The 144,179-nt window shown below is 39.4% G+C and overlaps 6 protein-coding genes across 10 annotated transcripts; 2 read left to right on the top strand and 4 right to left on the bottom strand.

The window, feature by feature from the left end:
- Nucleotides 1-36,376: 36,376 nt before the first annotated feature.
- Nucleotides 36,377-40,725, bottom strand: ap5s1 (adaptor related protein complex 5 subunit sigma 1). The gene is made up of 4 exons (XM_066679640.1): nt 40,600-40,725; nt 40,261-40,420; nt 38,844-39,135; nt 36,377-37,792 (listed from the first exon to the last, which is right to left on the bottom strand). Exons 2-4 carry the CDS (start codon nt 40,416-40,418, stop codon nt 37,664-37,666), a joined length of 579 nt encoding a protein of 192 aa, XP_066535737.1. The 5' UTR covers nt 40,419-40,420; nt 40,600-40,725; the 3' UTR covers nt 36,377-37,663.
- Nucleotides 40,726-43,004: 2,279 nt separating this feature from the next.
- cdc25b (cell division cycle 25B) lies at nt 43,005-50,377 on the bottom strand. Of its 2 annotated transcripts, XM_066679909.1 has the most exons (15): nt 49,845-50,377; nt 49,137-49,207; nt 48,864-48,915; nt 47,691-47,732; nt 47,574-47,607; nt 47,305-47,415; nt 47,096-47,206; nt 46,845-46,979; nt 46,229-46,312; nt 45,948-46,130; nt 45,775-45,861; nt 45,383-45,445; nt 45,189-45,287; nt 44,834-45,079; nt 43,007-44,733 (listed from the first exon to the last, which is right to left on the bottom strand). In XM_066679909.1, exons 1-15 carry the CDS (start codon nt 50,042-50,044, stop codon nt 44,593-44,595), a joined length of 1,659 nt encoding a protein of 552 aa, XP_066536006.1. In that variant the 5' UTR covers nt 50,045-50,377; the 3' UTR covers nt 43,007-44,592. The 2 variants fall into 2 exon arrangements, with proteins under 2 accessions (XP_066536007.1, XP_066536006.1); XM_066679910.1 differs by lacking the exon at nt 47,691-47,732 and having other exon boundaries at nt 43,005-44,733.
- Nucleotides 50,378-73,213: 22,836 nt separating this feature from the next.
- Nucleotides 73,214-74,528, top strand: noto (notochord homeobox). The gene is made up of 3 exons (XM_066678234.1): nt 73,214-73,526; nt 74,018-74,205; nt 74,328-74,528. Exons 1-3 carry the CDS (start codon nt 73,214-73,216, stop codon nt 74,526-74,528), a joined length of 702 nt encoding a protein of 233 aa, XP_066534331.1.
- An 11,376-nt stretch (nt 74,529-85,904) lies between these two features.
- Nucleotides 85,905-90,815, top strand: emx1 (empty spiracles homeobox 1). The gene is made up of 3 exons (XM_066679923.1): nt 85,905-86,420; nt 88,194-88,378; nt 90,109-90,815. Exons 1-3 carry the CDS (start codon nt 86,078-86,080, stop codon nt 90,274-90,276), a joined length of 696 nt encoding a protein of 231 aa, XP_066536020.1. The 5' UTR covers nt 85,905-86,077; the 3' UTR covers nt 90,277-90,815.
- A 2,889-nt stretch (nt 90,816-93,704) lies between these two features.
- On the bottom strand, nt 93,705-106,671 carry sfxn5a (sideroflexin 5a). Its single transcript, XM_066679576.1, has 14 exons — nt 106,518-106,671; nt 105,488-105,556; nt 104,650-104,727; nt 104,222-104,248; nt 103,214-103,268; nt 102,636-102,661; nt 102,166-102,219; nt 102,003-102,059; nt 101,741-101,806; nt 100,345-100,435; nt 98,562-98,677; nt 97,969-98,054; nt 96,508-96,625; nt 93,705-94,735 (listed from the first exon to the last, which is right to left on the bottom strand). Exons 1-14 carry the CDS (start codon nt 106,575-106,577, stop codon nt 94,658-94,660), a joined length of 981 nt encoding a protein of 326 aa, XP_066535673.1. The 5' UTR covers nt 106,578-106,671; the 3' UTR covers nt 93,705-94,657.
- Nucleotides 106,672-108,532: 1,861 nt separating this feature from the next.
- On the bottom strand, nt 108,533-140,814 carry rab11fip5a (RAB11 family interacting protein 5a (class I)). 4 transcript variants are annotated; one of them, XM_066679038.1, is made up of 6 exons: nt 140,642-140,814; nt 121,687-122,198; nt 119,559-120,306; nt 114,030-116,768; nt 112,886-113,015; nt 108,533-111,303 (listed from the first exon to the last, which is right to left on the bottom strand). In XM_066679038.1, exons 2-6 carry the CDS (start codon nt 122,099-122,101, stop codon nt 111,046-111,048), a joined length of 4,290 nt encoding a protein of 1,429 aa, XP_066535135.1. In that variant the 5' UTR covers nt 122,102-122,198; nt 140,642-140,814; the 3' UTR covers nt 108,533-111,045. The 4 variants fall into 4 exon arrangements, with proteins under 4 accessions (XP_066535135.1, XP_066535133.1, XP_066535134.1 ...); XM_066679036.1 differs by lacking the exon at nt 140,642-140,814 and adding an exon at nt 131,551-133,153; XM_066679037.1 differs by lacking the exon at nt 140,642-140,814 and adding an exon at nt 131,551-133,153 and having other exon boundaries at nt 114,030-116,537.
- Nucleotides 140,815-144,179: the final 3,365 nt, after the last annotated feature.

Here is a 144,179-nt window from a genome sequence, read left to right as displayed (position 1 = left end):
ACTGAACAATCAAGACTGATATATGCAAATGAGCTCTGTTCTCACTGGCTGCTCTGCCTGACTGCTGCACATAGTACAGAGCATAGCACAGAACCACTCAATAAAGAACTGGTTATTTGGGGCCTTTTAAGAGGCTTTGGTTGTTAAAAGAACATTAACTAAGTGTTGGGATGCCCCTATATTTGAAGAGCATAATTCACTTTTTCAGCACTGTCCTGAAATCCAGGGGAAGGGAGGGGGGGGGGGGTTCTACCTTCCTCCACAAGTTACATAGTGCACTTTCTGCAGTGCTAAGCCTGATGTAAGGACAACAGAGGCTCTGTTCTTCCTATTACAGGCCAGTTAAACATCACAGTGATTATGAAGTGGTAAAATAAAAATATTTGCTATTTACTGTTGCTTTAAACAAAGGAGTGTTAAAGTAGAGAATCAAAATTCTGACACCAAATATGTATTTTTTACATCACAAAACCATTCATTTAAGGTGGGCATGTTTTCCGTTCCTGATGAGTTACCATATATGAACTGTAAAGTCTGAGAGGGCATATTACCTGCTAAATACAGCATTAGTCTTATTAAACTACATAAACTGACCCGGTAATACATATACCCTTATAAACTCTGTTACAATATCACTTTCAATCAGTGTCTAAGAGCTGTGGTCATGGATGGACGTGATGGACGGTGCACATGACCCAGGCATCTGTGTGTATTCATCCACTTTGAAACTTTACTCTGTGTAAAAACCAAGCGAACTAAGGAGTTTAATGCAGTTGGCTCTTGTGTTTGAGACAGTTCCGTAATGAAAAGCTGCAGTGTTTCCTGTAAGCGATGTCCGGACATGTGTGTGTGTCGTTAATAAATACACACAGGAGTGACACTGAAGTGTGTTAAAGTGTAATAAATGCTCACAGAATGTTTACTGCAGGTGAAGCTGGCCGTCCAGTCTTATCCCCAGACCTACCATTACCCTGTCCAAATTCTCGGTTTAAATACACACACACACACACACACACACACACACACACACACACACTCAGCAGGGTTAATGGACTGGACCCTCACTCGTCCTTCTCTCCTCTGCTCTATATCATCCTGTCTTCAATTTAGCAGATGTTTTAATTGAAAAGAGCTTGGGCATCACACAGTCTCTGGGTAGACTTAACAAGAACACAAAAAAACTCTATAACTTTCTTTCTCTGCTCTGTCTTTTTCCTTCTCTCACTCTTTTTGCTTTTCTCACTCAATTTATTTCTCTCTTCCTCTCTGCTTCACATTGTCTCACTCGTTCTCTCTCTCTCTCAAACTTTCAACCCAGTCAACCCCAATCTCCCTCACACTTCTTTGTCTTTCACCATGCTTTGCTCTACTCTGTCCTTTTTTCTCTTTCACACTCTATTTCTCTTTGGCAGTTGCGTCTCCCTTTTTCTTCTGTCATACTCTCTTTCACTTAACCCTTCTATTTCTACTTCCATTTGTGTTTTTATTGTTTATTTCCCTCTGTTTATCCCTCTCCCCTTTTCTCTCAGACTGGCTTTAACTCTTTAATTTCCTTCCCTGCAATCTTCCTTTCAATGTTCTTCTCCCTTCTTACAATTTTTAACCCCATTCTCATTCATTTTCTTTGCTCTCTTCCTGTCTTTCAGTGTACTTCTATCCCATCCTTTTTTTCCCCTTTATACTTCTCATTCACTCTCTTTGTCTTGGTCCCTTCTTCTTTTTCTCTTAGATTTTAACTCTTTAATGCTCTGCCCTGCCATCTACCTGTCTTTCACTCTCTCTCTCTCTCTCTCTCTCTTGTTTGTGATGTGCATTAATAGCTGAGGCACGTTCACAAGCACAGAGGAAGAAATGCACTTTAGAGCCAGAAGATGAGAAAGTTTAGGCGCGGTGATTGGATTAGCTCCCCCTCCACGCTTTCAGTGTGTGTGTGTGTGTGTGTGTGTTAGAGAGAGAGAGAGAGAGAGAGAGAGAGAGGGTGTATGCTCCAAAGCAAAGTGTAGATATGCAGTACATAAGGCATTCATAAGTCCTCTGTGGTGAGAATAATTTACATGTGAGGTAAATCATTTATGACATGGTCAGTCCTACATCTTCATATTGTGTGGATCTGGGGGGAGTTGTGATGCTGCCTGCATAGCCCTTCACCAACATCTCACAGTGGACACACAGCAGCTCTTCTACAAGGCTTTCCCGAGTTTGCAGGGATCATTGCAAGATATGTATCACTTATGAATCTCTCTCTCTCTCTCACTCCACACAAATATATATCCCTATGATAGCAGTGCCAGCTTCAATAGTTCATTAGTAATGCGGTGCAGTATGGCACCCTTTCTTAATCACAGTTAAAATGTGTCTTAAAACACAAACACACACACACACACACACACACACACACTTTGCATGTCCCCAGACACATTGTTCCTCACACACAGTTCTGGAGCTCTCCAAGTGAGTATGACTCATAATTGCATAAAATGTCTCCTGGGCATCAAGTTGCGTTCCATCGCTCCCACAGTTTAAAGCCATCTTTAATCACACGAGCACCAGCAGCCAACAGTCATTCCAGCATGGCACAGGTATTGATGAGTCCAATTTTCTCCATGACTCCAGCAGTTCTTCTTTATTTTAAATGTAGATGCATTAGATGGCCTGGAAGGAATACTGATTTGGACAGGGCATGGATTTTGAGAGCTGCTGAGTACAGCATTCACGTTGAGATATTTGGTACTGGACTGAATAAGAAGCATGAGAAGGGAAAAGAATGTGTTCGTGTGGAACAGTAGGATCTGTTGCTAACTCTGCTAACACAGAACCGCTGGACAGCTCAGTGGGCTTTGAGGTGAATGCTAACTGTTCAGATCTGTTATGCCAGACTTACCCAGATAAAGGGAAGCTAATTGTACTCTCTTGGATGAAACCAAAACATGCCAGAAATGAAAGACCTCAGGAATGGCGATAAAGGCATGGTCAATAAATGAATCGATATTAAAATCATTTAAAAACCCATCATTCAATTCAATTCAGTCAATTAAGTCAATATATGGAAATAAAGCTTTTAAAATTATTCATGCTATTCATGCTAAAACATTCAGTCTGTGCTGTGTTTTGAATAGGACACAATTCAGTGTAACCAGTAACAGCTGAGCTAATTTACATATATTGGGTACAGATGCTTGTTTTGAGAGCACAGTAGCACAAAAGAAGCCTGTTTAAATTGAAGGGATTAAGGGAGGCTGGAGAAAGGTCATGCAAAATTGAATATCTACTGTCTTTAGTTTTATAAGTACATGCAAATGTCATGAGTACACTGAAAATAATATAATAGAGCAAGAAATAGACTATCCTCAGTACCACACTGATGTTAGCCATTTCTGGTAAAGATGCAGTACTATTGGCCCACTGTCAGTGCTTGCATATTTCATGTGAACCCAAAGTGTTCCACATATAACAAACACTCATTTACAAAAGACAAAAGTGGCCCAAAAACAGACTTCATAATTTGGGGTGTATGTGGCCATGTGATAAGTATGGCAGACTTTTTTGGCCAGAATAATTTTACGATCTGGGAGGGGTCTTTTAATATAAATGATTCGGAGTAATTTTGGAACAGTTATTATTATATATATTATATTATATTATATTATATTATATTATATTATATTATATATTATTATTATATATACATTTTTATGGGGCACAATACAATAGGTAAGGTTGGATATGACTGCACTGATACATATAGAACATGAATGCATTATGGTAAATAATTACTGACATATTAGCATTTATGATTAACTCATCGTGCTTCAATAAAATTCCTAATTGATCATAATACAAACTGATTAACACATTCACTGAGAAACACCTCACGCCTGATACGTGTTTATGTGTGTATAGCAATGTATATTATATGTGTATGGTACGAGTGTATGATTTGTGTGTATGTGTATATAGGTCTATAAACACACTCTCTGCTTGAAGGTGAATGAGTTGGAAATGTTGTGATGTGAAATCAAATGAAACAGCAGTGATTATCTATGCTGGGGGCGGCTCGTGGGAAATTAATTTGATGAACTCGGATAGCGGGAAAACTGGGATGTTAAGTGCTGAAGAGTGGGCATGCTTAAGGAATATTTAACATGGTAATTAATGTCTCCTAATGCTCTGCCCTCTCCACCAGGAGGCAAACTGAAGAGTTCCAGGAGAAGAAAAACAGAGTGGAACATTACCTTCAGCAGCACGCCCATGTGATCAAGCTTAGTGCCGCACACACACTTCAACTGAAAAAGCAGCTAGAGAGAGCCATGCTTAAAAGGAATTCAAAGCAAACATCTCATTTTCACATGTGTCTTTCTGCGGGGGGTGGGGGTGGTTGTTTTTAGCGGATCCCTTCCTTGGTTTTCAGTAGCGGCTCGCATCTGTTTTAGAACCCTGATTATAAATTGAGCCAGGAATGGATCAGCCACTTCTCTACCTTAATGGTCAAAACAAATACCTTTACCCCTTTCAAGCTTCAGGTATGGCTTGCTTTGAACCAGCATCCGTCAATTCTCATGGAAGACAAGTATCAATACTCTTGTCTGTCCTGGCTCCCAGACAGTGGAACAAACTCCTGCTGGCATTCACTGGCCTAAAGCAAAGACCAGAGGCTCACCTCTCTGTGCAGTACTGAAACAGTCACTATTTCTACTCTGTTTAAGTGTTTATGTCTTATATGTCTAGTAAACTACTGTTTCTCTTCCCTAGATATTAGAACTGATTACTGTTTGGTATTGCGCTTATACTGTGGTATATTTGTATATTTCTCTTTCCAGAATGCATTCTCGGTGTAGCTGAAAAAAGCAAGTTGTATAATGTTCTTGAAAATAGTGTCTAATTAATGTAAATGTCCGTGTAAATGTAAATATAGAGAAATATTAAGAGAAGTCTTAATTCTTGGTCTCTGGAATCATTGGGCACAAGGCGGGAATACACCCTGGAGAGGGCACCAGTCCTTCACAGGGCAACACACACACACATTCACTCACACACTCACACCTACAGACACTTTTGAGTCACCAATCCACCTACCAACGTGTGTTTTTGGACTGTGGGAGGAAACCAGAGCACCCGGAGGAAAACCCATATGGACACAGGAAGAACACACCAAACTCCTCACAGACAGTCACCCGGAGGAAACCCACACAGACACAGGAAGAACAAACCACACTCCTCACAGACAGTCACATGGAGGAAACCCACGCAGACACAGGGAGAACACACTACACTCCTCACACACAGTCACCCGGAGAAAACCCACACAGACACTGGGAGAACACACCACACTCCTCACAGACAGTCACCCGGAGGAAACCCACGCGGACACAGGGACAACACACTACACTCCTCACACACAGTCACCCAGAGGAAACCCACACAGACACAGGGAGAACACACCACACTCCTCACAGACAGTCACCCGGAGGAAACCCACACAGACACAGGAAGAACACACCACACTCCTCACAGACAGTCACATGGAGGAAACCCACGCAGACACAGGGAGAACACACTACACTCCTCACACACAGTCACCCGGAGAAAACCCACACAGACACAGGGAGAACACACCACACTCCTCACAGACAGTCACCCGGAGGAAACCCACGCGGACACAGGGACAACACACTACACTCCTCACACACAGTCACCCAGAGGAAACCCACACAGACACAGGGAGAACACACCACACTCCTCACAGACAGTCACCCGGAGGAAACCCACGCGGACACAGGGAGAACACACTACACTCCTCACACACAGTCACCCGGAGGAACCCCACACAGACACAGGGAGAACACACTACACTCCTCACAGACAGTCACATGGAGGAAACCCATGCAGACACAGGAAGAACACACTACACTCCTCACAGACAGTCACATAGAGGAAACCCACGAAGACACAGGGAGAACACACTACACTCCTCACACACAGTCACCCGGAGGAAACCCACACAGACACAGGGAGAACACACCACACTCCTCACAGACAGTCACCCGGAGGAAACCCACACGGACACAGGGACAACACACTACACTCCTCACACACAGTCACCCAGAGGAAACCCACACAGACACAGGGAGAACACACCACACTCCTCACAGACAGTCACCCGGAGGAAACCCACGCGGACACAGGGAGAACACACTACACTCCTCACACACAGTCACCCGGAGGAACCCCACACAGACACAGGGAGAACACACTACACTCCTCACAGGCAGTCACATGGAGGAAACCCACACAGACACAGGAAGAACACACTACACTCCTCACAGACAGTCACATAGAGGAAACCCACGAAGACACAGGGAGAACACACCACACTCCTCACACACAGTCACCCGGAGGAACCCCACACAGACACAGGGAGAACACACTACACTCCTCACAGACAGTCACATGGAGGAAACCCATGCAGACACAGGAAGAACACACTACACTCCTCACAGACAGTCACATAGAGGAAACCCACGAAGACACAGGGAGAACACACCACACTCCTCACACACAGTCACCCGGAGGAAACCTACACAGACACAGGGAGAACACACCACACTCCTCACAGACAGTCACCCAGAGGAAACCGATGCAGACACAGGGAGAACACACCACACTCCTTACAGACAGTCAGTCAGGGAATCGAACCCACAACCTCCAAGTCCCTGGAGCTGTGTGACTGCGACACTACCTGCTGTGCCACTGTGCCGCCCAGTCTAGATGCAAACATTTCTTATTTTTAATTTGCACATTGTGAGAAGTCTAGCACCTCAATATAATCCCAGTGAAGGGCCCTCCACAATTAACTGCATTAGTTAAAGGCTGAAAATGTTTTTGTTTATATCAGGTTGATCTCCCACTTTAAAAATAGGACAAATCTTACCAAGTGGTAAAGACTGGTTTGTACTTCTGTGTAAATCCACCTAAACATCTCTGCACCACAATGCCCAGAAGGGAATGAAGAGGAATTGTAGCATGCAGAGATTTGAAGGTACACTGACATGCACAGCTCCAGAATCTCAACTACATGTCGTGCGACTCTGTGGAGCTGTGCTTCAAGTAAACACTTACAGATGATCTGGTAAACAATACTGAACCCAAACAACATGAACTAGTGCAAAAAACATGATAGAACACTGTGAGGTATGGTGTAATTCTGACACAGTGTGAATCCTTAATTAATATTTCTTCATTTTTACAGTATTATTGTGCTTTATTATTGTGTTTCAATTCTTACTTTAATACAGAGAACAAGACTTTCTTCTTCTTTGCTTATTTTTACACATTCTGCTTTGCCTTCATGTTCACATAATGATAAAGTAAGCTGGCTGACACCTATGTAAGCATCTGTGTATGACACACACATTGTGACGTATTTAGATTTACACGGGTCTTCACAGGAATGTAAATTAGCCTTAAAATTATACACTGAAAATAATTAGTGTAATTAAAGAATCTGAAAATCACATGTCACAGTTACTGTGATTAGTGCCTTGCACCCATCCCTTTGGCACTGAGTCATCTCTGGCTTAAACAGTTGGGAAAACACATATAAAAATGATCTGATGCCATCAACGATTTCCCAATCTTTTAAAGGCTTTGATCTTTAAAGGCTCTTCACATCACGTATAGGTTTTCATTAGGACTTGGGTCAGAGGACATGGATAGACACTGGACAAACATGACTCTGTGACTATTGAGCCTTTTATGCCTAGTTTTGAGATGGAAGGCTTTAAATCTGGGTTTTTTACAACTGGGCAACACCCACTGGTTGTCTATGGGTCTACACTGAGGCTGAGCCAGGGGTCTGTTCTGGGCAGATGTTACACAGATTAGTCTGTTGCCCCTTGCATCTAGAAAACAAACAACTCCCCTGACATTCATCCATCCAGACCAGAGTAAATATGGAGATAGTATATCATCAATTAGATATGTTACATATTGCTAGGGCAGGCATCCAAATGTCTCTGTATAAAAAAAAAAATAACAATAATTAAAGTGGAAGGTTGGAAACACTTGCATTAGATCAATATCCAGCTTATCCAATCACATCAGTGTTTTAATCTGAAAAGCTGAAAAGTGATCTAGCATTCTATTGGTATTGGATGAAATCCATGTTGTTTCCCTAACAGGCTCTCAAAATAAATCGATAAATAAGTAAATAAATAAATAAAATATGAAGAAGAAACATCAGTTTTCCACTTAGGTTTAACCAATGCTTGGTATTTATTTTTAGCAGTATGCTTACTTTCCACAAATGTTTGACTCTATGCAGGTGCAACCAAACCAAGTTCTACACATAACCAGTTTTTAATTTTTTAAATCTATGTCTTTTCTGGGCATACACTCTCATAATAAATTATAAAATATCTGCAGTTTCTAGCAGGTATCTCTAGTTACAGCTGTTGGAAGTGCTTATTAATACTTTAAAAATATGAACAAAATATGGTGAATATCCCTAATGTCAGAAAAAAAGCAGTTTTTTTTTTGTTATATATAATGTTGTGAATTTAATTATCATTTTGATATTTTATCAGTGTTTCTAATATATATATAAGGAATATACACATACAAATAGACACACACACACACACACACACACATCTATATTAACTTAAAATTAGACAATTTTTCCAGTGTGTGGAAGAAAGTACACTGTCTGTCTTCCAGAAAAGAATCTTGTATCAACTGAGGACACATCACAACTTATTATGCAGTTGCTTTAAATCTGTATGTGCTGGGTGATTAATTTGAAATGTTAATTTAACGTCCTTGGTTCTGACTACTGGCACATAAGTGTAGACAGTCTGCTGGTTCTCAAGGTCGTAAATCACTGAGAGAGTTGAGCTGACCTTGTGATTAGCTGTTAAATATAACGGCTGTGTGTATCTTTTTACTGTGAGAATAGAAGAGGCCTTTCACCCAACTCCTCCAGTGTGTGTGTGTGAGACTGGAGCTGAGGAGCACTCTTCACACAAGTCAGCATTAGCCAAGGACTTTATTCATCGTGACTGTGGTTTTGGCTTTCTGCGCTTTTCTGTGCTTTGTGTGGTTTAAGAGTCATTCTGCTTCTGTCTTGAACTCATCTGTCTCACTGAATCTGAATCAATAAGTGTCATATTTCCACACTCCAAGCTATAATTCTGATTCTGACCCTGACTACAACTGTAATAGCTCACAAATGCCCAGTGGATAAATCTCATGTTTTTCAAAAAAGCATGGACTTATGGTTAATAATGGATAAATCTCATTTTCAAAACATTTAGAGTTTTTTAAATAGTTCATCTTGTTAAAATACAATTTACTAACTACTGCTTCTTATAAACACATTCCAATTCCAAAATTGGTGCTGCAAAGCATCCCATTAAAGTTAGGATGGGATATAGCATAATTACACAGTTAATAAGCATTAGTGAACTACTAACACCAGTTAATTCAGTTTTGAAAGCAATGTTGTTTGCCATTCTTCCAATACACAAACCAAATACACAAATGGACATTCATTGTTGTATTTTGCTCCTTTACCTTTACATACAGAGATTTCTCCAGACTCCTGAATCATTTTGATGATATTATGAGCTGTATAAGGTGAAACACCTGAATCCTCATTGCAATTCAACAGTGAATTATACACTGGTGTGTGTATAGGCAAATGGACAAGCCTCAACTAATCCTTGCCCATAAAGACATTTTCTGGAGGCTCATTTTATACGCAACAATGATTACGTCTCCCATTTAGGAAGTTATTAGAGCATTTCATAATGTTTCTAACCTGCAATAACCTCTGTCCCCACTGTTTTGTAATATATTACAGGTGTCAGTTTCCAAGAAAACTATTGTTAAAAAAGGTAAACTTTCTGTTTATATTTGCATTTCCTGTTTGTTCCAAATTTTCCATTTGTAGAATCACTTGCATACTACTTCAAATCCATCTGCTAGTTTTACAGCCATGTGGCAACTTCAGATAACCTGTACATTCTTTGTTTTATGCCACAATAACAAAAACAGCCAACACTTGAGAACAAAAAGAATTTCTGATAAGGTAAGATGTGACATTTCCTGGATCAGCTCGTCTTTGTGAAGATTTCTGACCAAAGTTGCCCGGCTGAACTGTCAAAGCTCTGAGTAGCCTGGTTTGGCTCATGCTGTGAAGTGAAGTGTTCAAATTGTGCTGAAGGAGGATGGTGATTTTATAAAACTCCCAGTGGGTCAGCATGTCCTCTCTGTCTGAAGACTGATCAACTGAGCCTGTGGACTGAGGGCAAGGTAGAGGACACGGAACCGACACAAGAGCCTGTTTACCCAGAACACACCGCTCTGTTTAGGTTCTGGAATTACACCTGTGAGACTATGCAAAGAGTTTATAGTCAAAATTATAGGGTTTGCAGTGCATCATGGAGTCCATCCCACTTTGCTGCAGTTAAGAGCCTCTGCTCTTTTGTGAAGACTTTACACAACGAATATTGTGTTGGAAGATTTCTGTGAGGACATTTTATGGATACAGCCATGCGAACATCAGCGACATTAGGTATTGATTTTGGAGGGTTATATCTGCATTACAAACTTTTCTTTAACTCATCCCAGAAGTTTGACTAAGCTTCGAGAGACTATAGTTGATTGTCTGTTCATTTCTGTTAATTTTAGTGAAGCAAACTTTCAAAGCTTACCTGCTAAGATTAGTACAACACTGCTGTCAAAGAAAATTAGTCCTCTCATCTTTTAACATTGTTCTACATCATTTAAGCACAGCTGCTCCCCTTTACATTGTGTCAAGGTTTAATGATGAATGCAAATGCTCCAAAATATACTAATATATTGCTCTTGCTCTTCTACTGTAAAGTTATTCTTAAAGGGGATGTATAATGCCCCCTTTTCCACAGTTAACATATTTCCCTGGGGTCTTAATGAAATGTCTGTGGCATGCTGTGATCAAATACCACAAGGATCAAACAACACAGCAGTTTTCTCCCCCAAGTGCTTTTCAGAATGACAGGTTTTACTGCTTGTTCCTTTAAAAGAGAGTGGGTTGCTGTTTACTCGAGAAGCATCTATTAGTAGAGCTGACCCACCATACATCACTATCATTTTAGGACACATTTTCTGAACCACTAGTTGTAGTACATGCAATTCTTTGAGTCACCAGCTGCACCAGCTAGATTTCTGCAGGCTGTAATTGCTCGACACATTATCACCATAAGACTATGGTTATAAAGACTGGAGAAGGGCTATCAGCAGTCACACAAGTATTTGTATTAAATAACCTCAAACCTAACCATAAAACTAACCCTAACTCTAATCCTGTAGCTAACCATAACCATCGTGTAGTCTGCCATGTTTATGGATAAACATCCATCCTGAAACTGCTGGTCCAGAGCTGTTGGCCTGGTCTAAACCTTTGGTGACATATGGCAGTGTGCAGTGATAACTTTTTTTCTTAGCCTTCTGGCTAAAAATGGTATAGTTTTACCCTCATTTAACCTTTTAATTGTTGTCAGTTTTTGTCTAGATTTAATCGACTAACACTACACCTTAGTCTACTTTTATTTTATTAAACTTTAAAAAGAAGCTTAACTTTAGTCATGTATTATGGAAGGCTTGCCAGTAATTTGTTCACATATATTCAAATACATTTACATATATTTATTTAATATTAACATTTTATAATCAATGTGCACTGTAGAAGATGCTTGCCAACTGAGCCTGAGTCAACTCCTAGTTTTTCAACTCAAACTATTTTTTTTGGGTATTGACTTCTCTTCACTAACTATGTTTACTTTCAGCAGCAGTTCTTTTTTTCAGAGCTCTGAACTCTGAACCACACACTGAAATCATTTTACACACAGCACAAGAGCACACAGAAATATTTGCTGTTAAATCAACATAAATGCTGATTATGAAGTGGAGTCTACTCCCAAAGAATAACTTCTTCTTCATTGCTGTGACAAGAGCAAAAATGTTATTCTACCTTGTGATTTTCTGTTTTCAAATAATAAATAATTATTTGTCATTAATCACATTGTTATTTAATTTTTATACATTTATTTAATTATTAGTTTTATCTAGCTCTCATCTAGTTTCAATTATGAAAAATAGGTAGTCAGGTTTTGTCATTTATTTAATTAAGAATAATTAACACTGAGGTTGCCACTGGCCAAAAACCACTACTACAACAAAGAAATTAGACTGACACGCAAAAGGACCAGTCACAGGTCTGCTATTTTGGCAGGACATGTAGAAGGGGGCACGCTTTATGATTCACATTAGACCAGTACCAGAGTTTACCCTTTTACTGACATTGGGGCATCATTAACATATTCACCATGTTCACCATTCTGAATGTCCCTTTTAAAGCACTAAAGGAATCTGAATCTCCATCTCCATGTGAGCAGAGACTCTGTGGTTGAGACTATAGTCCATTTAACTTTGTCTTTAAACTCTCTCACACAAGCGGGTCCAGCACTATGATTGGAGAAACTCAATCGAGGTAGCGGGACAATTTGTCTAGATAAATTGTGAGCTATATAAAATATAGCCCAATATCAGAAAGTCTCATTTGACCCCATGTTTTATAATTTAGGCAGATCACAACAGAAACTGACTGGTTTATTTTATTTTCACAGTTTGTGGGTTGGTATGAGCTCCAGATAAAAGTATATGCTAATGAACTCAAAAAAGTTATATATATATATATATATATATATATATATATATATATATATATATATATATATATATATATATATATATATATATAATGCCCCCATTAAGATTATACTTGTTCCTGTAAAATTAACATTTCAGTTTCAAAAATCTAATCAGTCAGGAGTATGTGTGGTGTTACACTCATAGGACTCTTTACCTCTGCTCATGTTTACCAAAGATCCTGAGAGATTATGGACCTGGAGGGGTGTTAAGATGGTATACTCTCCCTTTCCTCCGTGCAAGCACCAAACTTCATTCCACAAATTAAGTTTAGCTCACTGCGGAGAACGTGTTTGCATTCTCATTAAGTGTCCACGTGTGAAAGAAGATGAGGAATGCACATTCATTGCAATTCTCTGACGTGGCATATGATCTCCAGCGAGCCCATAGACATGCTGTGTATGAATAATGTATAGAAGAGAGTAGCCTACATTAATTTCATACAGATCCAAGTGCGTGTGTCCAAAAGCACTGAGTGACAATTAAACAGGCCCCGGAACTAATGAAATATTCATAGAGCTTTAGTGGCAGTCCTCTAAGTAAGCTAGTGTTGAGACAGAGTGAAGGGTGTGTGTGTGTGTATCCCCTCACTCACTCTATCCTCATAATCCTTCACTCTGCCTTTTTATAAATGACCTCTGCTCCATCTCTGACCTTTTGTGAATTTAATAATATACCAAGAGAGTACCTTTAAACATAGCAATATCCCTATTTTTTTTGACTGACAATCAAAGTCATTTTCACATCCAAAACTTTTTTTCTTTCTTTCTTTAATTTATCCATTGAAATAAAATAATGAGAATAATTAAAGGCTTCAAAATATGTGTTGCCATTTCATAAACAGAGTGTAAAAGCTGATACAGCTGATATAGCTTATGGTATATGCAGGGTTCAGTTCCTGCCCAGGAAGTCTCACTCACACACACACACGCACACACACACGCACACACACATTAATAAGAGTTATGTGGCACAACTCATAACACTATGTTTGCCCACTTACCTGACATGATTAAAAAATCGCTCTGGAAAAATATTAAATGTAGCTGCAACATAAGTGAAGATAGAAAGAATTTCAGACCTGAAGTGTGACAAAAAGCACATCCATGAGTTGTAATGTCATAAAAAACACAAGCTCTGACTGAGGTAATTTGATTGTGTAAGGAAGTCGATAAAGTGGGACTGTGAGTGGGATTATGAGCAGTACCTGTGTAGCTGAGTGGAGCAGAACATAAGCTGTCAGGTGCTGTTCACTTTCATATTAGAATCCAGAGCAAGAGGCCAGTTCCATCACGGTTGTCTGCCACAGAGACGATGACAACAATGACACTCATGTCTGTGAGGGAGTTCATGCCAAGTCCATCCCAGACCTTTCCTTCTTCTGTCTCATTTACACATCATTTAACCTGGAGAAGTCACAAGCAGAGGAAAGAGCCACTTTATAGTGATTGAATTTGGTTAGAAGATACATTTTGAGGGGGGGAAATATATTTCTTTTTTTTATATTTATTTTATATTATTGTCCTTTTCTCCAGTTCTTGACATCAAAGCAAAAACACAGTCAGGAAGGAAAATTCAGAAGTGTAGACTTGAAACATGACACAGAATTCAAGTCAAATGCAAATGCACTTTTCATTATATAACTGTAAAATTGCATAATTAGACCAAGTATTATATCATTAAAATATACTTATGTAATGACATTCTCTGCTATAATATAACCACCCAACCATGGGACAAACAGTTCCACATTTAAAATAACTTTAATCAGTGCACTACCAACAACTAGAGTGAGTGGCAGGTATTCATAAAAGGGTTAGTCTAATTTATTCAACATGTCTCTCTGCCTTTAATCTCTTCCTAAATTTAGCTTTCATTATTTATAGAGGGGATTACAATTAATAGTTTTCTTTGCAGGTAACAAACACATGAACTAACCCTGCAGTTGTGTTGTACATTTATTCTCAACCTGGCAGTGTTTGTGGGAAGGTGTGGGTCATTTTTTATGAGCAGAGGGAGTTCGCCACTTTCATCCTCCATCCGCTTGATCGTGACCAGAACAGTCTGTGTACCTTTCGTTAATTGGTTTTCCATTTCTAATCCTGCAATAGAAAAACGGAGAACGCCCCATTTCCATATTTTGTATGTTATCAACAGTACCAGAGAAGGTAGATTTTATTTGTTTGTTTGTTTTTTCTTTTCTTCCAACACATCAAAACACAAATGTAGGCAATTATAGGATCTGATATATTTTGATTTTAGTTCAATATAAATTGATATTTGTTTTTCTCATACCTAACAGGAAAATAACAGATATAGCTACGTGTCAAATAATGGTCACAGTTCTGCTGTGGTTTCCCAAAGGTACTTATACTAGCATTAGAACACCCTCTCCGGACACCCATGTCCCCAGTGTACATAGAAATCTCAGCATGTGTTGCACAGTCCTTGTCCGTATTTCTAATTAAATCATGAAATGGGTCAAGTGTGTTCATATTTAATCTTCCCGCAAAGTTCCTCTGTTTCAAAATATATGGCACTATTAGCATTAAATATGTCCAGTTCTGGCTGAAATATGCAGCTCAACACATAATTGGCCACAAGCAAGAATTTAAAAAAACTTGTTATCTTAATTTATATTTGTTTGTATTCATTTTTCAAATCTTGTTGTATTTTTTGTTTCATATTTTTTGTAGAAAACATTTTGTTTTCCTTAAATCAGTAATATTTATTCAAAATACGGAAATGGGGCGTTTTTCTTTTGCTGGATTAGAAATGGAAAACCAATTAACGAAAGGAACACGGACCCAGAACCAAGAGACTAGCACCAAATCTAGCGACTTTCTGTACAACCCTTAGCTAATTCTCATACTCAAGCACAACTCGTCAAAACACCAGGACAATCACTGCTCCCAGAGGAGCTCATGCAGATAAAAAATGGTTTGTCGAAAACATGTTTGCTTCTTTTTACCTTTAACTTATTCCTTTTCTGAAACTCCTGAACTGAGATCACATAATTAATTGAGGAATTCTGCTTAACTCAGAGTAAACACATGTCTTATGAACACGGACCGAAGGCATGATTGGACCCGGAAACAGCATGGCGTCATGCTTAAAGAAACACTATAGCTGTGTCTGAAGCGAGCAGAATGCTGTCTACTAAGGCAGTATTCAGAGGGAGGGAGGCACTGAGTTGTGTCTGAAATGAATGTATATAAATGAATTGTATAAAAGTTGTCTGTTTTCTGTTCCAATATTTTTAAAGTTGTAATTAACATATCAGTGTCCTGGTAATGTCTTGAAATATTTGGCTTATGGCTTATGAGAGAGCAAGGCAGCAAGGCATCGAGGTTGAGTTTCAGACACAGACTGTGTAGTATTTTTACCTTAAAATGACAGCTTTAAAATGACTGAGATGATCCTCCGGCCTGTAATATGGAGAATAGTGCCTCTCTCACTGCTCTGTGGGGCATCTCTAAAAACTAGGCTAGGCAACTTCAGAATCACGGGGCAGAAAAATGCATAACAATTTACGGCACATATCTCACGGGTGTTTAGCTTACTACAAGAAGCAACTAGCATGGTTTTCCTGGTACGGACATTATGGCAGAGGCTGCAATGAGACAGAAGCAAGGAGAGGAGAGAGAGGGAGAGAGAGAATTAACATTGGACTTAACCCAGTGGAGGATGCTAAAACAGACATGAGGACACAAGACAGATGGCATCTTCTTGTTGGACTAGTAAGTATTAACATGTTGTTGCACTTTATTCATGTGCTGCTGTGTTAGTTAGTGAGAAGCTATGAAGACCACAGTGTTACGATCAGGTGTTTGAGAGTCAGTGATGAACAAGGGCCAGTGGTAGTGCCTGCTAACTTTAGCATGATTAGCACACCTTTTAGCTTTAGACATCAATTCTGGTAATAAGTAATTTTCTGTCAGTTTGTGTATGGTTGTATTGGCTAGAGTGAGAGAGATGGATGTGTGTGTGTGTGTGTGTGTGTGTGTGTGTGTATTCCTGACAGTATTGTAAGCGTGACTTACAGCAACAGGTAGGGGGAGCCCAGGGGGAAAAAACACATTCTGTTGCTCTCCAACAGCTCAACAACTTCACTCACATGGAGCTAAATGTCTTAGTACATTTGAATATTAATTGATTACATTATTGAAAACATCTGAGTCCATTTCTGAATGGCGTAGTGGAGCAACAGGCAGTATTGCTGCCATGACTTCAGGGACCCAGGATCCTTTGTTTGATCACCGCTTGTGGTCACACTTTTTAAGGAGTTGTGGCATGTTCTCCCTGTATCTGCATGGGTTTCATCAGGGTGCTCCATCTTTCCCCAACTTAAAAAGACACGTTGGTAGGTGTATAGGCTGTGTAAAATTGTTAATGGGTGTAAATATGTGAGTGACATGGTGAGTGTGTGATGCCCTGTGACATAGGTTTGCCCCTGCTTTACTCCCCATTCATTCTGGGTAGGCCCTGTCCTTATCTAATCCTTAATTAGGATAAATGGGAGTCCATTTTCATTCCACCAGTGAAACAGTCACTAGTCTCAAGTTGATGATCGGGTTCAGGTCAGGTTCAGACAGAACTATGCTAGCTGTATTTAGGTTCAGTTCAAAATTTCATCCTCTTCTACCAACCCACACTCACTCCTACTCTTAGCTCTAATTGTACCCAAGGAAAGTTCACATTTATAAAGATTTCTGCTGAACCTGTCATCCCACTCACTCCCTCTCTCACCCCCTCTCTCATCCAGGAACATCATGTCCCATTGCCAGGTTTTGTTTCAAGTTTTCTCTCCACGCCACTGACGGCTGTGACGCCTCCCTGAGCCCAAACCCCGCTGTGCCAAGCTGGCACATGGCCACACACATAAATACACACACACGACTTCAGAGAGTGCATGTGTGTGTATGTGTGCAGCTTTGCATTGTGTATGTGTGTGTGTCCCAGACAAACATCTGATCCCAGTTTATCCTGTACAAACACACAGCAGACGTCAGAGCATATCTGAGGCATAGCATGCTCACTTCATCTCCTGTTAGAGGAGAGGTAGGAGGTGGGTATTGATATGAAAGGAAGAATGGGTCTGTCCTGAGGGCCAACATGTTTATTACTAAAGAGCAATGGAGGGGAAAGACAGACAGGATAAAATCTCAGTGACACACAGCATGGCTATAAGACAGCTCTCATATTAAAATCTCACCACCACTACTTTCCACTATTTGACAATGTAAATATATATATGAATGCAGAGTCTATAAACATTTCTCCAATGAAAAGGTCCCAAAATGAGCAATATGTCTAATGTGATATGGATACTTACATTATTCATTAATTCGCCTGTAACCGCTTGTCCAGTTCAGGGTTGCGGTGGGTCCGGAGCCCACCCAGAATCGTTGGTCGTAAAGCAGGAACACACCCTGTGCACCAGTCCTTCACTGGGTGAGATACACACACACAAACACACACACACATTCACTCACACACTCATATCTGTGGACACTTTTGAGTTACCAATCTACCTATCAACATGTTTTTCTTGAACCATGGGAGGAAACTGGAGCATTGTTGCATTAACAAAAGCTAAATACCAATCCATGTATCATGTGGTCATTTTTCCAGGTTAGACCTTGGCTTTTTTATAAGGGTCCAAGCACCAGAAATAGTCTGCAATTAACAAATACATAAATCTGTAGGTGCAAGGAAAGTGATTACAATTATTACAATAAGACAGACACACCGTCTCACTGACGTGAAGCATCACATTTATGAAGCAGTAAAAGCTACTTGAGCTCTAAAAGTGCTGGCGGTACTCAAATTCTCTCCAGGATTGACATAAATAAACAATGGACACTCAGTTTTAGTGGTCTGACATCCGCTCAATTCCTTTATGGTAGTTAGCCTTGAGTAAGTGTGTGTGTGAGTGCATAGCCCTGTCCCAAATGCAGCCCTAAGCCCTGTGGTCCTCCTCAAGTCTACAGTTTGGTGGCATCAAGAGCATGCACACCTGTTGCATAAAAGACCTCAAGTGAGCTTAGTTTAATTGCATGTTTTTAGAACAGATTGTATTTTTAAACTTAATGCATCTTAGTGACAAGTTCAACTAAAAAACAAAAGCATTCACGTTCACATACTTTTCTCTCTGCCATTTGGTCAGACAGCCTTAAACAATACCATCCATTCTAGTTGGCCCTCATCTGTATCTCCAGGAATTTTAAGTATTAGGGTAGTAGAGAGCCCACATCCTAATGGTGCTTTTCCACTGCATGGTACCTACTCTGCTCAGATCTACTCTGGTCTTGATTTTCCTTCAGGCAAATTTTGTGCCTGAAACCAGGTATTTATTTGCTCATATTTCCAGGTGAGTCAAGTACGGACAAAACCATCCATCCATCCATTATCTGTAACCACCTATCCAGTTCATGGTCGTGGTGGGTCCAGAACCTACCCGGAATCATTGGGCGCAAGGCAGAATACACCCTGGAAGGGGAGCCAGTCCTTCACAGGGCAACTCACACATTCACACCTACGGACACTTTTGAGTCGCCAATCCACCTACCAATGTGTGTTTTTGGACTGTGGGAGGAAACCGGAGCACCTGGAGGAAACCCACGCAGACACAGGGAGAACACACCACACTCCTCACAGACAGTCACCCGGAGGAAACCCACGCAGACACAGGGAGAACACACCAACTCCTCACAGACAGTCACCCGGAGCGCGAACCCACAACCTCCAGGTCCCTGGAGCTGTGTGACTGGGACACTACCTGCTGCACCACCATGCCGCACGGACAAAACCATGAAGCGTAAATCTTGTAGAGCACTGATTGGTCTGTGTCAGTCATGACAAGATGCAGATATCCAGCACCAACTAGCTGTTAAAATTACAGTAGAGATTATATTTATCTTATTATGGACTAAAAATGAGTAGAGGTGAGTAAAGTAGCACCATACAGCGGCATTTAGATGCACCAAGTGGCATTAGACCACATGGACAAGGTTTTTTTCAGTATATTTTGAACGTCAAGTTTTTCCTAACTCTTTTCAAACAAAACATCTGAACATCTGTGTCAGCACTGGTTGCTATTTTACAAGACAGCTTTTGTCTCTACAACATCCAAAGAAGACCTGCTATAGTTTGTCTAAACATAGCACTCATCTATGTTCTATTTCAGTTCTTTCCTCTTGGCATTTTCCTTAATTCTTCCTTATTCTTGCCCAGCTCTATTTGACAGCAGGTGCTTTATCTGAGGAATATGAATATGAGTTGTCCACCCCCCAAACACACTCCCCTCAACCCCCCTCTTACTTGATGATGGACACATGGAGGAGTAAAGGGAAAAAGCTCTCTCTTTATTGCACACTCTTACATGCATTTCATATTCTATGGCCTTGGTCCTGACCATGAGGATTAGCCATGTTGGGCTGGGCTCAGCACTGTTGTTTTTTTATGAATGGCTGCTGCGTTTAGAGGACGTAAATGGTGCTGAATGAGAATATGTAGCAGGCTTCAGTCAAGAGTGTGCACTGCTGCAGAGTTTGCCCCAAAGCTTTGATGTTGACACATAAGCTGAGTAAGGAGAGTGCAGCTGGTAAAAATAGAAGCAGTACGCAGCCGGCCGGCTTTGAGGGACAGCGGACAGAGCAGCTCATATCCTAGATTTATGAGAGAGAGAAGCAGAAGTTTGAATCCCTTTGGTAAACACACAGCTCAGGTTAGAGCACCCTGTCGGCTGTAATGAAGGTTTCCAATCTTGAAGAATTCTTGCACAGCACTTTCATTCTGTCATGTCCGGGTGGTCTGGATTTCCTGCGGTTGAGAGAGTGAGAGAGTGCTTATTGGACCCAATTATGATAAACCTGCATTACTTTCAATTAGCAGCCAGTTAGCGGCTAAATTATATTTAGGGCAAATTAGAGTGAAATGGAATGCATTTGAGGCTAAGCGACTTCTAGCCTGAGGAAAGTGAGTGACTACCGATGAAGTGAGAGAGGGAGAGAGGGAGAGAGGAGAGAGAGAGAGAGAGAGAGAGAGAGAGAGAGAGAGAGAGAGAGGGAGAGAGAGAGAGAGAGATGAAATACAGCTGACAGCTGTCTAACTGCCTATTGCTGTGCTGTACTTTATAGTCCTATGATCACTGTAGTTCAGAATTTGATACAATGTGTGAACAGTGTCTCTGATATTTTATTTCTGATGGATATCTGCACTCACAGCTTGTGGAAGTAGGTCTCTGTCTGAGGATTTAAAATGTACACTCTTCAAAAGCTGTGGACAGTTGACATGGTACACTATAGTAAAAATAACAGATGCCAAAACAGATTTTTTTTTGGAGGTGTGCCATAAGAGAACCCATAAATAAACCCAAAGAAGAACCATTCATTTCCACAAGCCACAGAAACTTTCATAGTGAGTTTTTTCTTTAGCTTCTTTTCTGCCATCGCTCCAGAGAACCCTTTTTGGCACCCTTATTTTAGGAGGGTAACTGGGACGCAAAACACATGGGGACACAAAGGCACAATTTTACTGAACTCAACTAACCTCCTTTTTCTCCTTTTACTCTTTTCATGTGGCTCTTCTCCCCCTTCTTATTCTCAATCCTGTTCTCTCTCTCTTTCTCTTTCTCTCTCTCTCTCTCTCTCTCTCTCTCTCTCACTGCCTGTGTGCTCTCTGATCTCGTCCTTGACATCAGTCACCATAAGTCACAATCAAAGCCTCATACTGATGACACGTAACTCAGTAGAGGACCCTGAGAACAGAACCCATCCATCACACTAGCCGTTCAGCACACTGCCCTGGACACGCAGCTTGACTGCCCACAGCACTGACCAACAGCCTTCAGTTACTGCCCACTCCAACAGATACAAACATGGTGCAGTACACAGCTCAGTTAACAAACAATATGAAAGTATATTTTAATCATGTGTTAGTACTTTATGCACCTAAAAAAAACCACACCATTACTAAACTGTCACCTGTAATTACATTTCTGCTGGCCTTATAATAAGTCATCAATTGACCTACCCATGCATTCGACTGCAGATTAATACAAGGTTGGATAGGCCTGGCAGGACACTGGCAAAAATCTCATTTAGTCTAATGAGAAAATGTAGCACCTACCTTCAACTGTAATGCTAACTGGATATTTATTTCCTGTGTACCTAGTCAATGTATACAAATCACACTATATAAAAAAATATCTAAACAATGTTAGTAAAATTAATGGCCAATCAGAGACGTTCATTTCTAAGCGCCACCCCTCAGAACACACCTGCAGTGAGAATTGTAATGGAAGTAGTCTGAATTACAAGGAAAATATATCTGAAAAACAACAGCTAAAATAATTGACTGAAGTAAACTGAAAAGGCAATATGGTGTGTTATTAAGGAGCTTGTAGCTCTGACACATTTGACAACAATAACTAAGGGAGGTGGGACTTGTCAGAAGTTTGCAAATGCTCAATTGAATTTTTCTCTATATGCTTGTTGTTGTATCTCCAGCATGCTATAATAGAGGTCAGTTAATTTAGCGAGAGCCGAGAGCTTTTCTGTGCACAGAATGGTGGCCGAGGGAGAGAGGAGTCATTACCAAATGAGGGTAATCTCAGTACAATTACAGAGAGCAGTCATTGTGACTGTGTGTGTGTGAGCTACACCGGGCTGAGGGTAAGGGAGCATGCTGCAGAAGCCCCTTTTAACTGCAATAATGGTTCATAATTAAACTAACACATCTTGGTGAAATATGCAGAGGCATGAATATTAATGCCTGCTTTTACAGGCAAATGGTATATTTGAATAATCTGCCATCTGCCATGTCTACAGCCCATTCACTCTGGCTAATTAATGACCACGTTAACTCTTCATAAACTAGTTTCAGACACAGCGACATCATTATCGTCATCTTACTTCTTGGCTATTTTCTCTTCTTTTATTTTCTTCATCTCGGAAGATGACGATGAAGAGACCTGTGCATTCAGCTCACGACAGACCAATTACAGGAACAAGACCCCCAAATTAACCCAGAAATCTGGGAAATAATAGCCGCTGGCTATTTCTAATCAGCATGCCCTTACTGGACTGTAACAGGTCAAATCCAGATCAGCTTTTGGAATGGGGAATGTTAATGATAGTCTTAGAACACCAGAGAGAGAACTCCATACAGAATGCAAAGCAAAGTTAAAAACACAAAGGGACAGAGCTTCTTCTGTAATTGCTCCTTTCCAAAAAAAAGTCTGTTGGCTTTTAAATGTTTAGATATTAAGCTTTTCGTTTGCTGAATTTAATTAATTTAATTCTTTTGCTGACTGGATGTAAAATTCAGTTAATGAGTTTTCCACTATATTTAAATGCCTAGAAGGCTAAAACAAAGCTTCTAAAAACACATATTCTTTGTCTGTACTATGTTTATAATTTAATACACTGAACACAATATATGATGAGCATTATCATTCATGAGTGTTATCAATGTTCTTTAAAAGAAATAAATGGGCTCATCTTCACTTTGGATAATGACCTTACACTGCTTAAGAGTATGTTTATAAACACAAAGGAAGGTGTTAGCCCTTATTTTCTAGCACATCCTGTGTTGGCACTAACTTCAACCAGATGTTTTCTATGTAGCTGATGACTGATGCTTTGCAACAGTAAACATAGATCTTGTGCCAGAATTGTTTCTGCTCGTGTATACATTTGAGATCTTGTTTGAACAGCTTGCTTTAGATCATGATTTAGAGCATTTTAGCCAAACTGAGCTCAGGACTGTCACTGGGCCCTTGGAAAATGTAGATTGTCTTCTGGTCATATCCCTTTTATGTTCTGGAGAATGGGAGTAGGTACATTCTCCAACATGTGTCCATCCATGTTGGGATGTTGGAGTTGTTTTCTCCAATAAATAACATTATTACCAAAGACATCTGCCAACAACCTCTACAGAATCCCCTCCAGTCATAACCTGCTTTGTTAACTTTTTGTTTTGTACTTTTTATGTGAAGCACCTCAGTCCGTCAGTCACTCACTCACACTCAGTGTCAGTCACTCACTCACTCACTCACTCACTCACTCACTCTCACATTCAGTGTCAATCAGTCAGTCAGTCAAATTTAACAAAATGTTCCATCAAAGGCCATTGTTCAGTGCTCTGCATTAATGACACTGTGTGTCTTTGCTTTTATGGACGATGAACACAGAGGTTAAGAGATGCGTACACATCATTTACTGTTAGATAATATCACATATGAAATACAGTCCCCTCTCGTCTTCTTGGGCACAATAATGATGTTCTATTGATACATTATAAAGACTAATTACTTTATGTTTAATAAGTATTCTGCATCAATTTAATCCATATTTGTGCACATTCTAAGAAAGCTTACAGATACAGACAGAAATTAACTGTACCCCTGAAAACCGTGGGGGAAGTTCAGCCAATAGTTCAAGATAAACACAACCACTGGTAGAAATAAGTGATCACATATGGTGAAGTAGCTAATGGCCTCACAGACCCCTGCCATTTACACCACTGGCTCTTTCGTCTTTTTTTATAGTATGTAACATTACATTATCAGCACATCCTCCACAGTTGTCATGTTTGCTGATGTCGTCAGAAACATTTGACTCTGAAGTGCCTTCTAGTGGATGTGTTGCTTAACATCCACGCCAACGTAAAAAGACGCACAGAAGTATTAAGGCAGTTATGGTTACGACATTCAAAACAGACATACATTTACGTACGTAAAGTTAGTATAAATGTGCCTTAAGTCTGACTGTGGACATCTCCCACATATTTAGTGCTCCTCTTCTGACCTATTCCAGTCTTATGTAATTAAACATCTGTTCTTTTGAGGTTCTCTGAAATCACTTTTGATCAAGCTGGAGGACAGGGCTCTGAAGAGCACATCAGTTAAAAAAACCTGTCTCTTAAAATCATCTGTTAAATAAAGGTAGGGAGATAGAAAAAAAAAAAGTTATGTACACTGTTCAAAGGCCTGTCTTTATCACTGAAGCTCTGATAAAGAAAGGGAGACATGAGAGTGAGATCCCAGATACGCAGAGGTCCACACAGAAAGATTCAGAGCTGTGTACCTGCCTCTATTCATAGCCCCAGCCGTAGTGAACAGCCATGTTGTATTTATGAAGGCGTGAGGCATTATATACTGCGAGGTAATGTGTGGTCAAGTTTGAAATTAAAATGTGCTTGAAGTTAATGAAGAGCTCTCCAGACAGCAGCTGTGTTTTAAAAGAACTCCCGCATGGCGGAGCGCACTCAGTACAGCTAATGCATCTTCAGAGCGGCCATTACACAGCCATAAATCAATTAACAACCTTTAACATTAATTATAGTTCATACAAGAAAACTCCTCCTGTAGCTGTCTGTTAAATGCCACCAGCACCAATGCCCACATATCCCATCATTCCCTGCTTCCTGGCATCAGCACATTCTCACTTAATGGGTTTCGAAAGACCGATATCCAGCGGATATACACCATTACACTCCATTACAGTACCAGTACTCTCTCTCTCTCTCTTTCTCTCGCTGTGTGTGTGTGTGTGTGTGTGTGTGTGTGTGTGTGTGAGAGAGAGCCCACCATATTCCATTCCAAATTAAAACTAAACAACAAACCACTCTTAGAGCTGTCATTGCCATGAGCGTTCTAGAGGAGAGGAGAGGCAGGTGTGAAAAAGAAGAGAACAGTTAAAGGACAGGACATCAGTGTGGGCCTTCATACACACATACACACACACACACACACACACAAATATACACACACATTCTCCAAAACCTTCCATTTTCTGTATGAACAAAAACTATGTCCCCTCTGCTTTGGTTCTAAATGATGGACAAAATGAGATTCTTGTCCAAGACAATCCTATTTAACAAACTCTACAAAAAAAAGACAGTTCACAGCCTGCTTCGCTTCAGATCAGAACACAGCATGTCATTGGAGCTTGGCCCATCCAAATGCACACACTTTCCAGATTTCACCACAGACATTCTCCTGTGTTTGGATCATTGTGGTGTTAAAGGATTGGGTGTGAATGTGAAACCCTTCCCTACTCCCCATGCCTTCCTTCCACATTCCCTTACAACACATCTCTATCCTCCCTTCCCAGCCTGTATCGCACCACTGATGGATAAACTGAGATTTTATTTTCCTTCATAGAACTTGTACAAGAACTGCACTGCTTAGCTGTGAAACTTCTTCCCAAAGCAGAGGGATTCTACTCTGCTTACTGCCTACTGTTCTCCATTCACGAGAGGATACAGCCAGGAAAGAATGAGTAGAATTATGTGGTGTGAGGGGGTTTAAGTGAGAGAGAGAGAGAGAGAGAGAGAGAGAGAGATGGGAGAAAAACAGAGGTGGTTAGGGGGAAAGAAAGAGATACAGATAAAGTTAGAGACTGCAAATAGAGTTAGTGAAACACAAGAGACTGCAAATAAAAAAGAAACGGCTGAAAAAACCTTTTATCACTATTTAAAACTTGGTTAGGTTTGGAGGAGATGACACAGTCATAACTGAGTGAGTCAACAATTAATCAGTAAACTGATTAATAACAATTAATATTAATAATATCATAATACTCCCTCGTCCACACCGGTGTCAGTGATAATTACAAAAATTCAATCAACACATCACTTTTTTCCCCCTTCAAAATCAGAAAAATTATTCATTCATTATCTATAAGTGCTTATCCAGTTCAGGGTCATGGTGGGTCCAGAGCCTACTCGGAATCATTGGGCGCAAGGTGGGAATACACCCTGGAGGGGGTGCCAGTCCTTCACAGGGCAACAAACACACTCATACATTCACTCACACACTCACACCTACGGACACATATGAGTCGTCAATCCACCTACCAACGTGTTTTTGGACTGTGGGAGTAAACCAGAGCACCTGGAGGAAACCCACGCTGACACAGGGAAAACACACCACACTCCTCACAGACAGTCACCCGGAGGAAACCCACGCGGACACATGGAGAACACACCACACTTCTCACAGACAGTCACCCGGAGTAAACCCACACAGACACAGGGAGAATACACCACACTCCTCAAAGACAGTCACCTGGAACGGGACTTTAACAAAATCTCCAGGTCCCTGGAGTTTTGTGACTGTGACACTACCTGCTGCTCCACCATGCTGCCCTCAGAAAAATTACAAACAGAAAAACAAATTCAACTCTTATGAGTCCACTTAAGCTTGGAACATTTTGGACACAACCATGTCCTGGCCTTCAGATGCCAATCTGAAAGACTATTGCTCGGCTTTGTTAGTCCCACTAGGACTTTAACCAAAAATACATTTAGAAAAACTTGGCCTGGGAGATTGTACAGCCAAAGACAAACAAAATGCAAGTGAATTAAAATCCCAACCCTCTGAGAACATAGCCCAGGAGTTCAAAGACTGACTTCAGCCAAGAAAAGTTGCAAAAAAAGGGCTATGAAAAATCCTGCTAACAGCCAGGTTCAAATTAGACACAACACCAGGTATTACACAGCGTAGAACTCTCCGCTGGGAGTCTGCAGTGCTGTGTCTTTTTTTTTTTTTTTTTTGTAGAAGGCCATAGGCTGAGAGAGAGAGATCTAGTTTGGAAGAGACTATAAATAGAGCAAAAGGGTATACAGAGGAAGGAAGACAGAAAGCAGAGAGACGGAGAGAGGCAGGGAGAGAGGGAGAGGCTGTCCTGGGAGTCTTGAATATGTGTGAGGCACAAGAGTTCATTTTTATATGAACTCCATGAACTAAAAGCTTGTCCGAGTCCACATTCAGAGTGAGAGAGTTTAATGCAGTGCACACTCTCATTCTCTTCCTCTTCCTCCACTCGGTCTTTCCTGCACACACACCAGGACTCCACAGATGGCCCTGTGTCACCCATCAACAACAAAATCCATCAGAATAATGTGTCATCCGTCTCTCTCTCTCACACACACACAGACTCCGAGTCCACTGCTGTAGTGAACCATCTGTGAGCCATGGTCTGATTTATATATTCACACACACACACACACACACACACACACAGAAAGAGAGAGAGAGAAACTCTTCTTTCTCCACCTTACTGAGCAACAAATGGGCTGGGAGTGAAGCTGGATCCTCAATCTTCATTTGAACAAAAAAAATTCTCAGTCTACCAAATAACATTTCTTTCTCAACACAGCTCGTTCACTCTCTTTCTCCCTTTCTCTGGATGGAGGGATACACAGAGATAAATAATCCGAATATCTATCTCATATTCTGAAGGCATTCAGAGCTAAAAGGATAACAGCTGTGGGACAAGAATGGAAACACAGGGCTCACATCACTGAAGCAGAAGAAGACTCCTCAGCTCTCAAATAATCACCCCACAGCTCACATAACTAATCTGCCAAGTGAAACTGGCTTAAATCTACTTTAGAGTATCTAATAGTTTTCATTTTGAGAACGCGTACTTGTTTTGAGAAAAAAAAATCTAAGCTGTCTCATAAAAGCAGGTCATTTTAATGTCACATAGCCCCTGGGACTTGGGGTTTTTGGATTCAACACTCATTTGTGGTCACTTTTTTTGAGGCGCATATGGTGGGCTTCCTACAGGTACACTAGTGTGTTCCCACAGTCCAAAAACACATGGTAAGTGGATTGGATGTGTGAAATTGTCCAGTTGTGAGTCTGTGTCTGGCTTTACTCCAGGATGTAAAGGGCCACCTGTACAGCCCAGGCATGTGCTTCAGTGAACTGAAATCTTACAGTTGTTACTGACCCTGTGAAAGAAATCACACATGTGAACTAAGGCAGTTACTCAGCGTTTTTAATTCAGCCCACATGGGTTAATATTGTTCAGCCATCCACCCAGATAAAACCAGAATTCCAGCATGAAAATAAAAAAGGGCCCCTATAATAAAAGCTTATTATACTATCAGAAAGGCAGAAGACTAACTATACCATCTCAGTCCCACCCAAGGCCATTAAAATGAAATAATAATATATAGATTGATGTCAAAACATATCTCTACAAATCCTACACTGTCTCACTGTTTATGAGCCCCAGTGTCAGCTAGTATTAAATTAATTTTATATTGCTAATGGAATGTCAGGCCAGCCCTGGAAATCAGACCAGACTCTCAGCTAAAGTTAGTTAGCTACACTGTAATAGGCAAATGCTAAAAACATCACGATGTTTTCATTCATTTATATACAGCTGACACGATCTAATTCAGAAACTCAGAAGGCAATAAAGTGTATTAAACAAGCTAGATAGCCAGCTTCTTACATTAACATACACGGTCTCTCTGGCAGCAGCAGCCTTAAAGAATGAATGGGGGCATGGTGGCTTAGTGGTTATCACGTTTGCCTCTCAGCACTGGGGTTTTGGGTTTAAGTCCCATCTGGGATGAGTTTCCATGTTCTCCCCGTGTCTATGTGAGTTTCCTCCGGGGTCTCTGGTTTCCTCCCACAGTCCAAAAAAACGTGGAGTGTAGGTGAATTGGCTTCTCTAATAACTGTCCTGGTGTGTGAGTGAATGTGTGTGCCCAGATATGGATTGGCACTCTGTCCTGGGTGAAATCCTAGTGCCCGATGCAGTCCTCCAGGTGGACGGTTGTTCCTGGTCGAGAGTACACTGTGTGCGTTTGGCTGCTGCTTCTCGCCAGTGTGTGTGTGGATTGAGTGTTCTGAGCAGTGTGGATTGTAAAGCGTCCTTGGGTATCTAGAAAGGCACTATATAAGTGTAATGATAGAATGAACTGGACTAAATTTCCACAGAGAAAGATTTGTGGTAATCGGTCAACCTTAGTGTTAAGTGGCTTAGAAAGTGAGGTTAAACTTCTTAAGTACAGCTTTGATAAGACATTTCCTGATCTGCCTCATCTAAATTTTAATTTAGTCAAATATTTACCTATTTACAAACAAATGAAAGCTTTGTTTTAGCCATCCAACACATGCCCAGTGTGTTTCATGATGAGTACAGATGCACACTGTAGCCGGAATAGTTTCAATATCTGCAGATGTTTGCTTAAAAAAACAAAAAGCAATGCCATGTTGGTGACTCTGCCCTGCTCTGACACGGTTGCTGTCATTGTCTTCTGTGTTACTGTGATTGACGCCGAGGTGGGATGCCTAAAGCTCCTGAGGTTCTAACTTGCCTGTTTCTTGACCTCAAGGATTTGGTCCTATCTCTCAGGGGCATATGTTTGTTTTGGTTTAGCATAGAACCCTGCCACCAGGACCTAATGTTCTTGTGGCTCCATGCCATGAAATTATTCATGTTACAGCATATACAATCTTTGTTGGCCATACTGTGTTCATGAAAAATAAGAGTCATCCCATCAGCCCACAATTCCCATACTGGCGCATGAATCATTATGAGTGAACTTTCAGACAAAATCATTTTAAATTAAGGAAACACAACCAAATTATTATTCACACTGTTCCAACGTGACCTACAGATGTGGCAGAGATACAGGCTGAAAAACACTAGAAGCCTAGTTTGAATCCTTGCAAACACCAAGAACAACAGAAAGCACAGACGTGTCCTTTTTGAGAATGAAAACTGCCCTGAGATAAACAAGACTACAAAGGTCCAAAGAAATTAATTTCAGTCTAGACTGAACAGAGCAGACTTGTTTATAGTCTTTTTACTTTGAATTACGTAACATGCAGCTATACAAAAAAAATATTTATCCTTGAATTGTACCCTTTACAGCCATAAATATATTTACTTTAAATTAGCAATCACAGATTCTTGGAGGGAGCAGGGTTTAGAGATTTTAATTGTTAATGCTCTACATGCAGAAAAATCAAACTGCAGTGTGAGCTGGAATTGGAACTCTGAGTCTGCTGTTTGCGTGTAGGGCCTTGCAGCGTTGTTCTTTATGTCACTCTCTACTGGCTGCTACATTTGGAGCTTAGCAGAAGAATTTCTTGAGGCGAACATGCTTCAGTGTCAGAACTTTTGCTTTATAGCTCTAAAATCCCTGATTGCAGTTAAAAGACCTATAGGAGTGAGGGTGTGTTTTAACGTGTGCGTGTGTCTGCCACAGGAGTACAGAGATAGACAGTATTCCCTGCAGTGTTTCCTTATCTGTAATTGTGCTCTCAGACAGAGACACACTCACAGTAATTAAACACCAAACATTGAATACTAATCAAAATTAATTAAACACACACACACCCTGCTCAGTGTTCCCCTCTATGAATTAACAGCTTGACAAAACAGTTAACCAGCCTGTTAAAAAAGTATTACTGCAATATGCATACATTAAAAGGTACACTATGTGAAATCGTTGTTTTTGCAATAATTTCAGAGCACACAGATGTGAGTGTATGTTTATGCATATGTATTATTAAATATGTGAGGTGAAACTGCCTTAGAGTAGATTTCCAGTTGAGGTCAGTGTAATAGTTCCTGTGACTGACAGGTGAGATGAGCTGTGCCCCAGCCCATCAACAAGAGCACAGCCTGACTCACACTCTCACACACACACAGAGAGAGAGTTCACTGCATTTGTGAGGACGTCCATAGAACTCTGAAACGATGTCATCACACTATAGTCAGCATCATGCCTTATATAAGGAAATTGCAGACCTATGTATTTTAGGGCAAAATGAACATTTTGGAAAATGTTAAATGTTATAAAAACGTTAATGTACTTTTGTCACACATATATTTTCCCAAAAAGGAGCCAAAAATAAAATGGTTCTAGTTGCAATCTTGCACTGCTGCCCATTGAATTGAGCCTCAAACCAGCAAGCTTTTTCAAACATAGCTGTTAACACTTAATTTAGTTGAAATAAATGTGATTTACATCTGTTTTGGAAGGGGTCTCTTGAACTACACATTTTATGTCTGTAATATTAATTGAATATATTTACATAGCAATGTATGACATTACAGACCAAAACCATGTGAACTGGATTTTTTGCTTCTGTATGTGAGAGCATAAGTGTTTTATTTTTTCCTAAATATTTGTATCTAATGTGCTTCAGTCCACGTCAAACAAACAAACAAGTAAATAAAATCCACTTTGAAAAAACAATTCTTCTCTGCTCCATATAGTGGTGTATATACCCCTCTAGACAATGCTTAGCATTGAGCATTGTGACCTTATACTCATACATAGCTGCTCCAAAGAAGCCCATTCTATTTGTCAGTGCATTTAGATATTATAAAAGTTTTGTGTACAGTTGAAAACCACTGTCAAACATGGAAACCGTTGAAACAGTGGATATCATTTATTAGGTGTAGAAAAATAGTGGAACATATATGAGAAACACATACACATTCAAGGGAAGAACTGTGCATGGGGGAAAAAAATCCAACAAAAAGATGGAAGAGAAAAGAGGGTGTGGGGGAACAGCAGGACCACATTAGCATAAGTCTGAAGATGTCCTGGAACACCATTACAGCTCACATTACACCAGAGCCCTCCGTGTCCTCAGGCCTTTAGGTGAAACTCCTCTTAATGTCCCCATTACTTGTCTCTTCGTTGGCAGAGATGACAAAGATGTGAACTCTGAATCAAAGCAAACTCAAAACTGTGAAGCTGCTAAACTATGATAATGCATACATTAAGATATGACAGCTTACTCACACAGGTCCATTGTTCCAATCACATTTCAGCATTCATTTAAACTTGACACCTTTTTGGTAATTCTGTGAAAGAACATATGCCATCAAATTTGAGTCTGTGTGGCTTCCAATATCCAGACCAAAGCTTCTTAATGACTTTCATAACGTAAAATGTAACAATTTAGTTACAAAGAAAAAAATTAATGGAGCTTTGTAATGTTATCTGACATAATATTGCATTCTGTTTTTTAATTATAGCAACAGGGAGTATGAATTCAATATGTAAATTCAGCAAAGGGATTTTGGATTCAGTGCTAGAAGGAGTTTTCTCACATTAAGGTATTTAAAAATATTTATTAAAATACATTTGTAAACTCCCCAGGTTTTTTTCATTGCCAGTTACATGTCTCTTGTGGAGCATTTTCTTAAATGTGAGAGATTGCTTGAGCAAGTGTTTGAGTGAGTGTGTTACAGGTCCATGAAGTGCTTTACATAAAAAAAAAATAATTAATTAATTAATTAATTAATATGAAAAAAAAGGATAACTCAAAAAGTAAACATTAAAACTGTAATGTTTACTTTGTACTTGACTGTGACCACTGTCTCATTATAAACTGTTAATACTAATTTGAGCTGCATGCACTGGATGTATCTGCATCATACACTCTTAAAAATAATGGTGCAAAAAAACCTTCTTTGAATGATGCCATTGAAGAACCACTTCTGTTTCCATAAAGAACCATTTTTGCTAATATGTTTAAATAGGTAAAAAACCTTAAGACTTCACATGTGCTTTTTTTTAAACAAAATTTCTCTATCAAATTAAAAGTTGTTTTTCTATGGCATTACTCAAAGGATTTGTTGTAGCACCATTATATTTAAGACTGTACACTGCAGATACATCCAGTGCATGGAGCTCAAATGCACCACAAAAACACCTTTTTTTTTAAGACTGTAAAAATATGTAAATATGAAGGCATGACTTTTTATTTGATTACTTCTGATAGAAAATGGCAGAATTAAGATGAATGTAGTTTTCCACTTAAAAAAAAAGTAGTTTTGAAATATAAACCTCCAAGCACATGTAATGCCAGAAAAAAATAGGCGATGACTAGATTTGCTGCATTTTCCGTTTGCGACCAATGGAAATCAGTCTCACTCAGATCCACAGGGAAAATTGTACCAAATGCGTCAATATAGAACTCATGATGGTTGGATTTGTCAAGACTAGTAATCAACATGTCACGTCAATGTCACCATCTGCTACAAACAGGAGGGTTAGGGGACTGACTGTGATGTAGGGAAAAGAATATGTATAAAACAACATTCCTAGCTTGAAAAGCACATCATCACTCTATACATAGCATTCAGCACTTGACAGTTTGGCAGCTAGGAAATCCAAAAAGCACCTGAGTGTGAGCTAGTCTATGTTAGTGCTCATGAACAGGCTGGATGAGGAGGAGCACATTGAATTCAATTTCGATCCTCATACGTTTATGGTTAAGCCTGTGGTCAAATACCACTGCTATAATGCCTGGATTTAGCACAGCTGCACTGTGGAATTGGGGACAGCCAAGCATTCAATGGAGGCAAAATGTAGTAGATAATATACACCACCTTGTCACAACTCTGTGATTATTTGATTTGACAGAAGGAGCAAAAGTAGAGCAATATACCTGACTTGCTTTTGAAACACATTTCCCCGCCCTATACGCCTGTTTCTACAGCCATGGTTTTGTTCTTTCATGCATTTCTGCCACCAGGTCACTAAGGCTAATGAGGACCAAATCACTGCAGACGCTGAACTAACATGTTTTAATGTAGCTTGATTGCTTGAGGACTGTTTCAAAACTGCACGGCAGAATGACAATAATACATGTGAAAGGCAACACAGGCTGGAAATCCAGCATAATGGTTTCACATTAAAAACAAGGTTCGATGACACAGTGAGCTTCTTCTTATTCATCTGCCCTTTTACATGCCAAATATTCTCAACAAAATCTGCTATGAAATTTATTTCTGTATTCTGTCTGAACCTAGGAACAACAGGGGAAAAAAGCATCTGTTGAAAGCCATGTGTTCTTGGGGTAAGCAAGGCTGTAGGAGAGGGTAGTGGGAGGATCTGAATGTGAAGGCATTTTATTTCTTTTCCATCTTCTCCAAGGATGTTCCCGTAAGCTACATTGGTTTAACGGCTCTCTGAAGCCCTCAGTGGTTTTTATTGATAAAAAAAAGGGAGAGGAGACATTCAAAGCCACCCACAGTCACCAGGAGGACACTAAGGGAGACATAAGTGAGCATTTCTCAAATTAATTTCATCGTTTGAAGTTCAGCTTTAGACCCAAACTGTCAGTTCAATCCTCAAACACACTGTGGCTCAAATTTTTGTTTCTCCATTTGTTCTTGGAAGCGCTGATTTCATTATTCCGAAAAAGGAAAGGAATACATCAATTAAAACAAGTCTGAATGAATCCAAATAAAGAACAAAATACATGGAGTACAAATGGGAAAAAAATGACTGCATTAGAAATTTTATTTAAAAGAGAGTAAGGGAAGAAAACTGGAAAAGCATGTGCCCGCTTTTAACCAGGTTTTATACACACACACACACACACAGATCAACCATACCATTATGACCACCTCCTTGTTCCTACATTCACTGTCTATTGTCACAGCTCCATTGACCACAGGAGCACCTGTAGTTCTACAATTACAGACTGGAGTCCATCTGTTGCTCTTTGTTTCCCCCTTTCACCTTGCTCTTCAATGATCAGGAACCCAACAGAAGATCATTCTCTGAACAGCAGTGGCACTGAGGTGGTGGTGATGATGTGTTGTGATGGTATGAGTGCATCAGACACAGCAGTGCTGTTGAAGTTGACTGGACTGAGAATTGGTCATCATTCAAAAATGTCAACAGCTTCCTGTGGGCAGTGTCCTGTATCCACTGATGAAGGACTAGAGGATGACCAACACAAACTGGTCAGCAGCAGATGAGCTACGGTCTGTGACTTTACATCTACAAGGTGGATCAACCTGGTTGGAGTGTCTAACAGAGTGGACAGCGAGTGGATACAGTGTTTAAAAACTCCAGTAGCACCGCTGTGTCTGATCCAATCGTAGCAAAAAAACGCACACTAACACATCAGTGCCACCAAACCAGAATTATCCATCATACCTGCTCTGTGGTGATCATCTGAGGGTTCTGACCATTAAATGGACAGGATGAATCTGGGCAAGCAACATATGTTAAGCAACAAGTGGGCTACTGTCTTTAATTGTAGAAGGACAAAGTGCTCGTGTACGGTCAGTGGAGCTGAGAAAATGGGAAGTGAGCATGGAAACAAGATGTGCTTAAAATAAAATGATTTGGTTGATTTGTGTGTGTGTGTGTGTGTGTGTGTGAATGAGAGAGAGAGAGAGAGAGAGAGAGGAACAGATTATTAGCAGATATCTACACATTAAATGATGTACAAGTGCTTTATAGCTAAATTCATCTGATAAGCAATTTAATTTCCAAATATAAAATAATAATAAACTGAAATAGAAAATGAGCACACATTAAAACCCAATTTAAAATGTGATTACTGTGAGCATTTATTACAGCCTGGAAAAAAAAATTTCCCCAATTTAGTACAGAATCATCAGTCGGCTGAATAACAGATTTCACAGTTGAAGCAGATGCAAGTATGCAGAGTAATTTTCCTATGATTCCAGCAATAAATGTGTCTGTGATTTTTTTTTACCCCATGATTGCAACCAGGAGCATTTTAAAATGACTTCTTCTGAAGTCTTGAGCTATGTTTTCAGTATTAACACTTCCCTCAATCTGCTGCTTGGACGCATTTTGCTAGAGGAACCAAGAGAACGAAGCTACCTGTAGAGAATTAAATCATTACTTACTATGCTAATGCTCTGAGCACATTTATGCCAATGTTTCTACATGTTAAGGAGAAACACTGGGCTCTGGCGAGATTATGGAATGTAGTAAATCTCAAACCCCAAAGGCTAGATAAAGGGCATGGACCCTATTAAACATGTAAACATGGTGGTGACTAACTCACCAACACACTATTATAGAGGGTAGTGTCAAACTGCTCAGTCACATACTGTTTAAGTTTGAAAATCTATGGAGGTTTGCTGCAGTACCATACTGATCTATTTAGCTTACACACATTGAAATCCTGCATTTCCCCTTTTTTTCAGCTAAGCATAAATGTGACCACAAATGGACATGTTTCTTCAGGCTTTGACAGTCAGCATGCTTCTTCTTTTTGAATTGCTAAAGCAATACCCAAGGTACAAGTGAAGCCAAATAAACTCAGCTCAGTGAAAATGCAATAAAATGTTTTTCTGTTGAATTTCAGGAAGAAATGTCATGAATTCATATGCAAACTTGTGCAAATCCATATTTTCCATAAGCTTATATGAGCACTAGTAGATGAACATATTAACATTTGCAGTGAACTCTACTGAACTCAAAATGAAAGCTTCATGGAACCGAGCACAGCTTACCACGAGAACAACCTATCCTGTCAATCAGTGCTCTGCTGCCAGTCACATTGCTGTTATCTGTTCTAGTGTTTTAGATGAGTGAGTGACAAAAGAGGATAGAAGGTTGTCAATCACTGCCAGGACTTTCACCGAAAACCTCAATTCAGAAATCTCAAAGGTCCAACACTGCCCCCTAATGGAGAGTAAGGCACAAAAGGCAGGGTGTTCAGCTTGATGCACTCAGACAGAAACAAAGTGTTGATCATCACATTTATTAGATTCGGAACTAACACAGCCTTACTATTTGATATGAAGTGTAACCCTGGTAACTGCACTTAAAGGGGATATTCCCAAGTACACAGAAGAGCATGACACACTGCCACCCACTGGCTTCTCTAACAGCAGCACATAACTGCCAGGTCTCACACAGAAAGGTGATTTCCCAGAGCACATTTATAATGAATGAGAGTCAATGTTTCACAATTGTAAATGTCAAAAACACTCCCTTCAGGAAATTAAAAACCATCTTTACATTTTGGATCATACCATGCATTCCCACTTCAAGCTACTATTACCTGACTCAGTTTCAAATTCCCTTCAAACAGATCTAGAGACTCTAATGCTTTTGGCATAGCATCTAAGGATGCAACCATTTGGAGGTAGAAGAATCTTTGAGATGAAATCTTTCAAGCACTTCATTCAGTCTTCAAAAGTTATTTTTACAGACTCTGTTCAGACACCAAGGACAGAACTGCCTTTCTTCATCCTTATCTTACAGAACATCACAAGCCCGTCCTGAGTTTCTTTTCAAAATACCTGATTTATACTGACCACTATACCAGTGACACTGCTCTGATCCTGGGGTCTCATTTGCTCATGTAGTTGGACAGTTCTTTGTCCATGTTTTGGGCGAAGCGATGATTGAGGAAGAGGAGCTGACCATGAGGAAGGAGTCTCTGAAGGGTCGCATCTATCCGGTCACTCTTTAGCAGCACCTGAGGACGACAGCTCCTTTAGCTTATAACATAAGAGGTTTGGCAGAGAAAGCCATAATGACAAAGAAGATCAACAAAGACCCATAAACCCATAGAATACTCTTAGTACTGTTAGCACCAGTGACACTTGTTTTAATAAACAAGACTTTGCTGATATTTCAGCACTGAATCACAGGATATACAAAGTCATATGGAGTGTTTCGGTCAGCTTTTGAGGAAAGTGCAGGCTTTAGATGTCATGCCAATTCTTGTTTAATGATAATAAACCAAAAGATATCATCATTTAAAACAGATAGAACAAAATCTGGCCTTGAATTTCTCTGCATTCGTTTTTATTATTATTTTAATAATTAAGAAAAAATAGAATCGGAACACACTGTGCTACAGCTTGAACAGAGCAGATAAGTGGAAGGGGAAAGAGAGTGCAGTAAATAAAGAGAGAGAAATTAAGAGGAGCAAAGAGAAGCACAGACAGTGCCTCTCTGACTGTGTAAACAATGTTCTTAGAAGCACTGCAGTGCTAATCAGCTATGACCACACCTGCTTTTTTTATTTAAATAATTGCATACAAATTTACAGAAAGATTTATTTTTTGTTGTTTGACACAAAAGAAAAGATTTGCAGTGTCCTCATTTTCCATCACATATCTGCCAAAGTCCCAATATTATTGATTTCACTCGAATAGTGTTGGTTGCTAGTTGCTGTGTGCAATACATATCGTAGAATATATTGTAATGTCAGTTTTTTATCCAAAATTACACAGCCGTAACAGTACTGAATTAAAACTTCAAAAATGAATTTGAAGCCTGACAGATCTGCGGTACATCAGGACTATTAGACTGTAATAGCTACTGATGTTTCTCCAGTACAGTTAATGTCAGTCTCTTAGGTCAAATGTTTCTGTGAGGAGCTGTTACTGATGGTGATCAGGCTCTATGTAACTTCCACCCCTTAAGGCCAGCTTCCCAAGACAGCTCATACACCTAAATAACATTAACATTCTGGTAGCTGCTGCTTCTTACAACACACACACAGGCTGACTCACACCCACCTCGCTGCCGGTTCCCAGCAGACGCAGCTCCTCCAGGCAGTGGCGAGCAAGGTTACGCAGGGTTCCCTCTGCCAGCAGCAGGTTCTCATGAGGCTGGCACACCAGAGTGAAGGCTAGAGCCTGCACCCCCAGCCAAAGCGCCACGTTCTCCCCGGCAAACGGCTCTGCGCGGCCCAGAGACAGCACACCACACTCGGCCTCACCCAGAGCCAGAGCCTCCTCACCCAGCACTGCTTCCCCACACACACTGCCTGATGCTTCCCGGCTCACACACACTGCAGTCCTTACCTGCCTGAGGGAGAGAGAGAGAGAGAGAGAGAGAGAAAGAGGAATGAAGTTATATTCTGCATGTGTTTAGGAGAGATATCAGAGTTTGTTCAATTATCAGCAAACTACAAACACAATTACCATAGCCGTAGAGAAAAGGGTAAAATGGTAACCTAAGCCAATCCAAATACCTGTGAAAACGTGTGGGTGTGTTTAATTACTGACATGGGTTAATATAAGTGTGAATGCACAGACACATATACACCAACCAGCCATAACATTAAACCCACCTCTTTGTTTCTAAAGACAAACTCCATTTTATTAGCAGCATTACAATTTAGGTGCAATTTCTACAATTCTATAATTACAGGCTGTAGACTGTTACTCTGCATATTTAGTTTGCCCCTTCACACTGTTTTTCAAATCTTCATGCCCCTTACCAGACCACCACAGAGCATGTATTATTAAGGTTGCGCATCTTTCTCAGCCCTGTACTTACACTAATGTATTGTGCTTGTATGAATTAGTCATAGACAGCATTGCTGCTGAAGTTTTTATAACATTTGTCCACGCACTGTCCACTATTAGACACTCCTACCACCTTGGTCCACCTTGTAGATGTTAAGTCAGAGACAGTAGCTCATCTGTTGCTGCACAGTTTGTGTTGGCCATCCTCTAGTGCTTCATCAAATTTCACTGGACGATGCCCACAGGATGCTGTTAGCCGATAAATTCTATTTGGTGAACTATTCTCAGTGCAGCTGTGACACTGCTGTGCCTAATCCACTCATATTGGCACAACTCACACACCAACACTGTCACTGACATGCTGCAATTGATCCACTTACCAAATAATATTTGCCTTTGGGGCTCTTATGGAGGTACTACTAACTGAAAGACTAGATCTGCATCTCTAAAACTAAAAGGTGCGTGGTAAGTGGAGCTGATAAAATGGACAATTAATATGGAAACAATGTAGATTTAAAAAAGTACTTATTTTTTATAGTAAAACAATTATATTTAATATATTCTTTACATTTTTATAGCAAACAGTAAAATAAATGGTAAATACTGCACCTATATTTCACATATTTAAATTTATGTATTAAATGAGAGACAGAATGAATTTCAATAAGACAAAATTCATCACCTTGCTACAACTCCAAGTTTCTCCTTTAGAGCCAGTCTCCCCTTCTCTGGGTTCTCCTCCATTTCGGCCCCGAACACACGGGAGAACAGAAGCCGGCTCTCAGAAGAGGACAAAGAGCTCACAGAGCTCACCGTGTGGACCAAAAAACACAGCACCATGCCTGAGAGTGAGACACGAAAACAGTCTCACCACCAGCAAAGTGAATTACATAAGATACTACTCATTCATGTAACAGTAAAGAGTGAACACTTAACGTTACTTAGTCACCGCAAACCTAAGTCTACAGCCAGAAAATCACAGTTAAGAAAATACACCGACAACACAAAACACATTCCTTACCTCTTTCCTGTACCCGCTTATCTATAAATTACAGCTGGACAGAGAACCTCGTCCTACCTAAACAATTCCTCAACTCACAGCGCCATTTCCGTGTTTGGTCAGCTGACTTAGTCCAAGCACAGAACAGTGCGCCGCCAGAGGGCGCTCCAACATAAAAATAAACACACTGACAACAAGCAGCTGTTCAAGGCCTAAAGGTGATCCCACCTTACTTTTTAAATTTCAAGAAGCAGGAAACATATCATCTCAAAATAAATTAATCGAACCAGCAACAGCAACAAAAATATACATCAAACCACGCAAAGCAGCTGCTGGACTAAAACAGTTATTTCCCTGTGACTTACAGAACGTATCGTGCTTAAATGACTTGAGGAAATGAGTACTATGCGAAGATTAATATTTAGTGCTAAAGAAATGTCATTTTGCTCCTTTGCAGTGATTCCAATAACAGGAAGGATACAGAAAAATCCCTGCTAAGTGATTCAAACATGATTCATCTAATTCCATTTCAGTCTCTGTATAATATAACTTTTCTTACTATGCACTGGTAATTTTGCTGGATTCCATGAGCAGGAGCCAGTCAACATTTATTCCTATAATTCCTTAATATTGTTCAGTATCAAAATCAAAGCTCTGAGATGATTCACAAGCAGAATGTGCAAAAAAGACCTAAGCGTAATTGAATGTGTAAAAAATATATATATTTTTATAATTAATAATTAATTTTTAATCCAAATAAAGTTAATCCTTCTCTTAACATGGTTATAACTAATTATTTCAAGTAATATAAAATATGGCTGAATATAAGTGCTGTTTTTCATGAGCTCAGTTTGTTAGCTTTTCTATACATCAGTCGGCTTGTGTAAGGTTTTTTTATGTTTAGCTGCTCTGTGCTAAACTTCAGCTGTCCTGTTTCTTTCAGCTTCAGTGTCAGCTGCAACAGTCAGAACATGTGTGTAAACACACTGGGCAGCTGTTACTTAACAACTGCTTGATATGCTCTTTTAACCCTGCAGGGAAAAGCACCACCTTCCCTCACCACAAACTGAAGTTAACCCTCCTTAACCCATACACAAATCATTCAGTTCTAACCATTTCTGAGAGAGAGAGAGAGAGAGAGAGAGAGAGAGAGAGAGAGAGAGAGAGAGAGAGAATGAATCGGTTAAATCATGTTTCACTGAGGGACATAATGTCCATCTAATTTTCCTACAAAGTTAGTCAGTTTTACTACATGGTCTGTAATTCATTAATAAAAGCACATGCTTTCCTAAATGGTCTTTTGTTGGAACATTGTTGGAAAAATGTGCTAAAAGGCAAAGTATCCTACTCGTTTGAACAGGTCTTTACTCCACAAGAAAAAAGAACACTAAGCTGCCAAGTATTTCCTCCAATTTGTGTCAGATGTAGAGAATATTCTGACTTAAAACATTCGTCAGCCCAACAAAGCAAGGCACAATAGACCAAAAGACAAGGGTGACAAAAATAAAGAGCATTGTGTATGAACCCATTCTATATGTAGTATGAAAGGGTTAAACCTCAGTGGAACTCTGCTGCAGAAACAACAGGATGTGGGTATTAACACAGCACACTTCCAGCTCATACAGACCAATGGCAGTAAAGGATCTGGTTTTAAACTCAAAAGCGCCTGACAAAGCAGAAAATCTTTGAATGGAAATTCAGAATATAAGATTCAGATCCTGTCTTACTAAATTCAGACTCGCTGCTGAATACCCCTCAGTGCTTTAGGTCAAACTACAATAACTATTCAAAGGAAACAGATCTTTGAAAAATTGAATGAAAAAAAAGCTATAAAGACACATAGCCAAAACCCAAATTGATTGGCAATTCTCCAGATGAAGAGGTGAATATTTATAATCTTCCAATGCAGAACTGTGTAAAATAAGTCCTGGATATTAAACTAGTCATACAAATCAAAATTTTAAACACAATTACAATAGTGTATAATTGTTCCCTAATTAAAAAGGTACAAATATGTGACCATTTAGGTACCACCAGTGAGTTTTTCTGACATTGCATATTTTGATCAGTGACCATACTTAAGTGTGAATTTAGCTAACAATTTGGTTTTCTAAATGCTTAATGAACTGCAGCCATGTGAGGACTCCTGCTTTTCTGTGGCCTCTGCAGGATTTGAATACTTGGCTGGATGCCACTAGAGCTCATTAGCCACTCCCTGAACTTCAGTTTTCATGTGCGAGCTGCACGTGGCTTGTGTATACACAAACACTTGGTCCAAGCGTAGTGATGGAATGTGTGTGAGCACTTGCAAAGCAGGATTTGACGTGAAAGAACAAAGTTGCACACACCCTACAAGACCTACACAAAAATGTGACTTAAATCACCGAAGAGCATCCCACATGGAGCAGCCCATAAGCAAGTAAAAACAGCTCCTAACAGCACACAGAGCATAAATGTGAATGGGTTGCAAGTCCGCTTTGTTCTTAATATTTACATACAGTAATTTATTACCCAACAACCCACTTCAGACAAGTAAGAGACACCTCACACTCATGGACTCAAACATGGCCAAAATTTACTCAATAAAGCAGGCATCACATACACACAACTTTAGCAATTAAAGGAGTGGGGATAATTAAAATTTGTAATGTATAAAATACAAAAGTAAAAAAAAAAAAAAAAAAGACTTAATGGAAAGTTTTATTGCTGAGCATTTTGGTAAGTCATCTCTCACTGACCAGCAGCAATCAGCCAGGCCTGTCCTGCCGAGTTAGTGCTCAGTCAGACAGTTTTCTAGAGAAGCAGCTGTAAACAACTCCATACTTAATTATCTCATTCAAAATATGGGGGAATCAGCAATTTCAGTCAAGAAAGGGGGCAGAATATATTAAGAAATAAAATAAAATAAAAAAAAAAAACACACAACAATTGGCAGTGCAAAGCAGCTAACCTAACCCCACACTGCATTCACCATAAGAATTTAAACCTGGTCCAACAATTAGTCATTTAGCTTTACCAAATGGTGTAAAATACCTTCTTTAAAATAACCACTGACATCAATCTATATATTATAGGATCATACATAATTGATAACATGGAGATTTAAACAGTGGCTAGTTGCATAATATGCTTTACAGCAAAATATGATTCAAAATTGGGCAGGGACACAGCTTGAAAATATTGAAGGGAGGGGAAAAAGCAAAAAACCCAATACACTTCATTATACATAAATGGTGCTTTTCCACTGCATGGGGAACTGCTCAACTCCGCTCCACTAGCTTTCAGCTGGCTGCTTTTTCACTAGCACTGTTCCCACTGTGAAATGGAGCCAGGGACACCACAAAACACATCTATAATGGGAACCACATGCTTTGAAAACCACAACAATGCTGCAGAAAATTGTCTGTGTAATTACATGTTTTTGATTTCAGGGCTGAACACAGCACCATAGTCCTGTTCTGACAGATTGGTTTTCCTTGTTGCACGTGCAGCTTTCAGAGATTTATCAGCCACTGACCCAAGGACCATTTGAACCTCTTCAAAAAAACTTTGGGGTGATGTTACAAGCTGCTGTTGTGAGTCCGATAAAAACAAAACGCTGTACTGGAGCTCTGCATTTTATAGTGACTGACAGGTCTGCGGGGTTTACATGTTTTGGCTTACTACCTACTTGGCTCAGTTGGAACAATGCATGCCTTGACTTGGTATACGATGGTGGCTAGTTGAAAATCAAAAAGAGCCAAGGCATGTAGGTTTCATGCTGTGGAAAAGCACCAAAAGTTAAGTGCTTTGAGGTCTTAATTCACACGATCATTTTAAAAATCAGGGGGAGGGGAGCAGGAAGGCAAACAGCAGTGATTTTTTTGGCACACGGGAAGCAGTGTGGTTAAGGCTGTACTCTAATCTTTGCACCCAACTTAGCAACTTAGATGTTACTACCACATGTTGGTCATGAAAGGGCAGTGTGAATGAGAATGAGGCTAGGCATTAAACCTAATAGTACGTTTATGTGCATTAGAGCTTTTTAAGCCGGATATACATGTCTCTCTTGCTGCGCTCTCCTGCCCATGTTCGGCTCTTCAATCGAAACTTCCTCAGGTCCTCCTTAAAGTCCTCATGATGCATTGGCCTGTAGTCCTGGGGCTCACATTCTTTCTGAAAATATAGACACATGCATGTAAGACACCTGTACATAAAATTGTAACACAAAAAAAAATAAAAATAAATAAAAACCCTTGACTTAAGCACAACAAACCTTATGTAGAGGAAAGAAGTCCTTGTAACCGCCCTTAAGTATATACAGCTCAGGATAATGGAGGTTGGGATATTCATTTAGATCACGATCTTTCTCACGCACAAAGCGACACATTCGTGGGCCACGTTCTGACGAAAACTCACAGTGGAACACAAGTAAAACACGTTTATCTGGGCTTTGCGATAGGATGGGTTTTCTGAAGAAGCACTCTTCAACCTGCTCCTCCAGATGCAGGTTTAGTGCACCCTGGAAGAGAAAGGCATTCGAGTAAAAAGCAAATAAAATCTATAAAATATGGGGAGTAAAGAGGCAGTGCTTTGGCTACAAGTTCCTGAACTACAGGACCCATCCTTACCTTGATGTGTCCTCCTTCAAACTCATATGGATAGCGACAGTCAATGACAAACAATCTGTCTACCACATCACTGAACTGACCGTTCATTGCCGCAACCATCTGAAACCACAAAGAATTAAAGAAAACCAAAATCAGATACTGATGAGTCAGGAGACTCAGATTACAAATACATAGTCATGAAAAATGTCACTTACAACTTCTGGAGTGATATATTTCAAATCTTGATGTTTTCCATTTATAGTAGGCAGAGCTGGGGCCTATTTAAAAAAAAATAATAATAAAATAAGCACACAATGTAGGTTCAGGACTCTACCCCTGTCATCTCTGAGGCCCATTTCACCAATCACAAGTGTGACTGCTATTAAGACATGACAATCATATTGCCATCAGCAGAATCTGCTTAAGATACTGGCATTGGTCAAAATGCTAAGGCAATTTAGATTTTTTTTTTTTTACTACTGCTTTACAAAATTTCTCTTATATAATTCATGTTTGTATTAAACATACCAATCAATCTGCTCTGTCCTAACAAAATAATGAGAAAATTAGAGTGTAACACCCAGAGAATTAAAATTCAGACACTCACCGTGGTAAAATCTCCAATGACATTACTGGGGTCAGTGTCCAACAGTCTCTCAATTTCTGAGTGATTAAAAGATTTTGAGCGCTGCACCTTAAAGTAAGAGGATAGAAGGGTCAAAATCAGGAACAGATGGGTAGCGAGATGTCTCGCGGATGCATTTAAACACAAGAAATTACCTGTTGAGGGAAGGCATCATCCTGCTCCATAGCAGTGACATGTGACCCTGCCACACTCCGCCTCCTCTTTACACGAACAGGTGTGTTTTCATCTTGAGGTCTGTCAGGCCTCTTGAGTGGAGCACGACCACCAGCAGGCATGGAGGGAGAGCGGAATAGACCTCGCGGCCGACAGCGAACAGGCTGGAAGCAAACGTTTACACAACACATGCTCCGTAAATATATAATTTGTGGTCAAGTAAGAGGCTTTGGGTAATTAATATATAAATATTAACAAATACCGAGATGGGTGGGTCTGTGGTTTGCTCAGACACCAGAGGAGCTGTGAGTAGACTAGCCATTCCTGTAGGTACTTCAGAATCAGTCTGTGCAAAGGGGACAGTATTAAAAAGGGAATAATAATAAAAAAGTCATAAAATATATAAATCTATATATCTCAAACACCCATGACCAATTTTGGGATCTGGCTTACTCTAATATGTTTAACAGGTCAGTATGCTGTTAAGACAGAGCACCTTCATGCTCCTAGTGTCATTTTTACTAGGTAGTGTTATCTACCATCCTCCAAAACTGACAGAGTGCAGTTTCTGCACTGCTGAGCGCAGAGTAGATGTGACCACGGCTCTGTTCTTTCCCTTAAAAGGTCAGTAAAACATCACAATCATTTAAGTTGAAATCCATTCATTCATTGTTTGTAACTGCTTATCCAGTTCAAGGTCCCCCGGAGTGGGAACCCACAACCTCCAGGTCCCAGGAGCTGTATGACTGCGACACTACCTGCGCACCACCGTGCCACCCTTAAGCTAACATGGTAAAAAATATTTTCTAGTGTTTCTTTAATTAGGAAGGACTGTTAACTGTGATGTGCCCTCTTTCACAAATGCCTGAATGTCTTACCTCTACATCATCAAGTACATCAAGAAAGCCATCATCGTCATCATCATCATGTACACTAGAGAGCGATACGCGACGCAGTAAGAAGGGGCTATTGCCATCTGGTGATGTTAGTGGGCTAAATGAAGGAGGAGAAAGCTGTAAAGAGAGGGGATGAGGATAAGTTACAATTTAAATAGATGACATGTTCATCAGCATGAAATGATATACATTTTATATTAATGATAGCTATAAACAGCAAATGAAAACATTACCATTAGAGCAGGAGCTGAGCTGGGCCGGCAAGCAAAAGCTTCCTTTCCCTCTCCAGTTGAACGCATTCGACAGCGGGACACTGGTAGAGTGGGCTTCTTAAATTCAAAGTTCTACCAAAACATATACAAAAGGAAATCGTAAACAAACAAAGGTCTGTTAGAGGAGCTGAAATGTGCACAACATCAAAAGGTACAAAGCACAAACATACCTCATGCAGGTTCTCTTTGTTAGCAGAGCTGTGTGACTGACTGAAGATTCCATAGCGCGGTAGATCAGAATCTTTACTCTTCAGATTAGGACTATGACCCAACAAATGCAGCTGGAGAAAACAAGAAATAAAATCCACAAATATGAAGATTCAACACTATTGTCCAAGGGCTTATTACAAGATAATGGCTAAGGCAAGGGTTACAACATGCCACAGTGTTGTACAGCATCAATCAGACAAGCTTGGACAAGTCCATTGTCTATACTTACTGGTAGTGAGTGTATCCGACGAATGGGCATCCGTCTGTAAAAGCAAGCAAAACAGTAATGAGTGATTTTAGAAACACAACAACTTCAGTCTAGCCCTGGAGGAAGAAATTGACTTACTCATTAATCACTTTGGTTGCATCCTGAATGGCCCTTTCAAACCTGACATAAATAAAGGAGACCATTATAAGCATGACCCTCTGAAATTACACAGCACACCTTGTTTAACAAAACATACGGAAACTGGGGGAGATTTAAAATAAAAATAAAAAGGGCCCCTCACTACACACTGGATGTCCAGCTTGCTCGTGACCACCTGTATGCTAAAGAGCTCTTACAAGGAGAATGGGGATTGTGTGTCTACTAATCTACCATATGCCCACATGACGCTAACCCCCACTGCATGCCCCCCTTTGTCAAACTATGGAGAGTGAATGGTTTCCTGAAAGAAGGGGGTGAGGGTGAGGAGCATGTGTTGCAGAGCAAAGGAAGAGTGAGAATTAGCAAGCTGAATGAGGATATAGGAGGTTTTGTGGGGGCTCCTTTGATTACACCTAACAGAGGCTAAAGCACATACTGCTACTCTATTGAGGAAGACCAAGAAGTGTGCCAAGTCCATGTGCAACCATAAACACCATACTGCATGGGGCACATGAAACAGCTGCTACACTGCCTATTCACTAATGCCCCCCCCCAAACATACACTTATGTTTGGGGGAGGGGGTGTAAATTATTAAACAAATACTTACATGGCAAAGAACAGCCAAAACTAATTGCACTGTGAGTACAAATCTGGAAATAACCAGTACCAATATACTAAATATGTCACACCAGTATGTTCATTAAACATGGACAACAAAGAATGATTTTCCTTCTAGGAATCAAATAATGTGAAGCGTGAGCCAAACAAGATATTCAATAGCCCCGAGTATGCATTTCTTTGTGCCAATATTAACTTTTTAAAAAAGGGCTAGGTCTCCACGAATTTCCACTAGACAACTACAAAAACACTTAGCAGAGAGTGCAGTGATGTGGAAACACAATGCAGATTTGGGTGCATAAATCATGCCAATTATCTAAAAATACCCAAAAATTAATATCAAGTGGTAGACATACATACACACACATATATATACACATACAGACACACATATATATACACATACAGACACACATATATATACACATACATACACACACACACTGTTTTATAAATATATATAAAACAAAGTGTATTAATCCGCATGCCAAGTGACTCGATCCGGAAGTAAAAATCAACACCAACAAACTTACTTGTGCTCTGCCTCCACTGGATCCATGGGGCTAGGAGAGTCCAGACCAAGACCTGAAACACAGGATACATGTAGAACTCAGGTGAAAGTAATACAATACCTGGTACGGCAGTCACATTCCAGAGCCATTACTTGACACTCCCACACAAGCAAAATATTTGCAAAAGCAATGCGTGTGCGCCTAAATAGTTTCTCATAAGCATTCTTTAGCTGTGCAACTTTCCATTACCATTAAAATTACTTATAGGGCAGTGAGAGGAACACTGAACTTCACCTGCATCAGATGAAGTGTCAGATGCAAACGAAGGAATCTTCAGAATTGGTTTCTTCCGTTTTGGTGTTTCACTAGAATTAAAAAGGGGATGTCAATAAAACAACAATTCCAACAAGCACTTATTTTGCTTACACAGGCCAAACGTTTTTCTTCTTTACAGAACAGCTTTAAAAAAATAAATAAAAAAAATCAATACACTCTCAAGGTTCAAAAAACCCTGTACCCCTTTTGTATTCTCCTACAGGGTTAGAAGACACAGACAAATCCTCCTTTCAGAGTAATATAGTACTTAAATGCATCCCCACTATGCAGCTTATATATAATCTTTAATTACTCGGAAAAGCGCAAAGTAAATATGCAATATAGCCAAAGTAGTTAATATACAAAAACCGTATTGTTTGTGTTGGTAACAAAACTGACAATAATAAAATATCTTAGACCTGAACTTGTAATATTTGGCCTTCTACCCTCACATTATTCATTAGGTTTCGAGTATTGAAGAGTAAACATATGGCTGCCCAATAAACAGCACTAGTTGTAGCGTTTGGGTGTAAGAGCCATTAGTTTAAAACCTATATAGTGCATTAGAAAGAGGCAGGGAGTCGGACTGAACCCCTCACAAAAGCTAGCAGCTAAGTACACAGGCTAAGCACATACAAACTTGTCTACGTGTGCAAATAAAACAAAGATCGAATCTCGTAAACTCACCCGCCGAGCACAGCCAGGTTGTCCATGTTTAGTGCGAGGTTGGTGACGGGGGAGAGCACGGCGGCTCCGGAGGAGAAGAGGCTCTTGATGCAAGGCGAACCATTATCGCCGAGCTCGGAAAAACAGGGCCTGGGGAGCCTGGACAAGGAACTCTGCCCAGGGCTCAGAGGACTAAAATCACCCGTATTATACGTCTCCATCTCCAACACGACCAAAGAGGTCTGAACTGCTAAAGAGAGGTTACTGAAGAGTGAAAGCGGAAAATACAGCGTAAGCGAAAGAACGAAGAGTTATGGAAGTAATATTAGCGAGCTAGCACGAACATTACAGCCTTAACCATAAACCCATCCATCAACTAACTCGTTTCGCTGCAGTTGAAAGAAAAAGCAAGAAAATCGAACATGACGTCGACGCACAAACTAACTCCTACTGCACGGAAAGTCACATAAAATAAATATAAAAACGCTTAGAAAGCCATGTTTGCAGTCAGAGAGCTGTTGCTTATCGCACACTCTCTCTGACTCTCTCCAAACTCCGCTAAGAAAAGAAACCCTGTGTGTAGGCCTTATTTATGTTCAAAATGGGCAGCCACCGAGCGGCAATCCTCTGCACCAATCAAACAACGAGAGACATCTGCTTTGACCAATTAGAGCGCTCCGCTTTATTAATCAGCGGCGTTCACGAATAGAAAGTAGGCGGGCTCACATGGTACAGGAAAAGGTCTCATCCAATACGAAAGCAGAGAGGCTCTGGTCGTGTCCAATGACGTGTGTGTAGGGGCGGCAATAAAAATTCTGTTTAGAAGAAGAGACAAGGGAAGTGGCAGCGTTTTTCCCGCGGAACATTTCAAGCAAAAGGAAGAAACGCCCACAACAAAATTTCAGCCAATAATGCCGCAGATGTCTGACTCGGGATGTACCACACGTACCTTCAGCAGGGGGGTCCATTTTATATTGTTACAAAAGGCTTGTTAAACAACAAGAAATAGTGAAACCTTCCAAATTTTATTTTATTTATAAAATTAAAACGAATTATTCTTTAGCATTAAATGTTTTCAGGCTTTTCATGGTTCTTGGAATCACTTTTCATTGGCAAAGTGTATATATTTAACAGCTTGACATCTGAGCATAAAATGATGCTTTATTTCAAAAGAAAACTCTATTTTCAATGCTTTGAAATAAAGCATTGTTCTCTAACTGCCCTCGCTGTTGTACTAGGATGTAAAAATATGTTCTGTACATTAGCTGTTTGGTAGATCAATCTCTTGGAGACATGTACATGAGCTTTCTTTAGTGACAGTGAGAGACTTGCATAGAACACAGTTTGTGCAGTGCAATTTGCTTGCTGTCTGAAATAAATGGGTTTTGAAATAATAGTGAACCCTTCCCCCATGTTGCAAGAAGACCCTACTGTTCCTGCATGTCATGGCAACCACCCAAACTCCCACCATTTCCCTCCTCTTTTGACCAGGATCTATCCCATACCAAAACAAAGAAGCAGTGATATTGTTGGGGGAGCAGCACTGTTAATCACTTCATATACACATTTCTGTTAAAGGTCAGTCACACCAGGTTTTTTTCAGTGCCTACATTGAAATTGTTGTGTATCACATCAGTTTATGTTCTTGTTGCTGCCTCTCACCATATTAATGGCAGATTTCTTTCGTTTCAAACTAGATGACCTTAATTTCAGATGACATATGTGATGCTACACTTTAAACTAAACTACATTACTTCCCATTTAGTTTCAGGGACTCCGAAATTAACATAAATAAACTGTAACAGCATTCTGTATTTACAGATTCCACACCCATCGATTCAACCAATGGTGGATTAAATAATATCTGAAGAATACATTTCCAGAAAGTTTCACAAAGTTAGGTATGGTAAGAGATCTAGAGGTGATTTAACGTTTTTGGGATTTAAACAAATACTACACCATTTCATGAAACATACACATCACAAGGTTTTGGTTCCTATGAGGGAGATCTAGAACTTAATCTACCATGGCTATAGAGGAGTGACTATACCTAAGCATCTGCCACAACCTATCCTTGTCCACAAGAGTGAAGCTGTTGTATTTAATGTTACACTTCTACATTAGGACAATTATTCATCAAGGTCCTTTAATCTCCTTATCTCTCCCTCACTGGTTGTGTCAATTCCAAGAAAAACAAAATGGCACCCGTTATTGTCTCTACTATCTTTGCTCCTGCTTACATTCTTATCTTCTCTGATCAGTTTCAGACACAGAAGTGAAAAGATGGATTATAAAGTATCAGTTGAGATTCACAAAATATATTAGTTCAGGATTAAACTAATCTCATTAGGTCTTAAAATCCTTCCATGTATCCCTAAAATGTTAATCAGCAATTGTAACATAAATATTCTATTTTTAAATTAGTATTATTTTATTATTTTTTGAAGACATTTGACTGAGTTATTATTCTCTTGTCAAGAGTGCTTAGATTAACACCCATGACTTTCAATCTTTTGCATTTTATTTCAGGCCAAATGGACCTCAACCATGGAAGAATATCAACCAACAGAATACAGTTGAATGCTTAATGAGCTGACATTCTATAATTCTATATATTTTATTGTAATTCTATATTTACTCTTGACCAAAGAGTTGTACTGATCTGACAGTTCTTATGGTTTATGTTTGTTTATTAGTTTGCTACACAATTCTCAATTCTCTTCAAGTTGTAATTTCACTGAAACAAAATGTGAATGGTTATTTGGTTATTCTGAGAAATACACATTTAGTAAAACAATACAGAGGGCATGAGAGGACTAAAGATCTGTGCATATGCAGGAACTAGAAAAGCAAATGATCTTTCAGCAGACATTTCAAAATTATTGTAAGTCTATTATTCTTTCATTGAGACATAATGTGTCTGAATGCATTTTTTTTTCTTTTTCCAGTTATACCTTTAAAAATACTGAGTCAACAAACTCATCAAAAACTGGTTGAACTGGCCCTTATTAACGGACCTCCGGAGGCAAGCTCAGGCAATTCTATACCAGGCAGTTTGCTTTCATAGTTTATACCAGGCTGGTGGAATCTGACAGGGTGTGGGAATTTAGCTTCATTCTGGCCCCAAATATGGAGTGGGAAGGGAAAGCCTACCTCCTTTACACACACGCACGCACACACAGACACACACACATAACACTGTTATCATGGGCTTGCCTAGAGGCGTAGCATATATACATGGGCCTCAAATATTGGCAGTATGAAATTATCACTGTGCAATAATGAAAACATGCATCTCCATAAGAGTAATCTTACAGGAAAAGGCAATTAGACTTGTTTAATAAATGAATGTGAAAAAAACAGCGACATAATAATACAGAACCTATTAAAGTATAGGAGACTAAAATAACTACAAACAGCAGCTACAGTATATTTAGGTGCCAAGACAGTGACCTTCATATTCACAGATGCCAAACAGTATACATTCCCTGATGTCAGTATATTATACTTCTAATGTTAAAATCTTTGTCAACACCGACAGTATGTTTTTGATTTCCTTTACTTTTTTTTCACTGAAATTTGCACGGATAGTCACATTTCTTAATAATAATATGATAGTAATAGATCTTATTTTTGCTTTAACTTTAAGTAAGTTATAGTCCATACACAGCATCCTAACATCCTACCAACAACTATCTGCTCACTTCAGCAGCAGCATAACACTTTTAATTATTTATATCTGCATTTAACAAATACACATTAGGCACAAACATACACAGAACACAACAAAAATGGTAGAAATAAAACAGTCCCAATAATTACAAGACACAGAAAAGAATATGTGTCTGTCTTTGAAAAAGCCTGGCATAATTATATAATGTTCACAACAAAGTAAAATAACTTGTGCTCAGCTTAGTTGCTGCATGACGAATCACAAACATTAAACTATTACTCATGCTGTACAACAGAAAAGATAAAAAAAAAGCTTATGATAGCTGCAGCCAGGCTTCTTGGATGGATTATAGAATCAGTGCAGTTACAAAAACTCTTAAAGCCACATATTCAGTCATCTCTCTTATCTATAAACCTATTTTATAGGAATGACAAGACTCAGTACAGAGAGACCTACACCAAGAACTGTAGAATCTGTAAATCATATTAAATGAAATATAAATATATGCTTGTTTTATGTTTTGATTGGGCTATGTTCCTGCAGTGTAGCTGAAACATTGTCCCAAACAGCCAAACCAGAGGTAAATATCTTTTAATTGAATCTCCTGTGGCCATATATTTAAGTCTATGTACATTTCTAAGACGGGTGGTCCCATTGCAATAGCTTATGTATTATGTAGCATTATGTAATAGCATTATGTATGTGCATTGACCCGTTAGTAGTGTCTGTAAGGCATAATGAACTTCCTGACTGGGGTGTAAAGTGGGGGTTCAAGGGAACAAACCCCCATCAAGTGGGCTAGTGAAACAGTGTAGGACCCCCAGCCAATGGCACCAAACCCAGACCATGTCTATCTCAACCCCCACTGACACACAAATGGAGTACATGTTATTTGCCTGTTAGAGAGACAGAGACAGAGAGACGGAGACATAAAGAGAGAGAGAGAGAGAGAGAGAGAGAGAGAGAGAGCAAAATTAAGAGTTCATATTTCATTTATAAAGTCAATCTATAATTATTTATACCTAAAATTGCCTAAAGTTAACACACAGGAGTTCACTTACAAATGTTCCAGACATAACAAGAGATAAGGATGTAGGGCATATAAAATTTATACTAGAGAATTATTTAATCGCAGTTCTTTAGTACGATTATATATGACAATTGTATGTACATTTCATTTTTCTATGCTGCTTTAACACCCATTTTTTTGACATCTATATTGTTGTTAGTAAGACAAAACCTCATGTCCCTTTTATCTTACTTGAAAATATATGCTGCCCACTGTTTCACATTTTTATGACAATTGAAACATTACATATACTCCAAAGTTCTTTAAATAAAATGTTTTTGAATTACAGTGTATTAATTAATACATTGGAGATAGGACATTTTTCTCAAACTGTGATGGTGTTATATTTATTTTCTTGTGTATTTATTTGTCATATGTTGGCAGCACACAGGTGTATTTTTTGTATATGCTGCACTCAGTTCATATATCTGTACTGTATGTAGTTTCTGTGTAATGTCCTGTAAAGTTACTTTTTAAAGATATGAGGGTTCGTTCATTTAACTATTTTTATTTATTTAACAGAAACTAGGAACCAATTTCAAAAACTGTCCAAACACTGAGGTGCAAAATGATATGAAATGCACAAATGCAAGAATCTCTCATTTATACAGATGACATCTGCTCCAATATAGCGTCACTTAATGAAAACAAATGTGAATCTTAGGAGGAATATTAAGTTGAGCTGCACTGAAATTTTTAGACGTTTTAACCAAACATGATTTAAACATTTAAACATAAAAGCCTCTCCTTCTTTAGACACCAGCAGGCTCTCACATTTCTGAATGCACCACCTTTAATTAATTTGTGGTTGTATAGAAATTTGCGCACAGTCGACAGGTGTTCTGGCCGCAGACTGTTTCAGTGGTTTTAAAAACCTTCAGCCATTCGGTATGAATAGGACATTAGAATGGCTCTAATGTGGGCCTGTAATGCTATGTTGTTAATGCTCTGTGTAGTCGAACCTGTATAACCCTGAGCTGTAATCAGCAGCTGTCCTCAGAGAAGTGTGAGTCTAAAGGGCAGCTCATTAACATGCACACATGCATACACACACACACACACACACACACACACACAAAGCCAGAGCAAGACCGCCTTAAAACAATCCCACCTGCAAGAAAAAAGAGCACAGAAAAACCTGTTGCTAGATGTACACTGCTTGTGCAGATTTCTTGTGAACAATTGTTGTCCAAAGAGCACATGCTGATCGCCAACATGATGATTTTATAAGAAAGGCCAAGAATATTCTTAATGTTTAAGGCGATAGATGTTAATCCAGTCATTTTGGAGCATGTTTACTGGCCCATATGTAATAAGATCATACAATATAAAGTCAGGTGATGTGTTTGAAAGAATGTGTGGAAAAATAAAAATGGTTTGTCTTTATATAGTGACGATTTTGTCTTGTACATTGCGTTTAAATTAAATTTAAATGCTGATACATCACTTTATGTGTTTATAGTTGTAAGCCACACATTAGAAATACTTTGGAAGGCACTTTCCATAGTTATTGGCCAGATTTTTGCAGAAATCTTTGGAGAACTACAGGCCCAAGTCAATAGGAATATAAATATTAACGTAACCATTGCCTCTTTCTTCATCTTGCTGGTTTTAGATCAATGCATACATTTATGTTAAATTCATGTTAGATTTCAGTAACAGCAATGCAATAAAACTGACATGTGCTACATCTCTCCAAATATCTAGTAAGCCTTTCTGAAGATATTTGTTCTTCCATGGCCCATTTTAAGCATTAACCAACAACAAAACTATTCATCTACTATAAATCCCACGTTATCAGCAGCTTATCTCACAGGCTACACTAATGTCAAACAAAGAGGAATGGCCTGGACATTATCCAAGAAATAGCTATGGTTTTGAATTTTGATTTGAGTAAGCCTGGCCTGTTGTGCACTGTCAGAGTTAATCACTACAGGTACCATTGTGACTGTTGTCCTTACAACAAGCATGAGCTTCCAGGCAAAAGAAGACCATAAAGAACATCTTTTAGCACAGCTCGATGTGAGATATCAGTTCTTACAGGCTTGCCATAATCCTTTTATGAGGCCCTTTGTAATAGATGGCTGCAAATCTAGAGACAGTTGTTGATATGGAAATCATATTTGTCATCACTCCTGGGGTGTGGACACATGCCAGCACATAACCCTGTTTGAAAGAATAAAGTGCCCATTTCTGCACAGTGCCTAGAGGTCACAGAGAGGGAAAAGGAGGGAGAAAAGAAAGATAATGAGAGTAGGTCCAACAGCTGTCCAGAGAGGCCCCGGGGCCAGATGGGCCGGCAGGGACAGAAGTACTCTGCCTCAGGCCAGAATTGTGGAGGGAAACCTGAAGGACAAAGGAGAGAGGGGGGTGGATGAGAACACAGAAAGAGGAGAGGACGAGATTTGTTGGAGGGAGCAAAAAAGACAGAGGCCAATAGGTCCCAAAAAAGAGCAAAGACAGAGAGAGGTCGATTAGATCACGAAAACGAGAGAGACAGATAAAATCAGGAAGCAGGGGAAGATAGCTGGGGAGGGAGAGAGTCAAAGGACATCAGCAAATATGGCTGAGGTCTGCAGACTGCCATAGCTGATTTTTGATATGATTATATCCTAATGTAGTGGTTATTTAATGAAAACACCATTTGAGTACATTGATTGTTAAAGTCATCAAAAGCTATCATAGAAAATGTAAAGTCAACAGGTCATAAATGTGTGCATCCACTGAGACAAATTCCTTGTATATCTGACAAACCTGGTAGGATAAAGTTATTCTGGTACCTATTATAAAACTTAAGTGTGTTATAACTTTCCATACTAAGAAATTAGTGTAAACAGATGCATTTGGATGTGACCAAATTCATGATCGTTAGGGTAATCCGTTTTTTTGTGTTATCCAAATTTCAGAAACACTTGGCATTTCAAAAGAGGAATGCAAATGGGCATTGCACTGCTTTACTCACTCGTCACACAGCATGTGAGGAGGCCTATCAGCAGCAAAGGTCTTTACAACTGTGTGTTTGCGTGAGGTTCTGATGTGTCACACACAAAGCTTTGAAGTGATTGGAGTGTTGTGTGGTGAAGTAAGTGCTTCCTGAAAATTGCTTTACTGTAAAGCTTCTGGAGCGATATCTCAGAGCTATACACACACATACACACTCTATCTCTCTCATTAATAATCCATTTCTCACTGCATGCTCAATATATTCCATCAAATTGGACATTTGATGCTGGACTCAAACTTCTGCTGGAGTAAGAACAATCAGCGGTCAGCCATCTGGCCTCAGACAGTCATTAACACCTCACATCTTCGTGTCTCTGATAACACCTCATACACATCACTGAGTCAAACTTTGATCAAACTTTGACTGTTGAGCTGTCACAACATACAGTACTTAACATTCATTTACTTGGTTAAATCCTCTAATCTTTACTATTTTTCATGCTATTTTAAATGTGTACACTTTTAAGAATTGCAGAATTGTGTCTGAAGTGTGCTTCATTGGTTTTTCATTGGAGCCATGGGACTAAAAGTCAGCCAAGTAGTTGTTAGACTCATACAGTAGGGTAAACTTTATAAACCCAGAGCTCTGGCACAACCAGAGACAAAATCAAACATTAGACACATCTTGGTCGATAAAATACCTTTGGGTAGTTTGATATTCTGTTGCTGAAATATCCTTTGATTTCTTGTTCTTTTCACACAAGGTCTGTTATATTTGCTGTACAGAGTAATCATGCAGACAATAGATTTGTGCCCACCAGTGTGTCTTGCATAACAACTGTTGAAGGTGGGGCAAGCTTTACAAAACTTTGGCAGCCATTTCATTAGAGGGTCTTTAGAGTCTGTACCCAGTGGTGGATTTCCAGTTTAAATGAGAGTTCAAGCTTCTTCACATTTGAGCTAAACACATGTAGGGTGGTTTCTAGGCACCAACTCCCTTTCAGTTGCAAAACCCATATTACAGGCATTGTACACACCCAAAAAGCTTTTGAGGAGGCTAAAGTGTGTAGTTTTCTTAACTTCCTTTGTATGCCTGAAGCACAAACATGTATTAATTTGCTTTGTTGTGGGTTACTCTGTGAGAAAACCAGCTGCTGTAACCAAAACCATGCATTCCAGTGATGCAGTTTTCATTTGTAAATCCGATTAAGATGTCAGAGGAGCCCATAAACCTCCCTATACTGGTAATAATAAATGTAAACTTTGACTTTAAATGGCAACACTACAATAATGGGGACTACACATTTATTTTTTAATGCATAGTTGGAAAATATCTCTATACAGAATTTAGCAGTGCTGTTCCCAGAAATTATTTAGTTATTTTAATTGCCAATCATTTCTAGAGAACTGGCTATCACATTTCTTTTGTCTGCTTATTTTTTCTCCAGATAAACTAAGGCAATCTTGACCAGATTAGAAAAAGGAGAAACACAAATTCAATTTATTTTTATTTTTATCATAAAAGCTGATTCCCTAGGGCAGGGATATGGATTTTATTCTAAAATAAATGTTTTAACATTCATTTGTTCATTTTTTTTGTGCTACTGATTTGTTGTGAATATTTCAAGCTTCTTTGACTTTAGGAAATTTCGGTAGGTTATGTAAAAAGATGAAAACAAAGCTAAGATCAAAGAGTATTTGTGCTGCTACTATATTTGTAAGGCAACAAGACGCAAAGAAGGAACTGGCTGACACAAAGACAGGAAGAGGATGAGGAAGAAAAGCATAACAAGCGCTGGTTTAAAAAAAGTCCACTATAGCTCTACTGTAGAGAACAACTTGTGATTTGTGTTTTATAATTTTAAAATATATCACAAGGCAGGATTGATTTTGCAACTTGTACATTGAGAGAGAGAGAGAGAGAGAGAGAGAGAGAGAGAGAGAGAGAGAGAGAGAGAGAGAGAGAGAGAGAGAGAGAGAGAGAGAGCACAGCACAGGGGAAGAATCCAGTCAGAAAAACTGTTTCCTAATGGCACAGACTTTACTATCTGTCATTCCAGTGTCTCTGGTCTTCCCATCTCTCTTATATCAACTATAAGCCAGTGTGTGTGTGTGTTTTTATGGCAGTGGCAGTTGTCTCTGTCCATCTGTCCTTTATGACTCAGAGGTGCACATAATGAAACTGGAAAGGAACAGTTAATTATTCATTCACTCTTCGAGCTGTGCACCAGAACAACCAACATATGACAAAAGGAAAATTCTACAAGTAATTTGTGTTTCAGTGGTCAATACCATCAAAAAAGGAAGTATAATTTGTCTGGTGAATTATTTTGATCACTGCAGTGACATTGACTTAATGGTATTGTGTTATTTTGTGTTGTGGTGGTATTAGTGGATCAGACACAGCAGTGATGCTGGAGTTTTTAAACATTTTGCCACTCGTTGTACACTGTTAGACACACCTAACTCCTTGTTCCACCTTGTGAATGTAAAGTCAGAGACATTAGATGATCTGTTTCTGTAGAGTTTGTGTTGGTTGTCCTCTAGTCCTTCATTAATTAACATTTGCATGGCCCACAGTACACTGGTGGTTGGATGTATTTAGTTGCTGTACATTTCATAGTCCAGGAGTGACAGTGAGGTTTTAAAAACTTCAGCTACTCTGATGTTTCTGATCTACTTGTGCAGCAGACACTAATACAGCACAACACTGTGGTCACTGCAGTAATGAAAATAATAAACCACCCAGATAATGCCTACAATGTGGTAGTCTTGTAAGGGTCGGGGCATTAAAATAAATAAATAAATAAATAAATAAATAAATAAATAAATAAATAAATAAAAGGGTGAAAGGGAGGTAATAAAGTATGCAGAGGAACAGACTGAATACAAATTGCAAAGTGCTCCTTTGTGTTCACTGGAGCTGATAAAATGGATAATGAGTGTAGAAACAAGGAGCTGGCTTTAATGTTATGGTTTTGGTGTTTTTGTTTTTCTTTGTTAAAAAAAATTGATTTCCGGATTGCATGGTTATAAACCAGTGACCCAGAAGATTTTATCGGTCTTTATCCATAAACAAGAAGCAACACACAAAGTGTCACCTAGTGCTCAAGTCTGGTATTTTAGTAAAATACTTCAAATGTATATATATATATATATATATAGGTGCTGCCATCTAGTGTTCCTCTCTGAAGTCTGCAACTACTCATGTTACTATTATTTTTATTATTTAAATATTCTTCAGTGTGGTCATCTGCTGGACAAATGATATAGCATTTTGTTTGTTTATTTGTAAATAAAATAATAATTAATTAATAAGTTTAAATCTACAGTGCATATGATTATTTTTTAGGAGGAAATTAAACCAAAAGTAAATGCGCAATCCATTAAACTTTTAATAGCAAACTATTTAAACTGTTTAAATCCAAAAAGTACAATTACTAATTAGTGTAATTTTAGTAATAAATATTTTAAAGATAAAGTTGATCCTGTTGCTTTTTTTAAATACAGTATTTTTGCTACAGGAAATGCTTAACTGGAGTAGTACGATGGCACAACAGTTAATTGCCTCATAGCTAACTGTGTGAGTTCCTCCATGTGCTATGGTTTCCTCTCACGGTCCAAAAACACATATTGATAGGTAGATTGGCTACTCAAGTCCCTGTGTGTGAGTGATTGTGTGAGGGCGTGTTGCTCTGAGATACACTGGCACCCTGTCCAGGGTGTGTTGTTGGTTGTCTCTGGACCTACCACAACAATGAATGAATGAATGAATGAATGAATGAATGAATGAATGAAGGAAGGAATACTTAATTTAACATTTAATCCTGAATAAATATTCAAATTTATTTTAAAATCAAGATTAAAATTTTCAGATCAGTCAACAGAAGTGTAAATTTAGCTGGACATTTGCAAGTGTCACAGAGGACAGACAAGTCTGAAAATTAAGCTAGCCAATCAGATGCAGGACTCGAGTTACTCAAGACTACAGTCAAAGTAAGAATATTTGGAGTGCAAAGGCATAAAATCAAAAGTTAATGTAAAAAAATGTAAAAATAGTCTAACCAATCACACTGCAGTGACTTTTAATTTCGAGAACTTACTGTAGTTACTGACTCCCTTTAAAACTTTTGTAAAACTCCTTTTGTTTAAGACTGCAATATCAGATTTCTTAGTTTTCCCATTTTACAGTTTTCAAATCAGGCACATCAGAGCTACATTGAAACTAGTACCAAATTAGTAGATTATTCATCCATCCATCCATTATCTTTAATAATGGATTCTATTCTATTCTATTCATCCATCCATCCATTATCTGTAACCGCTTATCCAATTTAGGGTCACGGGGGGTCCAGAGCCTACCTGGAATCATTGGGCGCAAGGCTGGAGGGTGTATCACAGGGCAACACAGACACACACACATTCACTCACACCTACGGACACTTTCGAGTCGCCAATCCACCTGCAACGTGTGTTTTTGGACTGTGGGAGGAAACCTGAGCACCCGGAGGAAACCCACTCGGACATGGGGAGAACACACCAACTCCTCACAGACAGTCACCCGGAGCGGGAATCGAACCCACAACCTCCAGGCCCCTGGAGCTGTGTGACTACGACACTACCTGCTGCGCCACCGTGCCACCGTAGATTATTCATATAAATTAATTGATTTATTGCTTTAAATGGAACTTCTAAGCTGTAAAATATTTGACCAACTATATTTTTACAATCGTGGCAACTTCACCAAGAGCTAAGGCCTGTGATCATTTACAGCACCCATTCTGTGGGGACTGATGGACACCCACACCACGATAAATTGTGGCTTCTTCAACTTTGTGTGGGTGGTCCCTTTCTTGGAAATTAATTGTCTGCCTTTCGTAAAAACTACCTCAAACCTGGATTTGTGTTCATGGTGAAAGATCTACAATGTTTGCAATCTTGAATTGAGAAATGTTCGTTTGTTAATTGTGTAATGTTTCAAAACATACGTACTTGAATATTATGTTTCTGATCCACTTGTACCAGCAAAACACACACACTAACACATTAATACCACTTCAGTATCACAGCAGTGCTGAGAATGATCCACCACCCAAATCATACCTGCTCTGTGGGGGTCCTGACCATTGAAGAGCGGGGTAAAAGGGGCTAACAAAAGTATACAGAGAAACAGGTGGACTACAGTCAGCAAATGTAGAACTTTAAAGGGCTACTGTATTGTCAGTGCAGCTGATTAAATGGACAATAAGAGTAGATATAAGGTAGTGATCTGCACTAATCCGGTGATTAAGTTTTTTATTCTCTGTCCACAAGATGGCGCTGTATATCTGCGAAAGCTGTGTGACTGAGTGTTTCTACGGTGTTGCTCCATGAAGTGCGTTACAATGAGCTGCCTTCCTGCATTGAGAGTCACTTCATGAATAGGTGTTTGTTCATAAATCTAAATGACACCTATATAATGCTTTCCTGACCTATAAAATAACCCTATATTCACATCTCATTCCCAAGACTTATTCCAAAAAGCCAAACTGCTGAGTTCTATTTGTCTCGCCCCATATTGTAAATACATATAAATATTTAATGTATTCTTTTTTAACTGACCTTGCAAAGCTTCCGAATCAAAATTACATTAAACAAGTCCTACACAATGAAACTCCCACGCTGAAATGTAGGTTTATTTGGCTAAAGGTGTAGCGAATGCAGGCAAATGGCACCTAACAGTCAAATATTCCCAATATATACCAGGTTGGAAATATAGGACTTCTTATGAAGTGTATCTGATCGGAGACATAGGATAAATCATGTGAAGGATGTGACTGAGGCCAACACATCATTGCACAAATGGTACCCTAATTGATGCAGCAAAATGTATCAACAGATCAAATGAAACAAAATACACTGGTTGCAGGCCATTTCTGACTCAGAACCAATACATAAAGCAGTCAGTGTAAATAGATTAATAAATCAATGAAAACCCCAGCATGCCTTTAAAATAAACATTTTTTTAGTTCTTCTAAACTTAAATGTTCTGAGGATATTTTTAGTGATACACTGATTTAAGCACAATCCAAACGCGTCTTTGTGTTTGCAAATTTCAGTCAAAATCCCACTGAGAAATCCCAGTTAAAATGTTAAACATGAGAATTCATGTTCACCAACACATATATATTCCCAAGTTAAGGCACCCTAGGTCATATTATACATATTTTGTTCATTTTCTATTCATTCATCCATTATCTGTAACCGCTTATCCAATTCAGGGTTGCGGTGGGTCCAGAGCCTACCTGGAATTGGGTGCAAGGCGGGAATACACCCTGGAGGGGGTGCCAGTCCTTCACAGGGCAACACAGACACAGACAGACACACACACACATTCACTCACACCTACGGACACTTTTGAGTCGCAAATCCACCTACCAACATGTGTTTTGGACTGTGGGAGGAAACCGGAGCACCCGGAGGAAACCCACACGGACACGGGGAGAACACACCAACTCCTCACAGACAGTCACCCGGAGCAGGACTCGAACCGACAACCTCCAGGTCCCTGGAGCTGTGTGACTGTGACACTACCTAAGAAAATAATACAGTATCTACATAACAAACTACATACAAATTACTTAATTAAATGACTTAATTACGATTAAGTGTTCCAGAATAATCAGTTTTTAAATATTTAATATAATTTTATACAATAGAAAAGTCTTTAACAATGCGGCAAATGAACAGGTTTTGGGCAACACTCAGTTTGTTTGTTTAGTTGGTGGTTGATCTCAGAGCGTATTTGACTTACTGGGCATTAATTAAAGTCAAATGTAGATAATTCCATAATGTAGTGATTTAACAGCCATGGTCTCATCTCGTTGTCTGAACTGGGATCTAAAGGTAATTGTCTCTTAGAAAACAAGAGATTAACATCTTAATGATGTTTCCACACTTTTACCTATTGCTCACTGTCTAAAATGTCACAGAGAAGTTAAATATAAAAGAAATCAGGGAGATTTTGGTTATAATATACAACTGAGCAAAGAAATAATTAGCAATAGTTGTGCGTTACAGTTGTGTTATTATATAACTATAAGTAAAAACTATTTTTTAAAATATAACTTTTACATTTTATCATATCAACTGCTTTAGAAAGAAAAACATTTATCTCAATTTTTGACCATTTTTAGTTTTCTACGTTGCTTTAACCTTTCAGCTGTTTTTTACCTACTGTGGCCCTGAAGGGCAAAAGCACAAAATAGAGATGCATAGAAAACAAAAAAGCTAGCACGCAAAGCATTATAGAGTTGGTAAAGCCTCAACAAACATGGCCACCATGAGGACTCTTATCATGTAAGTGTAATTCATGTTACGTAAGCCTTGATTCTCCCTCTGGGACCAATAAAGGTTCTATCTATCTATCCATTTATCTATGTATCTGAGTAAGTTCATAGTTTTACATTGTGCTAACATTTGTGATTCTTAAAAAAAAAAGCTATTTTTTGTGTTTGTTTTTTTTTGTGCACATCCCATTTTCTCCCATACAAAGTTAAGAATATATTTTCTTCTATTTTAAAGTAACCAATTTGTAGATACATATATTTCTTTTGACAGTAACAATTTGACCAAAACACCTCAAATATTTGTATCTTTTAAACAATCATAAACAAATTCACATTGAAATCTGACAGGGTCTGAATACTAATTTGGATGAGTTAAAATGGCATTGAATGCAAACTTTCTAACCTTTAATCTAAAATTACCTTTTAACATTTATAAGGATTTATTCTCACAGGAATTATCAAATATAAGTTAAATAAACATTGGTTTAACCATGACTGAAATACATTTACATTTAACACTTAAAAGTCATCTATGTATTATTTCATGATACATTTAACCAGTGGAGCTGAAACAAGGGGATGTATTGTACAGTATCCACCAGCACATGAACACTTTCCTTCCAGGCTGTGTTTGTTTGTGTGCTGATCTCCATGGATGCAGGCCTTTGATGTAGTCATACTGAGGAAGACCCCAGTAAAACAGAACTCTTTTCTAATGGCACTGACGACACTAAACAGCGTCTACAATGGCCCAAAGGCCTGGACCTGGATGTAAACTAAAAAGCACAACACTGCATTTAAGTGATTCAAATCTGTACATCAGTACATCCTTTACTATCAACCAGGAGTACAGATAGTGATAGGAGTGTCTTTATTTTTACCATTTTCCATATTTTTTGTTGTTTTATAATTGAGAAAACATTGTTTTACTACAACAATAAATAAGTTTTGGGAACATGTTTTTAAAGAAGATAAACAATTTCCCCATTTATAGATAGATTCATTCTTTTTGTCCTCTCTCTCTCTCTCTCTCTCTCTCTCTCTCTCTCTCTCTCTCTCTCTCTCTCTCTCTCTCTCTCTCTCTCTCTCTCTCTCAAAGGCCTGTAAACTTACAGGAAGTGTAAACACTGATCAAGTGTTAAAGTCCGTCCCACCATTTCTCACCTCCATTAAAGGGTGTCTCCATGCATAACTTTCACAAATCACCCTTATAATAGCCCTGGCCCTCTAAAATACCCCCATATAATGCCCCCCTCTGCTTTAGACCACCTGCATAGTGGCACATTGGCACTATAACCACACATGACATATTCCATCATGGGTTTATTGAGATTACACAAATACACCACTTTCTGCTGATTTCGCTTTGTGAAATTCTCTCACCCGATATATGTCATAGTCTTAGAGCAGTGTGACACTTCCCCTCCCACTGCCAGCACTGTCTGATAACACAAAGCTGAGAAAGTAACCCATGGTAACATGCAGATCATTCATCTATGGTAGTTACACTTACAAATATTCTTTGTAAAAACATAAACAATATTAGGTATAAAATGCTAAATACAATGCCTAAGCTCACTATTTGTTTCTGATTTACAATTACATCCACAATTTACAGTCTTAATATTTCTAAATGCAGATGTGTATGATATTTAACAAGATATTGTCTGCTATATAATCAAATCCCAAACAAAAATTAAATATATACAAACACACCCGCGCACACACAAACCAGAATACACATGTTGGATCTTTAGACAGAGTCATTGGACATTGTATTGTACAGTCATTGTATAGTCATTGTTTTTATTTTTGAAAACTTAATTCTTTCATGTATTAAAGCCATTACTGCTCTGATCTGGTGAATAATGAATGCAGGCCATTATCTTCAGTGGAGTGTAAGCTCTGCTCAGTGCTCAGGTTATAGTATTGTGCGTCTGATAAGTGAAGGGCCAGAACAAAAGACCTGTGGGGTAATGGAGCATTAGTCACACCTTCGGAACGAGTTTGAAAGTGAAGTGATGCATCAGTGACTCTGCGTGAGGGTCTGCATTGGTCCACTGCGCTAGATCCCTAGAGCAGGACTGTAAAGGTGGATCATACAGAAGGACCAGGTATGGTCCAACAGCGTCAGACAGTCTCAATACACACTCTCAAACATTGGGTCTGTAAAATGGACTGCTCATAACTCATAACAGAAACACACATGTAAACATGCCCATTTAGCTGTCATTGGCTGTTTCTCACACGTCTTCATTACAATTACTTATCTTTTCATTTTTGTGAAGTGTATGTAAATATAGGGTGTTGGCCTTTCAATGTTGGTACACAATGGTAAAGGAAAGCTTTATTTTATTGGCATAAGTGTCTTAATGCAAATGAAGATACATTTATTATTTTACAGTGTACAGTTTTAAATGACTTAGTAATTACTCTAACGGTTTTTTTAATAAACAGTATATATGCACATGCATCTGACTATCTGGATACGTCCTCTGTTATAAATAATGAGCAGAATCTATAGGTAAATCTATATCTATGCTAAAAATATACATAAAGCTGTATAATTCTGCAATTATGCAAACCTAGCCAATTAGAATGTATTAGCATTGGGAATACACAGATGGCCCAGTTCACACTTTAATTTTTAGATGTTTGATTAAACGCTGCTTTGATAGCACTGCAATAACGAAGCTAAACTAAATCCGCAATTCATATTAAGTAGACACATGCCATTGGTCAATCCCATGTAACTTATAAATTTGACCAGTAAAAACTGACACATCATGTGTTATGGGCATGGATGTTTCTCTTTGTTGTGTCTCTATCCTGTCCTGTCCATATGTTCTAGGATCCAGTCCTAGGTTCCTGAATCCTCATGCCGGATGCCGGAATCTGTGTCCATGGTTTGGCTTCAACCGTCCACTATAAAATATATGTTTACGTCACACAGCAGGAAGATTTCCTCACTAGACTGTTTATCTATTGTGCGGTTGCACTCTGTTCGTGTTTAGACTTGTTAATTGATATTTGTAATCTGTTTATTGTATATATTTGTAAACTAGTACAGGTTGTAGGGAGTGGCTGCCGTTTTTATTTGGGGAACTGGGGTTTGTCTCTATTTATCTGTAGCAGTAATGGATACATTTTGTCGGCCTGCACAGGTTAGTTAGTGTACATTAAACTAGTTAGTGTGGGGCTTGTTTGTTGTTTTGGCCTGGGTCACTCCTGAAGTCAATTTTCTGGTTCACGAAATTGTATAAATTACCTTCAATACATTTCACAAAAGATAAACAGTCTAGTGAGGAAATCCTCCTGCCTTGTGAAATAAACATCTCTTTTATATTGGACGGTTGAAGCCAAACCATGGACACAGATTCCGGCATCAGGCATGAGGATTCAGGAACCCAGTACTGGATCCTAGAACATATGGACAGGACAGGATAGAGACACAACAAAGAGAAACATCCATGCCCATAACACATAGATAACACACAGGACTGAGCAAGATACATTCATGCAATTTCAGTGTATACAGCCTGTAGTTACATATTGTCACTGTCCAATTTAAAACATATATGTTTTTCTATTTTTGTCCATTTTTAGTGTACTACATCATTTGAACACAGACGCTGTCTTTACAATTGTGTATGATGAATAGAAGCATGCACCAATAGAAATGATGAATGAACAAATAGCAATGCTCCAAAATGCCTTATTAATAATAAAATCTTTTTACATATTTTTCCATTTAAAGTTTAGAAGTTTTTTCTTTCTCTGTAAATTAAATGTTTGTGGAGATATATGTTTCTTATTGGACAGTGGTGATACATTAGACAACCTATTAGCTGTAGGTTATACATTTTACAGTGCAAACTACACTCTTAAAAATAAAGGTGTAAAAATAAAAATAAAGTTCTTTGAGCGATGCCATAGAAAAAAAACTTTAGTTCCATAAAGAAGCATGTTTGCTGATACATTTAAATGGGTAAAGAACCTTAAGACTGAGTTATGGATATTTAAATCTTTAAAACATTCTTCACACTCACTTCAACTAAAAAGTTTCTTTATGGAACCAATAATGGTTCTTCTATAGCATCGCTCAAAGAACCCTTTTTAAGAGTGTAGCTGTACTGTGGTATGTTTTGCTAATACAGGTCAATGAATATATGCATGCATTTGGCCAAATATAACTCTAGTGCATGCTATGTTTCGTTGGAAACATCCTCAGGGAACAAACCATGTTTGCCTCATTTCAGTGCACAATTTCTGTTTATTTGTTGACTTAATTTACATGATAGTGGGAATATTAGACAATTGTGTATTTAAAAAAAATTAAAAAGAAAATCCCTCAATGAGGATGTGTACCTCTTAGAATGACAGAAAATGTGTAATTTAAAGTTATATTTATATTAAAGGCATTTACCAGATACTCAAATATGACTAGATTATTATTCACAATCACTTTACTGCAGTAAGAGAGTGTAAAATTAGGTATATAATCCAAGGATTCTTATTATTGTAGCATATTGTGCTTGCCCATGCAGGGAATTTAACCTTATTCTGCTGCGCTCATACCCTCCACCATGTACACATTGGAGAGAGTCAAGTGTATTGTGTATTGGAGCCAGACGTAGTTTACCAGGCCATCCACCCAAACCACTCTTACTGGTCAGAGAGAGAATGTAGCCAATGACTTGTTATTGTTTTACCTTGATGACCCTGACTATCATGGTAACAACAACAACAAAAAAGCCCCTCTGAAAATGAGATGGGCCATACTTAAGACTCCCGGCCCCTTGAGTATTCAATAATAGAGCTGAGAGAAAAGGAATTAGGTGTGTGTAGAATGGGTTTACCAGGTGAGAATGCTGCTCCATTTTCACCTCAGCAGTAATGATGATCAGCATGTTCATGGCCTCCATTACAAGGCAGAAAAGCAGATATATATAATTGAATATTACAACAATTTTGCTACTATCATGTTTTGTACAGAGGATCAATCAGAGTGTTATTTTTTCAACAAGGTCTGAGAATCTACAGAGTTCAGATTTAAATCATCTAGAGAATATTTGGTGTTAAGCACAAGCTAGCTTTAAAATATCTGTAAGCACTCATCAATCCTTAGAAGTCAATACTGAGTTTTCATTGGTTTTAACATTGAAATAAATCAGAAGAATGTATTCCAACCCAGGCTACATGGTCAGGGTATTTAACTCTTGTCAATAAAAGTTTTATGTTCTGCCATTTTATTTCTCATTTATTGCTTGGCAACATTCAATATCATATAAGCAGGCTATATTCCACAGTAATGAATGTGAATGTGAAAAAATGACAGTTACATATGGCTCTTCAGCTTCCAGTTGCACTCACAGCTGACCATCTTTATCAAAAACAGGCTGAATTCTAGTTTGAAGTCCTAGGTTTTGTTTCAGTGGTCAGCTGTGAGTGTTTGGGAAGTGAGTTTCTGGTGTATAGAAGAGGGATGTTGTGAGGGGCCGCTACTGTTCTTTTACATGACTATGAAAAGGAACCGCAAGACAAAGACCCTGAGTGTATTCTTCGTCTGGCTCTAATACACAAACTCAAACTTAGCCTTGATTTTGACTCATCGGGTCATTCTAACAAGGCCATGGAAACATTTCTGGATCAGGCCTAATGTACACTGTGATGTAAACGATAAGGTAACTACTTATATAGGATTTATTATTACTATTATTATTATTATTATTATTATTATTAGTATTATTATTATTAATGTGAAGACAATAGAATTAATCCAAGTTCATTGTTTTGTCCAAACAACTCCTCATTAACATTTTTAAATTCTGCATCTCAAATAAACAACACAGAACTTGCTGTTTACTTAATTTCCCCACAAGGACTCTTAGAAAAACCCCAATCCACCAGGCACCTTCACTAAGACACTAACTTACTCTGACAATGTCATCACTGAAATTCAATACTGAGCCTGTTTTTTGTGGTTTAAATGAAGGCTGCAGTAAGCCACAGCACTGAGGGCAGAACAGGACTAGGACCAGGCTTCAAATCCTGAGAGAGGGTAAATGTAAAGGCCTGAGGTGACTGGACAGTGTCTGATGTCCAGGCAGTGCTGGGGTCGAGGGAAAGTGGTTTGAAGTGGACTGAGCGCTGTATGTAAACAGTGTGGGTGTGATCAGGGTTGAGAGCAGTGTGTTAATAAACAGAGCTCAGGTGAGGTGGGCTGGGTGGTCGGCCTGTGGATGTTTGCGTTCTTCATTAAGCGCGCGGGTGTCAGGCCGCTGCGGTAATTAGAAGATCTCGCGCTCAAAGGCACGGAGCCGCGCGCCTGTGTTTGAGCGCGCTTTAGCGAGCCGCTCTCAGCAGCGGCCGAGGAGTTTACAGAACTACTCCATAATCCCGGGTTGAAAGAGGCCCTGTTTACACTAAAGCCGTGTTAGAAAGACATCACTTCCTTTAGAGAGACAGCCGCTTTTCATCTGCGCCGTTTCAACTCCTAAATGAGGGTCAGTAATGAGAAAGAATGGAGCCCACCATAATCATCCCCTTTTACATTATTCAATCCATAAGAGATATATCGGGCAGTTTCATCACACATTGTGTCACGTGCATTACCTTTGCGCTGCACTTTACCTAGGATTTATAAACTCAGTAGCAATTATAATCTCATTAACAAAAATGGCAACGTGTGCTGACAAGTACAACGCTGACTGCTGGAGAATAACGAAAGTGAGACTGAACTGAGTTTTAATGCTCGGATCCAGCTGGTACAGATCTTATACTTATTCATTCATTGTCTGTAACCACTTAACCAGTTCAGGGTCGCGGTGGATCCGGAGCCTACCCGGAATCACTGGGCGCAAGGCAGGAACCCACCCTGGACGGGGCACCAGTCCCTCACAGGGCAACACTCATCCACCTACCAACGTTTTTGGACCGTGGGAGGAAACCTGAGCACCCGGAGGAAACCCACGGGAACATGGGAAGACCACACCAACTCCTCACAGACAGTCACCGGGAGCAGGACTCGAACCCACAACCTCCAGGTCCCTGGAGCTGTGTGACTGCAACACTACCTGCTGCCCCACCATGCTGCCCTAGACTTATACTCAATATGTCAAAAACAGTGCACAAGTAATACAAGTAATGTTTATGCAAGTTTTCTGGATGCAACCTCAGTCTTTCCCATCTCTCCACTACTCCGCTCATTCATATTCAGCAGATGTATATGACTATGCTTATTGTAAAGTGGTGCCCAAAATGCAACAATAATTCCTAAGCACAATAATCACAAAATGTTCCAGAAATGTTGCGCATGATTTATTTATCTTTGCTCTCTTCCAAATGAAAAATCAGAGCATGACACTGACACAGTGACCCTGGGGGGAACAGCTGATTATGAGACGATGGGGAATGGGGAGAGGAGAGAAGAATGTGATTTTGATGATGATGATGATGATGATATTGAAGAAGAAAGTTTTCTTAGAAGAAGAACGACTAGAAGAAATACATAAGCTGATAATGACAAAGCTGCACCCAGGCCTCTTGTTTTCCAGCGAGAGTGAAACTGCCGAAAGTGACAGCGTGAAGCTGCCAAAGCGCGCACCTGGCCATTAGAGCGAGGGAGGAGAGCAGACCCGTGTTTATCTGCGACTCTCAGCTCACACCTCACACTGAAACTAGGAGAACCCCGCTCAGAGCTTTCTATAAAAAACTATCTGCAAAATCGATCAACATCTGCGTGTTCATTGGGATTAAAGACTCTCAGCGTCTGCCTTTTTGAGAGCACTGGGCGAGGGTCTCAAGTGTGATTAGGGGTCTCTCTCTCTCTCTCTCTCTCTCTGCTGCTGTTTTCTTTCTCTCTTGCACCTCTGAATGTGAGGGTATTTGCTCCGCTGTGTGGCGCATTAGGCGGTACGCTTTGATTCCTCAGACATGAAGTAAGATGATTTGAGGGGAGCTCTCTCTCTCAATAGACTTCTCTATAGTTGGAATCTGGACCCCCTGCTCCTCAAGCGCCCCCTCCCCCCTTCTCTTCGTTCTAGGGCTACCTCCGGGGGCTCTCAGAGCAAAGGACCATTAGGATATTTGACAATCTCAGCTTGTTACAACTCCATCAGTTAATTGGATCCCTTGTAGCGCCGCTCGTTCCACTCATCTGCTACTTTGAAAGACAAAGGCGCAAAAAGGGGAGGGGGAAGGGGAAAGGGGGGTCGTTAACACCTTGCACATGGAGGCGTGTATAAAAAAGGGCACCCCAGCCTCTCCAAAGCATTACTTGCACTCCTCTCCGCAGAGGAATAGCACGCAGCGCCTGTGGATCATATACACTTGAATTTCTTGCTTTCTACGTCTCTTTCAATCCTGAGAGGACAACATGCAGCCACTGGCGCGAGCTTACAACGCTTACGCATTCGCGGACTGCACGAGCACGGCAGCCAAACCACATGCGGGGAGGTCGTTCACCATTGACGCGCTCCTGGCGAGGCCTGATCGTCCTTCTACCGACGCGCTCAGGGGCGCGCAAAGTGGCGCCCACAGCCCCAGCGCGCTCCTCTCTGCGTGCCCACCACTTCCGCATCACTACATGTACAGCCATAGCGTCATGCACGCGCAGCCCGGGTATCCGCTTTACTGCTGCCCGACATACAGCTACCACACCTCCTGCCGCGGAGCCCTATACGCACAAGGTAAGCGCTGGAGACCAGCCGTCACTGAGCCAGATCCATCACAGTGTCCAACAGGAAATAGCTATGGGACAATATTCAACTTTGCGTTATCTGGCTAAGAGATCTTGCTTTGTTGTATATTACCTTTGTCAATTTTTGTTATGCACATTTGTACACATCTGTAATGTGTAATGCACATTTGTAACTCCAATTTTATGACTTTCTCTATTTGGCACTAATTTCTCTCCAGTTTTGTGCTCTATAACAGATTTTCATCCACTTATGTTTGTTAAGTGGTTTTTGCCATTTTCAAATTGTTTTCCAAATATTTCTTATTTTTTATTTGTTCATCACCACCTTTGACCAAATCATGTATTCAAATGTATACGGTCTAGCTTACAGCTAACGTCTTAAAGAAAAACACTGACTGTTCATTAGTCAAAGTAGCTCATAGGAAGTCAGCTACATTCCTCTTTACTGACCGTCTTCTTTTTTCTGTTGGTTGTGAACAGACGCCATGTTGATGAAATCAGGCGTGCCCCCACACTACAAACACAAGGCGGGAAAGTCGAAGAGAATGCGCACGAGCTTCACCAACGAGCAGCTCTCGCGTCTGGAGAAGGAGTTCGCGCGCCAGCAATACATGGTGGGGTCCGAGAGATTTGTGCTGGCTTCTGCACTACAGCTCACCGAGGCCCAGGTAAACCAGCATTAAAACAGACCCCAAAACACCCACTCCACGTCAGCCTATCTACACAGACCATAATAACCCCCCAAAAAACTCAGTAAACCTGACTCTTGTTACTGTTACTTGTTCTCCAGGTGAAGGTGTGGTTCCAAAACAGACGCATTAAATGGAGGAAGCAGAGTGTGGAGCAACAGCAGGCCAAACTAGCCAAACTGGGTCTGGCAGGAGCCCCCAAAAGCCCCGGATCACAAGGTCGCGGGGACGAGCACGACGACTCGGAAGTCACCGAGGACTCTGATGTGGATGTGGATATCGACGATTCCCTAAACGATTGAAAAAATCTCACTTTACCAGCAAACACTGCTATTTGTACATATCTGGACTGCTGCTGCTGGAGTAGCCACCTCTTCTGTAAAAATATTATTTAATAGATAGTTATATATTTAATACTTTTCTGTGTTATTGCTCTTATCAGAGTATGCTTTCTTCTTTTTGTACACGTTTGTATGGATGAAATAAACAAAATCTATTTTTAAATGTAACATCTGGTCATGCTTCTGGGGTATTTTGTGAAGACTCAAGTCAAACAAACAAAGTTAAGTTGCAGTAATCACTTACAAAATATGATGAATGTATTTTCAGGAGCGTACATCTGTTATTTTCACATAAATTACTATACAAATTAAGTAAAATAACAATTAATATAAGATTATTTGCCATACTCAATGAGAACTAATTGTCTTGTAAAAACAGGACTCTCTGTCTCTTTCTATATAGATGCGTGTATGTAAGGCAAATATTATGCAAATATTATATATTGATTAGTACAAATTAGTACATCCTTCAAACTCAGTCGCTAAAATTAAATAGTTAAAAGTACCAATTACCTTGAGTGTTGAGACACTAATCTAAAGCATTATTAGTGAAATCATTCTTGAAGTATCTTTAGTTAAAAAAAACAGGATTCTTTTTGGGAGAAAGTTGCAATACATAAAATTCTTGATGTAATGATTTGATATATCATATACTGATAAACTCATTTTAATAATTTCAAGTTTTAAGAAATAAAGAGGCCACAGAAAAAAATATTAGTATATATTAAGGAATATTAGTAATATAGAATTATTTTAGCAAAGCAGTACTAACTTATATTGAAAGCAGCTTTAGTTTGAATATGGATCTCACGATAAAATCAAGCTATATGTATTCAATAGACTTAATAGACTTATTAATTATGTTGCTCATATAGAATTATTTAGCTGTTCTGTCTTCAAAATTTCTGCATGGTGTAATCAATAAACTATCAACAAACTTACTCAGAGTTATTTGACCTGTAATCTGCTAGGGCTATTACATGCAATAGATGCAATGACATGAAATCAAATAAAAGCAGACAAATGTAAACCCAGTGGTGCTTGTCAAATTCCTTCTAAGCTAGTGCTTTGATAATGGCTTTTGCTAAGGTAAGGGCACAATGAATTCCTTTACACAAGTAATTTGAGAGTTTTTACATGTACAGTAATATAGACCATCCGGACTGGAAAGTGAAATATTTATTGACATGCCATTTTGATCTGCACTGGACTGTGTCATGCTGAGCTAAAGCTAAGGCTAGCAAACACTAGTCTGAGCTTAGCTGTGGGACTGAGAAACACAGTGTCTATTTGGCTCCAAGCAGGTCTGTTCATTTAAAAGAGAGTGTGTGTGTCTCCCCATCATAGACAGAGCCTTTTAGGCATGGTGCTGTCCTCCACTAGTGAATTCTCCAGAGCACACTGAAGCATGCTAAAGCCTGTTAGCACGGAGGCTTTGTGCAGCCACAGGCCTGACGATCGTGATTAGTTTGGATTGGTAATCCTTCACTAAGAACACAGCAATTATTAGCTAACACACTTGTCACAATGTTTCTTTTCTGCTCTCTTAATCCATATAATCCTTAAAGAGAAGACTACATTGAAGCTAAAGAAACAGACTCAATGAGACAATTAAAGCCACAGCACAATACAAAATGAAGAATCAGATAGGCACAAATAACAGTAATGAAATAATCAAACATGCTGAACAGCATGAATGTTCTCTCTGTTGTAACAAATTGATGCGTAACTTAGAAGACATCAATAGGACTACACATGCTGAGTGTAGAAATCTAAATTTTGTATGATAAAATGCTTAATTCAGATATTGAAGAAGGCTATGCGTTAATTACAAATCTACATTACAGCCTATATTATTGAGCTAGGCACCGTATACGGCAATACACTTTACTTGTTTACTGGACAGGTCTTACATCAATGACTCGAAAACATGATGTAGTCCATGACAAGGCTTAATTTGGACCTGGAAATTCAGCTGAGTGAGACTGATAGTTCACTGATCTGTGCCCTGGCACCTCTGGCTCTCGCTGCTCCCCGGGTCACATTTCACATGATTATTGGCTTGAGAGTTGAATAAAGCCTATTAAAGGAACATAGTCAGAAAAGCCTGCAGTCTTTCAAAAATCCCCAGTCCCCTTTAAACAGGCACTTGTAACAACTCTGAGCTGTGTGAGAGACCTAGAGTGTACAAGATATATATATATATATATATCATGCAGCTGTAATTACAAAATTCACATTGTTTAAACTAGGGGTATGTAGGTTTTGAAAGTTATGAAGAGTGTGCATTTAACCTTATTTTATATATAAATAATTAATTAAAATAATGTTTTTATGTGCAGACACACACACAAAAACATGATGTTTACTGCACTCCCACAAAATTAACCGATGAGCTGGTTCGGTGTTTATCTGGGAATAGTCGAAAATGAGCTGGGGTTCACAATCAAATAAAGAATTGCAACCACTTCAGTCCTGTAACAGAGGGTCTCAGTGTTATACTGAGAAAGATCCTGCAAATATACGCAAAAAAATATTCATAATGACATTTTAAAATGGAATGTTTCCTGTAATCTGGATGTGCAGAAATGTTTTATCTTAGGGCCCAGAGAGGAATATTTATATTGAGTTGAGGGAAACAATGACAAACCTTATACAAATATGAATGAAAGTTTCCAAATTGAGTTGATAAATGTATATATGAAATACATATTCACTCATAATTAAACAAATTTGCTTCTAACATACAGAAAAGTTTTGTGAGAAGTTTTAGTAACTACTCAAAGACAAAATTAAACATCCTCATGGCCACAGTTCTGCTCTAAATTATAGTGCCATCATTCATGTATCTATGCTATTATACAGCTGGCAGCATTTTGTGTCTACTTTCTGAGCGAAAACAAAGCAAGAGTCAGAATCTCTTTCAACTCCTATTGCGTATACACTGGTGTCTTTTCACAGATCCCTTCCTGTCTACAAGTTTGATTAGCTGAACTCATCCCTTTGTGTGTGTGTTTGATTATGTATGGACAAAGCATCTCTGATGTGATCTAGTGTAATCCCACAGTGGGCCAGGAGATTCAGCAGGGGGGAGACCCTGAGAAAAACCACAGGAACAGCAAGGAAAGGGGAGGAGAGCTCACCATTCCAATTAGTCACCGCTACCCCCAAAGAGTTCCAGTCTGCACCCCCTACCAGCAGTATTAGCACTGTGCTCATCACTTCATCCCAACATTGCATCTTCTTCTTTACTGACAAACTCCCAGGCTCTTAGCTCAGAGAAGATTCTTTCTCTCCATCTCACACACCACTGTGTGAATAAGGTGTGTCAAAAAAGTACATACAAATGCTGCAAAGAGTCATTAATATGCATCACTTTCAGATTCACTAACAAGTTCAGGGCTGTTCATTCATTTTACCAGAGCAAATAATTCAGAAATATGTAAAATAGATTTATCTGTTAAGAAGATCTGATCTTGACACTGCAGAATGTAAAGAGTCAGAAAACATAGTATGAGGATTTTTAAACCGAAGAGGAGGATTATAAAGTCTGGTGTTTGCATTTTATTTGTAGAGGCCTGCCCTGCCACTCTATCTTGTAGTCATTAGCATTCATTACTAGCGTTTGAAGTAGAGCGGGGCTATTGAGTCATTGTGAAGGGTTTCATACGGCGCACACAATGACTTCTAACGCGGGGAGAAGGTGGATGAAAAGAGCACAAGGCGAAGGCCCCGCTCTAAACGAGGCTTGTATGTTAATGGCACATCCAGGCCAACTTTTAATGAACGGTCTTTTTTAACTCTCAGGAAATTGAGTCGTTCCTGTTTTCCCAAGGATTCAGTGAGAGGACCGGGAGCGTTCAGAAAGAGACGAGAGCCATTTCAGCGCCATCACACAATTGGATACAATGAATCCACGCACACAGAGAAACGACCACAAGACTAAAATACTTAGTGAAAATAACCGGGGAGGTACTACGGCCTTCTACACAATCCTTTAGTTTCTGCAGGTGTCAGAAGTGCTCAGTTTCACACGCAGGTGACGGCAAAGGAGCTATTTGTGACTTTTCCCAGCTCGTTCAGGCTAAGTGAAAAACTCCAGTTAGTTCAAGTAGAACAGATTAGCTGAACACACAGAGTTAACGCCAAACAAAATGGCCAGTTAGTTTATTAATGAGCGGAGGTGCGAGCTGCTTGAGCTACTGCATCCTCTGCTGTGTTTACTCCCAGCAGCAGCCATTAACGGACCCCCAAGTCCAGCAGCTTCCGTGTAAATAAACCATCTTTGCCGCCATTACATTATTCACTCCTCTCCGCTTCTTTATCTTTCTCTCTAAGCTGCTAATAGAAATCGCTAATTTCACTCAGCACTTCCACGTAATCCAAAATAAAACATAAAGCCTTGAAACTCTCTTCGAGGTGGTGTCTCTCTAAATAACAGTGCAATCAATTAGTAAATTATGTAATATTAGGAAATTTGAAAAAAAATTAGTCGACATATACGACGTATATATGCAATTGTATTTAAAGTTGGAATAATAGGTAACGTTTTTGTTGAATTAATAAATAGATTTGTCTTTATGAATGTGGGTCAATTACTTTGGCTCATTTATTATCTAATTGTATAAATTAATAAATGAGATGGTTTAGTAGGAATGTTCCTCCATAAAAATGAATTTGTTTGATTTACATTTACAGATATTGTAGCTCATCTGAACTGTGTTAATGATAAATCTTAATAAAACGTATGAAATTTCAATAAACAAAATAATGTTAATTGTGAACAATAATTTAAGACAGTCTGGAACTCCTCATGTCTGCTCAGCAGAAACACTGGGCTAACAGCCTCTGCTGGCTTCATGATGCAAATGACACTTGATGCTGAATGAACAGGTTGAGATCTTTCTAATGGGACAGGGAAGTGAGTGTTAGATTCAGGATTCTCACTGACTGTATAGCAATGCACAAAGCAGCAAGAAAAGTTTATATATAAAACAATGAATTGATTTACCTTGTACTGTATCAGGAACACATTTCAATTTTAGCAGCAAAATAACAGAATTATATTTTCATAGAAAGAAAACAAAATGTAAAAAAAAAAAAGATCACAGCCTAGTCATAAATTTACAGACATTGACCAATGAAAACTGGTATGTTGTGACTTAGGCTGAAAAGGTTGAAATCACTTTCATTGATGCAGAAAAAAATCTAGACTTATTCCATCTATTTATGGAAATGTTATAAAAAATTTAATGAGAATAAATATACTGTAAACAGAAGAATGATACAAACTGTTTTAAACATGTAATATTTCCCTCAGTAATATTTGTTTTTACTGATTGTATAATATTATAGTTGAACAGAATTAGGCCCCTGGAGGGGGCGCCAGTCCTTCACAGGGCGACACACACTCACACACATACTCACACCTACGGACACTTTAGAGTCGCCAATCCACCTACCAACGTGTGTTTTTGGACTGTGGGAGGAAACCGGAGCACCCGGAGGAAACCCACGTGGACACGGGGAGAACACACCAACTCCTCACAGACAGTCACCCGGAGCGGGAATCAAACCCACAACCTCCAGGTCCCTGGAGCTGTGTGACTGCGACACTACCTGCTGCACCACTGTGCCGCCCATTGATGCCCATAGTTAAGTAAAATTATTATCACTTACTGAAGTTAAAAACATATACAACTCTTTCACTATCACTCTTAAAGGATATCACTCTTCTTCCAGGAAATCTTTCAAAGAACCTTTTGAGGCACCTTTTTTTAAAGTGTATCTCTAAGTATACACTGGGATGTAAAAGGATAACAAACATTATTACTAGTAAATATGGGACCCATCTTGTTGTGTAATTAATGTCACAAAGTCCTCATATGAAACTGACAGTAGAGAGAGTAATAACACACTAGTGCCATATTCCAAAAATGAGAAGCATCAGAAATTTTACAGAGAAGTTTAAAAATATAAATAAATAACACACACACAAATTAGCTGTTATCAACAGTCTGAAAAAAAAAATCCAAATTTGTTAGGGATTACTGGAAGAACAGACTTGATGGAGTGAACATTCATGATGCTCTTAGCCCCTGAAATGTGTAAAAGGGATATTAACAGTATTTTTTTATGCATTTCAGTCTAATGATGACTTCTGATTCTTTACATATTGAAAGACATTCTTGACTGTCATATTGAAGTCATCCACATGGTGGCAGCAGAGTATTTACAATTAAATTCATTTTTTCAGGAGCGTGCCCGACTCACTAAATGAGCACGTTTTAAAATATAAAGTAATTGTTTTGTAATTAATTTTAATTTTACAGGTTTGCATGAAGCAGCACATACATATCAATTATTAAATTATATACCAATATCCGACTACCTCTTGTTGCTTGAGTAAGTCAAAATATGCTACACATCCACTATACCAAATACATTTTTGATTTTTCAAATTATCCCAACAGATGGTGCAGAAATTGTCCATATTATTACATTTATTAAATAATAATTATTTGCACTTTAATAATCAACAAAATGCCAATTTTGCCTGGTGAGTTCACGCAATCTGAGGGTGTTGATAAAGGGTCGTTAGGTTCCTGCTAGTTTGCTGCTATGGTATCCCAAGTGGTTGTCCAGGCATTGCTAGGTGGTTGCTATGACATTAATGTTGCCTGCAAGGGGATTGCTATGGTATCACTAGTGGGTGATGGTTGTTAAGTGGTTAACATAGAATCTCATTGTGTTGCTCTGGAGTTGCTGTGGTGTTTTAGTGGTGCAAAGTTTTAGTGTGACATAGTGTACCATCACTAATAAACAGGAGCGAATCTCTCGAACATTCAGATCAAACAGGAAGCTGCAATAAACGCAAATGCCTCGAGAGGGCAGCAGTGGAAAGCAGGAGAGCCACTGCAGAGTCCGTCAGAGAGAGGTCACCTAGGCTACAGGACTTGGAGTGACTCAGTGTTTCAGTTCACTGCACCGGAGCCGTTCTCAGCTCAGGAGTCGCTCTCATTTCGTGGAGGTTGTTTTTGCTAAAGCTTTCCATCTCCGCTAATCATTAAGCCCTGTGGGGTCAGTGAGTCAGGCCTGTTAGTGACCACAGGTCCGTGACCTAACTTTCCCTGGTAACTCACTTCAAAACAAATCAAAGGAGCAGCGACTGATATCTCTGATATGCTCTCAACAATTAACGACGCAGAACCGCAGGATGTAAAGGGCTCTCAGCATATTGTTTTGGTGGTGTGTAGTGCAAGGAATCCCACTTCTGTTTGGCCCAGATGGGGCTCCGAATAGCACAGTGCCGTGTGTCGCCTGTGTGTGTGTGTGTGTGTGTGTGTGTGTGTGTGTGTGTATGCGCGCAGCACTTTCTTCTTTTAAAAAACGCTCCACATCTCTTCATTTCCTCACGCCTCCTTTCGCTGCAAGGTTAAATCTCTCACCCATCCTCCCATCTCTCTCTCTCTCTCTCTCTCTCTCTCTCTCTCTTTCTATCCTTCTATCCCTCTCAGCATGGTAGTTTTTAATTTTGTGTTTGTGCAGATGGCTGGTTGCTCCATTAGTATTCATTACAGATTCCATGAGCTCTTAATTACGGAACGAGAGAGAAAAGTGGCAGACAGAAACACTGAGTGAGACTCTCTCTCTCTCTCTCTGTCTCTCTCTCTCTCTCTCTCTCTCTCTCTCGCCTGTTTTAAGAGTAGGCTGTAATTATACACTATGCAAGTGTCTTTAAAGTCTTGTAGAGCTGGTATCTGAACTATCAGTTGTGTGTGTGTGTGTGTGTGTGTGGAGGGGTCTGAACTCCAAAAAGGACAGATAGCATCTAGTGACGTAATGCAGGTGCTGAGATATTTTTCCTTCCCTTTAGCGACTGCTTTCCAGTGCACAAGCCCACAGTGCTGAAATGAGAATAATATTAGGGATGTCCGACCCATTCGAAGGAACTACCTCACTGGCTTCCACTGCGTCTACAGCAGCTCACAAACAAGTTCAAGCACCTTAGGAGCACAACATACAAACCGTTAAAATCACACTGCTTCCCTAAGCTAAACACCTCAAACAGACAAACACAGAGTGCACTTCATAGAAAGTAATTTCTTAACGTTCGTGATTTCGTAAACATTGTAACAGCTTCATATCGCAGTCACCTTCTGTTCGTACGTGGAACAAAGGTTCTGGCTCGTTTATATGTCAGTTTTCTGACGTCATGAAATGCTATGTATTAACATATATCCACCCAATTTTCTGGCAGTAGTTTAGACGATTCACTCCATTCACGCAATAATTATATTACACACAGTTTAGTTTATATGTAATTATATTTATATATATTATATATATATATATAGTGTATTTACGTCTAGACAGTACAGTGAAGCAGAACTCATCCAGAAAAAAAACACACACACACACACACACACACACACACACATATATATATAATTCTTAGTGTAAACTCATGGCAATAAATGAATAAACGAACAAACAAAAATGAGCCACAATAAAAATTCCAATTAATAATAAGATAAATGTAATATATATATATATATGGTAGATCATATACATTTAATCTCAACTAATAATAATACTACATTATTTCAATAATAATAACAGCAATAATTCTACTACTAATAATAATAAATCTGGATTTTTTTCACACGTACAAAACGATTTTCAAATAATTAAATGCATCCACCAGGAGCCTCAGCATAAATATATTAATAAACACAGGGTTGTTTTGTTTTTGGATTTGTTTGTTTTTTGGGTTATTAAAACAACAATTAACTGTATTATATATGATTTGCGATAGGACTCAACAGAACTTAAAACTCTGGAGTAAACTAAACCTTAAATGAACCTTGGTGATTTTGTTGGGGAACGTATAGCACTAATAAAAACTTATAAAGCTGCTCATTCATAAAAATTAATACATAATCTATTGTTTATAAAAACATATAAATGATGTGTCAATACTTTAATAAATAAAATGTTTTTATATTGTTCTTTTCACAGTGAAAGGGTTCTTTAGATTGATCGAGAATGTATTTATCTCTTTAACACCTTTTAGAAAGGGGTTCTCTGTGACACGAAGAACGGTTCCTCTAACAAGCTTGACACTGTAACTGTAGAAGAACACATTTTGATTACAATATAGAGCCCTCGCGCACATTTCCCGGGAATTTGAAGAAGACTTTCACAAGGGACAGAAACCTTGAATTATGCAAAGTGTTCTTTAAAGGTTCATGGTTCTATAAAACAACTTCCTTTACAAAAGAACCTTTGGAGAGCCACCATTTATGAGAGTGTAAAGCTGAATTATCCTCATTAAATTATTAAAACCCCTTGAGACTCATTTAAGATCTATGGGGTCCTGGGTTGGGGCGCGGTCCCGGTGCTGAGTGTGCGCGTTCACGGGCTCTTTGCCGTCTAAATAGTGCTGTGAACACGCTGTTGCGCAGACTAATGCTCCGCTGTAATGATTTTCTAATGCGCGCTGGAGTTAAGGAGCGCTTTCAGGCGGCTAATCATTACCTTTAAAAGCTCCAGATGAAACGCGCAGTGGAGGAGCCCCGAGGAAAAGAGAGCGGCCTGGAAATTAATAGCCGAGCACAAGTTCATGAACTCTGCGCGGTCAATGAGTAATGTAGTGTGAAAGCGCTGAAAGCGCGGACCCCGGCTCTGACCTCGCGAGACCGTAGTCCGAGCGCCGGGGATCTGTGCACGACCCGCTGATTTTTATCCGCGCCCAGCGTTAGAAGAATAAACGGCTCAGGTTAATACCTCCGTGTGGAGACGGTCACGGTGTGTCCCTGCAGCCCAGCTCCACTAGCTCAGCGATACACCCGCGTTTAGGCCTAACACAGACACATTATGAGCACTTCCGAATTAAGTCTGGTTGGTCTTGAGTTTGACTTGATTTTTTTCCGAAAACCCAGCTATTCACAATAAAGTGCAGTAAACACTTTGCCCTTCTGTAGTAAATATAAGCACTGCCACTTTCACTCATCATCCAACATTGTCAAACACTGGCTCTATAACAGCTCTCACTGTTGTCTACTCTGTTATATCAGACCTGAAATGAAGCAGGACAAGAGGGATAAAACGTATTAAATTTTATTTTCACTCGGGATTTCACAGGTTAATCATGAATATAATACACACACAAAGAGGACATTCATTTTTCTCACATTTGCCAAGAACTTGTCGATGCGGTTTGTTTCACGTGGGACGAATGTAAATTCCACGCTATACTTTTTCAGGGCTTTCACTGGTTTTCAGAGTTTCAGTTCTCCCATTGGTTCCAGTGTTTTGCAGTGATTTCAGTGTTTCCTGTTTGTGTTAATGCTGTCAGTGTTTTTGGTTTTTCGCACTAAAATGTTTGTCTGTGTTTTTGTGTTCCCATCGTTTCTAGAGTTTCCAAAGCTCTGTTGTTCTTGTTTAAATTGTATTTGTTTTTCAGTGTTTTCCTTTTTTATCTGTTTTTTTTATGTTTTTGATGTTTCACTATTTCAGGTTTGTTTTTGGTGTTAAGGGGTATCCAAATGTTTCCGTCTTTCCAATGCCTTTACTGTTGCTGTTTGAAGTTTTCCATTGTCTTTACTCGTTTCAGTGTTTTTCGACGTTAACAGTGTTTACAGTTCTGTGTTTTTTGATGTTGCCAATGTTTCCGTGCTTTAAGTTTTTTAAGGTGTTTTATTTATTTATTATGTTAGTGTTGTGTTTTTGGTGTTTGCCAAATGCACAAAGAAAATTGTTAGTGTTAAGTTTTTAAACTGTCCCCGTAATAGTGATCCACTTTTTGAACGTTTATTGAACGTATGTAATCCAGTCACTTAAGTAAGTATCTTTATTTTTCCATAATGTGAGCAGGTAACATTGAATATTTTTTCAGCAATTTAGATGGTCTAAGCAGGATTTTGAGAAATGGGCCAGGATGTGTTAGGCACTATTATTATTATTATTATTATTATTATTATTATTATTATTATTGCAGTGTAAGAAGCAGAGATCGGGGGACCCCTTGCTGTTTTTCTGTGCTCTGCCGAAATCCGTGAAGGGTTTTATAATCATTATTTTGGCCTCTTTAGTGGGACTGACCTGTTGCAGGCAACTGGGTGAATGATGCACTAATGGAGTTCATTATTAGACTGAGAGTCAACGTTGGAGCCGCCCTCCAATCAGCTCCGCGCTCTCAAGCGGTCTCTGTCCAATCAGCTCTGCGCAAAGCAGAGCTCAAACGCACCCCTCCAATCCAAAGGTGCTTACACGCAGCACTTCACTCACTCCCTCACCAACTCACTCCCGCGATCACTCTTGGATTCACGGGTCGCGCGCTGAACCCAAACGGAGCCCGTGCGCTCAGAGAAGTTGGTTGGTTGTTATACTGCGTTCCGTGCGGAGTCTGATGGCCGCGTGCGCGTGAGCCTCCTGCAGGCAGAGGTGGACGCGCAGGTGGCGCAGAGGCCGCTGTAGTGCCGCGCTGCGCGTTCCCGCCGTGGACCATGTTCTCGGCCGCAGGGAAGCGCTGCTTCACCATCGAGTCTCTAGTGGCGAAGGAGAGCCCGTTACCTGCGGCGGAGCCCACGCGGGCCGCCGCTCTCACCTACGCGCCGCCTACAGAATCCTTCCTGGGCGGCTACCAGAGCCCCGCGGCGCGCGCGCTCTACCCGAGCCCGGAGCTTGCGCTGCCGGAAGCGTTGAGCCACGCGCCCCTGAGCGCGCACCCGCATCAGATCAGCGGCGCGCACCTCCAGCACGCGCATTTTTACGGCGCACAGCACCGAGAACCCATCAACTTCTATCCGTGGGTTCTGCGTAACCGCTTCTTCGGACACCGCTTTCAAGGTAAATCTGGATTTAGAGCCGAGTTACAGACAGAAACAAGTCTTGACACGTTTTGTTGACTAAGTTGGCAGATAAATGAAAACAACTTCGGAAAATCGTAAATATGTAATTTGTAGGAATTACTGCATACGATTAATTATTATATAGGTATTTAATTTAAAATATAAATATACACAGTCCACATAGTGTTTTACGAAGTGTTCAGATAAGCAATTCAAGAGACAACGTGCAGAATTCAATTAAAACGTGCAGAGTTGTGTTTTAAAGGACAAGCACTGTTTAAACGTTAGACGCGACATTCAGAAGCATTATTTACTCAAATAATTTACTGAGTAATAATGGAAATTAATAAGCTATTTAGGCAGTGTTCGCATTTAGTGACATACATTTAGTGACCAACAAGATAAAAAGAGAGAAGCAAGCTGCAAGCATTAGGTAAAATAGTCATAATTCCTGACATTGCATAATTTACTGGCTGAATGCTTTTGAATGTGGCGAGATCTACAAATGGAATCTGAAGAAGCTTTTGATAACGGAAACCAATTGAAATGAGTTCCGTAAAATTAGCATCCGTCCGGTTATATTTGTGAACTTTTTAATTTCAAAGCAATTTTTATCTAACTAATATATATATATAGTTATATGAGCTATTTTTTATTTATTTATTTAATTTATTTTTTTGTAATATTGTGTTCATGCTGAGAAAATAACTGGTCCTTGTTGAGTTTTAAAGCAAGGTGTACACTCAGACCTGATGAACGCAGTAGCTCTGTAAACTCACTAATTTAAAACTGAATATTACACATGAAATATAATATTTTTGGTCCAAATAAGAAGCAGCAGGTGACAATAAGCTGGGACAATGAAACGGAGTGTGGGTTTGGAATTGAATTGAATATACAGACGGCCAACAGGGTCAAGGCCAAGTTCAGTTCACCTCTAGCCACGCGGTCTGAATTCACGTGCGTGTGTGTGTGTGTGTGTATGAGAGACAGACAGAGAGAGAGAGAGAGGATTCAGTGCTTGTTCACTCTCGCTGCTGTTCTCCTCGCTCGTTCACTCACTCTCTCGCTGTGTGTGTGTGTGTGTGTGTGTGTGTGTGTTTCACCGTGTTGAACAGCTAATGATAATGATCCGCCGCGTGATTTTACAGCTGCACACCACCTTCTGTTACCTGTCAATCTGGGATCTTAATTAGCCCGAGTTTCTGCAGTGTATAAAATGGATGCTTGGCTCCAGATGACTACGATACAAGCCCTATACAGAAGAATGATTTTTCCATTGTAAATATAGGCCTACTGTTGAGATTAGCTTTGAATTGTGACCTCTAAGACAACAAAATAATCTAAATGAATGAATGATTCGCACTATGCGCAGGTTATTAATGTTTATATCCTGATATCAAATGTAGCAGTAATACCAAATATTTAACCCGCGTCATCCACGCAAAACCGTTACTATCGGAAAAACACGTTTAAACATTTCTTACATCTAATAAATGTTTATATTAATGTAACAGGTATTTTAAATTATATACATTCCGTAAGACTAGAAAAAGGTTACTGGGATCTTTCTTGGGTCGTGTAAATATTACTGAATTTCTAAAGCGACAATGCAACAAATTACATATACATTGTACCGTTCTAAAATGATGAGTCCCATTTGTGTGTGTGTGTGTGTGTGTGTGTGTGTGTGTTTAAACTGGGGTGTCCATCAGATGCATGTTGCTTCAATGTAATATTCATATTGTAAATCCCTCTCTCTCTGTCTCAGGTAATGAAGTGTCCCATGACTCGTTGTTGCTGCACGGGCCTTTTGCTCGGAAGCCTAAGCGGATCCGCACAGCGTTCTCTCCTTCTCAGCTCCTGCGGCTCGAGCGCGCCTTCGACAAAAATCACTACGTAGTGGGAGCGGAACGCAAACAACTGGCCAACAGCCTCAGTTTATCAGAAACACAGGTACACAACCAGACACACGCGCGCACACACAGTCAGTGCCTCGGCCTGTCAACAGAAGGTATTTTCCCAACAAAATCAGTTCAAGTACAAAATAAGCTCAAAACGACAGTAGTTTTGTGGCTTACAGAACGACATTCTTTTATTCATTTTTCTCTGTCCCGGTAATATATGGGTAAGGGTAATTTTAAAATTCTCAAAATGAATAAAGTCATAGTTAAGGATATTTGCATGTGCTTAAATAGAGTACTGATTTATTTCCTGAGTATGGTCAGATTAGTAAATGCACACACACCTTGGCATAATTTGAAGGCTGAATCACTGCAGAGAAATATACAAAACAGACTAATCCAACAACGCAGGATTAATGAGCTAGTTAGATCATTTGTGCATTAAATGTCCAATGGGTTTAAGTGATGGCGTACTGATTATGGACAGCCCAGTCTGGCGTGTCATGAAACAAGCTGTGGTATTACTTTTATAATTTACAAAACCACAGTCTGAGTTTTAGTTAAAAGCTAAAATACATTTCCCTCTATTTCCCTGAGTGAACACGAAACTGTTCCAGAACTTCCAATGTTTACAAACACTGTGGTAATAGCGCGCTAAACGTGCTAATAAAAATAATATTTGACGCGTGGCACTTGAAAATACCTTTTACAACTGACTTTGTAATGTCTACGTCTCCTGTATTACATAATTTTTACTGGCCATCATTATGTATAGAAAATACATAATTTATTATTTATTTTCTGTAAGTCTGTTGCCCAGGACCTGTAATGCAATACAAGTTCAGGCTGAACTTTCTATAAAATGCAGGGATAACCAAACTTCGCAGATATTCACACTACATCACCAGACTGAGAAAAGCACCCTCACCAGCGAACGAATAAATAACCACCCAACTGTGGAAAGTGAAACAGGGCAGAAGTTGTTTGGAAGTGTGTTTGAGGTTTAAACCGATGTAATATATATATATAGATATTTATGTTTGTTTTATAGTGTTACTTAAAAGAGTATTACTACTTGAGTCAATCAATATATTAATGGATTATGAGCGGAACCAAACCAGGGAATGATACCACGATAAAGATTTTATTATGTGAAATAACGCAACCATCTCCAGTCGTCAAATGTGCGTTGAAGCAGTTAATGAATTACTTTGGATTTGGAAACTGTCCGCTAAAATAAACAAAATAAAAAACGAGTTCCATTCACACCTTATACAACTAAGTACATTTAAGCAGAAAAATCCCCTAAATTTAAATTCTATTTAGTCAAAGATAAAACACGGCTTTCGTTCCTGCAGTTTGGCGGTAAGGAGTCGGATCATTTACGGAAAAGAGATTTGCGTTTTTCTGATTTTGATTTACTAACAAACAAAAGCCGTCTGCTCAGTGGTTCCACTTTGAATTAAGTAACGTAAACTCACACGGAATTACACGGACATTCATTTGTAATGACATAATAAATAACTAAATAATCCTGCAAAGCCCAAAACAGTAAAAACCAGTCTTTTCCACGGAGTAGATTTGAGTAACGGAATGAGCGGTGATGGGTATTTTTTCCATAAGTTAAAAATGCCTACATTATAATAACTACAGTAACCTGAAACGTATATGTTTATGTTCATGTGTGTGTTATTATCTTGTAGAAGGATGTGGAGCCTGGAGCAGTGGGGGATACGTTATTGTTGGGTGCTCACTTTGTGTCTTGTTCTCTGACTCTCGCAGGTGAAGGTTTGGTTCCAGAACCGCAGGACTAAATATAAGCGGCAGAAACTGGAGGAGGAGGGGCCCGAGAGCACACAGAAGAAGAAAGGCAACCACCACATCAACCGCTGGAGGATCGCCACCAAACAGACCGGCTCTGAGGACATAGACGTCACATCTGACGCCTAAGCCAGGCCTAAATTCTCACAGAAGGCCAATACAAGCCTTATTTATTCATGTTGTAAGCCACGATCACACGCTGCTGAGGACTGTGTGTGTGTGTATGAGTGAGAGAGACAGAGAGAGAGAGAGAGAGAGAGAGAGAGAGAGAGAGAGAGAAATCAGAAATATGGTCAGTATGAAAAGTCCGCCCTACCCTCTCTCCACGTTCTGAAGAGACTGAACATGTTCATGTTAAACCATGACTTTTCTCACTTTCCCTAATGGAAGACGTTGACGCGAAAGTGGCACATTATTTTATTGCTTAGCACAACAATGGCATTTATATATTTTTTATTTTATTTTCAGTTATTTACATGTTTTATTATTATTTTTGTATCAAACCCCAGTGTGAATGTTTAAGAGTTAAATTATACGTTGATGTCAGCTTACCCAGATTTTCCCAGACACCTATCCACTTTGTATTTATATTTAAAACACAAACAAACAAAGCAAAAAAAAAAAAAAAAAAAAAAAACTCTTGAATGATGGCTATGGCGATACAGTGAAAACGATACCATTTTCCTGGTTGTGTACAACTATAAATATTATTGTATTATTGTACATTCAGACTTGAAAATCTTAAAATGAAAAAAAAAAAAAAAAAAAAAAAAAAAAAAAAACACCGTTTATCAGGGTGGTGCAGTGAGTTTCTGTAAAATAACCTGCTGCAACTGATTCATTTCTATGTGTTTTAATTAAAGTTTTCCTGTGGCAGCTGACAACAGTGACAAAATAAACAAATTGTGATGCAAGGAATCATTTTACAGGCCAGTTTAGACATGAGCCATGTACCCACAGCATGGGAATGAGAGCTTTTGTGTGTGTGTGTGTGTGTGTGTGTGTGCGCGCGTGTGTGCGTGTATACTGAGTGTTTTGGTGTCATTCAGTAATGGCAATGCAGGCTGATGTATGCAGGTTACAGTGTGGCAGTCTCTTTCCTGATTCAGAAACCACTGAATATTTACCAACTAACACACTAATGCCTGTATATTGGCCCATATAAGGTCCAGTACAATTTAAAATATTATTTCCCCCAAAAGGCCCATATTATTAAATATTTAATTAAATCAATAAATAATTTATAAAACAGGCTTTAGAAACATATCTTGGAAATGAGCCTTATCAATGATTTTGTGTAATTATTCACTAACATTATAGTCAAAATATTACACATTCTCCCAGCAGACATGATTGCCAGAGATGTTTATTATCAGAAACTGAGGAAGGTCTGGAGATTTCTTAACTTTGTTAAAGAGTGCCATTTTACTGTGACAAAAATATTACACACAGAAATACTCACAGACTAACACCTGCTGGCAGTGTGTTCCTCTCATATCAATAGTCTCCTGTCAAAGGAAACAGAAGCAATCTATGTTTACAAAAAAAAAAAAAAAAAAAAAAAAGCTTGAAAGCCTTTCACTCCAGTATTTGACCCCAAGACTCCATGGGAGAAGGGGTGGGAATGGAACAGCAGAGTAGGGTGACACCTGAGAATGACACTCAAGAGCAAAGAGTGGACATGAGAGAAAGGCAGAGGGGGAAATATGCATGTGTTAGTAGGTTTGTTTTGAGTCTATTGGACACCCTATCCTACACACAGGTGCACACAGGTGTGCACAAACACACACACACACACACACACACACACACACACACACACACAAAATCCTCAAAAGCTCACTATTACATCACATGTGTCTTTATTTCTCATTATTTATAAATTTGATTATTGTAAAGTTCTGCAAGACAATTACTACAGTCATTCAATATGACAAACATTTACAGTATGTAACTGTCTAATCCAGAGGCCAAAAGAAGGTCAACAATCAAAAGCTTTTGGACGGACTCACTCATGGATATATAAATACAGTGCCCCAAATTGCAGGTTCTGCAAGGATGGAAAATAATACATTTGCATGTTTTTGGCTGATTGCCCAGAGACCTATCTCACAGCAATTCCATTAGCATACAAAAACAACATAGTGCTTCTGTCACCTACCACTATCCTCTGCAACCTCAGCCCTGGACTACACAGATGAACTGCTTCTGGTGCCTAGCTATTCTCTAAACTAACCAAAAGCACAAAGGCTTTAAAAGCAGAGAAAAAACAACATTTAATTTATTCATTAAACACTAAGCTTACTAAGGACCCATATGACATTTTCTTCTCACTGTCCTCAAGTCCATTTATGACGTTTGTTTTGGTACAAAAATATTTGTAAATCATTTTCACATGACAATTTTACTTCCATATTACAACTTTTTTTCCTGAATGGCTGATATATATATAACTTTTTAGGCAGGGTTAAACTGATATAAATTCATAAAACTGATTATGCAGCTTAGTTTGCAAAAATTGACCATGTGAACTGCAAAAAAAAGTGTACATTCTGAAACTTGAGCAATGTTCAGAGCAAAAAAAGTTTTTCAATGGGCTCTTTAAACATAATCTGATAACTCATAACCAGAAACATATATCTAGAGGAAAAATGTTAAAGATACAGAAGTGCAGGACATTGTTTGAAACTTGATGAGATGTTTCATATATATTTTAGATATAATATTTAATTTCAGATACAATATTCACAGAGAAGAATTTGAGTGAACTAAGTGTTGTGTAACTGCATAAACCTGTGTTGGGGCATCCCCAAGACTCTTCTATATAGTTAATGATTCGGCATGCAGCTTCATGTCCCACCCTCTCTCACCATGGCCCACCGTGACCTGTTTCCATAACAACCAGGTAAAAAAAAACAAAATGGCCCCCTCCTTCCTGATCTGTAGATGAATCTAATGATAAGGGAGAAGTTTACAAGACTTATTTTGCAGCCTTACCAAAAGAACACAAACACAGACAAATATAATCAGATACATTCATTTACGACATTAAAACATAAAAAAAAGAACTAAATATAGGTTCAGGTGGGTTTTCTGTAAGAATTTTTTCAGTCAAAATGGCAAAAATAACAAGACATTGAGAAATTTACATCCAGATAGCAGACACTTTTGGGGCTAATGTGGGTCACTTTTGACATGTATAGCTTAGATATGGGCCACATTTTGGCCAAACATTCATTGTTATCCGGACAGGGTGGGAAACATACGAAAGACAATTTTCTTGTAATGAAGGAGCGTTTGATCAGTTATTTGCCAGGTGGGATTCCCAAAAGCAAAACACCATGCTGATAAGAGGGTAGCTAATCTTACAGTGTACTGTAGCATGCAATTGGATTGATGCTGATGAATACAGCTCACTTTTCAATGCTTGCAGGTTCCATGATAAACTCTGTGACTCAGCAGCCACACACTTGCCCTCAGCTGTACTTCTGCTTTCCATTATTGCAGAGAGCAATTGTGATTTTGAAGAAATTGAGACTAATATATATATATATATGATATAAGGCTGTGTACACTACTCTATTACTGATTGTTTTGATAAAAAATGTCTGTCACTGTATCCACTAAGCAATGTCTTAATTAACATCTGTAAACAGTAATATATTTACTTAATCTATCTATTAACTGACATTATTTCTTCACATATTGAAATAATTATTTCTTCAATTTTATAAACAGATAACCACATGTTCCACTTGTTTAAGATGCAATTATTTTCTTCATTTTATGTACAAAAATTATGAATAAAGTGAAGTGATGTATATTTTCTGCAGGTCAAATTTAAATATCACAGTGTACACATTTGGCTCAGATCTCTTAGCTAGGAATCCTATTCTTCCTCACAAGTTCATTTTCTGCTTTGCATCATATTGAAACAGGCTGTAACTGCAGAAACTGTAAACACATACTTTTCTTTCATTTTTGCTTCTCACAAATTTCACATTCCACTGTTTGTCAAGCTGAATTAATAAAACATATTAATGAAAACATAATGCATTAAACAAATCTACAAAATAGACAATTATGGCACGTAATCTATCATTCAGTTGTCAATTTCCTGTTGATTAGGCATTAATATCCTAACTGCCCAATGGCTTATTCAAGTGAATGCAAAGAAGTTAAGCGATTAGAGCTAACGTGTGAATGCGCCTGTCGTTGTACGCAAGTGATAATAAATTCCACAGACACACACACACACACACACACACACACACACACACACACACACACACACACACACACACACACACACACACACACACACACACACACACACACACACACCCGTGGCAGGTTAGAACCAAACACAGAGGCGGAATGTCCTCATAGCCCTCTGTGGCATGACTGGGCTGTGTGTAGTGCCACGCTTCATTTCATCACTGAACTTTGGACTCGCAGCTTCAGAGCGTTCTCAGATGTTCTTTACCTAGTGTTTAACAGTTGTGTTTGGTTAAAGACCCTTGTTGTAGGTCAGGACCTTGCACTTCATTCCTGCTGAGATTTCTGGCTCAAGCTGAGAAGAGTGAATCTGAGAGAGAGAGAGAGAGAGAGAGAGAGAGAGAGAAAGATACACATTCTGTAAATAAAGAGATTAGCTCAAGCATGACTCAAGTGTAGCTCATCAGTCAAATTTTAGATGAGCATTAATGTCCCCTCATGACCAAGTTCATCATTAGCTTGATCATTTCAAAGCCTCTTGCACACATTTTAAATTACCTACAAAACTATAACATTCACTGTGTTTTTGTGTGTACATTTTTTTTATATATCCATGTTAGGGAGCTGATCTCTCAGCTAAAAATTACATTCATTAACCGTAAACATCCACTCATTAAGATGTTTAAAATGTTTAATCAAACGTGAATTAAGAGAGCTGTGTGTCTTCCATCACAGCCTCAAGCATTTTTTCACAGGCATTTTTCACAGGCAAAACTGATGCTTAAAAAAAATAATAATATGTGCAAAAATAAAGTGATGAGTACTGGTAAATGTCCAAAGCATAGCTAAAACGCGCAATATTTTGCTCAGAAACAGATGGCAAGGAGTGCGCGAGTGTGTGAGGCAGAATCTGAAACAGACGTGCTGTGGGGTGTGAAAAGGTGGGGGTACGGGAGCGGCGGATTTTTGGGAGCACACTCGTCTGGAACCCTATGAAACGTGCAAAGAGGGAGCGAGGAAGTGAGAGGAGAGGAGGAGGGGAGAGGAGAGAGAGGAATGGAAGACGTTGGCAGCACATATGTCTGTAGTTCAGTAACCATATGGATGAACAGCTTATTACAAACCATTTTAAATCATAACCCTCTAGATGAGAGACAAAGAGAAAGGGAGAAAAGGAGAGAGAGAGAGAGAGAGAGAGAGAGAGAGAGTGTGTGATAGGATGTAGAGGCTGCAGTGTAACCTGTTTTGAGGGCTGTTGTACAGTATTTGATTGTAGTATGCTGGGCTGTTGTGTATTACAGTGGTGTATTTTGTTACATGTGAGGAGTTAAACTCCAGCAACAGCAGGGTGAAATGGACATGGCAGAGAACCTGAACATAAATGTGCCATGTTTTAAAGTACACTTCAGCATTCTGCTATGACATGGTGTTCAGAGTATTGTAGTGTGCTGAATATTACTTGTTAATACTAGGCCTGTTAAGGTCATGACTGTTGCCTTCTAGGTAAATACAAGTTGAAGTAGCTTGCTTCCTTGCTGTTGAGATATTATAGCTCCAAACTGAGGCATTCAAATAAACATTTATTACTCCGCTAGGCTTTTTAAAAGGTATCACTACCAATCAGTGCTTAAGAGTGGGTTTGTAAGATTTAAGTTATATTTTAATATATGCATTTTCTGCTTTATTCACACCGAGTTTGTTTCAAAATAATCATGACATTGTTACGTCGACAACTGAAATATAAACATGGTAAGCTTAAATAACTGCAATCAATCAGCTCAAATAACTTTGATCACGTGATTTTTTTAGCAACTGTCTCAGGCCTAGAATATACTACCACAACAACTCTATTAACATTATTATTTTTGTAGCACCTTTCAGACATGTGAGGACACTTTATTTCAAGAAACTAAAAAAAAATAAAAATAAAATAAAAATACAAAAACACAGAGACGGATATTATGCTGGAAAAAGGGATGTTCTTGAGTTTAGATTCAAACCTACATTTTTAAATTCCACAGACTAAGGCTTATTATTGAGTATTGAGTTTCTTGGGAAACTATGCAAAGTTAGTTGTCAATTGGTCTTTGAAAGTCAAAAAGTTAAAGGATGAAAATGTTTGTTCAACTGTAGTGTGCTCACCTGGCTGTTTTGAGGAAACAGGCTAATGGCGAGTGGCAGGGCCAGACTGAACGCGCAGAGGCACACCAGGCTGTGCACTGGCAGCACAAGTCGAGGGTGTCTTTGCAGAAGAGGGAGACTAATGCACACGCGCACACACACAGACACACACACAAAAGCCACTCTGATCATTCAGCACAACAAAAAGTAAACTCTCAGCATCCTAAGCATTCCTGTGATCCTTATTAAACCCCATCCTTCCCCAACACTTCCTTTCTGCTGTGAGAGCACTCAGCGGCTGACACCTCGTTCAGCCCTCACTCCCGGCCACAGTATGGCATGGGGGCTTGTGGGATAGCGTGCTCTGCAGGAGTCCTCAAGAGCAGTCCTGCTTTAATGAAGGCAACGGCTGCCTAATGACGACTTCATCAACACATTCACATGATGAGCTTTAATTGGCCAACAGACACAACCAAGCTCTCTGTGTGTGCGGGATTGTGCGCAAGTATGTTCATGCGTGTGTGCGCTCACGCAATATGAAGCAGGTTTCAGAGGGGGAGGGGCAAAGAAAAGCCGCAACGAAAGAAGTTCCTTAAAGATCTTTTATCATGTCCATCAATTGTCTAAAATGTTTCATCATGGTCATCAGTCAATCTTAATTTGGTCTGAGAAAAAGCAAGAGAAAAGGAGAGGTACACGTTAAAAAAAAAAGGCCAAAAAGGTAGAGGGGAAAGGAGGGTCTAAATGTTGGCTGTGAATGACGGTGGCAGACAGTAGGAGGCCTGCAGGTAGAAAACTATGCTAAAGGTTCACACATCACATACATATATCACACACACTCCTCTCAGCACACTAATCCATCACATACGCAACCCCCCATTACACTGACCCTTCTGCTCCCTTGTTCCCGCTCCATTGAAAGCAAGTGAGGGTGAGCTGACAGGAAGTATTGCAGAAGACAACTCACCGTTTGCTCTTTTACTAATACACACACACACACCTGTGAGATATTATATGGAGAGTGAGAAGCAGTTGAGACAGAGGCTGTCAGCCTTAACAAAACCAATCAAGCTCTCTTAAAGCATGAAACCTAAAGATAAATAACTATTACATACTAATAGCCTACATTTACACAGACAGACCACAGAAATGCTCAAGAAAAGCATGTACAAATTGACATGGGATTCAGGGAAACACTTTGTAAAACATATGAGTTTCATCTTAAGAGAGTTTTGCTCTTCAGGAGAGGGCCATCACCTTTACCTAATTACGTACAACTAAGGCCTTCAGGAGGCAGCAAATATTAGATGCAGGTGTGATGAAACTGAACTCCTCAGGGATGCCAGGACCAAGATTGGGCACCTGTGCTCTAAATGTTACAGGTCAATTTTCCAGGCCCAGATTAAGGCTTATGCTAGAATATAAATAATTTCCAACAGAAAGTCATATCAACACCCATAAGACATAAAATAAAGTACCAACCTCTCTAGGATGGACATCACCACAGGTGGCAGAACCAAGATGGGCATGGGCAGGACAACACGCGTCAAGGCGGTCTCCAACAACGCCTGGGCACAAACCAATGCACTTAGTATTGAAGATTTATGATCAGTTAATTTTTTACTGCACACAGTTGTAAATTTCCCTGCTGTAGGACAATTAAATGATCTTATCACCACATTTTATCTGTTTATAATGTGCATATGGGTTGTAAAAAGGCGCTTTCAAAACATCAGTGTCACATTAAAACATTTTAATAGATGAAAAAAATATAATTATAGAAAATATAACTATGGATATCTAATCAGCTGTATGCGCAATTAATGAAGATACTAAACACTGGTTATTATTTACATTCTGTCTATAGTTTATAATTATACCATGGATAACTGTATATTTTAAAAATTTCAGGCAGTTATTCAAAGCTCTGCAAATACTAATGACACAAACAGAAAATCACAAGTTATCACTGAAATATATAATTTCATATTATTAAGTAGCCCTAATGAAAAGCATAATGTTAGCCCTACTGATTCACAAGGACTGTTCATGTGAAGCTTTCAGTACCCACTCACACGTCTGGCTGCAAGTTTAGAGGTGCCCACTACATTGCCATCATTATCCAACACACTGATGCCCTCAGAAAGCTCACTGTGGCGCATCAGCAACACATTACACACGTTGGCAGTAGCTATAGAAAGCAACAGATTGGGAAACACATCAATCAGAAAACTCTGTTCCATCCATATTGAAAAAGACCACTTTTTGTTTTTTTAAAGAAAGAACTGTGAAGATTAACAAAGGAAAAGAGGCTTTCCATCATATCCACAAATCTCAGAAGTGGGAGTAAATAACGTGAATTATATCTTTATTAAGGTTAGGCAAACGGCAGAAATAAAAACAATAAAAATAACAAAACCGGTAACAAGCTACATAAAGCTGAAAACAATGGAAAGAAAGTGGAATTTAGATAGTGGCATGAATGTTTCAGACAAATTCATTTATATGGGTGTATGAGAGAGACACACTAAAAAAGACACAAAGAGAGACTAAGAGAGAGAGAGAGAGAGAGAGAGAGAGAGAGAGAGAGAGAGAGAAGAGAGCCTGAAGCATTTTTAATTTGCAGGCCTTGTGTTGTGAGTTATCAGTGTTCAGTGCTGCAGTGTTGTGGGGCTGAGTTAATTGGCTGAGTAAATAGCTATTCACCTCTGAGGGGTTTAGACCCAGACCAATTAACCATACACATGCACACGCACACACACACACACATATGTGTATATATATATATATATATATATATATATATATATATATATATATATATAAATTGTGCATGCAAACATTTGGGTTTACAACCCAATATTTAAAAACATCAAAATGCATAAAGCAGTTGAAGTGGCAGGGTAAGTGAGTTATGATTTAGGTCACCCATGGTGGCAAGAGATATATAAAAACATAAATAGATGTATACTAAGTGAAGCCACCGTATGTTTTGTGTGTGCCTGGAGGTTGTCCTTCAGATTGTTAACCAAACTCCAAACCTCTGCTACACTACCCTGAGAAATAAATAAATGAATAAATAAACAAAAATGTCAAATTTCAAACAACTTTTTTTTTCTTTTGTGTTCTGTGAGCTTAATGTAATAATTTGGAAATACACTTGGAAAAACAACACCACCACTAACAAAGACATAGCGGCCTGGAGACAGGAAGCCCTATGCTGACACAGAGAGCTCTTTAGGCCTAATTAACCAATTAGAGAGCAGCAACCAAGAGCTAGCGAGGCTCCATTACCCAAGCCAAAAGGTAAGGGGGGACTGGCTGATTTAATTAAAGGGGTGGGGTGAGGGGACAAAAACAATTTAATTACAGCCAAGTGTCCCCACGGCATCCTGGGACTGTCTCTCTGAGTCCCTTTGGCCTTGTTAGAGCCGGAGAACGCTAATGGAACCAAGAGATAGCTTTCCAGCGATTCCCCTCTGACACTAGTCAAAATAGAATACATCAATAAACAAAAACAAACAAACACTTAATGTATTGGTGGTTAAAGGATGGTGCACGCAAGCACTCATTTGGAGGCCAAGTGTCATTACAATTACAAACACAAGGCAATGAGCGCTCAGACAGAAGTAGTAGACATGACATCAAACTGACATGGTCTTAATGAATTAATATTTAGCTCGACTGATTCCATCATTTAATTGTGTCTTGCAGACATTCTAATCATTAGGCATTCATAAGGCCTGCAAGACAGGAAGAGAGCTGAATTTGACTCAGAGTTAAAAAGACTAAAACAGTGTAGACTCTAATTCTTTATGTCCATAACACAAGCGTGCACACAAACACACTCACACATACCAACAGCAGGGAAAGGGATGAATCTTTGGATCAGAAGTCGTGTCACTGGGCTGAAACCTTCAGCTCTCTGAATCAGTACATTCAGCCCCACCTGTATAATACAAAAATGTTCTTAATCACAGAGATGAACAGAAGACATGTTAAAACACTGTCATTTACACTAAGCATAAATTTCTTAACATCTTTACCACTACAGTGGTAGTGATGAAAACAGGAGGACACAATTCATTGTTAATTTCTCCGGTTCTAAGCAAGTCACATCAGATTTCTCTGAATGAGTTTCAACTTTAACATCACAGACATTAAAATAGGGACAGTTTTAGAAGTGTTAAATTTCCCCTAAAAAATGTATAAATAAATGTATCCTAAACACAATCAAACCCTGATGCTAACGGAGTCTTACCTAAAACATTCCAAAACTGAGCTGCAAATTAGAAAATTGTCAAAAATTAAAAACTGAAGAAAACGTTATCCTTTGATACTGAGCAGTGACTAAGATGATAGAGAAATAAAAACAGTAGCAAAAAGTCAAAAGCAGCCATTTGGAACAAATTTCCCAGAGCAGCTATAAATAACTGCTAATAAATTAAATCTGTTCTATTTGACTCATACGCACAAAACATCTGTTAACAACTTCACAGCATTTCAAATTATCCTGCTGCTTAAGACAGCAAAGATGAGGAAATCAACCCTGAAATCAGTTCCTAATAGTCTCATAGTCATTAGGAATCACAAACATAATTAAAATGTTCTCTAACCTCTAACTGTGAACTTAAGCTGGACTCTTGACGAGAAAACTCTGGTAGTAAATATATAAATTTGTTTTTTTTCTGGGTTCCATAAGGACAACGGGTCTCCTAAGAGGCTACAAGGCTTGGTGACAGGTCGTGGCAGGCTGTGTGAAGTTGTTTCTTGCTTTGCTTTGGGAGTCTCTGGTCATTTCCAACAGCTCCTGTTACAGGCCTGTCTAACTGCCATCTAACAGCTCTCTCCACTCTCCCCTGCCCCTCCCCAGCGGGGGGCTTCAGCAGGATTTGAGTTTTAATTAGTGACCCCTCCCTCCACTTCCCACAGGCATGGGGCCATTTGTAGCTGCCGTCACCCTGGTTATGGTTGTCATGCCCCAGGGCATCAAACTGCCGCCCAGTAGGGCAGCTAATTGGCTCTTGGGTACACAGGGGGGTGTGGCCATACGGACACATGTGTTGAGCTTTGTGCACGAGAGAATAGCACCTGGTGCATGAGGGACTGGACTTCATCAGTTTGCTTGACAAATTTGTACTTGATATCAACAATGGAATACACTCATGAAAACCTATACACCACACTTCAACAGTAGGGCCTGCTGTGTGAGAGAGAGTGTGTGTGTGTATTAGTTTACCCATTGTAAACTCACTGCAATTGTAACTGCACTGCTGACGGCTCCCAGGTATCCTTGGAAGAACTTGGAGAATGGTGCGGGCTAAAAGTAGAATAAATAATCACCCACCAAATGACATTGATAACAGCAAAGATCACACAAATGCAAAAGGGAGGATGGCATACAAGATCTCACTTCAATTATTCGGGCCTCATCAAGAGCCTCGTGGTCTTTAACCTAAACTCCTGTTTCCCTTCTCTACTGCACTTTGGAAAATACAGTGCTGCTCATACCTCACCTTAGAAGCATTGCGATTGCAGTAGTTCACACAGGCGTTATGGCTCTGGTTCAGCCACTGTGAGATAAGCAGTGAAAGAAAGAGGTGAACACGAGTCAGGTCTAATTTAATGGCCAACATTTTAATCTGTATAGTGAACCAGAAGTTGGAAAAGAGGTTCTACCTGCCAGAAGATAGTAGAGGCCAGTGTTGGATTAGGAAGCAGCAGGCCCACAACCTATCAGAACATTGCAATTACAGTAAGCAAAAGAGACATTTAGGGTTTAAAATCTTAAAAACATTCAGAAAGATTTCTATTAGGTTCTGGTCAAACTTTTATTTAATACCATATACATGTGGGTTCCTTGTCTAACTACACTTTCTGTTGGTTATCTAAGTGGACAAAATCATGCGTGCTCACACAAATTTAAAAAAATCATTCACACACACATCTTTTAGATAAATGATTCTATAAAAAATATTTATTGAAAGGTTCTTCAAAGAATATAAAAATCAAAAGTTCTTCTAAGCATTTAATATTTTATTTGCAATTTATTTTAAAGAATTAATTAGCCATGGGCAAAATCATAAAGGGAGGACCAGCAGGTGCACAGTAAATTACAATATTCTTTTTTAGAGCAGATCGTAACTTACCACTGGGGTACCAAAAGGAATGTAACCTAGTAATGAAAATCAAAGGTTGAAAAAAAAGTAGGGAACGTGTGACGAAAAAAAACTTGACAATTAAAAAGAAAAAACCCTGTAAGTGTACAACATAATGTGATATGGATTAACTTGCCATATCAGTCACTATGTGGTTTAATTATACTATGTATAGGCCCTCACATATCATCATCACTGACCTTTCACATGGTAATAACACTCTTATTAACCTAAAAAGCCTCTATCATTCATTCCAATGGAGACCATCACCACATTCCAGCAACTCCAGGTCCCTCTCTCCTATCTTTAAATAGCTGTGTTAACACCAGACTAAAATACTCCCATTTCTGAGAGGCCCAACAGCAGTTGTAGGCAGCAGGGGGCAGAGGCCTTAATCAGAGCCCAGCTGAGTGTGACCTTTCCCAATCACTCAGCTAGTGCAGACCCCCTGCCATGCTGCCCACATCCCCAGGGCTGGTAACAAGGAGCAAACAGCCAGCCAGCCATGACACAGACACACACACACACACACACCAGGACTCACTCCAGAAGCATGCTCACACTCTCACCTGACATGCGAAAGGGCATGGGGATTTTTTCTCCAGTGTCTGGATGGAGGATGGCCTGAAGGTACAATGACCCCACAGACACCACCAAGGGGAACGGATGAAAAAGAAGGGAATGGTGAAATAAGACAAACAGGAGGAATCAAAAACATGATTACCTGAGATCCCTCATTAAGTACTCTTCTTAACATCTCTGCAGCATGTGTGTACGAGAATGAGTATGTGTATATGCATACGGGTGTTTCTACAAAGCTATCTGTGACCAAGACACAGAGAGAGTTCTTACTCTACATAGGAAAACAACTGATTTTCCAGCTGCTGATCAAAATGAGCAAAAGCAATAAAATTGCTAGTCTCCAAATTGAACAATGAAGATATAAATGATGTCAAATGTATGAGATATGAATGATTTTTGGTTATTGTGTCTTTTTCAGCATATGTACAAAACAAGTGACTATTGGCTAAAATCAATCATCAGAAAAAATTAAGCAACATTCTTAAAGAATATTCTGCCTTATAAAAGATGTATGTAAACTAACAATCCATTTCTCTGTTTAAAATCCTTTGCATGATGCATTTTTGCTACTTTTAAAGAATGTTTCAAGGAAATATAAATGAAAATTTAAAGTTTAAAGAATCTTCACATAATATAATAGTTCTAGGAATTATTATTAATAAAAATCCAAAAACAAGATCAAATAAAATAAAAATAAAAATCTAGACAAGAATTTAAAATTTGTTTTAGTTTGCATTTGGCATTGCTATATATTCAAAATTTTTGACAAAGTAGAAAATACAGTGAAATATTACTCTTAACATGTGACCTGTTACGGCTTATATAACAGTTTATGCAGAAGCCTAAAGTAATTATTAAAAACAATAATTAAAAAAAATAATTAAAAATGTAATAGTATAACTACATGAAACGATGACTGATGATAACAGCACAGACTTAAAAATGTCTCATCAAAGCATCCCTACATCCATATTAAAGATCCACTTCCCACTCACCTGTTTTACCTTCTGGGCCTCCCAAAGCTGGAACAAGAAAAAAATACATGATAATTAGACTATCCTCTAGTATTCTAGAGATGGTACTGTGACCTATGACCTTTGTTAAACAAAGTTAAACACATGGGACACAAAATCTATGTGTGTTTAGGTCCATCACTGTTATTGTGTGATGAAACCTATAGCAACATGGTCTGCTTCCACAACAAACACTGACCACACAACCTCCCGCAGTGACCTAATGGCACCTACTCATACACCTGCCATCAACTCCTCTTCTTCAGCCTGTTCAGCCGACGCAAACTCTCTGCCTCTTCAGCCTGTTCAGCCGAAGCAAAAAAAGCAGCCCTAGGATCTTATGGAGCACCTGCGCAGTGCATGCTTCTTAATACATGCTGAAAACACTATACAATTGTACACAATCTTACCTGTGCATTGGTCACACCTGGGGGTAGTGTGCCATCTCTGAAGTTTTCTAAGAGTTTCACACATTGGTTCAGATGACTCTAGAACAAAAAATATATATATCATCAAAATATTATGACTGAAGAAAACATTTCTGAAGGCTTTTAATGTAGAAAATTTACTTTACACTTAAACAAATGCTACAATTATAAATTGTAATGGTTTTGGCAGAGAACTTTAATAACCAGTTACCACTATTGCAGACACATACTGCACTTAGAAAATACAAATCCAATTATCCTCTTTATAAGTCAATGTATTGAACTTGCTGTCCAAATACCCTGTAATCTGACAAACTCCTGTTTTTTGTCCATAGCCTGCAAACTTATCAGCCATAGCATTAAAGCTACCTCTTTTTTCTACTCATTATCCTTTTTATCAGCTCTACATCTACCACATTGGTCCACCTTGCATCTGTTAAGTCAGACACAGTAGCTAATCTGTTGTTGCATTTTGTGTTGGTCATCCTCTAGTCTTTTATCTGTAGACACAGGATGCTGACCACCGAACGCTTTTGGCTGTGTTTTTTTTTGTGGGGGTGGTTTGTGGACCCCCCCCCCAACAAAATTTTCAATCCAGCAGTGGCACTGAAGGGAGACTGAGTGCAGTGTCTGATCAATTCATATGTGTACGCGCAAAGGAAATTTCACTGTCCTGACCATTATATCTGGACTATCAGCTAAGTGGATAAGTCAATAAAATGGATAATCAAAATGAAAGTAGAACAGTATAAAAATAAAAAGGAGGTGGATTTAATATTATGGCTAATCTGTATTGAATACTAAAGAAGGACTCACATACCTCTGACACAAAGAGCGTGCGAGGGTCAATCACATCCAGGAAATGCCTCAATCGACCATGAAAAGACCCCTGGGACGCAGAGAGAAAACACACAGAATGATCCTGCAGAGAATTAATGACCTGCTATACTCTGTATTCTATACCTGTAGTAGATGAGGATAGATCTGAACTTCACGGCTAATGGCAGACTGGATATAATCTTAGGAAGTAACTGTTTTGAAGAGAAACATAAAAAAGCTTTTATCTTATTAATTAGGCCATTAATTTTAATCGAAATTATTTTCATTTCTTTTTTCAGTTCCCAAAACTTTCTCCAGACGTAAGAGGCAGCTGCTGTGACATAAGGGCTCACCAGTTGTTTTTGTACACCAGGTGTGTATGCCTCATTACAGCAAAGTACCAACTGTCTTCCTCCTTCATAAACTGTGAAACTTTACGGATGCAATTAAACTTTTGCAGGGAGGGAGAGAGAGATAGAGATTCGCACCATTTTTCATGCTGCATGTTTTTGATAACAGACGGCGGTTTGCAGATGTTCGTGTCTGGCGTTGTCGCTGTAATTACAACAGATCTGTAGTTCACACTGTCACAAAACTCTCCTCTTTACCTCCGAGGACGAAATCACTCAGTCACTTCGCATCATTTAATGGCTAATTGGAGCCAGTTACCGCCGGTTCTTTTACACCGGCTAATTCCCTCATTTGGCAGCAGAAACTTTTTTTCACTCTCCGTTACTATTTACTTGGCAGGAGATACGCCGCTCTAAATCCAGTGGCGCTGTCGTACCAACAGGGGTCTCCATTAGAGCGAGTTCTCCCTCAGTTTTCCACAGTGACAGTCAAACGCCAAAGCAAGGAACAGCATTCATTTTTCTGCTGAAACACGCTCCAGAAACTCGAAGTCTACTAATGACCAGACTTGTACTAAATATAATACTTTGTTCACCAAGGTAAACATATACACAGCTTAGTCTTCTAAAAGAACAGTGCGGTAGCCGCGTGTGTGAAGTGCTCGAGCTGTGTGTTTTTACCTGGTCAAAACGAGACTCTCCGAGTCTGAAATCGGGGTACAATGTCCGTTTAGCACTCATAACGGAGTAAAACAAGCTCTCTGTACAATAAATACACTAATGTTGTATATAACACACAATTGACACTGCTGCTGTTTTCAGCGAGAGCCACACACGTCTCCAAATAAAGTCCGAGTGAAGGGAAGAGCCCCGGCACGAGGGGAGGCTTTCGGTGCATTTTGGGAAATGTTGTTTTCTAACTGCAGCAATAGTTCCTGGAACATATTTCCAGATTTATTTAAAATACACTAAACAGTGTCCTATTCAAAATTATTATCGCATTCAGGATGATATTGTTATGAACAAATAGTTTTTATAAACCACATATTTTAAATGCATGAGACTATCCAATGTAGGAAGTGTGTTATTTCAAAATGCTTTATCCAAGCGCAACAATTTTGAATATAAAGACATGGGAACGGATAAAACAACACCTGATATGCTATGCATTTCTCTAATAAATTTGGTAAATGTAGCACTGATGTTTCTTAAGTAAAGGCCTCTCGAGAACATCAGACAATTAGCCACCTTCACTGCAACAACAGCTTTCTCAGGAAGAGTTTATACTAGATGGACATTCAGCCACAAGAGCATTAGTGAAGTCAGTTACAGATGATGAATGAATAGTATTAAATAATAATAATAATAATAATAATAAAAAACAAGTTTGCTCATCCCAATGTATTGGTTGGCCTTTCTTCATTCTCCAGAGAACAAAGATTTACTGCTCCACAGCCCAATGATGGCAGGTCACCTCACTACCATGTAGCATCTGTGTGACATTGAGCTTGGTGACATTAGTTGTTCCAGAGTCATATTTCATGTCATGCCTTTCTGTGGAGGGTAGAATACAAATTATATTTACTGGTCACAGTGCATGCAACTTTAATGAGCAGAATTCACTATTAATATGGACGTTCTACAAACTTTTAGATATATAGTGAACATTGTAACTCTTTGAACTCTTTTCTGCTTAAGTTATATGTAGTTTTAAGACAGGCAAAATTAAGGGAAAAATTAATTTTGTTTAGTTTAGGCATAGACAATATGACAGCCCATTCTAAATTCACAGGCAATATGGAGTTGCCCCTCAAGATATTGGAGTGTGTCTGCTAATTTTCACCCATTCTTCTCACAAAGTTGGAAGTATACAATTTTCCAAAATATCCTGGTTATGCTGAAGCATTATGATTATTACTGCAACTATAAGGGCCTAGTCTAAAACCTGTAAAACAACCCCATAGCATTATTCTTTCCACTAATTTTATAGTTGGCAAAATGCAATCAGGCAGGTTATGTCCTGATGGCATTTGCCAAACCCAGATTCCTCCATCAGATTTCCAGATAGAGAAGCATGATTTTTCTTTTCACAGAACACATTCCCACTGCTCCAGAGTCCAATGGTGGTGAATTTTACACACTCCATCCAGTGCTTGGTTATATAAGGCTTGCACACAGTTGCTAGGTCATAAAAATACATGTCATGAAGTTCCCTGCAGTTAATGCAAGAGGGGGTTTGAAATTGCAGTTGAGTCAGCAGGATGCTTGTGATTTTTACACATTGTGCACCTCAGCACTCTGTGAATCCACTCTAACTATGTGGTCTGTCACTTTCTGGCTGAGTTGCTGTGGTTCTTAAATGCTTCCGTATATTGGTAATAACACACAGGAGATTGTGGAATATCTAGGAGGGAAGAAACATACACAAACGTATTTACTAAAGTGGTGCATACAGTTACATTACAGTGCTGTAATCAATAAGCTCTTCAGAATGACCCATTCCTTCACAAATGTTTGATTAGCTAGTGTCATAATATTATTGTCCAGTGTCAGTGCTGACAATCTTTTTCAAGCGCTGCATACCTTTAACTTTATTGAAAATAAATGCATAATTTCCTTAGCCCTGCTCAGCACACTGTATATTCAAATGCTGCCCTAAGATTATGAAAGAAGCACAGTGAAAATGCCATCCCAAAGTGAAAAGAGTTTATTTTGTTGACACAGATGCAAAAGGACAGACGAGAGAACTGAGCTTAAATAGTCTCTGACTCTACATCTTTTATCTATACCATAATCACACAAGCAAACATTTGCCTCTGTGGACAGTCATAGAACTACCTGCACATCCCAAAGAGAGCACCTCAGAGAAACACAGGGAGGATTTAAAAAAGAACAGAAGAAGATAAAATATTTCCCAATTCCTGCAGATTGGTCAGTTTTTATATTCTTTAAAACTTAAGACCTACCTGGACCTGCCCTCCCCATCATTTAAACAAAAAAAAAATAATAATAATACAGTTCAATCAGGAATGAAAAATGTTGGCCAAGTAAATGACTAAAATAATGCAATTTACACTCAGACTATTTTATTTAAAATAAAAAATTTGCAGCTACAATGAAAGTTTATCTTATATTCTATAAATGGGCATCTTAGATCTGCAGAAATAAAATAGCATAAGAACTGTAAACAATGTTTATTTGCAAATAAATTACCAGAGGTTCTGCTACATAAATGTAGTTTTGATTATTTATCAAATCTACAATTAAATGCACACATCCGTTTTCTACATTCATTCCAACTGACACATTCCAAAACATTAAGCCAAGGGCACTTGTACCTCCTAACTGGACTGTGGGTGCACAGTAGGTCCCACAGTCCTCTAGCCCTCTGCTCTATTGCTTTCTACATTATTACTGACTTCTAAAGAGAACCTGATGAACACAATCGTGGTGTGTGAGAACAGCATATTGTAATAAATATAAAGGCAAAGCAATGCCAAATGGGGAAAAACAAGAACATTAACCGCAAGAAAAAATAAAATAAAACATATTAAAAAAAAGTGAAATTTCGCAAAGCAGAACAGTGAAAATTTAAAAGAACAAATAGAACTTTACACATTTCTTTTACAAAAAAGCCTGAAAATACTAATATAAACAAGAACATAAGACTTAACAGGCATATTAGAACTGTAAACTTCAGTCTTTGACTTTATCGCAGTCGTTCCACACCAGTCCAGCTGAATGACAGTACAATTTAATTTTGTATCAGAATGGGAGGCAGAACATGTGAAGTGGTTCCAATCAATCATATCAATAAGTCTTTGATGAGTTACATGTATTATGCTGACTTCTATTTTTTTCCTTACTAATTGGGCTGGACTATGAGAATTACAGTAACACAGGAATACTGTAAGTATCTTAGGTTCAGAGAATGAGCTAGTGCAGTGCATATGTGCATCTATTTGTGTTCCCTCTGTACATTACCAATGTCTTGAGGAAAAAACATTTCCAGTGTGCGTGTGGCTTGAAAGTGCTGTAACATAGGCCTTTACCACATAAGTACACATGGTGCTACACCGCAAAACACACAGATAGTGGCAACATTAGAGTAACATCATAGTAACACTGCGGGGACACTGACACAGGCCAGAGCCACGGCTGTGCATGACACTAACACTGAATTATAGCAATTTCAGGCATTTAGTATTCTGGAATTATCCTTTCTTCACTTAAATTCACTCAAAGCTCCACAATGAGGCAGTAACATCCTATGTCTTTCAACTGACTTCACCTAACAGTCTGTTGGTAATCAAGTTAGAATGCACTCTCTCTTTAAGACATACTTGAAGGTCAGGTGCAGAGCTGAATTTAAGTGATGGTTTCAGCGACAGAACAGAGACATGATAAGGCAGCGTTTGGCATTTCATCAGAGTGGCATATACGCAGTAAGGACAGTACACATCCCGTTCTTACACCTGAAAGCTCTGGCAGCAATGTGTGTGCATTAGCTCAAGCAGGGAAGGGGAGGGGGAATAGGAAGGGCACCGAGTGACTGACACAGATGGGGAGGTGAGGCAGCAGCATGTTGTTTTGTGCCTCTGCTCGTATGCTTTTCAATAAAGTGCGGAAGACAGGAGGCACAATCAGATTCTGAAACCAATACATTCTGCTTTTCTCCTGCCTGGTCCTCAACCTTTCTCTCTCTCTCTCTACTTCTCTGGATATTCAAGCAGAATCTGCATGTTCAAGCAGCACAGCATTACATGTTAAAATGCAATAGGTCCCATTAATGTGATGGGAAAAGGAAGAGCAAAAATTAATTTGGTAAAATGCAGATTTTCGAGAATCAGAAACTATTCACCCAAGCTCATAAAAGACCGTGCCTCCCTTTGACTGGCTGATGATTTTGGTAACTAGCTGGACATCTGCACCTCTAAGACATCGGTCACTGGAAGTTGGACGCATTACTAAGCCCTGACTCGACAGGGATATATCTCCCAACTATGGACTCCTCAAAGAGACCCAAGGTGTATTTGGACACTGTTAAGCATGCCAAATATACAACATCTCCTCTGTGCCTATATAGTAATGCTGTTGCTGTACTCTACATTTACATGGTAGCTGTAGCAGTGCAGGGGTGCGACATCTGCACAAGATTTGTGGAAGGTTTGTGGATAGTTAGTGGAAGCGTGGCGGAGCAGGGGCCAGGTCACTTCATCTTGGAACGGACCTGCAGCAGCGTAGGCGTTTGCTCCATGATGCGGACAAGCAGAGTGTCAATGTAATCCTCCAGATCTCGGATTAAAACCTTCATCTTCTTTATCTCCACCTCCCGCTTCTCCAGTAGCAGCCCTCGGTGCTCATACTCCTCCTTCTCTTTTTGGAGCTCAGCATCTCGTTGCAGCAGCAAGGACACTAGCTCGCTGTGGTTCAGATGGTAGTAGGAGCCTCCACCCTCCACTAGAAGCTGACAAATTGAAAGAGTATATCAAGAAACTTAGTGTAATTTTAATCAGAATCACCTACCGTGTACGTTCACAGCATATGAATAAAATAACTCACAGTAGCTCTTACATTGCTAAAGGTGTAATGATACAAAGGTCCATTTTAAAACTGCAGGCATAATGTCAGCTTGGTTTAGCAGTGGTTTTATGATGGTGTTTTCCACTAATGGATGTGGTAGAGCGTGGCTGCACTAACTGGGTACAGTCAGTAACTGTATTGGTGAGTATGATCAAATGGAAAATTAATGTATGTAGGTGTATTTAATAAAATGGCTATTTATTATAAAACAAGGTTAACCAATTCGTTTAAAAAGGACAAGAGTTCAGCAGCATTCAGTCAACCAGCTGTATAACGTCTGATATAATCTGATAATTAAAGCAGAATATCTACTTTAATCTATGACTGTAACCAGGTATGGCTTCAGAAACACATCTCTATTTCAGCTTTTGTCAGTGGGACATATTCAAAAAAAAAAAAATAAAATAAAATAAAAAACTTGATTTAGCTTGATTTATCTTCCTGCTACCTTGTTAAACTTAAGATTTAATGACCTCAGAGAAGTAGCACAATTAGCTCTCTGGGCAAACCACAATGGATGAATTGGAAACAAAGAAAAACATGCTCATAAAAAATGTTTAATTTGACATGTTGGCTATACACCTAAAAGCCAAAACATTAACATAACCTTTTTTGGCATTAATTCTCCCTTTTATCAGCTCCAATTGGCATATAGATGCACTTTGTAGTTCTGTAATTACAGACAATAATTTCTCTCTGCCTACTTTGTTAGCCCCATGTCACCCTGTCCTTAAATGGTCAGGACCACCACAGACTAGGCATTATTTGGGGGGTGGATTATCCTTAGCACTACAGTTATAATGATATATTAAGAACTTCGGCGTCCTTGCTGGACTGAAGGGCCAACTAACCAAAAATGTCCAGCCAACAGCGTCCTTTGACCGCTGAAGCAGGATTAGAGGATGAACAGCACAGATGAGCTACGTCTCTGAATTTACATCTACAAAGTAGACAAACAGGGCCGGTGTGTTTAACACAAATGGATAGTGAGTGAGCACAATGCTGAAAAAATACACTCCCTACACTCTTAAAAACAAAGTTGCTACACAAGTTTCTTTGAGCGATGCCATAAAAAACATTTTGGTTCCATAAAGAAGTTCAATAAAAGTGTGAAAGGGGGCTAAAACATTATGCAGAGCAGCACATGAATATCAGTCTTCAATAGTATAACAACAAAGTGCAACTATAGGATCAGTGGAGCTGACGAACATTATAATGTTATGGCTGATCAGTTTATTTAGTGATTTTAGTCAATTTAGTGATGAGTGTTGAGACAGTTCTACTTTGTAATGTCACCTCAAGGTGTTACTTTTTCCACATGACACTATTTGTACTCCAGAATTAGAGCTGTCCCCTCATTAAAAATTTCTAGCACACATTTAAATGGATGCTCATTTATTTATTTATTTTTGTTTTTTTTAAGTATTCGTCCTCCTAATAGTATCAATTGTGTAATCTATTCATACCTTTTTTTCAGATTCTTGTTCTCCATGGTGACTACGGCCTGGATGTATGGTGGACTTTAGCTTCTCCAAAACAGAGCGACCTTCTGACTTTTTCTCATCTGGGGGTGTGAGTGGCTTCACTCGGTGTGGGCTGTGAGATTGCAGGAAGGAGAATGCAATATATTTAAACTTTTACCTTTTATCAAGAAAGGTATAACAATTCCAAGCACAGATCAAAAAATGCAAATTCAGATTAGGGTTTTATTTCAAGAATAAAAGCTTAGTGTCATGAAGAACAGTCACATGGTCCTCGGGTCCAGTGCAAAGAAATTCCATGCATGTTAGTCACAGTGATTAGTATTTAACCCTGGAAAAATACAAGCCAAGTGTTTAGTCACTTACACCACATATTACATTTTAGTGAATTGCATTCTTGCTGAGCGTTATGTAAAGGTAAATTTGCTAAATAAATTGATCTGATTCAAAACACCCCAGAATGCACCACAAGTGAATAAGTGCCCATTTGATTGTATATCCATGGAAATGAATCAAAACAGATAGACAGTTTTTTTACAAGACATTAGAATTAGTGATTGGGAAAAAACACCAGGATGTATGCACAGTTGGTAGAGAAGGAAGGAAAAAGTGTGATCCCAATATTATTGTTAGCACATTTCCTAAAGGCTAATCAGCTTATAGCACAGGTGATAAAGAATCACATCAGAATACATTTTAAAATACCACATGGCTGGTGGAGCTTTTATATGCTTTTCACATTCAACGCCAGTCAAATAGCTGGCATGACAAACTGTGTTGTCACTTGCAAGAAAATACGGTCTCTAAGGCAAAGCACCAAAAGCAGTTTCTTTCTGTAGAGTTTTCAACTTGCTAAACATGAGTGAGAGAGTCACTGAGTGAGTTGCATGAGAGGTCCATTTTTTGCTTTGCCTCTAACGCCACATATAAACTCCACCACCATAAACAGTGATCTTCAAGAATGCAATGCAGATTTTATGCAGATCTTCAGATCCTTACTGCTGTTATTTACTGGAAAATTTGTGTGTATGATATATACACCCAACTGATCACCGAATTTGCATAGAGACTGCATTAGCCACCCCATATCCTAAATGAGATTCCACCTTCACCAACCATTTAACCTCACCTGCTGAGATGAGTGGGCACCTGCTGCTGTTCCTGGGGAAAAATAACATGCGATACAGGCTGTGTAGGGGAAGAGGGGGCTGCAGCCAGGACTGTACTTGGTGATGAATTTGCTGGTGTAAAGGGCATTTTGGAAAAGGGGGATAGGGGCAAAGTATTAGTGCCTACTCCCACATGTGGTGTAGAGGAGGCTATGGGTGAAAGGTCAAACAAAGGAAAGGGAAGGTTTGAGTTGGAATCACATGCTGAAGGCAAGGTCGGCCGGGTCAGGCTTAAAGATTCTGGAGCAGGTGGATCAACTGTAGAGGCACAGTGTCTAGAGCTGTCCAAGTAGGACCTTACTATGTCAGGAACATTTCCAGTTGCTTCTTGTGTATTAATGTTTGTGTGTGAATGTTCAGCACGATAGAACATCACATTTCCACAAGTCTCCATAGGCACAGGGTGTTTGTCAGTGTGTGTGTCAGTAGTTTGCATTGCAGGGTTCTGAAGTAAATCTGTTGTAACTAGGTCCTGAGTAATGCTGGAAGTTTGCTCAGATGGAAAATCAGAGACATATAAATTCACAGCAGGTCGACCAAAATCTGTGATAATATTTATATCCTGAAAACTCACATTTTCCATTGAACTTGTTTGAGGGTCTGATTTCAGAGGATGTTCTTCCATCATCACCTTCTGATTCTCCTCCCATATCAAGCCATGGTTGGTCAATGCCTCCACAGTAGGATAACATATCTGTAGTGCTTCGGTCATAGTATCACCGGGCATGCCCCCTTCTATGGTGCTACACACATTTGAAAGATGGGATTCTGGTGGCTTTGAAATTTGAGCCACAACATTATCAGGGTCCTCAAGAAGCCAAGAAATATTTTGCTCACACTGCTCTTCTAGTATACTCCCCTGACATAGGTTATTAACTGGCAAGATCTCCTGGCATGGTTTGTCTTCTTGAAAAGGGTCATGCTTTGTACTGGGTTCTTGAGAGAACTCAGATACAGATGGGAAATTGTGCTGTGACCTGAAGCTGAAGTACTGCTCTGAGTCTACACTTGTATATAGGCTGTGGAAGAGAAAGCTCCCAGGAGATAGTACGGCATTACGAATTACAGAGTCTGGCTCTGTTTCCATTCTCACATTGGCACTAAGATTAGGCAGACAACCTATAGACTGTGCCCATTTCGTGTCATCTCTACCAGCCTCTTCCTCCAGATGTCCAATCTGGCTGCCAGAAAAAATACTGACCTTGAAGTTGCCCATGGACAGCTCAGGTTGTCCATCCATGATTACATCCTTTGTCAAAAGTGAGTTGCCTGACACTCCTGGTGAAGAAGTCATGATGACGTCCAAATCATTAATCGAATCGAGTGAACCTTCTCCAAAAAGATTATCTTCAATTCTGTCAAAGGACACGCACCATGGTTCACTTCCAATGTCTGTCTCCTCCATTACAACATTTGATTTTATCTCACTGACTGACAATCTTGATGATTCTGCTGTTATGTGGGCAAGAGAACCATCCAACTGTGCATCATCTTTAATGAAAGACTCTTTAGATTTTACTTCCCCACCTACTGTCTTGACACTTTCATCCACTCCAAAGCTGCTCATCCTAGACTTTGGTACTTGAAGGTCATGATTTCTGTCCAAAGACTCAGAAGTTAGGACTGAAGGATGTTTGGTAACATCAGAGCTATTACAGTTAGGCACAGATGTCATAAGTGTTTCAACAGACTTGGTGTCATCTGGCAACATGTTGGAGGAAAGGGATGCGACTGTTTCATGATCTGTTTTCTTGTCCACTGTAAGCTCTAGAGGATCTAAAGGTTTAGAGTCAAGTTCTGAAACCTCAGGAGTTAGAAATGACAGTTCATTGAATGAGTTGCTGTCTGACACCTGAGACTCCTGTACATAGTACTCAATGTTTGAGACTGCACTGAATTTGTTCTGATTTACAGAGCAACCTGAGTGTGCCAGGTGAGGACAATCTAGTGCATTCAGCTCAGAGAAGTCTATGCTTGAGTTCTGTGGAAAGTCAGATTCATATATTGTAGCTCCTTGAGCAGAAAAAATATGAAGCTCAGTGTTGGAAGTGTTAGAGCAATTAGAATCAGGTTCACTTTTGGAAGAACTAAAATTATCTACAGTCAAAAGGTATGTTGTAGCAGTATTGTCTACTAGAGCTTCACCCTTAATGGACACTGTCAGGTCACCCTCAGCATATGGAGATACAGGGTCAGGTTGTTTAATCAGCAGAGGAGGTGGATTAATCATCTCAGAGGACTTAAGTCTATCACTTACAAAGTTATCCCAGTCTGAATGTCTCTCAGCTTGGGAAGCTGGTAAATTATCAGTGTGATACTTTGATATATCAGTCAGGTTTGTAATTGTGCCTATTTGTGATACAGCATCTACCGAGTATGATTGTGCATTTCCATCGTTGGGTAAATCTGGAAATGTGGAGAGGTTTCTTGAACAGGAGGGTATTGTCTCAGGTTGGCTGTGGGCTGGGCTGATAAGAGAGGGTAAAGCAGGAGTTAAAGGATTAACTGTGCACAGCTCCTGAAAGAAAGGATTCTGCTGCAACACAGAAAAGAAAGGGTTGGCAGAAGAGAGCAAAGTGGGCGAGGTGAATGGGTTAGTGTGGTGCTGAATCATGCTCTGTGATGGGTCAGTTGGGGTCAGGGGTGAAAGGGGCATGATTGTGCTGGAGTTGGATTCTGCCTGGTCACCAACCAGTTGGCTGTGAAAAGAAGGCACATACAGTCCACATAATTAGTGAGAACACCTGTCCCATCAGTTAACATTTACACACTTACCACAGACGTGAATTATTAATTTTGTGTCGACCACAAACCTTTAGTGAAGTATTATTCTGGGGCAGTGAACAGTTAAAATTCTAAACAACACTGCAGAGTATTCAGGTCAGGGATTATTAGCCTTGGATTTAAACTCATTTCAAAATAAAACAGAGGCAAGCATCAGAAAGAAAACAGGATCAAAATGAATGCACAAGTAGTAAGTGAACCAGTCCACATTTTCTGTATGTTGGAGGAGAGCAAAGTGCTCTCAGTGCTGAGCTAGGAAATGCCATAATGATTATCCAACCATATGAGAGAAATGTGCGAGCAGCAGAAACAGAAAGCAAATTCATAAAATGTGGAAAATAAGACTGTAGCCTTAATATAATATTGGTTAGTGATACAATAATACAGCTTGTGAGTGATCTGTTTATGTACCATTGATGCCTGTATACGTACATACATACTTCAATAAACATTCCATAAAAATATTTATGATATTAAGTAATCCAGCTATACAGTATTGTGTCAATCTGTTTTCTGGGAGCTGATGCTGATCACTGAGTGCAAGTAGCAAAAACACAAACATAAAATAAATGTTAGAAGGCAGATATCACAGTCAAGGTAATACGTCTCTAGAGATAATTTGTCTTACTTCTTCTCATTTCTGATATTTCATGAAATTGACTTCCTCATGAACAGGTACTGTTAAAACTCTGCCAGACGAGTGAGGTGTCCTTTCAGCAAACGCAGTGAACTTTGACAAAAATTTTCTGGGGCCGTGTGCGAACGCAGGACACAAATATTTGTAGATGGGGTGAGGCTCAAGATTGGAAATAGCTGGCAGATGAAGGTAAGAAACTACAGGTCTCAAAGTACATTTCATTAACTACACTGAGGCCAAACATGGTGTTGTACTCAAAGTAAATTGATAGTATATTTTATAGAGTTAACAATTCCATTTGTGGATGTAGTAGATGAAGGTTTTAAAAGGAAGAAGGTATAGTACACAGACTATGTGGCTGAGGTGAGAGAACATGGGTGGCAAGTGCATGCAAAACTGGTTGTGTATTATGGGATTTATAGCGAGGTCTGTCGCATCTTTGCTGTGCAGTTTGGTATTAGGGGTCAAAAGCTAAGGGCAGCAGTGAAGGAGTTATCAAAAGTAGCTCAAAAATACTAGTCACTGGTTGTGGATAAGGAGAGCATGGACTAGTTGGGAAATGCACTATAAAATGTGGAATGTGTGTGTGTGTGTGGTATGATAGGGCTGTAAAACTACCTTGGATTTGAGTGGATTTGGGATGCCAGACTTCACAGTTAAATATTCTGGAGGTATCTTGGGCTTAATTCAGGGAAACATTGATGAAAGTAGGTGCCTACCTTATGAGCCCTGTAAACAGCTAGCGATGCAGTTGCTGTGCTGGGTATGCATGAGCATCTATACGTGTTAGGTGTATATATATTCAACAATAGATGATAACAGAAATCCTGAGCTGGCATGTATGAAGAGAGTGGATGAAGCTCAATATGAAAACCTCTACATGAAGCTCAAATGGATCAACATGGGATATTTCACATCTTATTCTGTGCATACTTACAATCTGTCATTCATTGTTGCCAAAATTAACTGAATCTTGAGAAATTCATATCTGGGCTAAATATCAATTAACCTCAGTAAACATGTTTAATAATCCACAAAAACAAAAGTCAATGTACTGATGTTCCCAGTGTAACGTGGCTGCTTGTTTCAGAATAAATGGATGGGAATGTCAGGAAAGTATGTGACACTGGCATGCCTTTAGTCAAAAGATGCTTTGTCTTTTTTGTTCCTACTTCATTTTAAATATGAGAAATAGATGCTTGCAATGCATTGCAAAAAAGGGAACACATTATATAAATAAATTAGTTCATGCTTGAGTATAAGAGCATCCAGGAAATATCTACTCAAGATTCACGGGTGGAACCAGATTCAGGGAGAAATTCAGGCACGCCAGAGAACTTGTGGTAATATACTAGAGGCACAACAACTTTTTTACGAAACAAAAAATCCTTAAAAAAATAAATAAAATAAAAACCCACACAGACTGTTGCCCAATAAATTTCATAAAAAAAAACAAACTAAAGTTTATTTTCTTTGATGTTTTGTAGCGCTCACCACTGCCCAAACAAAGATTGGTGACCAATAGTCACCAGTGGTCTGACAGCAACAGACAACGAATACTTGGCCTGGTGTTTGAGAGGCTCAAGAAGACAGGGCATGCATGTGCGTGTATATGTGCACATTTCATTATTTCTGTGTCACAGTACATTTAACAAAATATTCTCTCCACACCCAACAGCCACATGAAAACAAAGCATTTACCAATTTGAAAATAAACACACCTAGAGCAGGAACAACTTGTGTGACTGGTAAATTCACTGCCCGAGAATAATTAAGAGGTGGTTACACACACCACAGTCCCACAGAAACATCACATCCACAGTGCCTACACACCTCTGAATGACAGGAAACAAGCAGCAAAGTGAGGACAGAGTGAGAGAGTGCAGCTGAAACCGCAAAAGGAGAGAAATAAATACACAGGAGTCCAGGTCTCCAGGGAAACACCCGTCTCCGCAATGCAGCTGCTGTAACTAGAATCTCAAAAGTAACTGACAGCACATACACAAGCCCCCTTTCCTTTCTTTTGATTAATTAATAATTATAATATTTAGGTAGGATTACTGTTTACCTGGGTTTGCTGTCCTTGGAGCTGAACCATCCTCTGTGCTTTCCTTCTGTAGGTGGATGACCATGGCTTGTTTCTTGTTTGCCCATTCCTGACCCTTTCCCAGCAGAATCACTGCCTCGTCCATGCGAGAACAAGCCCCGCTTCTTCTTGCTTTGAATCTCTGTCTCTGAAACTGTCACCTCCACCTCAGGTTCATCTGAAACCAACCCAGAATGCTCCAGTGCTGCAGCAATGGCAGCTTTCTCCTCTTCTCCAGGTTTATCAAAGGACCAGCGGCGGCCGTCCATAGGGCCTCCAGCTTGACGCTCTTCTCCACGGCGAGATAAGTTCTGCAAGGACAGGGAGAGTGCAGAACCCTTCTGGAGCAGACCTAGAGCAGGCAGCAGAGGCTCAGGCCTGGACTTGGACTCTGCTTTAGGCAGCTGGCTCTGAGACTCTGTGCTGGGCTTGGGTTCTGGACGATTTCCTGTTTGAGCCTGAGTCAGGTTGGTTTTCTCTGAGGAACTCATCTGAGATGGAGTTTTCATTGGCTCTTGATGGGTCTGTGGCTTGGGCTGCTGTAGTATCAGCGAAGGTGGTTGGTGAGTAAGTGGAGATGTCTCCACAGGATTGCCATTCACACAGACAGAGGGTAAGAGAATGGGGGTGTCGTCATTGGTTAGGGAACGAGGCACCTGAATGCTAAGGTCACATGGATCAAACGCATGCTTGACTGGAGAGACCTGCGGTGAGGGTGCTACCGTGTGCTCTGCAGAAGAGAAAAACACTTTGCTCTGATATGCTTCATTTATTAGGGTGCAAAAGCATAGAGAGTGACACCACTATCTTCAGCAGAGTACCCTTTACTCAGATCCTAGTTTAGGCAGGAACACCAAGGTGCACCATTAGAGTGACTTTGGGGTAGCATCAGACTTTTTTTTTTTAAATTAATATCTTTCACTGATGTTTTTACACGGAGCAGATCTTGTTAATGCAGGTTTGAGTGTCTTGCCAATGGATTCTTCCTGTTATAGGATGATGTTCCTACCTGAGCTAGAAATCAAGCCATGGTCTGTTAAGTGGGAGGCAGCAGATTTACACATTACACTATAACAACCAAGTATAGTCAATATATATTTGAGGATGTTTACACAAATTTAGTAAAATGGCAAATCATTTTGTTCACTTGTTTTAAAAAAAATAAAAATAAAAATAAAATAAAATTATGATGGATTCTAGGTTAGTGATTAGGGCAATATTTTGAAACTAGGACACCCAGTGCTTTTCTTTTTTTTTTTTATTTAGGTTTCTGACTAATGATCTAGTTAAACACTGAACAGTTATCCACTTAATCATTGAATTAAGAACACCTACCTTATATCTACACTCATGTTCATTTTGGCTGCTCCACTGACCATACAGGAGCGCTCTAATTCTACGGTTACACACTGTAGTCCTCCTGTTTCTCCACATACGTTATCTCGATTTCATCCAGCTCTTCAAACATCAGGACTCCCATAAAAGCGCAACCAAGCAGGTATGATTTAGGTGGATAATTCTCATCACTGCAGTGACACTGACGTGGTGATATGTTAGTGTTTATTGTGCTGATAGAAGTCGATCAGACACAGCAGTGCTGCTAGAGATTTTAGCACTCGGTGTCACTGCTGGACTGAGAAAATTCCACCAACCAAAAACACACAGCCAGCAGTGTCCTGTGTCCACTGATGAAGGACTAGACAAACCATGCAGCAAGAGATGAGCTACTGCCACTGACTTTACATGTACAAGGTGAACAGATGAGGTATGAGTGTCTAACAGAGAGAACAGTGAGTGTACAGTGTTTAAAAACTCCAGTAACATTGTTGTGTCTGATCCACTCGTACCAGCAAAACACACACTAACACCACCACAGCATCATACATGCTATGTGGGGGGTCCTCTGAGGGCAATTGAAGATCAGGGTGAAATGGGAATGAGCAATTATGCAGAGAATAAGGTGGACTACAGTTTGTAGTCTGGACTACAGAACTAAAAAGTTAGAATCTTGTCCATTCATCAAAAACCTTAAAAAGGTGTAACAAAAATTAACCAAGCAGATTGTTGTATTATGACATTCTCTTTCAACCAAATCTGTTTATGCATCTACCTGGGCTGTTATCCGCAGTCAGGTTGCTGCTGTTGCTTGGGGAGTTTGACAGATCAGAGACCACCACACTGATGCCAGCAGTAGGGCTGAGGCTACCCCCTCTGGAGGACGACTCGCTGCTCTCGGAGCCCAGAGAAGTGCTGGAACGGGTATCTGAAGACTTCCTTAACCTTCCTCGTAGGAAGAAACTCCTCATCTTACTCCTCCTCAGCTCCCCACCTTCATCATCTTCATAGTCTTCCTCCCCTCCACCATCACTCGGCAGCCGCCCCCTCACCCTTGCAATTGCCCCATAGCCCCCGGGGACAATGGCTGAGGAGGATTCTTCATCACTGCCACGTTTCCGTGCACGCATACGCTCTCGCAGTTTCTCAAAGGCAGAGTGAGGCTTGTCTTTCATGGAAAGGTCATACATACTGGCAGTCAGGTTGTGGCGAGTAAACTGCACTGTAACCTGCAGCTCTCCTCTTTCCTTCTCCTTTTTACCAGTCTTAGAGTGAAGCTTGTACCATCTGTGGGCAAATTAAATAAGCATACAGATTAACAGAAATCACTCAGAAGGCAAATATTTCCTAAATGAACTTTAACTTGTTAAAACATCAACAGGACGAAACATGAAACCACACAACTGTTTTTTCAAAAGTAATTCAGTAAATGTAGTGGGGCAGCCATGGCTTTATAGTCACAGTGCTGTCCTCCACACTACAGACGTGTGTGTGTTAAGAGGTGCAAACTCAAAATTAATAAATATGTGTTTTAAAACTTAACCGGCCTCGCATAGTCCTATTTAAAGGTGCAATAAAAAATACAAATAAGCTGCTGAGTAACGCTAATATTAGCCTTGTATACTGTTCTGAAGCTCCAAAATTCTCTAACTTGTCTCGTACTCATTCACATGGGTTCAGCGTCCTCAACATAGTAACCCACGTCAACTTTGCATCTGGGGGTGGGGGAGATGACAACTCCTTTCATGTCCTGAATTTGGACTGCAGTAAGTTTCATCTAATCAGTACAGTATAAACCTTAAGATTTTATTTAGCTATAGCCTTCAATGAGAGTCAGAAATAATGTGAGCATTTGTTTTTCTATCGCTTAATTACTGATCATGAAAATTGCATAGCATATTTTAATTTGGAAAAATATGCCTATTAAATAGAATATTTTTTTTTAATTTTTGTACTGAGACCTTGCGACAACAAAAATAATTAAACAAATAAATACAATTATAATTATAAAAAAATGATAAACATTTACATCCATTACCAAATATGGAGAGACAAGAAGTGCTACTGACAAGAGGAAATGGTTCACATATGCTTCTTCTTTAGAGGGGCTCAATTAATCTCTCAAATTACTACACATAGAGAGGACCAAAGACAGATGCAGAGACTATATCTCTGAGAAGTAATCAATGCTCTTCCAGTGTGCACAGGCTCAGATTCCTGTCATGTATACTGTATACTTTTATTTACTATGACCAGCACAGATCAGCATTTCCTCTGAGTCTCTGATGAATGAGCCAAAGAAACCACTACAAACATCCGACAAGCGAGATTTAAATAAATGAAACGAAAAAACACCTTACTCAATTTCATCTGTAACACCAGCAGTAAGGTTAGGCTTACGTGCTAGTACTGATATTGATACGGACTAGTACAGATATTGTACTGATATTGCTATATGGTGAATGGTGTCTCATGAAACGTGCTACTGCTCACAATTTTTAGGTGAACACTAAGGTATAGATAATACCATATACTGCTGTATTTAAAAACGTGCACGCTATCTCAAAATGAGGGCGGTATTATGACGTGTGCAATTAGTCAAATTTCTGTTCTGTGTCTTTAAGAACATGGCTAAACAATTTTGTGCATTTAAGTGAGCCACAGGGAGGGGGCGCTGTGGGAGCTCACTGACAACTAGAGTTGTGGAGGAAAATAAGCCCAGTAGCCCACTGCATCTGTGAGTTTTGTGCTGAGCTTTAGTGAAGAGGTCAGAAGACCCTTTACTCGACATTATGCTCACAGGTAAGAGGCTTTATCCCCTATGTGCGTTTTGAGCCTCAGTTTGCTGGAAAATTATCTGCTGTGGTGTGCTAAACCAAGTGCCTGTTAGCTGGCCAGCACTGCTTCTAAACAGTATGGAACTGTCTTAGTTTGCTTATTTTTATTATTTATTTATTTATGTTAACTTTTCTGTTCCTCTCTGAAATTTAAAAAGAAAAATCAGAGGAATGAGTTTGACTGTTTGGGTGTAACGTTCACACACAGTCTTGCTTCATCTCTGATTATTTGATCACTGGGTGTTTCAAAAATACTTCTCCTTTTCATAATTTCATGTCTGGATGCATCACTTGAGAAATGAACCTAAAGCAAAAAGCCTTCAAAAGGTCTACCAATCCAAAACTAGAAAAGCATTATCATTATCTGGACCAAGTTCTTCACAAACTTTCCTAATATCCTATGTTAACACAAAGCAACATGCTTTGTATTCACATGATTTACCCTCTTTGAATGAATTACAACAGGTAGCCTATTAGATCACAAAGAAGAACTGTTTTCAGAGTTTTATATACAACCCCCTGCTTTTGTTAGTGTGTACTTTCAATGCAAAATATTTCCAAATGTGGTCAAAAGACCTTCACGGTTTTTAACCCTTAACCCAACATAATTCTCTTCCAGGCTTCAGCAGCTAGTCCTAGGGATCGTCTACAATTGTGAGGAATGGCAGATCACTCTGGTTTGTTTATGCTGAGAGGCTCTGTGTCTTTTATGGTGGAACAATATGTGTGAATTCTGTTTGAATTACCACAACTCATTTGTAATTCGAGTTGCTTAGTTTTGTCGCTTGGAAACAATAAAAATATATTACCCACCAACAGAGGAAAAACAAAAGCAATATCCTAATCTCATTGTGCTTTTCAAAGTAAAGAGTTTTCTTCGTGGTCTAAAAACTCCAGATGCCCTTTCTCTGCTGTGAGCAGAGATTAACATTGTTTTTTTGTTTTTTTTTACTACCCATTTACAGACACAGACTTCATAAACACATTAGATGTGTTTCAAGTGTAAATAGACTGGAGAGCTGCAAATGGTGAGGAGACATCCTAAGAATTTTATAAAAAGTGCTTTTTGATTTAAATCATGATTATCGCTTTTATGGCATTCCCTTAAGAAAAAACAATGAGTTAGGCTTCTTTAAAAAGTGAAGGTTTATGAAAATGTGACTGCAACACTTAGGATGTGAAAATGTAAATATGACCTGTGAATATTCAGCAGTGCAATCCTTCTTTGTCCTGCAGGTTAAACGTTAACAGTACTTTTGTTTGTGCAACGTAAACCACATTTATATCTTCCATTGTCCTTTCCACCTTTAGCACACCCTTTAAAAACATGACACCATGTATGTACTTATGTGGTGAAAATAGGATATACCACTGTTTCCCCACTATGTTCAGGTATGTGCGCACACATGCATTAATATGCACAGATACGCACTCCCACACTCACAAATGCTGACAAATGCAGTACCTTAGAAACGTTCAGTTTTCAGCTCATCAGCAATATTGATCTGCAAATCTATGCAATACACACATGCAGGTGCACACAAATTAGCATTCCTCCCATACTGTTACATACCACTGGGATTGGTATCAGGATACCCTTCAATAACACTGTACATTGAAGTGTTCCCTCAACTCATAACTCTTTACAGTGACTTCATCTTCAAAACGCACACACCCAGCACAAAATGCACCGTAGCACCTAATGTCCTAGATCTCTATTCTTATATACAATTGCCATGTTGCTATGGTTACAGGAGGTAGCACCCGATGAAGGTGACTGGGAAATGTAGTTTAAATGCAAATGAATCAATTTATGTTGGTTCATGTCAAGCAAGGCTGCATGAAAGGAGTACACAGCTGCCAACCAACCACAGACCCTCTGGCTTCAAGTGTTGTTTATTTTTTCCTGAGAATCCTGCATTTCCTTCTTTCTTCGGTTATCAGCATTCATTTATCTTCCATTCACATTCTGCTTCATCATGCAAGAACTGCTGGCCCACTTTCTTTTCCTTTTTCATTTGTCTGGATCTTTCTTACAACAAACACTGAATTTTTTTTTCCATTTTACACACACACACCAGCAGTTTGACTATAATCAAAAGATCCTCGGACCAAAACACATTTCTTTCCTTGGTTCTCTGTTCTGGTAAAGACAGCGTAATCGCACCATTTCAAAACTTAAAATTAATCAGGGCATACATCTAACCTCTACAGTCCAAACATGTACACTCACCTACATACATACCTAAATACCTTCAGCATATCAAAGAGTATATCAAAGACCTCCAGAAGCTCCTCTATCTCTAGCAGGAAATCAAACATTCCCCACCCAAAACCCATAGTACAAAGGAATGTTCAAATGTAAGATCAGCTTTTTCAGTCTGGCTAGGACAAGACAACACTTATGCTTTAAATTTACTTTATCCGGCGGACAGGTCATGATAATCTACCTTTTAACAATAATCTTTATTGCAACAGTAGGTAATACGTTTTGCCTTAAAAGTACAGCCTCAAAATCACTGTGATGCTTCACTAGTCAGTAATAAGGAGCTGTTGTTGCTACTCTGTACAGCACTGCAAAAGATACGCTATGTAACTTTTGGAAGAGGGTAGGAAATCAACCCCCTCCTTCCCCTTTCAGTGCTGTAAAAGCTAATTGCATTCTGCAGCCTTAGGGGGAGCCAAACAGCAAAAATACCAAATATCTCTTAGTGTTGCTTTAAATGTTTACAATTTAAAAGACTAATTGTAAAACACTGTAGAGCAAAACACATAGTATATATAAAACTGATGTGCCTTCAGTGTACATTTAGTACTTCCAACTGCCCTTATACCATATTAGATGTGTGTCCGCGTATTCAATAAAATTAAGTTCTTTTACAATGTCTCCAAATTTGTGCGCATTATTTTGGTTAAAGTATCTGCAGTGGGGTATTAGCAGAGAATGAGGAGAGGGTGAATATCTTTCTCTGTCCTGTTCTGTGATCTTACCACTGCTGAAAAATAAGATGTTCAAACTGCATATGCAGTTGTGAATGTGCACAACTCTAACCACAGCTACCAAAAATAAATACCCAACAGATCATGAAAAGGATGACAACTGAGAAACACGTGGTTAAAAATATAGGTGCCAAAAACATTTCTTCATCTAATGATGATACAAAGAATAACCCAAATCTATAGTATCTTACAGTGCAAGGTTATTTGATGTAGAATTTTGGTAAAATATGACTAACATATTTAAAGCTTAAATAACGTAAAAATTCAGATCAGCTTGAAGCTAAAATTGATCAATAAATCAACTCTCTCGCTGTCACTTATCTATCGACCTTGGACTCCATCCACAGGTTCATTTAAGAAACCCATGTCACCAATGCCACTTCAAAAGTTGAGCAACAAAACTGCACCCACCCTGGTGACCACTTTATTTGAAGGACATTAGAAGACAGTTTAATTCAAGTAGAACTGCCTTCAGCCAATCAGCCTAAGCCAAAGCAGGAAACCAAGAACCCACCTGTCTGAGATGACCACTGAAGCATTAAATGGTCTTGTATACACACTAGTGCACAAAGACCACTTTCTCCCTGGTCAACCTGTCCATTTAAGTTTCCCATAATTAGACACAATCTGCAGCACCTACTCCACCAAAAGAAGCTGTGGAGACCAACACAATCCAGAAATTAACCAGTTACCAACAGTGACTCAAGCACTCAAAACAGGAACATTTACACAAAGAGAGAAACCATATCCTGCAAACACACACACACAATTTGAACATGACCCTTTGGCTGTTCTTATTGGGTTAGAAGCCAGAAAAACAGGCTGCATCACTCCAGTCTGAGAATACAGTGAAACTCTATCTTGTGAACCTCATTCCACTCCTCATTCTCTACCTAGTTCTGTTTCTGCTCTTTCCAATCTCATTAATGATGTCTTAAAAATGTGCCACAATGCAACAGGACATTTATTTAGAGTCAGAATTTTCTCAGAAACTAAAGTGATTTCCTGTTTCCTTTACATACAGAGGAAGTGGTGAATATGAATATTTATCTTGATTGCACCCCTGCATCTCACACACACAAGCACATAAGAGCCGGTGTCTATGACAAGACACAAAGATCCTTCTAAAAAAGGGACACTGGCTAAAATAAAGAGTCTAAGCATCATTATTACAGCTGTAAACATGCCTTTCTTGCTTACTGTGGCACAGCAGTCTCTAAACCCAGATCTCCTGTTTCAGAGACCTAAGGGAAAACCCCTTCTGAAGATGCATCTTTGAAGCACATTTTGAAAGAGCTGTTCAGATGTGATTCTTGGTTGTTGGGGTTTTTTAACCAACTGCTGAATAATATATTTACCCAAAAAAAAAAAAAAAAAAAAAAAAAAAAAAAGTTGAGACCAGTAGAGAATCGCAGTGACTGTGGGAACTACGAAAGCAGGGAAGTGTATTGATGAGAACACCTAAATTATGTGAAAATGTAAACTGAGAAACCAATGATGAGAAAACTCAATACATTAGAATATAATAAAAAGTTAATTAATTTCCGTAATTCAGTTCAAAAAGTGAAAACTCAGATTCATTACAAACAGGAGTGATCCAGTTCAAGTGTTCATTTCATTTTATTTTTGTTTCTTTTAATGTTGATGATTATGACTTACAGGCAATTAAAAAAGTAATTACCTTAGAAAATTTGAATATAAGACCATTAAAAAAAAAAAAAAAAAGACTTTAAATACTGAAAAGTGTGTACATTATATGCAGGTGAGTACTTGTTTGGCTCCTTTTGCATTAAATTACTGCACCAGTGCAGTGGGCATTGGGGTAATCACACTGTGGCAGTGCTGAGGTGTTACGAAAGCCTAGGTTGCTTTGATAGCGGCCTTCAGCTCGTCTGCATTGTTGGGTTTGGTGTCTCTCATCTTCCTCTTGACAATAAGAGAATCTACGGGGTTAAGGTCGGGCGAGTTTGCTGGCCAATCAAAGCACAGTGATACTCTGGTTATTAAACCAGGTATTGGTACTTTTGGCAGTGTGAACATGTGTCAAGTCCTGCTGGAAAAGGAAATCCGCATCTCTATAAAGTTTGTCAGCAGGAGGAAGTTCCTGGTAGACGGCTGCGCTGACTTTGGACTTAATATAACACAGTGGACCAACACCAGCAGATGACATGGCCCCCAAACCATCACTGATTGTGGGAACTTCACACTAGACTCAAGCAGCTTGGATTGTGTGTTTCTCCACTCTTCCTCCAGACTCTGGGACCTTGATTTCCAAATTAAACACAAAAATTTACTTTAATCTGAAAACAAGACTTTGGACACTGAGCAACAGTTCAGTCCTTTTTCTCCTTGGCCCAGGTTAGACACTTCTGGGGTTGTCTCTGGGTCATGAGTGTCTTGACACGTCTGTGTGTGGTGGCTCTGGAAGCACTGACCTCCGCAGCAGTCCACTCCTTGTGAATCTCCCCCACATTTTTTGAATGGCCTTTTCTTGACAATCCTTTCAATGCTGTGGTTCTCCCTGCTGCTTGTAAACCTTTTTCTACCACATTTTTGCTTTCCAATCAACTTTCCATTAATACGCTTGGATACAGCAGCTGGGTGTCAATAAATGCCTTCTGGACATCTGTCAAGTCAGCAGTCTTCCCCATGATTGTGGAGCCTACTGAACCAGACTAAGGGACTGTTTTTAAAGCTTAGGAAACCTTTGCAGGTGTTTTGTGTTGGTTATTCTAATTTTCTGAGATAATGACTTCATTGGCTGCAAGCCTTAATAATCAACATTAAAGAAATAAAAGCTTGAAATAGATCACTCTTTGTAATTAATCTATATAAAATATAGAATTTCACTCTCAGAATTGAATTATTCAAATAAATTAACCTTTTGATGATATTCTCATTTATTGAGATGCACCTGTATTAGTTTCTTGGGATTAGCACTGACACTGAGATATTAAAGCATGTGCCCTAAAGGTTAGAGAGGCTGGCTATGACAGAAAAAACCTGGCAGTATGATCCCTGGGACAGGCAAAAAAGAAATTGGGAAGAAGAGTGAAAGAACAATTCTATCTCCCTCAACATCCACAGTTGAAGTGCTCTTGAGCAAGTCACCTAACCCCCAACTGATCCCTGTGTGTGTGTGTACTGATATGGATGGGTTAAATGTTAAGTCCAAATTCCTGTTCTGTGCAGTTGCTATAAAACACATTTACATCTATTAAAAAGTGCAAGTCAATGTTTAATATTTGTTTAAGTTGCTTTTACCGATGCTTGATGTTTTCCCTGCCGGCTTCTGCACTTGGGATGTCCATCTGCACAGTGTTTGCTATTAGTAAATCACTATTCTCAGTGCTCAGCAAAGCTTAAAGGGAAAAACTTACACTATTAAAGATTTTGTTGACTGAACTGTGGTCTTCTGCAGAGGCCATCATTACAGTATTGATTAACAAACAATATACTGATGAGCCCTACAAAGATATTTATGAGAATGGCCTGTACTAAGACCCAGCATCAAGTCATCCGTGTCTTTATGTGCATTCTAGCAGGCTGCTTACACTGCACATCACACAGGCCAGTGGGCAGTCACAGAGTCAATTTAACCACCCTGAATGCTTAAAGGGCCCATGCGTTCTTTTAGTTTCATTTCTTTAAGTTGCTGAAGTATGTAAACACAATGTCAAAACCCCAAAATGTTTCACTCCCAAATCCATATGTGGAAACTAGTATAGCCCCACCCACTGATGCCAGTGTTATAAGGAATGCCTGAATTGGAACTGCATATTGTCGCTGTTCAATATACAAAAAAAATAAATAAATAAATAAAAAGAAAAAAAAAGAAAAAAAAAAAGCATCTCCATTTTTGGCAATTTTTTGTTTACTACATCATTTGAACAAATCTTTTTAAAATTAATGTTACAATTTTTTTATTACTATTAATTCTTTTGGAGATACATGTTTTTCATCGATGATATATACACTACAATTATGATCAACCAAACAGAGCAGACCTCTTTTATAGAACTATCGCAAAGGTACAGTGACAAACACAGCCTGTTTAATTCTACGAGATCTTTGGGTTGAAAGTTAAAATTATAGTTACCTAAAGTTTAACTAGGGCTGTTTTTGCAGCAGAAATCCCCACAAAATACAAGTTGAGATACAAGAATAATAGCAAAGACCCACACTGAGTACACATTAAGACACAAGGCTTTCAAAGACTCTGGATGTTTCATTTAGTTCTCAGCATTTCATTCAGTTGAATCCTATTGGAAGGCTATTTGTTTATCACCAGATAACTGAAAGCCTGCTGGGAATGCTGAAGCAGACTTAGATCCCAGTAGCACCACGAGGATGCCAGTGGAGCCCTGCTTTCGTTCTGCATTAATATTACATAATGCCAAGGCTGACACAGCAGAATATGGAAGTGCTCTACATCTATATCATCAGCAGGAACAGAACATCAGTGAAGACACACTGTTCATGTGTTGTGACCTTGAGGCAGGTGTGTGCTGAACTAAGAGTTTACGTGATAAACACAGCTACACTGATACCCTACAGACCGTCACCACCAAAATCCCCCCAGCTGAGCGCGAAGAGGGCGTGACTGCGGATCTGAGGTTTGCAGCAGTGAGCTGGGAGATCCAGCACTTTGGGACTCATTCACTGCCATCAGAAACCTGACCAAAGCTGATCATGTTTACACAACCTTCCCCTTTGCCCTGAAGGCCTGCACGCGCATCTGGAGCTACGCTAATGACCAAGACACACAAGACAAGAGAAGAGAAGGGAGAACCAGAACGTACTCGTTTTTCATGCATATCCTCTCGCGGAAGGCCTTGTCCAGGGGGATGACCGCCTGGCCCAGGAACACGTCGAGTCCGATGAGCGCGCGATGCATGACGGTGAGGATGAGGTTGCACGCACCTCCGTCCGCGCGTTCGAGAGCGCCAGGATGCAGCTCGAAGGTGCACTCCTCGCCCCACTCGGGCTCCGTGGTCTTCTCCGCCACGCGCGTGCAGTACTTCTCCTTGCCCAGCTGCATGACCGCGTAGGAGTCGCTCGTGCCGTGCTTGCCCTTGGCGCGCAAATCGCGCGCCCGCATCACCAACACTTGCACATGTGTGGGCACCCATCTCTGCTCCTCGTCCGCGGCGTTCACCGAGCACATGGCGGCGGCGGCGGCGCGCGCACGGCGCCCGGAGACATAGAGGGCGAACGGTGAGGGGTGGGCAGAGTGTGTTTGGCGCGCGCGTGCGTGTAGCTTATAACGCCCCGGTTCAATCCGCCGCTGCTAATGTTTAGCCGGTTTAGCCGTTAGCAACCCGTTCTCTCTGCTCTGCGTGTTGTATCGCGCTCTCGGTGTTTTATTTTGTCTCGCTTTGCTCCCTCGCGCCTCTGTTAGAGCCGACGTCACTGCTTCATCCTTGTCCCCATCGGCACGAGGAAGTGTGCACGAGGAGGATGTCCGCTCTGCTGGACTTCTCTTCTAACCGAGCCTCGACATCCTCACGGCGCTCACTTTCTACCGCAATAAGCGCAGGCGAGTCGCTCCCGAGCGCTAGAAGGCGGTGGCGGGGTCCTGCCGCCCTACGATGACATAATACTGCAGAGGCCCCGCGAGCAGGTTTCACACTGAAAAATATAAATAATTAAAATAATAATAACGCCACTTGTCCCGGTCTGTTATCGTCCGCGAGCGCCGGGGCTGAAGACGTCAGGACGTTGTTCGTGAAGGAGAAGCAGCTGCTGGGTCCTGGCTGTTCACACCCTCAGCTCACTGCACTTAGTACGAGTTCCCAAAATACCCAAACACGGGTGTGGCTGTAGACATGCCGCCTATGACATTCAGTTCATTAAACACACACACATTGTTTTCAATGGTTGACTGAAGGATCAATTTTGCATACCACACTCCACCTAAAAATCACTAAGAATTGAATGACCTTCTGAAGAAATGCTCATGTAACACACCACTGATCATCACCCATGTACAGTTGAGAGGAATTTCATTTACACTAATTAACAACAACAACAAAGTTTAACTACACCACAAGATCAGTGCTGAGCATCTTATACCCCTCTAGCTGACAAATAGCATTGGGCAAGGCAACATTACATGAACAAAAATGAGTTCATGTAATATTGAGTAAATACCAGTTTGAAGGTTCCGACAGGTTTGATCTTGTGGTGTAGTTAAACTTTGTTGTCTAGAGGGAGTGACAGCATATTCCAAATCACTGGGCACAGGAACACAGCAGAAAACTTAACTAGCCAATTAGCCTACCAACGTGTTTTTGGACTGTGGGTGGAAACTGGAGCACAGGAGGAAACCCAAGCAGACATGGGGAGAACACACCATACTCCTCACAGACAGTTACCTAGCCTTGGACTAGAACCCACAAACCCACAACACTGGAGCTGTGTCAGAGCAACACCCCTGAGTGAAAACGTTCATGTTTAAGGAATATGTTTATATGTAAATATATTGCTAATAAATGGACAAAGGACTTTAGTGACTGCTTCATGTTTAAAAATAGGGAATCGCAATGGGGAATACTTTTTTTAATTACTTTTTTTTTTTTTTTTTTTTTTTTTGCAAAAGCTCAATTACTTCTTGGAACAGCTGAAAGTAACCAGCAATAATAGATGCATGCGATCTAAAATATAATCAACAAGCCATTAAGGAGACTAAGGACCTAAATAGAAAGCTCTGGAGAATCACAGTCCATATGGTCACCAGTTGTAGTCAACAGGAGAATAATAAACATTTACTGAAAATGAAATATATGTGAGTCATGTGTAAAAGTCAGGACACCCCATGAAACCCTTTGTCTTTTTGAACATTTTTAAAACATATGAGCTTCATTTGAACAGTACTGAGAGATGGAACTATATATATATTAACTAAATAAAACTGAAGAAATAACTTATAAACACAAGTGGTAATATTTAATGAACAAAACTGTACATTTATTGTGAGGAAAATGTTAGGACACCCCTACATTTATTACTGTTAAAAATGTCTCTATTTAGAATCAAATGCACCACGTCAGCTGCAAATGAGTAGACCATCATTAAAGAGGACATTGGAGGAGGCTCTTATTTAAACCTCAGATGTTAGTTTGATTTGCCCTTGGTTGCTGAAGTGAGTGGTATCACCATGTCAAGATCTAAAGAGAAGGTTATAGATGAATGAGTCTGGGAATGGATGTAAAACAATCTCAAAACAATTGTGAATTATTTTCCAGGCAGTAGAATGTCTGATTTCTAATCGGAGAACATTTAAACCACCTGCCAACATGGCCAGGTCAGGCCATCCTTACAAGTTCAGTCCAAGAGCAGACCGCAAGATGCATAAAGAAATCTCCAACAGTCCTAAAATGCCACCATGGGACCTCCAAGTGGCTCTTGCCACAGTTGATGTCAAGGTACATGCAACTACAATCAGGAAACGACTGCACAAAGAGGAAACCCTTGCTGTCAAAAAGACATCAGGGCAAGACTAAAGTTAGCCAGAAAGCACACAGACAAAGACCAGAACTTCTGGAACAATGTGCTTTGGACAGATGAATCCAAAGCTGAATTATTTGAACACAGTAACAGAAGGTGACCAGCACAGCATTTGAGCATAAGAAACCCATACCAACCATGAAGCAGGGAGGTGCAAATATCATGGTTTGGGGCTGCTTTGCTGCAGCAGGGCCTGGCAAGCTCTCCATCTATAATCTACTCTGAATTTTTCACTGTATCACAGGGTGCTTGAGGAAAATGAAGACTGAAGCTGAAGTGGACGTGGACCATGCAACATGACCATGAGTCAAAACATTACAGTAAATTCACAAATAATGGCTCAAAAGTAAGAAATCAGAGCCCGGTTTTTAATCCTACTGAGATGCTGTTGGGTGATGTGTGCATTCAAGAAACCCTTCTAATATCACACAGCTGAAAGAATTCTACATGGAGGAATGGGAAAAACCAGTCGATGTCGGAGACTGGTAGATGGTTACAGGAAACATCTAATTGAGGTTATTTCAGTCAAAGGGGGAAATACCAGCTATTAGGGCATAGGGTGTCCTAACTTTCTCACAAGAAATGTACATTTTTGTTCATTACATTTTACAAATTATGTTTATAAATAATTTCTTCAATTTCATTGGTTGAGTTATATAGGCTCCACCTCTCAGTACTGTTCAAATCAAGCTCAAATGTTTATATGTTTAAATATGTTCAAAAAGATTCATAAAGATTATCATGGAGTGTCCTTACATACATATATATATAATAAATATTAGTGTTGAATACGTTTGTTGCATATGGCCGAGTAATGCGCAATTAAATAAATAAATATAAAATAAATATAAATATATAAATATATATATTTATTTATTTTTTTTATTTTTTTTTTATTGCGCATTAATCGGCCATATGCAACAAACGTATTCAACACTAATATTTATATATTTCTTCTATTGAATGTGACATATGGACACATAGATGTTAGTTGGATAGTTCTTCCCAGTCACAGACACCAAGAAAGAATGAAGAATCCAGAATGAAGGCTGCTGTATTGGATGTGTACTGGTAGTTCTTATGCTATATGGTATAGTCAATAGTCCCCTGCTCTTCCAACATTTCTTCTGATATTAAGAGGATCAAATATTTTTTCCCTTTGCTGCAACAACTTAATTTCTACTCTGGGAAGTCTTTGGACTAAAGGTTGGAACATTCCAGTGAGGCTTTGATTTCACTGAGATTAGATCCGGATGTTGGCTGGTTACTTTTGGATCACATTCCAAACGTCATACTCCAAAGAGCACAGCTACACTGCTCCAAAGGCCTGAACCAGGATTTATACCCCTCAGGTCCATACTTGTCATTGAACATGGTGATAATAATCCCATTGCTCATTTGGAGCTGCTCCAGAGCATCCTGTTACATTTTTAGCTTTAGTATGGAGATTATAGCTGTGTGTAAGATGAACATGCCTGTCCACAAAGGGTGCACCATTGAAATCAATAATTACATATTCTCTACATTTTGACGTGTGTTGGAAATAGCAGTGGGTCATATACAGAGACACTGTACCATAACCGCTCAGTTTCTTATTGTCTGTTGTTGTTTGAGAGTGTGTGTGAGTGAGTGAGAGAGTTTGTCAGGGTATGTACTTTGTTTCTGTTTCTCCAAAATGTAGGAGAAGGCACTAGAGAGATAGAAAACATTTCTTTGTGAAGTGCTCTCAGAAGACCCTTCTAAGTGAGAGAGGAACTACATTAGAAACTACAGTTTGGTGCCGGTACAGTGAACTGTCTTTGCCAAATTCAAAACGTGTGGGGAGAAACGAAGCCTTATAAATTGATCACAAGCCAGGGTCAGATATGAGAAATGGATCCAGAAAGCAACGACATCATGACCAAGCTGCTCCCAGTCCCACTACTTGTGTCTGTAATGGCCTTCATTTAAGAAAGAGAATGGGCCAGGTCCCCAAATGAACCCCTTAATTTAGTCCCAATTAACAGGAGCTATTCTTAGAGAAGCGATGTCAGTCTCTTCTCATCACCCACTCACTGATCCAGATCACAGCCGACGCCTACAGCTGTTACATAATGGTCGCCAGTTAAATCCTGAGCCATTCCCCCCTCCTTCTACCAGTCACAGACATTCTGTCCCCGCCTTTTTCATCTTTCTCTCCCTTTCCATTTCTTTCCTCCCCTCACTTTCTTACTCTCAATCCTTCTGTTTCTCATCCTCTCTCCTAGTCCATCATTCTTTAACTTTCTCCCATGTCTCTCAACCTTTCATTCATTTTGCTTTCTTTACATTCACTATACCTCCATTCCATGTGCTTTCTTTCCATCGCTCTATCCCCACCTCACTGTCTTCCTCTCCTTCCTCCTTCTCTCTCATTTTCCCCTCCACAACTTTCTCTCCACTTTCTTACTTCGCTTCTCAGTCAACCTTCTCCCTCTCACTCTTTCCTTTAGTCTTTATCACTCTCCCACCATTTCTCTCTCTCTCAACTTCTCCATCTTCTCCATTACTCTCCTTTCCCCTTCTACACTCTCTTCTCCATCCATTTCTCTCTCTCTCTCACACACACACACACACACACAGAGGTGACAAATATAAACATCCTCTCAGTGTAATCCACTCAACCCTCATCCTTGAATCATCATCCAATGCTCTTGGCAAATACCAATAAACACAGAATGGGGCAGATGACATTTATGAGAATGTTATTTTGGCCAAGAGTAGCACTGGCTACCAAGAAATAGCCCACACATGAGCAAAACCCACACAGGACTCACAGCACACACTCGTTCACTCATATACACAGACTAATCCAAGCAGGGTTCAGTTCCAGCACCAACGTGCAAATAGCCCACTTACAGTCTAAACTGGGTAATTAGATCCCTAATCAGGGATCAGAACCAAGCGCGGGAATACATAATGAAATTCCACACTCCTACACAAACACTCACACTCTCTGACCTAATCAACTCTTATTCGCACAGCTGTGAGCAGCTGCCATCATTTGGCACCCTGTCAGTCAAACACATACAGCTGGACAAAATAATAGGAATGCTGTGCAATGTTAATATGAATGGGAATTAATCTTTTTACTGATTGGTTATCTGACTTACGAAGCATTGCATTTAATCATTTTATCTACTTTTGTCAGTCTCTCTCAGATATTTTAGTTGGTGGTTGGTGTTAAACTGTTGCAATTTTTATGTATTTATTTTTTTTGCCATATCTCATAAGACGCCTTGAAAATACACACAAGGATCTCTGTTGTACAGGTCACAGTGTACTTACTGGGTTATGGCTCAAGATACAGAGAGCATTTGACTTTATCCTATTCACGAAACCATTCTTAATCTCGACAACATCTGGAAATGTAGCAACAGACTTGGTGCTGTAACATAATTTTCATTTTGCTCTGATCAGTGTCAGTGCAGAACCGAGATGAGAGAATGTACCTGTTTAACAGTAAGATACAGCAGCCTGACATCTCCTGACTGTGAATAGTAACATGTGTCCAGATGTTAGAAAAGTGATGGAATTCTGACTCAGACGGCATTATATTGTTTAAGATGAGGTAATTAAACACGTTTAAAGTTTTCACAATAAGACTTCTTTAAGTAAATGATTTTGGACTGTTTCTCTTGGTTTATGCATAATTACATGTTCACACTGTGTTCAGCTGGGGCTTTTAAGTGATTTGGGCAATTAAGGAAGGGTAAAAGCTTTTTATTTTAAGTTGTGGAATTATGAGTAGACTCAACATTAATTTAGTGAGAAATTAAAAATAAAGCATTTGCATATCATTGATTTGATGTTAGAATGGATCATCGGGCATTCCTGTTAAAAACATAGACTGAGATTCTGTTATCCAGTAGATATATTGCTGCTTAAACAACACATTTTATTTGAATTAGGGCCTGATTAGTTGTGTTTGTTACTGAATAATGGATAGGATTTTTTAAAGTCCTATGTGATAGACTCTTTGGTAGTTTACATGCAATGTGTAGCTCGATGACTCCTGGGAGCCTTAGGTTTTGTGCAATGCAAAACACTTCTGTCATTTTCAGTATACTGATAATAAAGCCTCTCACCCATATGTGAGTTTCTTTCTATTTAAGTGCCTTCACAAACCACTGGGGTGTTACCCACACTGTTCCTTTCTTAGCTGTTGTGATCACATCTTGGCTACTGACAAACATTCTACCTAACACACTGCTATTTAACATTTAGCTTAATATTATACAGTGAAGCAATCTCAGTAATTGTACTTCTTCAAACCTGAAGCACTTTGGGAGCTACTTTTCGTTATCCCCATTTTATTTTGTGCATAACTGCACTACATCCGTTTTCATGACAAAACGCAGTTCTCCAAAACATATGATCAGAATATAAATCTGAATTTTTCCTCTAGAGGGCACCAGATAAAACCTATTTGCATTTATCATTCCATCTCAGAGTCACGTTTCAGTACTGAAATCTGATCTTACAATTTATCTTAAAATAACCCTATAAAAACAAAGAAAGGACATTCTGGCCCACCATGTGTCAACATTTAGAAGCAGGCTACTGTGCACCCAACACTACACAAAAAGTGGAACAACGTAGGCCGCCTGGTTCTGATATGCACATCATTTTTTATGGAATACTTACAAGAAGATGAAAAACATTATTCGGTTATTTTAGTTCCTCGTGTGAGCATTAGGCCTTTTACAGACTTAAATAAACCCCTTTTCCAGAAGTAAACACAGTTTCCAGGGGTGTTAATGAAATGTTTGTGACAGGCTATTGGTCAAAACATCGCAAAGGACAAACAATACAGCATTTTTGGAGTTTACTCCAAACATGTAGTGCCCAGGTGAGATGCCGAAACTTATTTTAACGATTTTTGCTTTGTTTTTTTTTGTTTTTTTTTTGTTTGTTTGATTTTTTGCTATCTACATAAGAATCAGCACAAAATCAGAATGATTCGTTTTATCACGTTTTCAGACTGAGGCAGATCACAAAAACTCAATGAGTTGTTTTATTTCACCATTTGTATTGCTCCAGATCCCCAAATTAATGTGTTAATTCAATTCAGTTTCATTTTCAAATGCCCCCTTTAAAAAAAAAACAAATGTATGTGTTATGTTCCTAAAGTGACTCATTACCGGATTAATGCTCTGGTCGAATTAACTGGCCTCAGTACGCTAATATTGAGGGCCTGTAGGACATAAAGGTTGACGCTGCTGGACTAAGGGCTAAGCTAGGACACCGCTGAGAGACCTGTGGGTTCTGAGGTTATGGATGTATTGTCTCTAAACCCACAGACCGCTGGTCTTCACCAAAATTAAAATTCCCCCTTAAGTCGCATAAAGCCGCGCTTGTCTCTTTGTCGGTAGACGGCTGTTGGCCTATCTAAACAGCTTGTGGCTCTCAGACTCGGCTCGCGAGCTCCGGCGTCTCGAGGCTGAGCTCGTGCTCTGTTTTAAGGCTTTAGTCGCGGTGTCGGTTTACCGGCTCGGGCTCGAGCGCGCCTCTTTGAACGGTTTAAGTCGATTTAGATTTTAATTATCCGCTAAACTGCGCGCGGAAGCCATTTGTGGGAACAAGCGAGTCCCTGGCAACCCCTCACGTCAATCAAACGATAAAATAGACCCCGCCCGCGGCCTAAACTCTCACTGAGACATAAACCTTGTTATCCTCGAGAATGACACACAAAACGAGCTCTCCCTGCTAGATTTCAATGTCTGGAAGCTACACTGATAAACAGAGGAGCGACATGTTTAATTCAGCTCTTCCCTTTAGACATTCATACTCGTTTGTGATCTTGTTTTCAAATTTAAAATGCGTTAAACTAAACTTATAAACAGTTTACAGTCAATTTAAATGGTAATCCTGCTTCATAAATAAGTCGGTCAGACTTCAACTCTTTAAGAAACTTTAGAATCGGTGTCGTTCACCATACGTTTAAAGATTTCCAAGTTGTCTCACAAAAAGCTATTGCATTGAACACTACCATTTCACTGCCTTTCTGAGAACATTTTTTTCTTTGGCCTATAACACAAAGGTAATTTTTCCGACACATGGCGCTCAGAGAGAATATAGCGCCCCAAATCTAATTTTACTACTTCATCATTCTTATATTTATATATATATATATATATATATATATATAAACTAAAGGTGTTTACTTGTCATATTATATAGTGAATAAAACAAGAATATCGGGGTACAGCTAAAAATCCAAGCTCCATTAAGTATTCCACTTTAGAAAAAACGTAATGGATTTAAAATGTAAATAAAAATGTAGTTTACGTTTTTTTAATGGTTCAACTCAAAGGGATTTAGACTGCAGCCTGTTTCCACAGTTTGTGTCTGTAATTAACTCACCGTCAGTTTGGAATTCCACGTTTCCAAATCTTTAGTAGTGGCTCTAGGATAAATGTCTGACACAAGTTTCATTGATTGTGAGTTTGCTTAATACCCTAAGCTAAAGTATTTCGGAATTCATTTAAATCTGTGGACTCGGTTGGGTTATTTATGGGACAAGATGTAGCCGCCGTTCTCGCCATTTTATACCCCCACACCGGTATTTCATATCATGTGGTAAAACGTCACCACTCAAATAGATCTGGGGGCGTGAACTGACTTAACTATGTCTATAATAGTGTTTATTTATGTAAGCCTGAGAGTTTATATCCGCTGGACTTTTGTCGCCCCCCTCAGGTTCATACTCACACTGAGAGAGGCACGAATAGATACTGGATGGAGAAGAGGAGTGGTTCTGCTGGCTTCAGACTGTTTAAGTCTGATTAACTAATGCTCATCTGTACTTGTTGTCGACAACAGTTCTTCGCAGAAGAACCCAAGACACACATTAAGTTTGTTCATGTTCATAATTGTGGTTAATGTTAACCTAATTTATCCACAGTTGAATTGTTTACCACAAAAAGCACATTGACATCCTTCTGTATGAGATTAGTTTTGTTTCACTGATATTTCTTGGTGCATTGATTTTCTGATATCGTAAGGACACATGGAGTTTTATGTGTCAAGTAAATAAACTTTACACTTTTGTGTGTTAAAGTCAAGAATAGCCAGGAAATGATAGATTTTCTTTATGTTTCTTAATGGAAAATTCCACATGACACTTTAGCCTTATCCCACAGCCAGCAAAATATAATGTACACTATGTCTATTTCATTATTGTTCTTGTTTTTTTTGTCGTTTTGTTTCTGCTTTCTTAAGTGTGGGTTTGTTAACGAGTCTGCCTTCCTTTAGATTCACATTTTATTCCCTGAGAACACAGTTTTTTGAGTCTGTGTTATAGCAGAGGAACGCACAGTGAAGGAAAAAGACGACTTCATTCACTCTGTTCATTGTGTTAAATGGTTTTGGCAGATCTCATTCTTGGTCTTATGAATTCATCTGTACAAAGTTCCAATCACACAATCATCTCATGAATAACAGGCAATATTTGTTTTCTCTTTTTTTTATTTTAATTCTAAGATTGCCTATTGCTTAAATCCCCCCATGTTAAAATGATAATGGTCAGATCCTCCAGTGAGAATGGCTGTGTTTATCTAACAGCTTAGGACATACAGACTCGTGGGCTCTTGATCTTGAAGTCCATTATAATTGGCTAGAGATCTAGCCAGCCTATTTGAGGAGGCGAGAGGTCAGAGAATGGAGTTCATCGGGTCTATGGTCATGATCTTGGGTGGCCAATCTGTCTCCTGTTAATGTCATACACACTAATACTTGTCCTTCCAGACCATCTGTTTGTTTGTGTGTGTGTGTGTCTGCATAAAGAAGGTAATACTAGCAACAAAGCTCATGCACTTGTGTTTTCACTCTCTCTCTCAAAGACACACATACACACACATGCACCTTTCCCCTATTGAGTTTCTAGTCAGAGGTCTAGTGTCATGATCACTGCCATGTCAAGGGGCTAAACTGATCCTTGTGGATAATGAAAGCTAGTCATTGAAGGTATGTGGCTAAAAAACGCTGCTAAAAATTAGAATTGGTTTATGTACTGACGTGTTTTGAATCATCTTGATTTAAATGTGTATATATATACACTACTATATGATTACAATACACTGTAATCAATTACACATTCGGAGCACACGAGATATGAATCAAGAGAATACTAGAGCTTGTTTTTGTTTGTCTGTTTGTTTTTCAGTGTTCTTGAATGGCCTATTTTTTATGTTTAACAATGCGCAGTGAGGCAGTAACAGATCATGACCATTACTCCAAGGACATAGGACAATTTATTGTAAAAATAAATAAATAAATAAATAAATGGACATGTAGTGGATCTGAAAGAAGTGAGGTTAAGAACCCTCTCGCTCTTACTTTATTTCTCTCTCGCTTTCTCTCTAATATAGTAGAGATAGGCAAGAGTTTGCATGGTTCAAACAGAATCCAAGCACATCTTTAATTGAGTTCTAGACCTTTCAGTGAAAACAATTATAGCACCAAAGTCAATTTCAGCGTCAACAAGAGAGCAGTGTTCGCTGCGAGGTCGGGCCGAGCTGGAATATACATATTGCCATTTCCAGTCATATTGGAAGACCATTCCCCATAATAATGGTATTAATCTGAAAATGTTCTTTTCCACTCTCCATGTTAAAGGTTGAGCCGAGGCCTTGTGATTGATTTCCTCCATTCACCTGCCGCACGCCCCGAAGGCCACTCGTAATTAGTTTGACAAATAACGAAATAAATTGATAAAGTAAATGAATGACCTGGAGTTAATTTGCCATTTTCAGCTTCATTTGTCTTCTGAATGGGAAAGTTTGGTCTCATCCTCCGCTCCCTGTCTTTCATGGTCTAGGTCTGAAGCTATAGGCATATTTTAAGTGGAGCATTTCCTCAAATCTGGCCATGATAATGAAAAGCTATCAAAAGGTGATTTTAAAATGACTGCAGCTTAACTTCTATTTGCCTGCACAGCGAGGTGATCTGGGCAATTATAAGGAGCAATAAGTAGTACATAAATTTGATTCAGTGCTGAGAAAAAAAAGGTGCTTGAGTCTAAAATGTGATGCCTCCTGCCGACAGCACTGAAGACACACTGGTCCATCATGGGCTCATATTAGAATATAAACTGAGTTATGAATATAGGCAGGTTGCCTGAATAACAATAATGTTTCCTTCATTTTCTAAGAGAATATAAGTAGTGGTGGTGGTACTGGTAGAAATGATATTAATACTACTACTAATAATAATAAAAGTGTGTGTGTGTCCTCTGTACAGTCCAAAAACACGTGTTGGTAGGTGGACTGGCTGTGCATAAATGTCTATTGCATAGTGTGAGTGTGTGTGAAAATCCAGGGTGTGTTCCTGCCTTGTGCCCAGTGATTCCTGGTAGGCCTCGGACCCACTGTGACACTGAACAAGTTACGGTGCAGTTACAGGAAATGAGTAAATGAACGAATGAATGAAAAATAGTAGGCGTTTTCCTGCTAACTTTACAGTTTTCTTTGTTTGCTAAGTTTAATATTTCAGGGGAACCCTTAAGGGCTCATCCCTGTTAATCAAAATTAAATGGCATTTTTTTTATACCTTTCCCTTCATTCAGCTTTTATGGATCTATGAATGTGCAATTAGTCCCCACCACTGTCTGTACTAGTACTCACCCGCAACTCAAATGTTAACAGTATTGGATTGATGTTTAGAAAACCTGATAGCCTGAATCCACACATTTGAGTCCACATTTAGAATGCAGCAGTTTCAAAGCAATGCTCATTAATTTTTGGGGACTTTAGGGAGTCCCCTCAGCCCCCAGTGTGCAGCCTCCACCTGGATGATGAGACAGAAGCAAATCTGCGCTAACTCTTAGTAGACTTGGAGGGAATGTTTAAGCCAATTGTAGAGTACAGTGTACAGTGACATATTTAGCCAGACGTCAGTCTTT

Source organism: Hoplias malabaricus, chromosome 8 (assembly GCF_029633855.1).
Source record: "Hoplias malabaricus isolate fHopMal1 chromosome 8, fHopMal1.hap1, whole genome shotgun sequence".
In the NCBI taxonomy this organism is placed as follows: Eukaryota; Metazoa; Chordata; class Actinopteri; order Characiformes; family Erythrinidae; genus Hoplias; species Hoplias malabaricus.
Note: the sequence above shows the minus strand (reverse complement) of the source record. Positions and strands in the feature narration are given on the sequence as shown.

Excerpts from the sequence above, each read along its gene's own strand:
- ap5s1 (XM_066679640.1), bottom strand. The coding sequence starts at position 40,418 with ATGGTGCTGTGTTTTTTGGTCCACACGGTGAGCTCTGTGAGCTCTTTG. Across the intron at positions 39,136-40,260 it reads AAACTTGGAGTTGTAGCAAG|GCAGGTAAGGACTGCAGTGT; the intron begins GTGATGAATTTT and ends TCTCTCCCTCAG. Across the intron at positions 37,793-38,843 it reads TGCTGGGAACCGGCAGCGAG|GTGCTGCTAAAGAGTGACCG; the intron begins GTGGGTGTGAGT and ends TGTCGTCCTCAG.
- cdc25b (XM_066679909.1), bottom strand. The coding sequence starts at position 50,044 with ATGGAGACGTATAATACGGGTGATTTTAGTCCTCTGAGCCCTGGGCAG. Across the intron at positions 47,416-47,573 it reads GTCGGATACACTCACTACCA|CTGCATTTGTTGGGTCATAG; the intron begins GTAAGTATAGAC and ends TGTTTTCTCCAG. Across the intron at positions 44,734-44,833 it reads ACTTCTTTCCTCTACATAAG|AAAGAATGTGAGCCCCAGGA; the intron begins GTTTGTTGTGCT and ends CTATATTTTCAG.
- noto (XM_066678234.1), top strand. The coding sequence starts at position 73,214 with ATGCAGCCACTGGCGCGAGCTTACAACGCTTACGCATTCGCGGACTGC. Across the intron at positions 73,527-74,017 it reads CGGAGCCCTATACGCACAAG|ACGCCATGTTGATGAAATCA; the intron begins GTAAGCGCTGGA and ends GGTTGTGAACAG. Across the intron at positions 74,206-74,327 it reads TACAGCTCACCGAGGCCCAG|GTGAAGGTGTGGTTCCAAAA; the intron begins GTAAACCAGCAT and ends CTTGTTCTCCAG.
- emx1 (XM_066679923.1), top strand. The coding sequence starts at position 86,078 with ATGTTCTCGGCCGCAGGGAAGCGCTGCTTCACCATCGAGTCTCTAGTG. Across the intron at positions 86,421-88,193 it reads CTTCGGACACCGCTTTCAAG|GTAATGAAGTGTCCCATGAC; the intron begins GTAAATCTGGAT and ends TCTCTGTCTCAG. Across the intron at positions 88,379-90,108 it reads TCAGTTTATCAGAAACACAG|GTGAAGGTTTGGTTCCAGAA; the intron begins GTACACAACCAG and ends TGACTCTCGCAG.
- sfxn5a (XM_066679576.1), bottom strand. The coding sequence starts at position 106,577 with ATGAGTGCTAAACGGACATTGTACCCCGATTTCAGACTCGGAGAGTCT. Across the intron at positions 103,269-104,221 it reads AGGCCCAGAAGGTAAAACAG|GCCATCCTCCATCCAGACAC; the intron begins GTGAGTGGGAAG and ends TTGTACCTTCAG. Across the intron at positions 102,060-102,165 it reads CCTCTACTATCTTCTGGCAG|TGGCTGAACCAGAGCCATAA; the intron begins GTAGAACCTCTT and ends CTTATCTCACAG.
- rab11fip5a (XM_066679036.1), bottom strand. The coding sequence starts at position 131,915 with ATGTGCTCGGTGAACGCCGCGGACGAGGAGCAGAGATGGGTGCCCACA. Across the intron at positions 113,016-114,029 it reads GTGCCCACTCATCTCAGCAG|CCCACACCGAGTGAAGCCAC; the intron begins GTGAGGTTAAAT and ends GCAATCTCACAG. Across the intron at positions 111,304-112,885 it reads AACAAGAATCTGAAAAAAAG|CTTCTAGTGGAGGGTGGAGG; the intron begins GTATGAATAGAT and ends TCAATTTGTCAG.